Source organism: Dreissena polymorpha, chromosome 14, assembly GCF_020536995.1.
Source record: "Dreissena polymorpha isolate Duluth1 chromosome 14, UMN_Dpol_1.0, whole genome shotgun sequence".
Classification (NCBI taxonomy): Eukaryota; Metazoa; Mollusca; class Bivalvia; order Myida; family Dreissenidae; genus Dreissena; species Dreissena polymorpha.
Window position 1 is genome coordinate 11813108 of NC_068368.1, and position 116083 is coordinate 11929190.

At 35.6% G+C, this 116083-nt stretch overlaps 3 protein-coding genes across 4 annotated transcripts; all 3 read right to left on the reverse strand.

Moving 5' to 3' along the window:
* Window positions 1-2794: 2794 nt before the first annotated feature.
* LOC127857520 (uncharacterized) lies at window positions 2795-9955 on the reverse strand. The gene is made up of 3 exons (XM_052393921.1): window positions 9392-9955; window positions 6313-7352; window positions 2795-6094 (listed from the first exon to the last, which is right to left on the reverse strand). Exons 1-3 carry the CDS (start codon window positions 9721-9723, stop codon window positions 5727-5729), a joined length of 1740 nt encoding a protein of 579 aa, XP_052249881.1. The 5' UTR covers window positions 9724-9955; the 3' UTR covers window positions 2795-5726.
* LOC127857519 (nucleolar protein 14-like) lies at window positions 2795-109506 on the reverse strand. 2 transcript variants are annotated; one of them, XR_008038398.1, is made up of 21 exons: window positions 109411-109506; window positions 106100-106293; window positions 103407-103541; window positions 102892-103036; window positions 100535-100653; window positions 98575-98676; window positions 95518-95604; window positions 95030-95098; window positions 92023-92111; window positions 91324-91700; window positions 90749-90907; window positions 86313-86443; window positions 85216-85440; window positions 81929-82093; window positions 81397-81487; window positions 79571-79646; window positions 73990-74070; window positions 71615-71759; window positions 70477-70598; window positions 67674-68741; window positions 2795-5888 (listed from the first exon to the last, which is right to left on the reverse strand). XR_008038398.1 is itself a non-coding variant. In XM_052393920.1 (20 exons), the coding sequence occupies exons 2-20, from the start codon at window positions 106280-106282 to the stop codon at window positions 68468-68470; spliced, it is 2775 nt and encodes a 924-aa protein (XP_052249880.1). In that variant the 5' UTR covers window positions 106283-106293; window positions 109411-109506; the 3' UTR covers window positions 65675-68467. The 2 variants fall into 2 exon arrangements, 1 of the variants encoding a protein (XP_052249880.1); XM_052393920.1 differs by lacking the exon at window positions 2795-5888 and having other exon boundaries at window positions 65675-68741.
* LOC127857521 (cysteine sulfinic acid decarboxylase-like) lies at window positions 24677-52250 on the reverse strand. Its single transcript, XM_052393922.1, has 16 exons — window positions 52212-52250; window positions 50439-50585; window positions 43568-43701; window positions 42969-43062; window positions 42257-42347; window positions 41436-41542; window positions 40127-40242; window positions 39720-39854; window positions 38966-39082; window positions 38198-38262; window positions 37710-37788; window positions 33476-33557; window positions 32333-32450; window positions 32033-32087; window positions 25670-25759; window positions 24677-25287 (listed from the first exon to the last, which is right to left on the reverse strand). The coding sequence occupies exons 2-16, from the start codon at window positions 50479-50481 to the stop codon at window positions 25108-25110; spliced, it is 1506 nt and encodes a 501-aa protein (XP_052249882.1). The 5' UTR covers window positions 50482-50585; window positions 52212-52250; the 3' UTR covers window positions 24677-25107.
* Window positions 109507-116083: the final 6577 nt, after the last annotated feature.

The window sequence follows — 116083 nt, forward strand, 5'->3', positions numbered from 1 at the left end:
TCAATGCTCAGAAAGTACTCACGTCATTTTAGTTTAAGCGAAGTTGCTAAAGCGAAACTCGCACAGATCATAATGTGTGTTGCATTCATTCACCGCAGGAACATGCAGGTGACCAACTTTGCAAAACGGTCAACGCAAAAATTGCTTATTTGTATAATTTGTATTTTACTCATAAAAAGGTGCTGACCTGCTCACGATACAACATTTTAGACCATACGCTCGGTCCGCCGGTAATATGATTGAGAGTTTTGAGATAACGTTACGTAGTCACGGTAAAATGAGACGCGTTATGGGAAAACTGGGCTTAATGCATGTACATAAGTTTAAGTGACGTCCCAGATTAGCCTGGTCAGGGACAACACTTACCGCCTAAACTGCATTAAAAGCTAGACTAGAATTCCTGAAAACGAACATTCCATAAAAGCAGAAAGTGTGGTCTCTGAATATACTGTGCGGACTGCACAGGCGTATATAGGACGTCACTTATCGCACATGCTTTAAGCCCAGTTTTCCGAGAAGTCGGATCAAATGCCAGCCGTTGCCGACTATATTAAGTGTATGGACCCTGCTTTTGCTGAAATGACTCCGGTTTGCGGTGGGGAACGTAAAAAGCATTAAAATGCAATACTATTAACAATTGCTATCATTTGATTTTCCAGCTTTTATAACATGTTATAGCGAATAAACAACAAACCCATGTTTAAACATACGCAATGCGAATTATGAGCAAAACGTAATTTATTATCCGTAGTCAATTAAAATACATTAAATATACTTTCAATATTATCAGATTAGATAAAGATTAATACGTGTGATTGTGAACTTGTATTTTCTTATGACGTGATTTCAAGATAATCAAACGCATACATATCAAGTAGATACATATTCGCTAACCCGTTACGATAACGAAGACGTAACGCTTGACTACGTCACTGACGTTAGCGGTGAAAAGTAAGACTACACGTCAGTTTATAGTCCCATTATACAAGTTGACATGCGATCCACATAATATTACGGTTTAAAATTGACAATTCCCGACATAATATTTTTATTTCTGGGTAGGATTTTTGTAACGAATTGATTTCTGTGTGACCGTTTTATGTCCACGATCTGTATTTATTATCTAATCTGCTCTCCCAACCACTCGTGTTTGTATTTCAAAGTTTATGAGCTCCTTCCGCGCCTGAGGCTGCATAATGTGAAGTAAGCTCTGGCACTCCAACCTACTTAACTAACCAGACTCACGATTTTTTTTTTAGATAAGTTGATCATTTAACGTTGTTTCCTTTAAAAAAATAATTTTATAATTTAACGATGTTTCCTTTTTTTCAACATATTTTATTTCAAGATTGCAGACAAGAGTACACATACAATATTAATTATAACAACGAAAATTAAGTCGAATTTTGAATTATAGATTTATTTTCTGGCTGTTGATTTGTTATTATCAATTTTGGTGTGGTATTGTGATGTGGGGGGGGGGGGAGTTGGAAACTCGACCTGTCCGGTATGGTGACCATCAACCAAACTCACATGCTTCCGGTAATGAGGATTTCACCTGGGTCGCATAGGTGAGCAGCGCTAACCGGAAAACCTGCTTCCCCAATCATCTATCACTTTCAATGAAGTGACGTTTATTTTGACAAAATATCCGAAGATGGAGGTTTCCCGGCCCGGTCACACAACGTGGGTTGGGTTTGTTTGTGAATTGTTTCTTATGTCTGTTTTCGCCCCTCAGATTCAAGTAGGGCTGTTGTCAGCAACTTGCATAAGAAAGAACGGTTAAAGCAGCTAACATAGGCAGTGAGAGCATGCAAAGATGTTTATTTATAGATCTTTGGGGTATGCTAACTGAACTACCGATGAATATTGTTGAAAATCCAAAATAAGTATTGAAAGTTAAAATTTTTGATTAAAAACAAGCACATAGTACGTTTTACATATTCTGATGACACATGTGACGTCATTTTGCGATAAGATTACCATAAATTGCATACAGCATTGTTATTACACTCAATTATGATATCGCGGTTTAGTGGAGTCATGCTTACAGTTTTGTGATAATTGTAGCGTAAACGATACATAAAGAAATTTCAATCATCACGCAAACCCTAACCTGCATGATTATCACAAAGACACGTGAGAAGTTTGCTTTGTATATATGTAGTATTTACATTTAATTTTGCACGCAAACCTAAATAAATGTTGACTTATATACGTACAAAAGTGGGATAGTCCTGCCAAAAAGCTGCTTACACATTTGTATAGGTCTTAAAGGGACCTTTTCACAGATTTTGGCATGTTTTAAAGTTTGTCTTTTAAAGCCTTAAATTGATAAGTAAACATTGGAACTTAATAGCACCAGTTAACAATTAAAAGCTGTATTTATGAAACACAGTGCCCCTACTGCGCTGCTTTGAAGCCATATGTTTGGCCTTGAATGACGACCTTGGCCTTTCATCACTCAAAATGTGCAGCTCCATGAGGAACCCATGCATGCCAAATATCAAGTTGTTATCATCAGTATTGCAAAAGTAATGACCAAGGTTAAAGTTTTGGGACAGCCACACACATACAATGACAGACAGAGACATACAATGACAGACAGACAGACAGACAGACAGACAGACAGGCGAAAAACAATATACACCCGGTCATTCGATCCGGGGGCATAAACACAAGACTTTAATTAAAGAAATACTAAAAGTAATCCTCAATTGGACTCGAGCCACTGACCCTTGGAATAAAAGTCTAACTCTTAATCAACTCGGCCTTCAGTGCTCATGACAGAGGGTTGATTGATTGATTTATTTATTTCAATATATGATGTCAGAATACATGGCAATTCAAGTATAACACACACATGTACTTAAGTAAGAAAGAAACATGCATGACTTAAGCAAATACATAAGTGGAGCCATGACAACCATCATTATATATCAAGGAATGACACAAACAAGCGTTTGAAAAACAATCATTTCCATTGTGGTCCTTGATATATAGTGTTGTGTGACATAGGAAGACATAATTAGATAGAAATATATATATAACAGATTTGAGCATCTTCATCAAGTCACATAGGGTGATGTATTTTATACTTAATACAAGCAATTCTCGTCATGACACTAAATATAATAATACCAGAACTCTCCAATTTTTTCTGTCGTTTCGCGTTTGTAAGCTTGATAATTTTGAGGTGTTTAAATCGTCAAAAGATGCATATAATGGATATTTTAGAGCATGGCAAATGTTCGATATTACTGTTTCCTCGCAGATATCAGAACAACAACAACCATTTGCAAATCTTTTTTTTTCAATTTTGTCATTAAACCAAAACATGAAAAGGTCCCTTAATTAAAACCATGAATACATATGTAACGTGTTATGTCAATATCTGTAGTAAATCTAGAGATATGTTGCATGTTTACCTTAACCAAATTTCTAAACATGGCCATTATTCGGCTTCATTGCAGGTTGGAGTTATAGAAACTTGATCAGTTACCTCGCTCAATGACCCCGAACACATGTTTAAGGTTTTTTTTAATTGAAAACCTTGAGTTGGAACAGTGATAGGGTGATGTTTCACGTTTACCTTTATCAGAGCATTACTTGGATGCCGAGGCCGACATTTTGGGCGAGGAACATAGCTAAGACTTTTCGGGAAATAGTCTAGCTAAATGAATCTTGCAAGAGTTCTATACATATTTTTGTAATCAATTAATTTGAAAGTTTAATTGGTTAGGTTAAGAACGAAAACAGTGAACATATGGTACTAAAATAATAATAATCATCATGAAAGATAGTAACTACACAGCATCACACAATACTAGTTACAACTATAATAGTAGCTCTAATCATATGTACAAAAAGCAACATTATGTTGCTTTAAAAAGTTGCACTTTTGCCAAAATTGTAAGTTCAACTGTAACATGCCATGGCAGCCATATTTTTTTTAAAGGTACATTTTAAAAGATTTTGTGAGATATTGAAGTTTGTAAATACTTTATATTGATAAATGTAAACATTGAATTTAAAAAGCTCCAGTAAAAAAAAACAAGAATACAATTAAAGAAAGAAGAAAGTAACCCTCAACTGGGCTCGAACCACTGGACCCTGGATTAAAAGCCTAACGATTAGACCACTCGTCCATCCTTGCTCATACAATGAGTGATGCATGTTATACTTAATATAAGCAATCCTCGTAGTCTCACAAAATATAACGACAACAACAGAACTCTCAGTCTCCGAATGACTGGTTGTAGCGATTTATTGAATTCCGATTTGCAGTTTTCAATTATGTATTACAAACACACATTTCAATATATGTTTCGGATGTGTTTATGTTATTTATATTATCGTAAAACAACATGTCTTTATAGATTCCCAAACATTGTGAGAGTCTAGCTTAAAGGGGCCGTTTCACGTTTTGTTAAATTGACAAAATTAAAAAAAGTTGTTTCAGATTCGCAAATGTTCGTTTTATTTATGAAATTTGTGAGGAAATAGTAATACTGAACATTTGCCGTGCTCTAAAATATCCATTATATGCATCTTTTGACGATTTGAAAACCTGAAAATTATAAAGCGTTGGTTGCAACGCAAAACGACTGAATAATTTGGAAAGTTCTGTTGTTGCCGTTATATATTGGGAAACTACGAGGATTGCTTTTATAAGTAAAAAATACTTCCGCTAATAGCATGAGCACGGATGGTCGTGTGGTCTAAGCTTGAGACTTTTTACTCCAGGACTCCAGGGGTCAGTGGTTCGAGCCCAGTTGAGGGTTACTTTTGTTTCCTTTTTTTAAATTGCATTCTTGTTTTTTACTTGCGATTTTAGGTCCTCTGTTTAAATGTAACAATATAAAGCATTTAATGACAAGCTTCAATAAATGCCAAAATCTGTAAAAAGGCCCCTTTAAACCGGTTACCGGTAGTAGCGTCACAAACATTACGTCACAAGAGATACATCATAATTTGCGTTATCATCTGAATGAAAATAAGAGTAAAGACAGCTTGTTCTGTAAACAAGTTAAACAAAACACGATTATATGTTATATCTACAATAACGTACAGCAGAGCTGGGCCCGATGTCTTTTATCGGCCCTAGACCCAAAAAAGCGTTCGGGCCGTTAAATAGACAGCGGGCCGATTATAGACGCCTTGCCCAGCTCTACAGTCAGTTAGTGTCTTAATAAGAGTAAAGACAGCTTGTTATGTAAACAAGTTGAACAAAACACGATTATATGTTATATCTACAATAACGTACAGCAGAGCCTGGGCCCGTTGTCTTTTATCGGCCCTAGACCTAAAAAAGCGTTCGGGCCATTAAATGGACAGCGGGCCGATTATAGACGCCTTGCAAAGCTCTGCGGATTCAGTTAGTGTCTTAATAAGAGTATAAACAGCTTGTTATGTAAACAAGTTGAACAAAACACGATTATATGTTTTATCTACAATAACGTACAGCAGAGCTGGGCCCGATGTCTTTTATCGGCACTAGACCTAAAAAAGCGTTCAGGCCGTTAAATGGACAGCGTGCCGATTATAGACGCCTTGCAAAGCTCTGCGGAGTCAGTAAGTATCTTAATAAGAGTAAAGACAGCTTGTTATGTAAACAAGTTGAACAAAACACGATTATATGTTATATCTACAATAACGTACAGCCGTTAAATGGACAGCGGGCCGATTATAGACGCCTTGCCCAGCTCTACAGAGTCAGTTAGTCTCTACATATTGAATTGGAGTTCCATAACAAGAATGCTGTTGTCATGCTCTCGTCCAACAATGAGTTGGTCCATTTTTGAGTTGCAGCAGACAGACATTAGGTTATTTATTTCATCACTTTGTGAAACCAGAGTTGCCAGCTTCCCTTTTCCCTCACGATCCACCTGTATGACAGCAGAGGAAGAGCCAAAATAGGAGATGCATCCCCAAACAAGCAGGTGCCCTGCAGGTGTAACATAAATTCCCTGTACACATTGTAGCTCTGGGTCAATGAAGGTAGATATCAGCGTGCCATCCATGGCCAGTGTGAGCAGAGCATTGGTGATGACGTAAATCCTGTCCCCAGCAGGACTGATTGCAAACTTTACCACTAATAATACACAATTGATCAGATAAGGGTTACCGGTAATGAGATTAAATACATTAGCATTTTTGTTCATTATGAAAAATTGAAACATAATGTCGAAATGTCGAATTGGCTCATAAGTGTTTTAAATACATTTAGATATTCATTTACCTTTAAATATCGGTACATACGCGCATGTTCACTACATTTTATAATACAATATGTAATTATAATACATGTACCTGTATTGCCAAATCCTGTATCCTCATACAACTTTTTTACAAGTGTCCCAGCCAGAGTGTAATGGTACAGGGCAGAGCCAGAGGTGACGTACAACGCTCCATGGTGGTGGGCAATTCCGCTAGGAATATTAGCATCATGTTTAAGCTGAAACCTCCTCCCATTTATCAGCTGGCCATTTAACACAGAGATGAACTGTACTAGACTTACATTATTGCCAACAGACTCAGTACTGACAGCAGTCACAGCCACCTCGCTGGTTGTAATCAGGCAAATGTCGCGTACATAGCCAGGAATATCACAGTGGCTGACTACACTGTACTGCTGGTCTAACAGCTTAACTTTTTTATTATCTTCATCAACAAGAATGACATGGCCACTAGGCAGGCTACAAATGCCTCTGATTAAGCAATAATCACGTCTGTCGCCCGATATTTCCACGTTATACTTCGCATTCTTCTTCACTGTCATTACCTGGTTTGGTTTCATAACTACAATCTTCCCGAGAGCTGATGTTTCAGACAAGTACTGCTCAATGTCAATGTTTGCCAGAAATATCATTGAACTATGAACCTTTACTGAGTTCTCCATCAGATATGTCTCAGCCTCTTGTATTTTATCCCGACATTTTATGCTTGCTATGAACTTAATTTCTTTCTTGCTCTTTTTACCCTCTCTCCCCCTTTTACCTCTTCTTTTACCCCGTACAGCTTCACCAAGTAGTTGCAATTCATTTTTCAGTCTACTGCAGTTGTCAACATCTTTCTTGAGAGAGGTTTGCAATGTGGTCCTAATTTCCCCCAGTGTTTTCAATGTTGTTTTTTCTATCTTATCCAAATAAGCATTTAATCTGTCACGCATGTCTCGGATTTCTTGCAGTTTTTCACTATACGATTCCTCCACGAACTGAATGCTGGACTCTTGTGTACTTTTAAACATATTAAGTTCATCAATAATAGTTTGAGGATCGATTGACAACTGTTGCATATCCACCGACTTCTTATTGACTGACTCAGAAATTAAAGCCACATTGGTGCACTGACTGAAAAAGCAACAGGGACCATTATAAACACATGAACCATTTTGAGACAAACAATATCCTGTCTGAAAAAGCAACACGGACCATTATAAACACATGAACCATTCTGACAACTACAATATCAAAGTTTCATGAAGAGTGAACTATAAATGTAACTTTTAGAGTGCTAACAAGGTTAAACTATAGCCATATAAGAATAAATTCCCCAACACCTGGCGGTCATGTTTTTCAACAGACCGGAACTATTTTCCAACTGATCCAAGATATCATTAGAAGACATGTTCTAACCAAGTGTTATGAAGATTGGTCAATACATGTGACCTCTAGGAAGTTAACAAGGTTTTACTAAAGCTATATAATGAAAAATGCCCCGCCCCCTGGCGGCCATGTTTTTTTAACCAACCATAACAATTTTCCAACTCGTCCAAGATATCATTAGGACAAATCTTCTGACCAAGTTTCATTAAGATCAGACAATAAATGTGGCCCCTTGAGAGTTAACAAGGTTTTACTATAGCTATATATAGCCATATAAGGAAAAATGCCCCTCCCCATATCGGCCATGTTTTTAAAGCAACCGGAACCATTTTCGAACTTGTTCAAGATATCATTAGAACGAAGTTTCATGAAGATTTGACAATATATGTGACTTTAAGAGTGTTAACAAGTTTTTACCATAGCCATATAAGGAAAAATGCCACGCCTCCTGGCGGCAATGTTTTTATACCAACCAAAACCATTTTCGAAAACTTCCAAGATATTATCGGGGCACATCTTCTGACCAAGTTTCATGAAGATTGGACAATACATGTGGCCTCTGGTGCTAACAAGTTTTTACTATAGCCATGAATATAGCCATATAAGGAAAAATGCCCCACCCCCTGCTGGCCATGTTTTTCAAAAGACCAGAAACATATTCGATATTATACAAGATGTCATTGGGCAGTATGTTCTGACCAAGTTTCATGAAGATAGGACTATACATTTGGCCTATAGGGTGTAAACAAAGTTTTACTATAGACATTCCAGGAAAAATACCCCGCCCAATGGCGGCCATGTTTTTCAACCAACCGGAACCGTATTGAAACTCCTCCAAGATATCACTTGGACGAATCTTCTGACCAAGTTTCATGATAATCGGACAATAAATGTGTTTTCTAGACAGTTAACAAGGTTTTACTATAGCCATATAAGTGTACATGTGTATAGCCATATAAGGAAACATGCCCCGCCCCTGGTGGCCATTTGTTTCAACCAACTGGAACCATTTTCGAACTCGTCCAAGATATCATTGGAACAAATCTTCTGACCAAGCTTCATGATGATCGGACAATAAATGTGGCCTCTAGAAAATTAACAAGGTTTTAATATACCCATATGAGGAAAAATGCCCCGCCCCCTGGCGGCCATGTGTTTAAACCAACCGGAATCATTTTCAAACTAGTCCAAGAAATCATTGCGACAAATCTTCGGACCAAGTTTCATGAAGATCGGACAATAAATGTGGCCTCTAGAGTTTAAAAATGTTTTACGATAGCCATATATAGCCATATTAGGAAAAATGCCTCGCCCCCAGGCGGCCATGTTTTTCAAGAAACCGTGGCCATATTTGAACTCGTCCAAGATATCATTTAGACAAATATTTTAACCAAATTTCATGAAGATCTGCCAATAAATGTGGCCTCTGGAGTTTTAACGACGTACAAAAGCTCGCCATGAGCAAATTGTGATCAGGTGAGCTAAAAAGGATTTGACAATAATTGCAATATATGCAGTAGTCCAATACCAGTGAAAAGCCTATTAATACAATTTTGGGTATTACACACAATGCATTTACTATTTTTCAATTAAAACGTTTAGAAATTATTTCGCCAAATAATTACAGTACTACCATCAACTATTTAACGTTTGAATGTTAAATACATCTTTAGCGAGTAGCTGTAGAATGATAAAAATAATTAATTGATGCATGTTAAAGCAGTTCTGTGACTTTTAATGACCTCAATAACGTTTAATCGATTTCATGATTGCGTGTCACCTACCTGTGATTAAGCTGAACGCAAGCAGAGCAGCACAGCTTTCTGTGGTCCTGGCAAAACATGTTCAGTTTCTGGTCATTGTGGACATCACATTTCCAAAGCAATTCCTCCATTTTGTTTGCGAAAGGCCATTTTCTTGTTTTTTCCTTTCCATATTTAGAATGGTTTGCATATAATTGATCATGTTGAAAAATGCAGCTTTCGCAGAAGAACTCCATACATGTTCCACAAAAGTAATCAGCACTTTGTTTAAAATGTCTACTTTCGCAAGCGCAGCAAACACAGTCATTCACTAAATCTGAATCTTGGTGAACAGAATCAGCAAAAGTTGCCATTTTCAATAGTTATTGCAAACAATCATCTGATTACAAAACCTGTATTCTTGCTATTATTTTGACAACTTTTATGAATAAAACGATTGTCTTGACCCCATTATGTGTAGCTTGAATTGTATGAACCAATTAACGAAACCTAAACTTCTTAATGCTTATAAAATACTGTTTGTATCCACTACCTACACAATCTAAATTCACAATCAAGTACAAAGTCGATATTGAAGTTACAAAAACCTCTTGTATACAATTGTTTATCATTTTGCTCATACAGAGATAAACCATTTTCTGAAAATAGGATGAAACTGTATGCATGTATTCAACAAACAAGCATGCTTGCGTCATTGTCTGATATACAATTACGTATTCGTCCATGCTAATAACTGTTGTCAATTGTTGTTTATTAACTGTTTTCTTCAGAACTGCATTGGAAATATTTTAAACATTGTGTTTATAACCCTTAAATATATTTAACCAAATATAAATTTACGAAATCCTGAGTAAACCTGTCTAAACTAAGGAAGTCAAATCACACCCACGAGTTAAATGTACGGAATCCTGTTAAGTTTAAAGCCGTCTGCTCACATGTAATATTCTTATCAGGATTTTCAACTTTGTTTTTAACTCGGTTAAAAATACACCCATCTTAACTGAAGTTATAGAGCAGAAACTCCCATAAAATTTAAGGTTATAGGGACCCATTACATCACTGGCCGGCCCCAAAGTAATACCTACCTAGATCATCTTGTAAGCTACATACATATACAATATCACGACAATATCCCAATCGTAACTAAAGGTATCCTGATAATTGTTTAAACCTATTATAGCATCAAAAACGTTGACCTAACTGACCCCAAATGCTACCCCATGCAAGGTCTTCATGTAAGTTTGTAAGTTAAAGTTGTTGTAGCAAACTTTTACCTGAGTAAAATAAGGAGCACAATTCTGCTAATATGCAGGTAAGAGTTATGGGCCTTCGTCGGTGGTCTCGCAGGATTCTCCCGGTGGCACTTGGGAAGTTTAAAATATATCTATATCTATAGTAGTTACAGAGATAAATCACTAACAAAGCTTTAATCTTGCACTAAATACTTACATACAAAATGAGCATAATGTGATTAAAGGCTGATCACAGTCATAAGTTTCGATCAGTGAATGTTTATAAAGACCCTGAACACATATACAACGTTTTATCTTCATATCTGAAGTAGTCGTTCAAACTCCTTAACCTATACCTTTAATATTCGAATCCCAACTAAAATATTATCAAATCAATGGACATATATTCCAATAGTTAATAAACATACTTATTACTGACCATCATAACTTCCCGTCAAAGGACAGCCCACTCAACTATTTCATGCTGCCTTAGTAGTAAACTTCTGTTGTATTCCATTTACACTGAGACCCCAGGGCGTTTTTGGCTTACTTAATGACCTTTATGGCTTCATTTTTTTAATCAAAAAAGGCTTTCTCTCACAAATCCAGTCCCCAAATTCCACTTGCTGGTCTGATGTCAGATGCTTTGAAAAAGAGGTTATCATAGCAGAAATGAAATCACTATTTGAATTTTTGTTATAATCAAAGATCTATAAATACACAGAGATCTGTCCAAATATAGTGTATTCATAGATTTTTGTTTCTTGATAGATCTGTATTACAATCATTTAATTGAATTGTTCTTGTTCATGATTTTCTATTCTATTATTTACTACTAATAAACCATTATTTTTTCATATGTATTGGAATACGAGTTTTTCTTAACGTGTAAAGTATATTCTTGCAAAAATCCAGGTTTATCAAAAAGTGTCATCCCTGAATAGCCTCTGCGAACTTCACAATCTTATCTGGGGCGATGTTTCACATAACGTGTTTCTTTTCATCCTTTTGTAAAACATATAGGTCAATGGCCAAGTTGGTATTGCAGTCATAAACCATAAGCACAATTTCACATTTAGCTGCTTGTTTACGTATATTCTCTTAGCCCATCTGAATTTGTTTTCATAATGGCCCTTTTTATAATTTTACTTTCAGCTGCCAGTTTCAATCCGTTCCTTCAGCCCTAACTTCTTTCGTTTGTAATCGCCCTCCTGTTTTGCAAGTCCCCCCATAATCTCACGCACTTTACGCTTCCGCTCTTCGCCCATTGAAAAGCTGTTCGCGTGATTTCTCGTGAGCCAAGAATTTTGTGTCCTTTTTCAGCTCCCTGATTGTCCCTCGCATTTCGTTCTTATGTCTGTTCATTCACTTATGTTTATCGTTGAAGTCTTTCGTCCCACGCATCCACTTCTTGCGGCCATCAAACCTTAAGCTTTATGGAAAACAATGGATAAATATTTAATATTTTTGATTAAATATGCTTATTGCAAAATGACTTAAAATCGTCCGTATGAAATTTCGTGTTTAAAAAATTGTGGACAGGTAAATTGTGGGATTTCTGATTTTGAAACAAGAGATGTGTTTGTCAGAAACTCAACAGAAACACAATGCCCCCTACTGCGCCGCTTTGAAGCCATATATTTGACCTTTGACCTTGAAGGATGACCTTGACCTTTCCCCACTCAAAATGTGCAGCTCCATGAGATACACATGCCTGCCAAATATCAAGTTGCTATTTTCAATATTGCAAAAGTTATGACCAAGGTTAAAGTTTTGGGACAGAAAGACAGACTCATACAATGACAGACAGACAAAAAACAATATACCCCCGATCATTCAATCCGGAGGCATAAAATGAAATAAAAAATTTCGTCGTTCATCTTCCGATGTGTTTGTGTCAAATTAGTGGACTGGAATGAAACTCACACAACATCTGTCATCTAGGTAGACTCACATAAAGCAAATAAGCTATATATATATATATATATATATATATATATATATATATATATATATATATATATATATATATATATATATATATATATATATATATATATGGACAACTTCATAATTTTACCATGATCCATATTTGAACTTGACCTAGATATCATTTAGACACAACTTCTGACCTGATTTGGTGAAGATTTGATAGAATGGTTGGACGAGCAAGACCTTTTACTGCTCAATGACGGTTCTCCAACCAGATTTAACCCCACTGGTTTAAACTCTCACATTGACCTTACTGCTGTTAATGCCAGGATAGCCAGTGCGTCTGCATGGGCAACCGTTAATGATATAATGTTACCCTGCTCAACTATATTGCACAGGGAACTGACGCCCAATGCTCAGGGGAGCAAAACAAATTACTTGAACAAGCTAACTGGGCTCAGTTTGGGGACCTCTGTTCAGATCTTTCCCTTGCAGATGTTCACTCTCAGGACTTAAATCAGTTTTGTAACATTTTAACTAGTAAGATACTGTCCATAGCGGAATGTAGCATACCGGTCTCCTCCGGCAAGGTTAAGGCCAGAAATAGGGTCCCGTGGAGGTCAAATTCGAATATGGGTCATGCCGTGTCAAAAACTAGGTCACGGGGTCACTTAGTGAATTGCAATGATATAGCATGGTGTCCGCTCTCTCATTGAAGTACCCGGCATGGACCATATTCGAACTTGACCTAGATATTGTCTAGATACAACTTCTGACCAAGTTTGGTGAAGATCGGATGAAAACTTCTTCAATTAGAGAGCGGACATCATGCTAAATCCTTGACCCGTGACCTAGTTTTTGGCCCAGCATGACCCATATTCGAATTTGACCTAGATATTGTCTAGATAAAACTTCTGAACAAGTTCGGTGAAGATCGGATGAAAACTATTTCAATTAGAGAGCGGACACTGCTGTGGACGCCGCCGCACGCCGCCGCACGCCGCCCGCCAAGGGTGAAACTATAATACGTCCCGTTTTCAAAGGGCGTATACAAATGTTCTAAGTACAAGGCCCATAGCTTCGGAAAAATCAATGGACAAAAACGAAACTCGCACTTAATATGTAATTCATGTAGGTAGACTCATAAATAAATAATCAGCTTAATATCTCAAAAAAATACCATAAACAAAAGCTGTCTTCATCGGAAGACATATTTCCCCGAAAAACGCTTTTTCGAAACCTAAACGCAGATTTCGAAACCTAAACGCGGACCCTGAGTAAATATGGCTGATTATGTAACTTGACGTAGATCTTATTGGCTAACACATTTTCATGAAGTTTGGTGACGATCCGATGACAATTACTTGAGTAATTGAGCGGAAACGCAATCAATTTTTTGATGACTCAAAGGCCGTAACACAGAAGTGCCTGGGTAAAGTTGGCTGATTATCGAACATAACCTAGATTTAATTGCCTTACACATGTTTATGAAGTTTGGTGAAGATCCGATGACAATTGCTTGAGTTATTGAGCGGAACAAGAAAAAACTCATTTTTTTTGATGATTCAAGGGCCTTAACCCAGGAGCGTCTTGGTCAATTTGACTGATTATCGAACGTGACGTAGATCTTATGATCTTAAACATTTTCATGAAGTGTGGCGAAGATCCTATGAAATTTGCTCGAGTTATTGAGCGGAAACGAGAAAAAACGCAATTTTTCGATGATTCAAAGGCCGTAACTCTAAAGGGTCCGGGTCAATTTGGCTTATTATCGAACTTGACCTAATTGTTATTGCCATTCACATTTTCATGAAGTATTGTGAAGATACAATGACAATTGCTGGAGTAATTGAGCGGAAACGAGATAAAAAAAATAATTTTACGATGATTCAAGGGCCGTAACTCAGGAGTGTCTGGGTCAATTTGACCGATTATCCAACTTGACCTAGATGTTATTGCCCTACTCATGTTCATGAAGTGTGGCGAAGATCCTATGACATTTGCTCGAGTTATTGAGCGGAAACGAGAAAAAACAATTTCAATATGATTCAAGGGTCGTAACAGAGGAGAGTCTGGGTCAATTTGGCAGATTATTGCACTTGACCTAGATGTTATTGCCTTACACATTTTCATGAAGTTTGGTGATGATCTGATGATAATTGCTCGACTTATTGAGCGGAAACTAATCCAGACGGACGGACATACGGTCATTGCGATTTTAATATTCCCCCCAGAACCGCTGGTTCGGGGGCATAAAACCCCTCTGGGAAACGGAAGGCAGAAAGGACAGACGGGCAGATAGTCCAACTGCTAAATGCCACCCTACCACAGTCATAACAAATAGATTTGTACTAAAAGTATATCTTAACTTTAACGCATCTGCACCACTATTCGGGCAAACTTGGCAGTTATTCCAAAGGTTTGCAATTGTTTGTCTCTATTGTCCCAAAATTAAAAATTTGTAATGAGAAATTCTTCTGGAAAATGTCAATTTAAAGCAGTACTCATAAATTCTTGATTTTTTGTCAAAATCAAGTATCATTTTTGGCTTCTTTTTTAAAGCTACACTCAATTTAAGTACTGTTGAAGTATAACTTCATTTTCAAGAACATTTTAAGACGAGTTCAAACCCTGTCCTACTAAAAAAAAGCCTGCATTGCCCAGAGGAAGCTATTTAAAGTATGCTCGCTAAGGACCCTACTTCGAAAACGGTCATGGCAATATTTTAGTTATTCTTGTATGATTTTTGTAACTTTTTGAAATGTTCTATTATATTATATAACTAGAATTATAATAAGTATAATTACACATATGGGTTTGTAAGGAATAACATTTTATAACATTTTTTTTAAACAAGAAAACCTATAGACAAGTTCATTTATTCACTAATTGACTTCAAATTAATACTGCTACTTTATGACAACACGGTCAATCTCGACCATCCATGTCCACATTACCCACACCGGAGCCCCGCCCACATAGGTCACACCCATCCAAAATTGCCTTTTACTATAACATCTATGCGGCGTGGGGATACTCGTCGGCATCAGCCGCGCCATTTCTAGTTATAAACTATTACAGTAGAATCTTTCAAAGATAGAACCATGTATGTTCATATTTAAAAAAACTTGATGACAGTTGTTGACAAGTGTGATAAAAAAATGTTTAGCCAGCAATTATTCTTCCATGGCAAAGTTCGATTGGTTACCTTTGAATAATAAGGTAAAACTGAATAGAGATATTGGATATAAATAAACATATGATTGAATATTAAACTAGATATCCTAAGAATGAATGTTCTGACCAAGTTTCATGATGAGTGAACTATAAATGTAATTTTCAGAGTGCTAACAAGGTTTACTATAGCAATTTAGGGTAAAGTCCTAACCAATTCCAGCTATAGACCGCACGTTGACTCATTTAAAAACCGCTCTAACACGTTTGCTGAATTTTCAGATGAGATGTTATTTTTGTGATCTAGAATGTGATCTACACGTTGAAATTGTGCCATGTTTAAGAAAAAAATAAGTTTTGAAGTATTTTGGGGTTTAACTAAAAATGTCTTTTTTTTCCAATTTGTAAGAAGATTTAAAACTTCCGCAATTGGAGACATAAACAGACAAGACTGTAAGAGAACAACTCTGAATTGTCTTCTTCTCTCAGGTGGGTTACACTGCCTACCGCTTGATTTTAGCCCGCATATATACACGCGTACCTGGACAATGTTATTTTTTGGCTGTGAAAGTGAATGAAGCCAAACATATTGTTTAATTGCATAAGCCAGGCGTTTACCAGCAGCTGATAGTTGTGTGACGAAAGGCTTTGGGGTCGAGTTAGATGCTTTACGTTTCTTCACTATTACATTATAATAACCTCCCTTAGTTATACATTTGCCAAGTAAAAAATTCTAAATGTGACCTGTAATTCACAAAAGTAAGTTAATTGTCTCGGAAGAAATTATTTATGAGGCATTGATAAACATTTAATTTTTTAGGAATTAGTCTAGTGAAATCCTGAATATAAATTCGGTATGTTGCTGTGGCAGTGAAGGTGGAAATCATGATTGGTAATCCATGTAGAGTAGGAGGGCATTCGGTAAATTTTTACATTTGGAACAGGGAATTCAGGAACATCAGTAGTTTCCGAGTCGAGCCTTTCCGTTGGCTAGGTGGCGCCCGGTTCGCCTGTATTTGAAGGCTAGCAGTTTCGTGAAAGTGGTCACTTCTCACGCGGCTGCAAGCGAGACAACATCTAAAGATTAGGTACGGTACTCTTAAGGACAGTACTCTAAATTAATTACGTAATTACTTCAAACGGTGCTGCCCCGGCTGCAGAGTTATTGTTGTAAGTTTAGAGGTTCTTCAGAGGGTTGGAGTCAACGAAAGTCGTACTAAGTGGCGGACGCTTCACCTAGGGTCTTTGGGTGACAAAGAGCTAGCGGTGCATTGAACTGTGCAAATATTGAATGAAGAAGCTTCCCAGAAGACAAAAATCCCCTCTTTTGTCGCATTTTATATATTCGTGGCCACTCGATTACTTTCTAGTTTTCTAATCAAAAGGCAGGCAGCCTGATGAATGTTTTTTATTATATTGTATTTAATGCGTAATTGGCCTTCGGAGGGCTTCGGAAGGCACATCTTCGGAAGGCACGTCCTATTTGTTAGGTCTCAAGAAATCGACCTTGCGTTACGATTGCATTCTGTCATTGAACGTGAAAACAAACAACATGCTACCGGTAGTCAGGAACTGTAATCGAACACTCATTAGCAATATGCAAGAGATTGCCGGAATGGGCAACTTAGTTAATTGCTTTGTTGATGATGTAAAATAAACATGAATTACCAATATCGGTTACGACCAATCTTATGAACAACTTGACATTCACAAGGTATCTCATAATTGATTAAACAAGATAGTGAAAGCCAAAATACCCATTCTGAGTGTTTGTGTTCTTTATTAACATAACAGTTATTGAATGATCATAATATTATCGTAGAGTAAATTTTAACTTGGGATGCTTTGTGAATACAGCATAGGAGTCATGCAGTGCAGCTAAAAGATATACATGTACATTATAATTTGGAAGCAATACAAGTTGCACTGAAAAAGAACATGCTGGGGTCTGGTAAAATTATATTAGGTACAAATATGGCGCTAGCGTAGTAGATATGATGTCAGCAATCAGCATAGCGCTCACGAAGCCTCTGGTTCGATCCCAATACGAGAGTCTTTCTAAATGAATGGTTCTTCTCAGGAAACGGACTCGAGTGTTTCAATAAGCGCAATGCATTTTGATTAAATCAAGCTTAAATAAAAAGGCTTAAACTTGTAACAACACATTAACTATTTGTTCAATTTTTAGACAATAAAGATTATACAGCATTTGTATTATTAAAAACAGGTTAAAATAGCACACATTGAAAAAGTGACATGCATATTACAATCTTGGCGAGAAACATAGTAACCTTCGCCGAATACGCAGACTGAATTGTTTATCAAATTTCCTACTCTAGGAACACACCTTGTTTTAACACTCTTACATTTTACCATGTTCTGCATCTAGACAAAGCAGTACATTTTCAGTGTTTTGTATTCACAGTCTCCAATTCAATCTTAATCACAGTGCTGGCAACTTCATTGATATTAATATTGCAGTCAAACTGGACCAACAAGCAACCCAGCATATAAGCTACTTACACACAACAAAATACAGACACATGACACCACCATAAAAGGTTTGAATTGTTTTAGATATTAATTTAATTGAATTAAGTGTACAATACCGTGTTAACATTGCATTTAAGATACCCACACACAAAATTGTAGCGCATAATGTCTGTAAAAATCAAGTTAAGAAGCCCAAAACAGAGTTTCTATCTTATATAACAGTGACCTTGATCCAACTGGTCACACATACAAACGCAAGCTAGGTATGCATGTTAGCTAAAACCATACAAAACAATACCTTCATAAAAGTTATTTGAGCCGATACAGTTTATCTATTTATAGAAATATTTACTATGATCTTGACCCAATTGGACCAAACTAGAACTCCAAGCTAGGAAATCGATTTGTCCCAAACCTTGACTTGACTGGCTCCAACTGCAAGCTAGGTCTGCATATAGGCTACCTACACACGCATTCTTCGTACAATACCTCGAGCAGGTTACCTTGACCTTTACCCAAAACGCCCCAAATACACTCCAAAGCAAGGTATCTGTGCAGCTTGCATTATTCAAAGTTTCATCAAGTCTGTTCACTGGAAACTTAACATATTGGCCGGACACTGCCTGCTTGACGCCCAACTTCATGCCCATCCACCCAACATGCCACAGTCTAATACTAGTAACTAGTATTTTGATCTTCGTTAAATCCTGGTTAAATACATATTATTTGAAAATAAATGTTTAATAGCTATTAACTTAAACAATTAACATTATGTTAAACTTTAACGCTAGGTTTCTTCCTGTCTGCAGTATAAAATGCTCTTGCTTATGGTTTCATTCAAATACTAATCAAATATAACGTTTGCAAGATTGCATGCATAAATATTGGATTGGAGAAACTATTGGCGTTTCAGATCAAAGATTGTGTGGCCACCTGTTCCTACAGTGATCCGGTCAATATATTTGTTGTAACAGATAGAAAGTGTTTGGTCATCATCTTTTTGTGAAAGCAGCGTTGCCAGCTTCTTTTTGCCTTCCCGATTAACCTGTATCACATTTTTGGAGGTACAGACTAGCACCTGTCCTGCAGGTGTAACATGAACACCCCGTGGATATTTGAGTTCAGGGTAGTTGAAGGTGGATATAAGGGTGCCATCTATAGCCAATGTGAGGAGCTTGTGCTGGCCTCTGTTGGTGACATAAATCCTGTCCCCTGCAGGACTCACTGCACACGTAAACACTGCACATGAATTGATTAGCTTCAAGGATATACAGAGTTCACACAGCATAGATTTTGTGTTGGAAATCATATTGAAGGAAAACAATTCTGACTAGCAACTGTCTTTTTTTGTTAGCTGGTGAATGTATAGTGGTTTGTATTTATGAAAGGAGTCTCAACATTATCAGAATCTAACGTTCACTTTCTACAAGGCGTTATACACTCTTAACTTGCCATTTTGACGAGTAAAACAGAGATATCATGTCACATTTATAAAGAACCAATACATGTAAAATTATTTCCTATAATTACACCGAATTTGCTAAAAACACACCATACTAACCTTTGTCATGGTGGTCAAAGAAACAGTCTTGAATCAGCTTCGTACACTGTGACAAACACTTCACATGTAAGCGCAAAGTCGGTATATTTCAATGTTGCCATATCTCTGAAGCAATAAAACAAACGACCATTTAAAATATCTAACAACACCCCAAATCATCGCAATTATCACCATTACATGGCACTTTGCGACTGGCACTATGATAGAGTGGAAAGGCCTGTAATGATTCTATGTTTTAAGCAATCAGTTGTTTACTTAACTACACTGCAGATCCATGGATCATGATCGCGATATACATGTAGCTTGCGATGTACATGTATAGCACATCATGTGTTTAATATAATTTATTGTCCCCTACCGGTGAACCATTGTAGGGTCCCATATAAGAAATAAACATGTTTACACTCATTTTCGGGTCTCATATAAGTAATATTGTGGGGTCCCATATAACTTGTAAGAAATACTGTTGGGTCCCATATAAGTAATATTGTGGGGTCCAGTATATAGTGTTTAATCTAGAAGGGCAGAGGGGCATGGCTCATGACTTTAAAAAAAAAGCATTTCGCACGGCGATTCTCTTACAACGGGCACATTGGGTGTTTTCAACTTGTTGAAACTTTCAATCACAGCTTAAAACTTGGATTTATACATTTTAAATGTTATTTTCGTGAAAAATTCACGCGAACTGTATACTTAAAATACACAGCTATTGTGTTGACATGTGCATTCATTATTATATTTTTTTGGAAAACATTCAAATCGAATGCAAAACACGAAAATGTAACTGATCATGGCAGCTCTAAACTGAAATTAAACTTTCCAGATGTTTATGACTAGCGGGCATCAGATTTGCGCAATGACGTCACATTCACATTGAACGTTCTCGTCTTTTTCGAATGAAAATGTTAAATGAACCAGGGAGTGTTTGTTTACGTTCCTGAATGAAATAAATAACACGTGTTTCGTAATGCCTTTAATTAATGCCGCTTTTTAACTATAAATGTTGTCTGTATTCATTAATTAATGAAACATTGAACAAAGAAAGTTTCTAACAGCCTGAAATATCCGCGTGTTCCACGTGACAATGAGAGTCAAACGCACGGCGGTACATGTATATGCAGGTTTGCCACTCATGGACCAGGTTGTCATTAAATAACAAAATAAATGCTATACCTGTTAATAAAGGTTCTTTAAAATCGGCGAGGATTTGACTTGTAATAGACACTGTCACAGTATTCAAAACTCGGCTAATCTCTAAGTAATAACAATCTTTACCGTTACGGCCCTTGTGTCTTACGAATATTCTGATATTAACAAAAGATTTCGGATCATTTTAGTTTGAATAACAATACGTAACGTCGTTGTTTAGGTAATTTTTGTTTGTACCTCATGTAAGTGAGCGAAAACAAACACAGTCATACGCGAGGACTGAATAACAACTATTGCTGGTTTATTTCAGATAAATAGTCTGCGCCAGAAGTTTGGGTCGTCGTTGTTTGTCATTTAGAAACCTGACTATCATTAATTCGTCGACACAAAACCCACGCCGTTTTCTTAAGAACAAACTCTTTTTTCTTATTGGCTTCCATTGAAAATGCCGCTTAGACAATCAAAATGACGTATGCATCACAAAAATGCCTGGCGGAGTTTAAATGTCGTATTTGGAGCTTATACCAACTTGCGCAATTAACTGCTACGGGATGATTATTGATTTTTTTCAGCACTTTTTTGGTAATAGGCCCTCTTCTAATGCGTCATACGCAGATCATTCATTAATATGCGCTTCTTGGGGACACCGAGATAACACGCGCTTGCAAAAGCAGATAAGATTTGATACATATGGATCTAGATGAAAGGGCACGTGGCGCTAACTGGCTTTGAAAGGGGCAGTGTGGCGCTCCGAAAAAAAGGGGCATGGCGGGGCGACACGCTGATTAGGCCTGGATAAAACACTACGTATAAGGTATATTGTCAGGTCCCATATATGAAGTATTATGAGAAATACTAGTGGGTCCCGTATAGACCAGTTGAATGTTATTTTTTACATACTGACGGGAGGGTTTTTTATCCGGGAGGGGTTTTGTCCGGCATTCGGGGAAACAAGAGCACCTTATAGCGGGTGCCACCGCTCGGCTGCGGGTGCAGTTTTGAACACATAAAAGCTTGTCAGAAGAATGTGTTTAGAGGTCACGGTGACCTTGACCATTGACCTAGTGACCCAAAAATGGGTGTGGCGTGTAGAACTCATCAAGGTGCAGCTACATATGAAGTTTCAGAATGCCGGACAAAACCCCTCCCGGATAAAAACCCTCCCGTCAGTTTTATAGGGGCCGGACGAAAACCCTCCCATGAATAAACGGGGACGGACAAAAACCCTTCAATGAAAAAAACGGGGGAGGACAAAAACCCTCCCATGAAAAAAACGGGACCGGACAAAAACCCTCCCGTGAAATCTGAGCCACGAATTCAACTATCAACGATTATTTATGAATTTTTAATCCGAAATCGGTCATTTTCGAATGTCATTTCCGACATTTGTATTTTGTAGTCGGTTATCCGAGATATTTATTTTTTGTCATAGTGACTTCACTTCAGTAGGTAACATTACACTATATATTGACTCATTAAAATATTTCCGATTTGAAATGTTGTCATTTTACACCCATTTGACGTCAATTATATATGTTTGAACTTAGATTTGTATTATTACTAAGTATGATAAGGACTACGATATTCATTATTACTTAGTATGAATAACAAGTAGGGTGTTTATGTAAAATATATAAAAAAAAACAAATGTAACTGCTTCACACATTGTTGCATTAATTAATCCGCAAAATTGACTCAAAATAGCAAACTGTGAATCTGCAACTACTTTTAGTTTTTTAAGTAGTTTAATCACAGAATCCATTAAAAGCAATTAAACGCCGACAAATGTATTTGCTTCAAACAATGTTGCATTCATTAATCCGAAAAAAAAAATCACTCAATGCTGACAACATTTGTTCAAAATATCATACTGTGAATCTGCAACATATAAAAAGCAATTTGTTTGTGTTAAGGCACACAAGTGTCTACAGTGTTGGGTTTTGTTTATCAATTGATTATGCTTATTTGCCAATGTATGTGACATTATACTGTCTAGACTTCATAATACTTGTTATAAAACGAAATAAAGAATGTCTTGGAAAGCCAGTGTCCGCCTCTGTTATTTTTGCGATGATAACTAAAAAAGAAACACGACTTTGATGTTCTTAATGCATTGCCGGCGCACAATTTGATATTTTATATAAACACCCTACTTGTTATTCTTACTAAGGTATAATGAATATCGAAGTCTTTATAATACTAAGTAATAATACAAATCTTAGTTCAAACATATATAATTGACGTCAAATGGGTGTAAAATAACAACATTTCAATTCGGAAATATTTTAATTAGTCAATATATAGTGTAATGTTACCTACTGAAGTGAAGTCACTATGACAAAAAATAAATATCTCGGATAACCGACAACAAAATAACAATGTCGGAAATGACATTCGGAAATGACCGATTTCGGATTAAAAATTCATAAATAATCGTTGATAGTTGAATTCGTGGCTCAGATTTCACGAGAGGGTTTTTGTCCAGTCCCGTTTTTTTCATGGGAGGGTTTTTGTCCTCCCCCGTTTTTTTTCATGGAAGGGTTTTTGTCCGTCCCCGTTTATTCATGGGAGTGTTTTCGTCCGGCCCCTATAAAACTGACGGGAGGGTTTTTATCCGGAAGGGGTTTTGTCCGGCATTCTGTAAACAAAGATGTAAACCTACGCGAAGATAACGCGACGAAACGCGCTCTTGACGGGGCATGTTTTTGTCCGTATGATGCCTGTGAAGAATATTTAAGTCCGCTCCGCAATGTTTGTGTATAGCGTGTAAGTGATGACATGTGAGCAAGTGATTTCACGTGATTATTCTTGTTTGTTTTTAGCTTAGATATACATATTCCTTATCATTAAACAGTTAAGATCAGGGAATGACTCCATACAAGTGTTCGTTTGACTGTAGTACAGCGTTGTCGAAGCATCTACCATTCATCCAATCGCACATTCTCGGCCCTTTCCGTCAAACATCGGATAAGTACCTCGAAGGAGATAGTATGAATACACATTTCGGAAGCGGTATTGCGGTCTACCTACGCGGGCCTACGCGAATCAAAATTACATAGTAAAAACAAACATGGCCCGTTTTGCGAGTTGTTTACATTTTGCAAAGATGAAAATGGGGATTTTCTATGCTCTGAAGCCAGAGCAAGTTCAAACTCTACAGGAATTATGGACGCCGTCATTGTTATTGTTTTTGTTGTTGTAACATTCTTAGAATGGTATCACGTGGGCGGACTACTTTCAACCCGTATTTCTCCCGAGTCCGATTATGATAATCTGCGAGGGGTACCGAATGCCATTCATCGTGAAACCAAGGAAGTGACGTCATTCTCTATGCTTCGGTTAGCAATGATACTGAACGGATGACGTCTCTTCCCGTATACTGCGAACCTGTGATAATTTAGTGTGATAAACACTACAGCCGTGACTATTATTGATATCGTTGCTTTATTTGTATGTATGATAAATGTGTCCATGCTAATTCTGTGTCGTTGTATGATATAAAATGAGTTGGAAATATACACAAAAAGCGATTATCAATTCTTTATTTGGAACTTGTCAATCTGACACTTAATGGCCAGTCCTTGTGGCTGAATAAAATAGATTTCCTCAGTATCAACTAGCATGATTATTAAGGAACGAAGTAATACGATTTTGCTACAATATAATACCACAGTTTTGCTACACATACCGGATTTTTGCTATATTGTTAAGCATTGATACGCCATTCCTAATATTAAATATGAAAAGAAAAAACAAACAATCACAGATCCTAAAAACTACACTTTATAATAAACAAGTTTACATATATCAGTTCGTTACCTTCATAATGCACAAACAACTTCTAATAAACAAAAGTGCATGTCCTGTTTACTATAGTATAGTTCCAAAATATCAACACGGATCTTTGTGCAATGATGATAGTACCATAATGATGAATTTATAAGTATTAGTATTACAGTATTAGTTTCCGTGCTGGAATCGAGTTACATATATAAAAGAAAATGCCACTTTATAATTATATCGTGTCATGAAACTCGGTCACAACGTACACAAACTAAACCTATGAAAACTATAGAAGACACTTTAAGCATGCTATTTACGCGGATAGAGTGCATACGTATCAGAGTAATATCGGCAAGCTTTACAAGCAAGAATCACTTTGAAACGACTATTCTGATGCGCTTTACATAAAAGCTTCAGAGATCTTTTCCAAGCCGTTCGATTTCAGAGACAACAAAGTCCATGTCCGTCCGGTCGCTCTTTGCATTAGCCAGAATAATACGGAAGAAGTTGACGTGCCCTTTGCATGTCAGTGGTGTGTAACCCATCATCATGCTTCCCTCGCGCACCATGCGTTCCTTAATTGCGGGGCCGACCTGCGAATCACGAGTATAAATGCAAAAGATGTTTAAATATAAAAATAAAAACAAAAATAATAGGGTACCATCATGTTTAAATGATCCCCACTGAAAAAATACCCAGCTAGAAAATACAAAGGTTATGAAAGGCAATTAATTGCATTGTGTTCCGTCGAATATAATGATCGAATTCAACTGAGTCTGTTTTTGCTATTGTGGATTGGATTGTAATCTGTTCGGGATATATTTTCGTACATACAATAGTGCCATGGAAATCATACGTTCTTACGTCAACAGTCGAACTATACTAGTTATTCATTAACGTTGTTTAGTTAAACGTTTACACGAGTATTCAACATAGTATTAGAGCGCCCAGACGGGGCGCGGAAGTGTGGTTCACCTTGGATATTTTCTGCCACCAATCCGGGGTTTCCTCTTGGCCTCGCAAGGACTCCGGTATGTACCAGAAACAGACATTAGCACACTCGAACTGAAATAGACGTCATATAGATATTTTAAAAAGAGTGAATTAAAAAAGTGTTTTTCGCTGTGTTCATGTTTTCTAATTTAATACTGTTAATGGTTTGAAGCGTCCACGATGCCGAGTTCAAATCTCTGTATTGACATTCGTTTTCAATTGTTTTTTTTTTGTACGGTGTCAATATTACACGTAATCTCACAAAATAAACAAATATATATATACAATAAAATGATGTGGTTGATTACCTATTTAGTACAAAACATATGTGCTTATTATTAAAATAAAAATTGAACCTAACAAGATATGCTTGTAATCTGATTCTAGATGCCCAAGCAATATACTATAAGGAGCATGACATTAATATACATTACCAAAAAATACCAAGAAATTACCAAAACTTTCTTTCGTCATCAAAATATGTAGAGTTGTTCATGGTTCTAAATAGCTAAAGATTTATTTCAGACACATTACATTATACACTCCATAAATTAGTCATTTGTTATAGTTGCTTATTTGCAATAAATGATTTTAATGATTTCACATGAATTTAAGTAAGGATTAAATAGAGGATATTTGTTGGATGCGGTGGATTATCGATTTTAATTCACGAGTGATCATAGAAAATAATATTTTCACGAGTGGCGCAGCCACGAGTGAATATATACATTTTCTATGATCACGAGTGAATTTAAATCGATATTCCACCGAATCCAACTTATTGTCTTTTTATTATATGTTTTTTTTACAATTTATATACATTGTAAAAGAGTTTAACTTAAGAATTTCGCTGGGATAATGACGTCATTTCGTCCAAAAAATGACGTCATTTCACAGTAAACAGTGAAAATTATCGATAATTTTCACTGATAATTTTCATTGTTTGAAACAGTGAAATTATCAGTTTTAATTCACTGATATTTCTCTATAAACCACCGGAAAGCATAAAATAAATACTTATGTATTTTATTCATATGTTATAACTAGTTGCTATAACTAGTCAATACACAAGTAAATTAGTGTCAGTGTACTGGAATATGTGTTCTCATACTGCGTATCAATTAGTGTCAGTGTAGTGGAATATGTGTTCTCATACTGTGTATCAATTAGTGTCAGTGTAGTGGAACATGTGTTCTCATACTGTGTATCAATTAGTGTCAGTGTAGTGGAATATGTGTTCTCATACTGTGTATCAATTAGTGTCAGTGTACTGGAATATGTGTTCTCATACTGTGTATCAATTAGTGTCAGTGTACTGGAATATGTGTTCTCATACTGTGTATCAATTAGTGTCAGTGTACTGGAATATGTGTTCTCATACTGTGTATCAATAAGTGTCAGTGTAGTGGAATATGTGTTCTCATACTGTGTATCAATTAGTGTCAGTGTACTGGAATATGTGTTCTCATACTGTGTATCAATTAGTGTCAGTGTACTGGAATATGTGTTCTCATACTGTGTATCAATTAGTGTCAGTGTACTGGAATATGTGTTCTCATACTGTGTATCAATTAGTGTCAGTGTACTGGAATGTGTGTTCTCATACTGTGTATCAATTAGTGTCAGTGTACTGGAATGTGTGTTCTCATACTGTGTATCAATTAGTGTCAGTGTACTGGAATGTGTGTTCTCATACTGTGTATCAATTAGTGTCAGTGTACTGGAATGTGTGTTCTCATACTGTGTATCAATTAGTGTCAGTGTACTGGAATGTGTGTTCTCATACTGTGTATCAATTAGTGTCAGTGTACTGGAATGTGTGTTCTCATACTGTGTATCAATTAGTGTCAGTGTACTGGAATGTGTGTTCTCATACTGTGTATCAATTAGTGTCAGTGTACTGGAATGTGTGTTCTCATACTGTGTATCAATTAGTGTCAGTGTACTGGAATATGTGTTCTCATACTGTGTATCAATTAGTGTCAGTGTACTGGAATGTGTGTTCTCATACTGTGTATCAATTAGTGTCAGTGTATTGGAATATGTGTTCTCATACTGTGTATCAATTAGTGTCAGTGTACTGGAATGTGTGTTCTCATACTGTGTATCAATTAGTGTCAGTGTACTGGAATGTGTGTTCTCATACTGTGTATCAATTAGTGTCAGTGTACTGGAATATGTGTTCTCATACTGTGTATCAATTAGTGTCAGTGTAGTGGAATATGTGTTCTCATACTGTGTATCAATTAGTGTCAGTGTAGTGGAATGTGTGTTCTCATACTGTGTATCAATTAGTGTCAGTGTAGTGGAATATGTGTTCTCATACTGTGTATCAATTAGTGTCAGTGTAGTGGAATATGTGTTCTCATACTGTGTATCAATTAGTGTCAGTGTAGTGGAATATGTGTTCTCATACTGTGTATCAATTAGTGTCAGTGTAGTGGAATGTGTGTTCTCATACTGTGTATCAATTAGTGTCAGTGTACTGGAATGTGTGTTCTCATACTGTGTATCAATTAGTGTCAGTGTACTGGAATGTGTGTTCTCATACTGTGTATCAATTAGTGTCAGTGTACTGGAATGTGTGTTCTCATACTGTGTATCAATTAGTGTCAGTGTAGTGGAATATGTGTTCTCATACTGTGTATCAATTAGTGTCATTGTACTGGAATGTGTGTTCTCATACTGTGTATCAATTAGTGTCAGTGTACTGGAATGTGTGTTCTCATACTGTGTATCAATTAGTGTCAGTGTACTGGAATATGTGTTCTCATACTGTGTATCAATTAGTGTCAGTGTAGTGGAATATGTGTTCTCATACTGTGTATCAATTAGTGTCAGTGTAGTGGAATATGTGTTCTCATACTGTGTATCAATTAGTGTCAGTGTAGTGGAATGTGTGTTCTCATACTGTGTATCAATTAGTGTCAGTGTACTGGAATATGTGTTCTCATACTGTGTATCAATTAGTGTCAGTGTACTGGAATATGTGTTCTCATACTGTGTATCAATTAGTGTCAGTGTACTGGAATATGTGTTCTCATACTGTGTATCAATTAGTGTCAGTGTACTGGAATATGTGTTCTCATACTGTGTATCAATTAGTGTCTGTGTACTGGAATATGTGTTCTCATACTGTGTATCAATTAGTGTCAGTGTACTGGAATATGTGTTCTCATACTGTGTATCAATTAGTGTCAGTGTACTGGAATGTGTGTTCTCATACTGTGTATCAATTAGTGTCAGTGTACTGGAATATGTGTTCTCATACTGTGTATCACGTACATACGCTACTTCATTGGAAAAAACTCACCGGGAACAGATATTACCAACTATGATAAATCACTACAATGTAAAATTGACGAGGAGCTCGATCCATCCTGCTATATATGTACATATATATATATATATATATATATATATATATATATATATATATATATATATATATATATATATATATATATCAGTGTCCGACAAATCCATTGCCCGGAGCCCGGGGGCTACCGAAATTTTTCATCGGGCTACTGAAATTTTCAAACTGACGCCCGCCGGGCTACTATAAATCTATAAGAGCGGTAGCCCGGTTTATTGACAGACAAGCGTAGAATAAACACGCTGACCATGTGTTTGTAGACTGTGTATTGCTTATAATCCGATAACAAATTGCAATCAATTATGTAATCAGTCACCGATCACTTGCGGTAATGTCTTAAACAGTAACAGTGTATTTTAATCATCCAATCAGAATCAACATTTGTCGTCTGCTAATAATATAATGAGAGCCGGTTGGATAGTTGGCGCACAGTAGCGGATCCGTGGTCTAGTGGTAACACACTGGCTTCACAATCCAGAGATCGCTGGTTCGATCCCCCGCTGCACCTAACCTTCTAACTCGTCTTTCGCATGAGACGTTAAACCGAGGTGCAGTGTACTAGGTGCTATACACCGGGCACTAAAAGACCCAGGGTCACCTCTGGAACGGGGTGTCTCCTGTATCATGCACTATCCCCCGTAACCAACTAACACGTCTTTCTGGGGGCGATGGCCATATGGGAGACAATCCCGGTGCACTCGATAAAAAATAATGAAAAAAAAAAAAGTTGGCGCACATGATGCAACATCATTTCGCAGTTTGGAATTCTTTGTTAACCGCAACAATGAGTAATAACAACGTTTTTGATGTCGTTAAATATCCAAGGACGCCGAACATTAAATAAATCAAAACAGTAGCGGATTCTTCAAAACGGTAACGAAACCGAAAATGAATATTAATAAAAAAAGATGTGAACGCGGTTAACACCTGCTAATTAAATTAGTTTGCATTGTCAATTAATAATTGGATTAATCGACTGTTAATCAATAATCCCATATATGCCCGATTTATATTTCTAAAACCAAACTATGGGTGGGTAATATAGACGATAAGAGTCATAAACACAAACGTTTGAAATTTTCTAAAGTGTCAAATGAATTTCGGCATATGGTTCTATTTAAAGATATGATGAAATAAGCTCCCAATCGGGACCCTTGTATTGCAACATGCGTAAATCACCTGCCACGGTTTGCACGCGTTGTGTACAGCTATTTTAGGTTACAAAATTCTACATTTAAAAAATGAATTCTTTTGTCCAGATAAAAAGCGCGCGAAAATTGGCGTGGGTGTATTTATTTGTAAATAAAAATTTCGTAGCGGGTACAACATTGAGATAATTTAATTTCCATTAAAAGCTTCGTTGTGAAATTTAACTAAAGTACCGGGGTATCTCGCGAATAATTTTGCATTGACATTTCCTCTTAATAAAATATAATGTAAACACGCTGTATCGTTACCGTTACGCTGTATCAGTTCCTTCATTATTGAAACAATTATTGTATTGTATACTGACTGCACACAAGTGTCGTAACATACGGATGCAATACATAAATTCGGACAGTACTTAAAGTCGGACACGAGTAAATAAATGATTTAATACTCTTTATTTCTTGAAACTCGGTATTTGTTGTTAAAAAGGGCAATTGCATTGATTAACACCACACAAGTCAATCGTATTGATCATGATATCTAAACGCTTTATTTACGTTTACGGCTTAACGTGCTGTCCGAATTTAAGTACACATACATGCGCACATACATGTTATATCTACATGTAGTATATAATTTTCTTTGGTACATTTACATTTACGTACACGGTGCCTGTACTGTAACATTAATTTACGATATTGACTGTGTACATCAGACTACTTGCTTTTTTATGTATATGTATGTATACATATTATGTATATGTAAATGAAGAAATAAAATAAAGATAAAAACCTGCCTCTTATCATTTTGTAGGAATTTTTTTTTATGGGCTACCAAATATTTTTATTGGTAGCCCAGTGGGCTACCTGAAAAATAAGAAATTTGTCGGACACTGTGTATATATATATATATATATATATATATATATATATATATATATATATATATATATATATAAATTTTTAGTTATATTTATGCAGTCAGCTCCTATTCATTGTATATGCTTTAACGACAATTATAAATGATTAAAACATTATTTTTTTAATATACAATGTATAATATAAAACGAACCCATTACAAATAATACAAATATAGCATAAAATATCAGTACTGAATACGTAAAATACGTGTATTTCGTAACGATTAATTGATTGATCAGTCACTTATGTCACTGATTAATCAACGAATGTTTTAAGGGCTGATTTCAACGATGCAATATATAACACGCACCGGAAGAACGTCAGAGTCAACGACCATAAGAGTCGTGTTCTGAGAAAACTGGGCATAATGCATGTGCGTAAAGTGTCGTCCCAGATTAGCATGTGCAGTCTGCACAGGCTAATCAGGGACGACACTTTCCGCTTTTATGACATTTTTCGTTTACATGAAGTCTCTTATTAGCAAAAATCCAATTAGGGCGGAAAGTGTCGTCCCTGATTAGCCTGTGCGGACTGCACAGGCTAAAAAGGGACGACACTTTAAGCACAAGTATTTTGCCCAGCTTTCTCAGAACGCGACTCAGATTAACTTCTTAGTAGTAATTTCTCAAATAACTTTATCGTCCAAATCTTCATTGAAATAATGGTGAGATGAATAAGATAAATTAAGAAACATAAACTACACAAGAGTTGTAGACATACCTAACATTACGTTGCATCTTTTGTATGTACTTCATGTTAATCTTTGGTTGATGTTATATTACTGAAACAGTATCTAAACTAAAGGATAACGATATATACTTTGTGAATACAGCTAAATGAACGCACGTGCGACAAGGCTCTGAGTTTTCGCGAGCGCTAATTAAGTGTTAAGGAACTCACTTCTGGAATAACCAGGCGGAACCCGTCTGTCTGTTTCATCTTCTCGGCTAGATACCTGCGAACACAGAGTAGTGCGAGTATGATAAGAAGTAGCTGACATGCATCCTGAAATCGAAAATAACGAAAAACACATTGTGTTGTAGATATTAAGGGACATGATGACTCTGGTTTGAAACCAAAGCTGCAAAAAGGCAGCCTTGTAAAAAATCAATAATCAATGCAACAAATAGAAAGTACAAACCCCTCCCACCTCCCACCACCACCACCACCAACAACACTTACACCACCAGTGCTACTTACTGCGCGTTCTGAAAGCAGTTGTCCACCACGGCTGCCATGCCGGCGTCACCGACTGCTTTCCATAGCAACCATAGCTTGAGCGAGTCCACCTTCCGTCCGCACTGGACCGTTTTGTCTCCTGGCGGCACCGGCAACGAGTCATAAAGATAAATATACCGGAATTCTTATCTTGATCCTTAGTTACCATACGGGAAATTCTCCTTCTTGGTTTGGAACTCCGGTTCTACTCCCCCTACCCACATCATCGGATCACACAATGCGCTTAAATACACGTAAGTATATTGACACTGAAGTGACCATTAATGATGTGATTAACATGTATGTGTGTGATTGTATTAAAATCGGTGAAAATTCCTACTTATCAAAGATTGTTCATTAACTTCATATTTATCTTAATATGTATATTAATATGTATTACAAATGTATTATATGTGCTTCTTGTGAAAATTTTTAGAACCTAGCATATCGTGACAAAATAACCGATACCATTATATATGCCTATGGCGAATGTATTGAACAGTCTAACCGCAATAATATTAAAGGGGCCTTTTCACGTTGGGGTAAATTGACAAAATTAAAAAAAATTGTTTCAGATTCGCAAATTTTCGTTGTAGTTATGATATTTGTGAGGAAACAGTGTTACTGAACATTTACCATGCTATAAAATAGCCATTATATGCATCATTTGACGATTTAAAAACCCGAAATTTATAAAGCGTTGAAACTCGAAACGAATTAATAATTTGGAGAGTTCTGTTGTTGTCGTTATATTTTGTGAAACTACGCGGATTGGTTATATGAAGTATAAAATACACCTGTCATTGTATCCGGAAGGATTGCAGATTGGTTTCAGTGGGAGACTTTTTACGCCAGGACACCAGGGGTGAGTGGTTCGAGCCCTGCTGAGGGTTACCTTATTTTGTCTTTTTTAAATTCTATACTTGATTTTTTAATGGAGCTTTTTATATACAATGTTAACATTTATCAATATAAAGCATTTAATGACAAACTTCAAAACAATCTGTGAAAAGGCCCCTTTAAATCCCAATGTTATTTGACATAAGTGACACCTAAGATTGTTTTTATCGTTTTCAGTCAGTAGAAATTCTACATTTAACTCTTAACTTGAAAAAAAAAACTTACCGATATCGTAAGATGTGTCGTAACATTTATCGGGTTGAAACAAGTACTCCGCTTTAAATTGATTGCATTCCTCCATCAGACCCTGTTGACGAGAAACATAATTTATTATTTAGAACACCCTTTTGAAATTAAAAGCGCCTTAAGCCGATATCTAGTTAATTATAGTGCAACACCAAACGTTTTGTTTTAATTTGAGATCGTAAGCGGTTTATTCAACAGTTTCAACATTTGAAACCCAACTGTAGTAGATTACTTGGGGATAGAAAAATAAACATTCTAATAAAACAAGAGGGCCAAGATGGCCCTTGTTCGCTCACCTGAGAGGAGTCGGTTCATTCAATCTTTACCAAACGTCAAACTTGACCTATATATTGTCAAGACAAACATCCTGGTCAAGTTTCATCATTATTGAAAAAAAAACTCTGGCATATGGAGTGTTTTTGTTTTTGTAAGATTTGACCTTGTGACCTATACTTTGAGTTGACCCCCTCCCCTTACCAAGCATCAAACTTTGCTTACAAAAATAAATATTATGACCAAGATTCATAAAATCTGAAACAAAATTGTGACCTCTAGAGTGTTTACAAGGATTTTGTATAATATAATGAACATTTGGACAATCAAAGGGCAATAATTATGGCATTAATTATGTGATATATATAAAACCAATCTTTGTACCAAGCTTCATGATGATTGGGCAAAAAATGTGATTTCTAGAGTGTTCACAAGCTTTTTTTTTACTATATAAATATAAGAAAACTGCACCCCCCCCCCCCCGGCAGCCATGTTATTCAACTGACCGGAACCATTTTCGAATTCAACTCTCATATAAAGGAAACAAATGTTCTGACCAAATTTCATGAAAATTGGGCCAAAAATGTGACTTCTAGAGTGTGCACATGTTTTCCCAATATATATATAGAGAAAAATGCCCCGCCCACTGGAGAAAAATGCCCCGCCCACTGGCGGCCATGTTTTTTCTACGATCTGGACCATTTTCGAACTCGTCCGTGATATCAATAAAACCAATGTTTTGACCAACTTTTATGATGATTGGGCAAAAATTGTGAATTCTAGAGTGTTTACAAGGTTTCTCTATAGCCAAATAAGGAAAACTGCCCCCCCCTCCGGCAGTCATGTTTTTTTAACTGACCGGAACCATTTTCGAACTCAACTCTCATATCAAGGAAACAAATGTTCTGACCAAATTTCATGAAAATTGGGCAAAAAATGTGACTTCTAGAGTGTTCACATGTTTTCACTATATACATATAGAGAAAAATGCCCCGCCCACTGGCGGCCATGTTTTTCCACCGATCTGGACCATTTTCGAACTCGTCCGAGATATCAATAAAACCAATGTTTTTGGCAAACGTTCATGATGATTGGGCAAAAAAAGTGACTTCTAGAGTGTTTACAAGGTTTCTCTATAGCCAAATAAGGAAAACTGCCCTCCCCCCCCCCCCCGGCAGCCATGTTATTCAACGGACCGGAACCATTTTCGAACTCAACTCTTATATCAAAGAAACAAATGTTCTGACCAAATTTCATGGAAATTGGGCCAAAAATGTGACTTCTAGAGTGTTCACATGTTTTCACTAAAAACATATAGAAAAAAATGCCCCGCCCACTGGCGGCCATGTTTTTCACCGATCTGGACCATTTTCGAACTCGTCCGAGATATCAATAAAACAAATGTTTTGACCAATTTTCATAATGATTGGGCAAAAATTCTGACTTCTAGAGTGTTTACAAGGTTTCTCTATAGCCAAATAAGGAAAACTGCCCCCCCCCGGCAGCCATGTTATTCAACTGACCGGAACCATTTTCAAACTCAACTCTCATATCAAGGAAACAAATGTTCTGACCAAATTTCATGAAAATTGGGCCAAAAATGTGACTTCTAGAGTGTTCACATGTTTTCACTATATACATATTGAGAAAAATGCCCCGCCCACTGGAGAAAAATGCCCCGCCCACTGGCGGCCATGTTTTTTCTACGATCTGGACCATTTTCGAACTCGTCCGTGATATCAATAAAACCAATGTTTTGACCAACTTTTATGATGATTGGGCAAAAATTGTGAATTCTAGAGTGTTTACAAGGTTTCTCTATAGCCAAATAAGGAAAACTGCCCCCCCCCCCCTCCGGCAGTCATGTTTTTTTAACTGACCGGAACCATTTTCGAACTCAACTCTCATATCAAGGAAACAAATGTTCTGACCAAATTTCATGAAAATTGGGCAAAAAATGTGACTTCTAGAGTGTTCACATGTTTTCACTATATACATATAGAGAAAAATGCCCCGCCCACTGGCGGCCATGTTTTTCCACCGATCTGGACCATTTTCGAACTCGTCCGAGATATCAATAAAACCAATGTTTTTGGCAAACGTTCATGATGATTGGGCAAAAAAAGTGACTTCTAGAGTGTTTACAAGGTTTCTCTATAGCCAAATAAGGAAAACTGCCCTCCCCCCCCCCGGCAGCCATGTTATTCAACGGACCGGAACCATTTTCGAACTCAACTCTTATATCAAAGAAACAAATGTTCTGACCAAATTTCATGGAAATTGGGCCAAAAATGTGACTTCTAGAGTGTTCACATGTTTTCACTAAAAACATATAGAAAAAAATGCCCCGCCCACTGGCGGCCATGTTTTTCACCGATCTGGACCATTTTCGAACTCGTCCGAGATATCAATAAAACAAATGTTTTGACCAATTTTCATAATGATTGGGCAAAAATTCTGACTTCTAGAGTGTTTACAAGGTTTCTCTATAGCCAAATAAGGAAAACTGCCCCCCCCCCCCCCGGCAGCCATGTTATTCAACTGACCGGAACCATTTTCAAACTCAACTCTCATATCAAGGAAACAAATGTTCTGACCAAATTTCATGAAAATTGGGCCAAAAATGTGACTTCTAGAGTGTTCACATGTTTTCACTATATACATATTGAGAAAAATGCCCCGCCCACTGGCGGCCATGTTTTTCCACCGATCTGGACCATTTTCGAACTCGTCCGAGATATCAATAAAACAAATATTTTGACCAACTTTCATGATGATTGGGCAAAAATTGTGACTTCTAGAGTGTTTACAAGGTTTCTCTATAGCCAAACCAGGAAAACTGCCCCCCCTGGCAGCCATGTTATTCAACTGACCGGAACCATTTTTAAACTCAACTCTCATATCAAGGAAACAAATGTTCTGACCAAATTTCATGAAAATTGGGCCAGAAATGTGACTTATAGAGTGTTCACATGTTTTCACTATATGCATATAGAGAAAAATGCCCCGCCCACTGGCGGCCATGTTTTTTCACCGATCTGGACCATTTTCGAACTCGTCCGAGATATCAATAAAACCAATGTTTTAACCAACTTTCACGATGATTGGGCAAAAATTGTGACTTCTAAAGTGTTTACAAGGTTTCTCTATAGCCAAATAAGGAAAACTGCCCCCCCCCCCGGCAGCCATGTTATTTAACTGACCGGAACCATTTTCGAACTCAACTTTCAGATCAAAGAAACAAATGTTCTGACCAAATTTCATGAAAATTGGGCCAAAAATGTGACTTCTAGAGTGTGCACATGTTTTCCCAATATATATAGAGAGAAAAATGCCCCGCCCACTGAAGAAAAATGCCCCGCCCACTGGCGGCCATGTTTTTCCACCGATCTGGACCATTTTCGAACTCGTCCGTGATATAAAAAAAACCAATGTTTTGACCAACTTTCATGATGATTGGGCAAAAATTGTGACTTCTATAGTGTTTACAAGGTTTCTCTATAGCCAAATAAGGAAAACTGCCCCGCCCACTGGCGGCCATGTTTTTCAACGGACCAGAACCACTTTTCCACTCGACCACCATATCATTAAGGCAAACATTTTGACAAAGTTACATGAAGATTGGGCATGAAATTTGACTTCTACAGTGTTTACAAGGTTTTTCTTTTTTTTGACCTAGTGACCTAGTTTTTGACCCGGCACAACCAAGTTTCGAACTCGGCCGAGATTTTATTGGAGCAAAGCTTTTGACCAAGTTTCATGAAGATTCGACATGAAATGTGGCCTCTAGAGTGTTTACGAGCAAATGTTTACAGACGGACGGACGGACGGACGGACAGACGGACATACGACGGACAAAGACCGGTCAGAAAAGCTCCCCTGAGCAATCAGGTGAGCTAAAAATGTGAATTGAATATCGAAAATTGCACGGTTACGTTACTTTTTCGTTCACAAGAAAGGCAGAACTCTGTATGGGCGCTCCTGACATCTTGTGAAAATTCCAGGCGAGTGAATGCGTCCTGCAACATAAAATGAGTCTCGCTCATGGAAAACGAGGCTTATTGCATGTACATTAAGTTTCTACCCAGATTCAGGCGTTAAGTCCGCATGGGCTAATAAGGGACGACACATTGCGCTTTTATTTTCGTTTAAAGGGAGTTTATTTTAAAAAAAATCCAGTACAAGCGGAAAGTTTTTGTTCCTGATAAGCCTGTGCGGACTGTGCGAATATGCGCGATTGTGTTTCAAGGAGATGATGATAAGGACGAGGATTATAAACTTTGTTGTTCGTAGCGCTTGGTATTTAAATTGTTAATTAAAAAAATACGCGTTTTTCCATTAACAACTAAGAGAGCCCGTCAGCAGGTAAAGACAACGGATTGGCGGTCATTATTTGCAATACAGTTATGTGCTTAAGAAGAATACGACCTGTGAACGGCCGCCATGAGATGTCTGTGTTTGTCCGACAGAAGGGCGCCACCTCCCCAGCACGCCTGCACGGCCACCGGAAACACGAGTTAACCAAAGTTAGAGTACATGCAGTGGAGCATAAAACTAATTATAGAAATTATTTACAAATTCAATTGTGATTGGCAAATATAGTAGCGCGTACAGAGTAACAGAAGACTTTAACTGTCTGTATATACAGTGGATGAATTCACTAGAATAAGATGAACTGGTCACACGGAATTTAGGCGGACGCACGGGAAAAAGATGCTTTGATGTATGAAACATAGCACAACACTGACGTTCATGAGACAACTTTGATAAAACATACCCACTCCTATCTACAACACTTTACTTTTTGTAACAGGTTGACAATGTTTGGAATGTCATTTATTTTGATCTCAGCATTTATGTGTATATAACATATATATTGTTAAAATATTTCAACAATCACAATTCACCTATACAGGTTTTTCTCATATATTAAATAAAGGCATCGATATGAGCCTCGCACTGGGAGAACGGGAATGCGAGTGTTGTCCAAGACTACATAGGGGACGACACTTTTCGTTTCAATGGTATTTTTCATTTCAAGGAGGAAGTCTCTTCTTAGCGAAAAACAGTTAAAACGGATCGTGTCGTCCATGATAAGCCTGTGCGGTCTTAACAGGCCTATCTGGGACTATATGCACACGCATAAAGCCCCTTTTCAAAGAGCTTGGCTCATTTACAATCATATAGACGCCGTACATCGCAATGCAGCCAGACGCCGTATCTGTCGCACACGTCAGCCAGCGCCTCTAGCAGGTCGTAGGCTCCCAGCACCGTGGTACCCGCAGTCGCCATCACCATGGCTGGTAGGTGACCCTGGCAATGTAAACAGAAGATATATACCTCGATGTGGAAAAATGTGGCTAAATGCTTGAGCGTAGAGTGTTGTCCTGTATTAGCTAGTGCAGACAATACTTTCCGCTTTTATTAATTTAAAGAAAGTCTCTTCTTACCCAAAATCTAGTTTATATGGAAAGTGGCGCCCCTGATAAGCCTGTGCGGATTATTTTGAACTGCTTTGAAACCATCATCATCATCAGCAGCAGCAGTAGCATAACACACAAGTTCCATAATAAACATTTGTATCAGTATATATGTCTCCGCCTCATTATTCTAATTTTCAGCATAATCTTTATAATCATAAATAGTTTTCATATTGTATATATTCAAATACTGCAGGTATTTTGCTCTAATGGCAGGTGATATAATGGGATTGTTTTAAAGTGGTGCACGGCCTACTATTTCAATTGAATCCTATCGCTCGCATAGTCGTATTAAGTTTATCATGTAAAAAGTCCATGTCCTGAAATCCATGATGTGAAACACAAAGTAACCCAGTAATCAAACGTCATCATCCCTATCATCAATATTTTCATTATTGTCTCAATTCTCTACATTAGTGTTAGTAAGATCAGCCTATACTCATCTGAATCTTTCGTGTGAATAATTATACCATCTTTAAATCCTCTTGGATTCTCGCCTCAAGCACTTCCGGTTTCATTTTCCCGAGCTCGTCAGTAGCTACCCTGACAACGCTGTCCAAGCCCATACCGAGAAACATGGCTCCCTTCACCAGCGAGTAATGGGCCTGAATGGAAATATAGACTTGTAAATACTTTTTGAAATATTTTTTGCAGTGTGAAATGAAGCAATTTTTGAATTCCATTGACTGCTGAGTATATTATTGTACATTTAATAACTACTCACGTACAATTTTAAGTTCATCGAAATAGCATGACATGAATTTATATGTAGTAAAAAAGCCATTATTATGGTATAATAAGAAAATTAATATTGTAAAATAAGAAAATTAATATGGTATAATAAGAAAAAATTAATATGGTATAATAAGGTCATTGCCTCATCAGAAGTATAAAATCTCATCTTCTTCATGCCGTACATTCCCGCAGTCTTCACTTCCGGTGCCACCTTGTAGCGCGCCAAGTGCATCGCCATAATGTTGGAGAAGGAGCCACCTAAAGGACAAAATGGAGACAGGCTGTGTCATCAAAAATCCAAATATTCCCGTCGCAGCTGATTTGTAAAAATACAACGGGACACAAACGTTAGCTCTGTATGTGACAAATGCCCTCACGAAATATTTCGTTTTAAACGTAAATGTTATTATATTGTTTTCTGCAAATTGTTACATTGTTTTTTATCAGTAATTGAAGATTGAAATTCGACTATTATCTCTTAATTCGGAAGGCAGTATGACAGCATAATTACAGTCTAGAAATACCAAAAAGGTTTAATAACGGGTTAAATACTGCAATTCGTCTCAATGTCCATTATCCTTAAGTAATGTTAATTGGTCTTCTACAAATGCTCACGGTTATGCTTTATAGACATTGAATAAAGGTCATTACTCAACAATTTTAAAGAAAAAATGATGTTGCACCTCATCGCATTGTTCTTACATCTATATATTTTAATTTAAATCTACTTGATATATATGGGGCGATGCTCCGCAAAAGTTTCATGGCGGAAAGGCTCATTAAAAATGACGAATAAATAGGCGGTCGCTCTGATAATTTTATTCCCGTGTGAGGCAAAGCTATGATTCATTTATTCGGACCAATGGGAGTAAAACCCATTTGTTCTTTTTTAATGAAAACTCAGGGTTACGAGCTTTGTTTTTTTATTCTTCAAATCTTTAGGGAAAAGCCATTTTTATAAACTAGAGTTGCATTGGGTATTTAATGTTCATTACAATTTATATGATAATACAAATTTTATTTGAAATTCTTGTTGCTGATTGAAAGTAAAAGTTTACAGTTTTTAATTAAAAACTGATCCTAAATGTAAAACTAGCAAAGGTTTTCAAACCTCCATAATGGTTTTGCTGAACCATTAAGTAGAAGGTGACCTCAAAAACATGACTGCGTCCATAACCAATATACTTGTACACAACACATTCAGCCTTGTTCTAGGAAAAGTGACTTAATGCATTCGCGCACAGTATTGTTCCAGAATACCGTGTGCAGCCCGTACAGGATGAGGGACGAAACATGTCGCGTTAATGGATTATTTTGCTTAAATGAAGTATCGTTTAGACATATTTTAAGTTTTAGCGGAAAGTGTCGCCCCTGATTAGCCTGTGCGTACATGCAATAGGATCAGTTTTCCCAGAACGAGGCGTCATTATTTCGCTCCTAAGTTCGTATACCAGGACAGAATACCCCGTCCCCATTCTCATAGCCAAGTATCCCGCATATCTTCTGCAGCAGGGACAGCTCCATAATGACGAAGACAGGCGATGCCTCGAACGTGTGGCTGGAATAGTACACTCTTTCATTCACATGTTTATACTATAGTTCAGTTTTTGAAATATTGACAATCACCACGTTCGGACATTTGGATGTATTCCCATCTTGAGTTCACATATAGTGTTGTATAAAATGCCGCCGTTATGTTGTTTATCGTGATTTCTTTTCTTAAATATATTTTTTAGGGTGTTTTTATTTATTTTTTCGTCGTTTTTATAAGTAATGTACAAGTATATTGATAATCATTGGATTTAAAGAAAACTAGCGTAATGGAAAAACAGAAAAAAACATCTCATCTTAACGGCAATCAGAGGAGATCAAGAACGCTCGCTTTTCTAGTGTCTAATAACACTCACTGTGTCTAATAACCCTCAACGTGTTTAACAACCCTCACCGTGTTGACTTCTTCAGACAGAACTAGCCAAGTACTTTATCTCCATGTAACATAGGTTTTTGGTGTTTTTTATTATGACTATAACGAGAAACTGTAGAAAGTCATCATATGTAATTAGAAACGACTTTGTTTATAGACACTACGCATTTATTCAAATGCAAACACGTTATTGAAAAGACAGCTCAAATGCACATTACACAACCGAATGTGAATCGATCGATATTTTGTTTTATAATATTATCATTCTAATTGATAAGGTGGTTATTTTCAAAATAAAATCATATATGTAAATATCCCCATAATATATCTGAAGTCCTAGGCTCTTACATGTTTGTATTGAGTGAGTCTGCGAGCCACGATCCGGCCAGGCCGTACGCGTTCAGACCACTGTACAGTTGGTTGAAAAACCGCGGGTGGCCTGTTACGTCGATATAGCGACGAAATAAATAGAAAATACGTTACATATAATATGGTTATTGCAAAATATCCAATTGGTGGAAATGATTTTATGTCATTATCGCAAACTCATAATTCAGTAATGTTGAGTGTGTTTTCTCGTACTTTTGGGGATGTACTTTTATAATTTTATGTACTTGAAGGACAGTGAAATCGGACCTGTTCATTTCGATTGCACTGAGAACGTTTGATTTGATTTTCAGTATACAAATGAAGCGTACACGTAGTCTTCAATGACATATGTCAATGCTGAATAACGCTAAAACAAAACGTTCAAGTCTCCTCATTTCGTCTTCATGGACCATACACTTAGACTTAAATGACAAAACATTTGAACTCTAAGAGTCATATCGATTAAGGATTCGCTTAAACCTAATGAAGATACACGTATTTTTTATTATTAATAATACATGGACGTTAACTATTTATTTAACACGATAGGTTTGAGCGAAAAGAACGGTGCTTTTAAACCTTTAATCTAATGGGTTTATCTAAACGTTGAGTTGAATCGTGTAACACAATATTAAAATCCTTCGTGACAATATGCATAAACGATGACATAATCCTCAAACATTAATATTACCCGTTTTTGCGGAATACTCAATGACGTTCTTGCAGGCTTCGACAAGTGTGTCATGTTCAGCACCATCCGGCGATATTGTAAGATCTAATAGTTCCTGACAAAATAAGAACACATGAATGCCATAAATAAGGTCAGAATTATGTAATTATTGCTAAATTTGTAAAACCATACGCATACCACTATGTTTTAACCTCATCCATGTGACATTCTTACGATATATGTTCACAAAATATGTTAACTTCGTGTTTATTTAGATTAACTGGTCTTTAAAATGATGTGTGTTTAGTGTGTACTTCAACTCATACTGTTATTTTGTATATGCATGTTTACGAAGATGAGCTTCACATGCTTAAGTAAAAAATGAACTATTATGTTCGGTTCTGTTCTTAACAATAATTGCTTACACAGTAGACATTTCCACCATCAGGAATAACCGGTATTCGGCCTCGTTAAATATCTTAGTGAAGATATATATTTTAATGTCAGTAACATTACATGTACACACGAATGTCAGACAGATGACTTTCGTACACAAAAAAATCATCTGTCTGACTTTCGTGTATACATTAAAAGATCATAAAGCTGCAGATATCGTTTACCTGGAGTTCCACCGGATCCCGGAAGTTGACCACCTTGTTTTCCCTGCTAGTGCTTCTCACCAAAACATCGTCAACTATCAACTTATGAACGTTGTCCAGGAATTGACGTACATCCGGGCTTTCAAAGTCAATGCCTATGAAAAAAGACACTTTAAGGCAGGAGCTTGCCTTTTAAGGAAAGATTCGTGTATAGTTCCTATACGTGTATCGATAAAACCCATCAAGAGGAAGTAGATGTAACGCTTAATATACGCGAAGAAGGACTTTGTCTACACATGTGTCACTAAATACTAATGCAAATTATGAGCGGGTGTGCCTCTGAAGAAAAAAAATGAATTCTTATACCGGAGTTAATGTAAATAGTATCCATCTACATGTAATTATAATGATTTTAAAAATTGCATGGTCAATTTGATATTGTACATATTAATTTATTGTCATTATAGTAAATACATACATTATTGACATGACTACTTAGTGTGAGGAAGCCATATCCTTTGAATGTTTATCCCAGTTTTTTTTAAATACCTATTATGTATAATTGTAAGTTTTGCCTGGCTTATTAAGTACATTATTATATCGCCTTGTTGGCATACGGTGAACTCCTTATGTATGTAGAATTAAACGTGAATTAAATGTTTTATAAATCTCTTTTAGTAGTTAAAAAAACACCGGCACACTGTATGCATTGCTTATTTTCATATTGAATTCTGATGCGAAAACCGATGTGAATTATCAAATAAAATCCGTCGTTTCAACTGCATTAACAAATCAAAACTTAGCTTCATGCACATGAAGACAAATGAAAAAAAGAGGTTTTAAAACTGGCATCGTATATAACTCTAAAATTCTTATTTACAAATGATATATTATATTGACCATTGACTTTTATCGTTTATATTTTTATTTGCAGCACCGTATCCTTACAGCAAAGTTGAATACAAGTTAAATTCCTTTTTATGCGAGAGTTGATATTATTTTTAAGCAGTGTTTATATTAAACAGTGTGCTCGGACAATCATTTTAAAGGGATCTTTTCACGTTTCGGTAAATTGACAAAATTGAAAAAAGTTGTTTTAGATTCGCAAATTTTCGTTTTAGTTATGATATTTGTGAGTTAACAGTAATACTGAACATTTACCATTGTCTAATATAGCCATTATATGCATCTTTTGACGATTTAAAAACCTAAAAATTATAAAGCGTTGCAACGCGAAACGATTGAATAATTTGGAGAGTTCTGTTGTTTTCGTTTAATTTTGTGAAACTACGAAGATTGCTTATATAGAGTATAAAATACGTTACTCATTCATACTTGGCAAGATGGCCGAGCGGTCTAATTTGTTTTTACTCCAGGACCCTGGGGGACACTGGTTCGAGCCCTGCTGCGGTCTACTTTTTCCCCTTTTTTATTTTTATTCTTGATTTTTACTGGAGCTTTTTAGATCCAATATTTATATTTATCAATATAAAGCATTTAATGACAAACTTCAAAGCATGCCAAAATCTGTGAAAAGGTCCCTTTAAACCAAAGTCACGAGGCTTAATAACCCCAATAGAGTGATGAATCAGTCTTGCTGCATCTTGGAATGAATGTGTATCTTGTCTTTATGTAAGCCATGTTCAAATCTTGGTCGAGTACTGTCTTAAACTTAGATGAGTGCGTAAGTGCTCTTGTTTCTTAAATTTGACCTTGTGACCTAGTTTTTTACCCAACGTGACCCAGTTTTAAATTCGCAATAATATCTCTCGCACAAAGGTTCTGACCAAGTTTCATGACGATTTGGCCATATATGACATTTAGAATATTCACAAGCGTTTTCTTCATTTTGACATAGCGGCCTAGTATTTGACCTAACGATACCAAGTGTTGAACTCAGCCCAGAAATTATAGGGACATCCTTTTTTTATTCAAACAAATACCTCGTTTTCACCCCATGTGATGACGTTACAAATTGATTTGGCAATTGTTTTGATCAAATTTCATATAGATAATACAATAGACATGTCCACCAGAGTGTTTACACCAGTGCCCCAGATAAGCTGCGTATCTGCGTCTTTTACCCTAATAAATTGTTTAAAAAAGCAAAGAAATACAATATCATGCGTGTTAAATGGGATGCGTGCAATACAATGGCTTCGATCGAAAATGCTTTTCTCATCTTCGGTATTTTCTCTTTTGAAGTATTATCGTAACGAGGCAATGCTTTCATTCAGCAAGCACCTGGATGTTGGAGCAAGAAACAGTCAAAGTAAATAAAACGCTCTGCGGACTAGATTTCATAGTAAAATAAAGAGTCTGACCAAATAATTTACGACGACATACATGCGTTTTCAATCTGACTTAATCCGTCGTTTTATAACTCAGTTCACCCTATTTCAAGAATGAAATCACCCTATTTTTCAAAATAAAAGGGTGAAAACCCTATTTCCCAAATAATTATCTGGGCCACTGTTACACGCGTCTTTTATATACTAGTTTAAGACCGCACATGTAACTGAACATCAAGCTTCGGCAATAAATGTGATATATAGAGTATTCACAAGCTATTTCTTGAATTTGATCTTTCGTCCTTGATTTTTTTTAAACCATGTGACCCAGTTTTGAACTCAGCTGACGTTGGGAAAGATTGTTTTCGTCCAAGCTTAATTTAAGATATAACAATATGAATTGTTTATACGTGCAAGTGCTAATACACATGATGTTAATGTTATTTTTAAAATTAATTTAAAATGGAAATAAGTGAAATCAATGCAAGTATGTTTACAAGTGTTAACATGTCTATATTTGTTTCGTTACTTTTTAGTTTGTCATTAATTTCTATTAAATTATCATTTGAATTACCTTGTAATTACCTCGTAACCGTATATAGCGATTACACTTGAAGGACGGTCAAGTGTTAAGTCACATACAATCAATAAGCCATTAGCGATTCATGGCAGGGGTGTCAGTTAGACTCATAAGTCTATTAATGTCAAGCCCATTGGTGGCATATTTTCAGGACTTTTTAAAGTGTATAATTATTATCACATGGCCATTTAAAAGCCATTAATCAATTGAAGTAGTAAAACTGTACGAAAAAATGCAAGAGTTGCTGGTGGAGCGTTATTAAAGTATGTTTCTTTAGGGGATTGAGGAAAAAAACACCATTATGATTGGTAATGGGTCCGATATTCGGGCCTGCAAGACGTGGTTAAAGCTCTGAGAATAATTGTTAATTCTTATGAAGAATGGAAAATGTCTATGAAGCATTGGTGAATGTCTGCGTATAATGCTCAATGCGTGTGGCCAATATCTATGAAAATTTGTCAATGTGTATTAAACATTTTTAAAGTCTACGAAAAATGCTAAATGTCTATAAAGAATGGTCAATGTCTACGACAAATGAGATATGTCTATTTAAAAGATCAATATGGCTTCCCATCTCCGAAATCATGTCGGTGTCTTTACTGAAATAGTAATTAAATATGAAGACAAGTTAAAGATCAATGGAAACAGGTTAATATGGTTCGCAAGCTGTCTGTCCGATAAGCGCATTCGTTGTTACACATTTGTCTCATCTTGGCGACCCGGGTTTAATCCCCAACCCCAAAACAAAGGGCCACATCAAATATAAATTTGAAAATCGTTCAAGTAACAACTAACTAGCTGGAAATTGCAGCTATATTCATAATACGTCCCAACTCTGATGAGTCTATTAAGTAAATTAGGTATGTTGCTGGATCACAATCCGGGTCCACGCAAAATGCAGCCCCAGTCGCGGAAGGACCGCATAAACTACGATACAATACGCAAACGGTTCGCCAACATCGCACCCAGTGGTATGGAACGCCCAAACTGCCTTTTGTTGAACAAGACTGATATGTTAAGTTGACATTCTGTTGGGTTAAGTTTACATTATGTTGGATTCATTTGACATAATGCTGGGTTAAGGCGACATTATGTTTGGTGAAGTTGGCATTATGTCGGGTTAAGTTGGCATTATGTTGAATTCATTTGACATTATGCTGGGTTAAGGCGACATTATGTTTGGTTAAGTTGGCATTATGTTGGGTTCATTTGACTTTATGCTGGGTTAAGGCGACAATATGTTTGGTTAAGTTGGCATTATGTTGGGTTAAGTTGGCATTATGTTGGATTCATTTGACATTATGCTGGGTTAAGGCGACATTATGCTGGGTTAAGTTGACATTCTGTTGGGTTAAGTTGGCATTATGTTGGATTCATTTGACATTATGCTGGGTAAAGGCGACATTATGTTTGGTTAAGTTGGCATTATGTTGGGTTCATTTGATATTATGTTAGGTTAAGTTGACATTATGATGGGTTAAGTTGGCATTATATTCGATTAAGTTGGCATTATGTTCGTTTAAGTTGACATTATGTTGGGTTCAGTTGCTATTATGTTAGGTTCAGTGTCCATTATGTTGGATAAAGTTAACATCGTGTTCGGTTAAGTTGCCATCATGTTTGGTCGTCATTACGTTATGTTCGGTTCATTCGGATCTCCTCGGTACAGTAGTCTTAAAATGGCGGATCGACTCACACGTGCGCTAATAGAGATAGGGCTGTCTGATCTAATTGCAAATTTCTGCAATGAAAAAAATGACGACGAAACGGTATCAAAACTAAAGGCCCAGTCTCACTTTGATGCCGGTGGAGCCCCGGTGCGCAATCCGGGCTCTACCGGGATGAACCGGGGCTCTACCGGGATGAACCGGGGCTCCACTGGGAACGACCTGGATGGACCGGGTCTCCACCGGGAAAGTATTCAAATGTTTAATACCTCCGGGATGAACCAGGAATCACCGGGAAGGACCGGCAACAACCGGCGCGGCACCGGCAACAACCGGGACGGCACCGGGAACAACCGGGACGGCACCGTAGCTCCACCAGGGGTTAAAACAGACCCCAACAGAGCTACGGCAACGCACCGGTTATCGCCGGTGTTGCCCCGGTGGAGCCCCGGTGAATGCCGGCAGAGTCCCAGTATAGCTACGGTACATCAGTAAACCGGCGCTTTGCCGGGACACCACCGACAATCATCGGGGCTCCGCCAGGGCATTACCGGCGACGACCGGGTCAAAATCGGGGCGTTGTCGTAGCTCTGCCGGGGTCTCTATAGCACCGGTGAATGCCGGTGGAGTTACGGAATACCGGGGCTCTGCCGGGACGCTGTCGGCTTTCACCGGCGCTCCACTTGGGCATTACCGGCGACAACCGGGGCTCTGCCGGGGTTTCACCGGGATATACCGTAGCTTGTCCGGGGTTGACCGGAACTCTTCCGGGTTGTTGACCGGCTTCAACAAGGGCGGCACCGGGAAATACTGTGACCGCGTTAAAAAATTTCTACGAATTATCCCGGTTCTCGCCGGTCGTGAGCAAACCGGGATGGACCGGGGCTCTACCGGCTACGTGAAAAAATCCGAATGAACCGGACATAACGTTATGACAACCGAATATGATGTCAACTGAACCGAACATAATGTAAACTTAACCAAAACATAATGTAAACTAAACCTTACATAATGTCAATTGAACCCAACATAATGCGAACTTAACCGAACATAATGCGAACTTAACCGAACATAATGTCATCTTAACCGAACATAATGCCAACTCAACCAAACATAATGCCAACTCAACCAAACATAATGCCAACATAACGAACATAATGTCATCTTAAGTAACCCAACATAATACCAACTTAACCCAACATAGTCACTTTAACCCAACATAATGCTAACTTAACTCAACATAATGCCAATTTAACCGAACATAATGCGACTTAACCCAGCATGATGCCAACTTAACCAAACATAATGCCAACTCAACCCAACATAATACCAACATAACCGAACATAATGTCACCTTAACCCAACATAATGCGAACTTAACCCAACATAATGTCAACTTAACCCAACATAATGCGAACTTAACCCAACATAATATCAACTTAACAACAACAGACAGTTTTGGCGTTCCATACACTGGGATCTTACTGTTTAGTCATTTTATGACTTGGTTTATAATTGTACCGTTGTACTTAGCCCATGGTTGGAGGTCGGATGTTATTAGTTAAGTATTAAACTATTATCCTCTCGAATAATTCTGTTTAGCAAGACCCTTACCCCAACTTTTACTGTAGATCTAAATCTATTTATGTATCCGTCATACCACACTGTCAATATTTGAATCAAAGTGTTTTTCTATCTTTTCATTTTGGCTGTACTCTTGTAATTAATTTCCCAACAGCAACAATGAAGAATACTGCACATTGGGGTTATCACGGAGAAAAAACCCATAGGCGGAAAGTTGTTGAGATATGGAGGATTTCACATCGAACTGCCCACTACGTTTAAAGTGAAGGAACTGTTTACCGTTAAGTGTACGTTGTCAATCTGTGTACGTTGTATGCCATTGGTTTAATAGTGTTAAGTTTATATTTAAGCTTTCTTTCGTGAATAACTGTTCATGAAATGATCATGTGAACATGCAGTTTAATAACTTAATGCAACAAATCAAACGAAAACTGTAATTATAAACACTTGTAAGAGGTCGATATCTACATTCATAATATAATTTTGAATACATTACGTGCCTGATACCACGCAGAGGCTACATGAACAAAGTAAACATGAACAAAGTAAAACGTGTGCTAATAACACAAATATCGATTAAACTTGTAATAAATCAATATGCATTTCAAACAAAATTAATCTATATTTCATCTGATATTAGGAAAACAGAACCAAACTATATCTGTTAAGCTAGTCTGCGTTCTATTTTATGACCTCTCTACTTATAAATAGACGCCAGAAACAGCGACCTTGATTAAAATATAAAACGATACACACATAAAAATACATACCTTTAAACGTCACTTTTCTATCGGTCCCGTCTCCGGTGGACATGCTCCGTTTATGGAATTTAGCGAAGCTTCCGTATAAAGTCTTAACTATATGAAGCTAGTTGCAATAATCCAACTCCCAGCTATACCTGTCAAAAGTGCGCGATATACTTTACCACTCAGGATTTGGAGATGTATGGTTATTCCCTGAATCTATAAATATCGACAAATTCATCCCTTTATTAAAAATAAGATTGCGAGATCAGTATGTAGCTGAATGGAGGACTAACATTGATTCTTCGACGTCGTTAAATATGTATAAAGAATTAAAACCTACATTCTTAAGTTCGCCGTATTTAGATATAATTGAAAATAAAAAAAACATAGAAGGATTATTGCCAAAATGCGTCTCTCATCCCATAACTTGTTAATTGAAACAGGCAGACATCATAATATTGACAGGAACGAAAGAATATGCCCCATGTGTAAATGTAACGATATCGAAGATGAGTACCATTTCATACTAATATGTCCGCAATACCTAGAAGAAAGAGTCAAATATATTCCAAAATTCTATTACAAGCGACCTAGTATGTTCAAATTTATGAAACTCCTAAATAGTAGTAAGAAAACGACACTTCGAAAATTAGCCATCTATTGTATAACATGTTAAAAAAAAGAGATAACAATTTGTTTATTATCACGTTATATGTTAAGAAGAACTATAACTTATACTAACAATTGAGTGTACTATGCTTGCTACATGTTGTTTGTTAACCATGGATGTATCACATGTATTGATACCTATAATATGTATTCCATGTCACATTATAACTTGTAATTTAGAACACTCTCACTCTCCAGTGATAAGTGATTTATTAATTGATGTATGTAATTTGAACATTGAAATTATTTATATTCAGCACACATGTCTGTAAATTTAACATGCATTTGTATATGACGATAAGCTTGTTATGCTTAAGTCAAAATAAATATTCTGTTCTGTTCTGATCTGTTATTGAATGTACACCTGTTTGTTCAATAATAAGAGTAGTGGAACCTACAATCGACGATAAGCAACAGTTTGCGAGGTAGGTTTTTATTGTTATTTCAATTTGTTATATTAAAATTGATATCAATTTGCACTTGCTTTAAATTTAAATTTGGAATTATGGGGAAACTCGTACCATGGAGACTTCGTACAACTTTTGAATATATTAACGTTCACTTAGTCATTTTTGGTAGCAATTTGTTGTTGAAATTATCCTTGAAAACACATGTAATTACGTGAAAAATAAATATGTACACACTAACACCGTGATTTCGAACACCGATAATTCGAATTCACCGTTAATTGAAAAAGAAATAAAATTCAAAATTGTATCTTAACTTCAATTATTAATTTTATTAAATTCTAAAATTGAAATATATAATTATGTTAAATGTAGTTTATAAAAAGTGTTTGTTCGTAATGACATGATTAAAATATTGATCTTGTAGGTTAATTTCAAATTTAGTTATGAATTGAATCAGACATAAAATACATTATTAAATAAATTCGGTTTCATATATGTGTATGTTCAAGATGACGCATATCTCTTTTTTTTCTTGGTGTTATTCATGCGGTACATGTATGTCTTGTCATTTTTTCTCTGTTTTTTTTTAAAAGAACAATTGGTCATTCTGATATTTTTTTACTTCCAGGACAACTGGGAAGACACCCGAACAGATCCGGATTCAAGACAAAAAAGAACAACAATTCGATGATATATATTTGTACAAATTACATCCATGCAATAAACTTGTGTAGAATAAAGATTTGTTGGCTTTAAACCTCAATATAAGATATAGGTTCGTTTTAGGTTAAATGATAACGTTATTCCGCAACGTTTCGGGAACGTTAAGCGAACCATACATTTAATAATTACATTGCACAGTGGTTCAATTTTGATTGCAAAGTGGTTGAATTTTCGTTGCAAAGTGGTTGTATAATGGTTGGATTTGGGTTGAAAAATGGTTGAATTTTGGTTGTAACATGACGTTGAATCAACGTCATAAAATGACGTATAAAAATACTTTCATTTACAACCAAATTCAACGGTCATTCAAAGTCATGGTACAACGTCTTTTCAACGTCCATTCAACGTCATATGTTTGCTGGACCAAGTTTAAAATCATTTAAAGTCATAAATAAAGCCGTTATTATTTTATTATTGAAATGCAACAAGCATTGGTTGAAAAAATAGGTAAGCGTTGCTGTACCTACGTTTTATATGAGTTTTTCTTTTATTTCGCTTAAAATCAACCATTAAACACGTTAATTAATGCTCGCTTGGTCATTGTCGACTCGGGTACTACTTAAATGTACACTGGATAGTCTTAAGTATACTTAAATGTACCACGGCTACGGAAAATATACCCGGCCAATTAGACTGTACCTATGTTTTATTCCCGCCCAAAAATCCGATGTCGTAAAACGCGCTACGGAATAGGGAACAAAATTCTCTTTGAACAAAACCTGTCTCAACATGCTTTTTTGAGTTGGAGTTTCGATAATATAAAAGTCATTTAACAGAATATTGACATAAATATGAACATTTTATTTATTTATTTATTTATTTGAGAAAAAAGCCGACAACGACCATTTTAGCGTAAGAATTACCGGGTACGTTTCAGTAAATTTTCCGTACCCGGGGTACATTTAAGTATACTTAAGAGTACCCAGGGAGCATTTAAGTAGTACCCGAGCCGACAGTGACCAATCGAGCTTAATTAATAGAACTCCGAGTTCACAAATGCCATTTACTTCTCTAAATGTTCAGAAAGTACTCACGTCATTTTAGTTTAAGCGAAGTTGCTAAAGCGAAACCCGCACAGATCATAATGTGTGTTGCACTCACCACAGGAACATTCAGGTGACCAACTTTTCAGTACGGCCAACGCAAAAATTGCTTACTTGCATCATTTGTATTTCACTCATACAAAACGTGTTACTCTGCTCGCGACAAAACAGTTTAGACCATGCGCTTGGTCTGCCGGTAATATGATTGATAGGTTGGAGATAACGTTACGCAGTCACGATGAAATGAGACGCGGTCTGGGAAAACTGGGCTTAATGCATGTGCATAAGTGACGTCCAAGGTTAGGCTGGTCAGGGACAACACTTACCGCCTAAACTGCATTTTAAGCTAGAAGAGAATTTATGAAAAAGAACATTCCATAAAAGCGGAAAGTGTCGTCTCTGAATATCCTGTGCGGATTGCAAAGGCGTATATAGGACGTCACTTATCGCACATGCGTTAAGCCCAGTTTTAAATATATGGACGCTGCTGCTGCTTTTGTTGGAGTGTCTCCGGTTTGTTGTGGGAACGAAAACAACATTAACATCAAAAACACTAATTTCAGTATTAAAGATATTTTTTTTTAATTTTATTTTTTACAATGATAATATTTAAACGTCAATGACATCGCTTTAAGATGATTTTACTGAGTTGTATTAATAGTGCTGAGGTCTTTTAACTGTGTTTAATGTTAGTTTTATATTATAATTTTATTAAACGAAGGTTTAATCATGGTTATGCGTCACACATACTGTAAAACAAGTATTATAAACCTTTCCCCCATAAGAAGCAAAGTCAAAATAGCTTTTGTAACTCGCAGTCTGTTCAGGTTTTTATGCTGTTTGCTGCTCATCAGTATCTACGGGTTGGAAATGAAGTCTTTAAAATTTGAATCAAGAAAGAAAGGTCTTTGATAAAATTTAACTTTATAAGGGACTACAAACACGTCAACATGTATCTAAGTGATAAAGGGATGATTACTCGTGTTACATTATTTTTCGTTGATTTTGTGGGTGACCGATCCCCGAACGTAACACAAACACAGCTGAAAATGGCCGATGGAAATTCCTCATTTTTTCCCACAATTTGACGGCGATATTTAATTATTAGAAATGTTAATAATAACCAAATAAAACATTATATAAAAGTACAAGCATTTTTTCAGGAAAATTAGGATGTAGCTGTTTATCTTGTATACAGAATAATATGAACAATTGCTGTCATTTGATTTTCCAGCTTTTTATAACATGGTATAGCAAATAAACTACAAACCCATGTTTAAACATACGCAATGCGAAGTATGAGCAAACGTTATTTATTATCCGTAGTCAATTAAAATACATTAAATATAAGTTCAATATTATCAGATTAGATAAAGATCAACACGTGTGATTATGAATTTGTGTTTTCTTATTAAGTGTTTTCAAGATAATCAAACGCATACATATCAAGTAGATACATATTCGCTAATCCGTTACGATAACGAAGACGTAACGCTTGACTACGTCACAGACGTTAGCGGTGAAAAGTAAGACTACACGTCAGTTTATAGTCCCATTATACAAGTTGACATGCAATCCACATAATATTACGGTTTAAAATTGACAATTCCCGACATAATATTTTTTATTTCTGGGTAGGATTTTTGTAACGAATTGATTTCTGTGTGACCGTTTTATGACCACGATCTGTATTTATTATCTAATGTGCTCTCCCAACCATTCGTGTTTGTATTTCAAAGTTTATGAGCTCCTTCCGCGCCTGAGGCTGCATAATGTTTCGACCTGAAGTGTGCTCTGGCACTCCTACCTACTTAACTAACCAGACTAAAAAAACAAGTTTACCATTTTACGTTGTTTCCTTTAAAAAATAAGTTTATCATTTAATGATGTTTCCCTTTTTTCAACATATTTTATTTCAAGATTGCAGAGAAGTATTACACATACAATATTGATTATAACACAGAAAATTTAGTCGAATTTTGAATTATAATGTCTTGCTCTTAAGTTGTTACTCTTGCTCTTGCCGTCAACTTGCATAAGAAAGCACTGTTAAAGCAGCTAACAGTGGAAGTGAGAGCATGTAAAGATGTGTTGTTTTTTTATAGATCTTTGGAGTATGCTAACTCACCACTATGATATGGTTTAACTTCTGTGGAATTTTGTATAAAATACAAAAAGTATTGACAGTTACAATTTTAAATTAAGAACAAGTGCATTACATGTTAAACATATTCTGATGACATATGTGACGTCATTTTACGATAAAATTTAAATTAATTGCGTAAAACTATGTTATTACAATCAATTATGATTTCGCGGTTTATAGAGGAGTCATTCTAACAGTTTTGTGATAAATGTAGCGTAAACGATACATTAAGGAATTTCAACCACAGGTGGTTAGCGTGTGGCTATGATATTTATTAGTGAAAACATCATTTTGAATGATAAATAATCATGTTACAAAGAAAAATTAACTTTTCTGAAAAAAAATGTTTCACTGTCAAATATATATATACAGAGACGTAGACTGGAAAGTCGCCCAATTTATATAATAAAGCGTGCCGAGTTCTCACCCGTTACGGGATTTCGCGAGACTTGAATACAAATATAGACGACGCCATTTTGTTTGCGAAGCGGGTAAAAGCTACAAACGATTGTAGGACATAAGCCCCCCAGGACAAACCCCCCCCCCAATGAAAAAATGAACATTTTGACAATTGCCCCCCAGTAGTAATAACAGGTAGGATATAAGCCCCCCAGTTCTTATTTTGCATCTGGATATTTGCCCCCCAGTGCTTATTTTAGGAGTGGACATTTGCCCCCCAGTGCTAATATCATATGTTGTTTCCATTAGACTAGTATATCTCTGTATTTGGATTCAGTATTATTTCATATCTCATAAATATATAATCATAGAAACTTGGATCATTATAATTCGAAATAAAAAAGGTCCAGAAACTCACTTTAATTGCCTAATCTTAGGTAAAATAAACATCTTAAAGAATTTGAATTGTTTTTTAATTAATCAATCAAAAGGATTATCAGCTTGTTGAAGGTGTTACATGTGGCTTTGATCATATACTTGTTAATGAAAATTAAATGCTTCTGTATTTAATCAATCAAAAGGAATAAAAGGTGGTGATAATTGGACATGATTATCTGCTCAATCGAGTAATGTCGTTTAAAATAAGGCACTGGGGGGCAAATGTCCACTTCTAAAATAAGCACTGGGGGGCAAATGTCCAGATGCAAAATAAGCACTGGGGGGGCTTATATCCTACCTGTCATTTCTTCTGGGGGGCAATTGTCCAAATGTTCATTTTTTCATGGGGGGGGGGGTTTGTCCTGGGGGGCTTATGTCTGGATCCCGCTACAAACTAAACAGCGAATTTAGAGCGAGTTCTTTGTTGACATTGACTGAATATGTTATTTTTAAATTGCTGGATAATGTTTTCACCAGACCAGTTCAGTAAACAAGAGACATCATTGGAGGTTACGGTAAGAATCGTTACAAATATTACTGCATTTTTACGCTATTCTCGGTAAACACACGTTTTGGCTTTTGCTCCAATTGCAGTAAACTTGTGACACATTTAACTAAGAAAATATCACCTGGATATTATTAAATTTGATTTTTGTATTAAAGTACTGATTCGGTTTAATGAATTCACACCTTTTTTATAGTGATATTGTTGGATAATAAAATTACACCAGATTTTATTTACCCCATTTTTCCGATGCATTTGATGTTCTATTTAAACTCCTCATAGTTTTAACGACTAAAACTTCAAATATAAACTACGGATCACATCATATATGGTTTCATTTTAAAGTGCTGATTGGATTTTATGTCTGCCCATATTTTCAGCGTGATATTCCATTAAATAATGAAGTTGTGCAAGTTTTAATTTTACCCTATTTTTCACATACTTGCTTTCAGCCATTTTGGTTTTCCATAAAAAACATGCATATTTCCAGTGACCAAAGCTAAAAAAGGGTGCATTGAATCATATAATAACTTATATTTTTTTAAAGTGCTAATTGTAATTTATTAAGTCACATATTTTCATTGTGATATGCCTTTGAATAAGAAATTGACACCAAATTTAATTTTCCCCATTTTGTCGGTGCATGCTATAAGCCAAAAATTGTTTTTATCCAAACTCTTCATAGTTTTAACGACTAAAACTGACAACATGTTCTATGGATCATATCATCAATCGTATCATTTTAAAGTGCAAACTGAGTTTTAGGGCTGCCCTTATTTTCATTTTAATATTCCTTTCAATAATGAAATTATCCAAGTTTTAATTTGTCCTGTTTTTCAGGTATGTGCATTCAGTCGTTTAGATTTTCCGCAAAAACCTTGCATATTTTGCGTGACCAAAGCTAAAAAAGGGTGCATTGCATCATATCATTACTTATATATTTTTAAAGTGCTAATTGTAATTTATTAAGTCACATATTTTCATTGTGATATGCCTTTAAATAAGAAATTGACACCAAATTAAATTTTCCCTCTTTTGTCGGTGCATGCTATAAGCCAAAAATTGTTTAAATCAAAACTCTTTATAGTTTTAACGACTTAAACTGACAACGTGTTCTATGGATCATATCATCAATGGTATCATTTTAAAGTGCAGATTGAGTTTTAAGGCTGCCCTTATTTTCATTCTGATATTCCTTTCAATAATGAAATTATCCAAGTTTTAATTTGTCCTGTTTTTCAGGTATATGCATTCAGTCGTTTTGCTTTTCCGCAAAAACCTTGCATATTTTGCGTGACCAAAGCTATAAAAGGGCGCATTGCATCATATCATTACTTATATTTTTTTTAAAGTGCTAATAGTAATTTATTAAGTCACATATTTTCAGTGGTATATGCCTTTGAATAAGAAATTGACATCAAATTAAATTTTCCCCATTTTGTCGGTGCATGCTATAAGCCAAAAATTGTTTTAATCCAAACTCTTGATAGTTTTAACGTCTAAAACTGACAACATGTTCTATGGATCATATCATCAATGTTATCATTTTAAAGTGCAAACTGAGTTTTAAGGCTGCCCTTATTTTCATTTTGATATTCCTTTTAATAATGAAATTATCCAAGTTTTAATTTGTCCTGTTTTTCAGGTATTTGCATTCAGTCATTTTGATTTTCCGCAAAAACCTTGCATATTTTGAGTGACCAAAGCTAAAAAAAGGGTCCATTGCAATATATCACAACTTATATTTTTAAAGAGTGCTAATTGTATATTATATAGTCCCACATTTTCAGTGTCATATTCTTTTGCATAAGAAAATTACAACATATTTTATTTACCCCACTTTGCAGGTGACTTCTTTAAGCCAAAAAATGTTTCAATGCAAACATTTCATAGTTGCAGCGACTATAACGTCAAATATAAACTATGGATCGCATCAAATATGGTATCATTTTTTTGGCATGCCAATTGAGTTTTATTTCTGCCCAAATTTTCATTTTGACATTCCTTTAAATAATGAAAATCTGCAAGTGGTAATTTATCCTGTTTTTCAGATATTTGCATACAGCCGTTTCGATTTTCCGCAAAAAAACTTTATATTTTGAGTGACCAAAGATAAAAAGGGGTGCATTGCTTCATATAATAACTGATATTTTTCAACAGTGCTAATTGAACTTCATCAGTTTCATAGTGATATTTCTTTGCTTAAGAAAGTTACACCATATTTTATATACCCCAGTTTGCAGGTGAATGTTTTAATCCATAAAAAGTTTCCATTCAACTCCTTCATAGTTGTAATCACTAAAACTTAAAACACATACTATGGCTTGTAACATGAACTTAATTATTTTACAGTGCAGATTTAGTTTTATGGCTGCCCATATTTTCATTGTGATATTCCTTTTTAATAATGGAATTGTGCAATTTTTAATTGACCCAGTTTTTCAGACATTTTCATTCAGCCTTTTTGATTTTCTGCAACAAAGCTTAAAGACTGTGTTAGAATTGCTTTTTATTTTAAAATAATTATATCCCAATATGATTGAAATTATACAAAAATGAATAAAAAATAAATTTGTTACAAAGAAATGGACTCATGCTGGCAATTCGAGGAGAAAGATTATGGGAAAATTTTGTTTTCGAGCATTCTGATGACAGTTGACAGTATTGAATAGAATTAAAGCTCAATTTCAACCTGTGGATGTTAATTTACAATAAAGAAATTTAATTATAATATGAATATGGTTAAATGCCTCATTATTATTGATTTCAAAAACAATAAAACTTAGCATATCTCTGTAATTAAATTATCTTGATTAAATTTAAGTGCACACAGTTAGGGATTCCTTTATTCCTTTCTTAGCTTTCCCAAATATCCATAAAAACCTTCCAAGGCAGATGTCAAATTGACCCTAGTTACTTATGTTATCTAATATTCCATACAGAACTGCCAATTCAGTCATCTAGTTTATGGCTATATGGGTGAAATATGCATTATCAGTAGACAGATATCAAATTTATTATGGCAGAGACAGTATGGTGCCAGATATGGTTACATCATGTTCTATGGATCATATCATTAGCCCTCCCAAATTTAATCAACTTTTTATAATAATCATGTATAATTAGACATCATACTCATTCGCAATATTACTTTGTGTAAATTCGTATAAATAATAGTTTGTTTATTTTGTGTAGTGCAAACCGTTGATGAATGTGCTTAATTAAAAATTGCTTCTGTTTTATAAGTTGAGGAAGGTTTAAATTAATTAATCATTTAATATATGATTTAATTTATAAATTTAGTCGTGTAGTTATTAATATAAGAATTTAATATTAATCCTAATGGTTTTTGTTGATCAATTTATAATATAGTAAAGTAATTTAATAAGGTAGGTTAGCTCATGTAATATTTAATACCACACAATACCAGGTAATAAGACAAAATTTTGACTTATTACCAGGTATCGTATGGTGTAAATGGTTGATTGGTTGTTTATTGTCATTCTGTGTTCATTTGCTGAAATATGACAATGAATGTATTCATGAATTCACCAGGAAACATTATAATATGCATGTTTATATGCCTTCTTTATAAATTGTATGAGGCATTTACATTTTTCATCTAAATTTAGAATAGCATATAATAAATATCATTTGATTTGGTGCTCATCTGCCATGCTCATTGGTATTTCAGTTTGGCCAGGCCCAGGAGGGAGCGACTGAGTGATGGGGTGCAAAAGCGATCTCAACATTTACTTGATGAATCATCCCGAACAGCACTTGTCGATCATCTCCTGCTCAATGAGGATGAATCAATAACTGAGAACTGAGGATGATATTTCTCTCAACATCGCATTGTATGAAGACAAAGCAACTAAGTGTGGTTTGCCATCGTCAACAACCGAACCAGGCTAAGCTGCCGTTGGAGTCTGCCAAGTTGAGATCACTGTATCTATCAGGGTTGAGTGTTACATACTTAAGGAAGTGATCCAAAGCCATATATTGTCCATATGCACGCAAGAGACCTGGAAATGCTCTGTTTACATTCAGATCAAAGCAATGGCAAAACATATTAAGTATGAAATTATGTGTAAATGAAGCAGGACACACTATTGTGTATGTATGTTCATTGTTAGGAAGTTGCTCAGGACCATTTTTGTGGGAACACATTTCTAGTGATTATCTTTTTGCCAATTAGCTCACCTAAGCACAGTGTGCCATTAGTGAGCTTTTGTGATCACCTTTTGTCTGTCATGCGCAGTGTGTTGTGGGGCGTCAACATTTGCCTTGTTAACACTTTAGAGGCCACATAAATTGTCCAATCTTCATGAAATTTGGTCAGAACATTTGTCCCAATGATATCTTGGACAAGTTAAAAATGGTTCTGGTTTATGGTCCGTCATCATGAAACTTTGTCAGAAGATGTGTCCCTATGATATCTTGGTTCAAAAATGGTTCTGGTTGGTTGAAAAACATTGGCACCAGGGGGTGGGGCATTTTTCCTTATATGTCTATATATAGCTATAAAAAAAAACTTTTTAACACTCAAGAGGCCACATTTATTTTCCGGTCTTCATGAAACTTGGTCAAACAATGTGTCTCAATGATTTCTCGGACAAGTTCGAAAATGGTTCCGGTTGTTTTAAAAACATGGCCAGGGGGCGAGGCATTTTTCCTTATATGGCTATGGTAAAAACATGTCAACACTCTAAGTCACATTTATAGTCCAATCGCCATGATGAAACATTATTATGTGACTATGGTTTTTCTTCAGCAATATTAATATCCTGCCTCAAACGATAATGGCTCTTATGCATAAGCTTACATGTTTGTTGCCTGCATAACTGCAGAATATTAGCTGTTTTCTTCCAATATGTTATTTGTTATATCAACAACTTGCTTAATATGTGTTATGTTTGATAAATTGCTTAATTTTTGTTATGCAAGGTGTATTGATATTTGTTCATGAAATATGAAGTTTTGTTGAAATATTAAACTGTAAAAACTATGCTCATGCATTATTTTATTGCACCGACTAAAATTGTTACTACAGAGGTTTATGAAGAGACTTTATCGCATAAATGGTTGCATAAGCTCCTCTGTAGAAGCCGGGACACATGCCTTTTACTTAATCATAATGTACATAAGAGGACATACTTTTCAAGTTTAGATGATGCTTTTTTTTACAACATACGGAAACGTTCTTTTCATTAACGTTGCATTCTGGGCACTCATACACAACTGACTGAGTAAAGTCCTGAACAAAATAACTATCATAATATTCATCATAATCGGTATACCTAGAAGTAAATCCAGATTTAAATCCTCGTCATCCCATGAAACAATATCCGTTTCAGACATTGTGAAAAGACACAGAAAAGAAACTTCATAACTGGATCGATATGCTTAATTACGGAGAATGGCACAGTATACGGGTCTGAAGATTTCTATACATGTACTCTAGGTGGTAATGTTATAATTGGTAAAATCGTGCATTGAATTTAGCGGTCATTAAAGAGAACAATGAACACAAACAGTCGATTAGAGCAGACCAAGAATAAATTCTCTCCATAAGAAGACGAATTTGTTCAGAGCTTTATTCAAATTATACAACACGTAAATGGCAGTCGGATTTATCAAAATTAAACACTGCAATTAAAATGAAAAACAAAAATCTAATTTAAACAACCAATTATAAGTTGTTTGTCGTAAGATTATAATCGCTTCTTTATTTGAATTTATCGTATTTCAAAGGCCATCATTAAATACCGGTTATCATGGTGTGTGTTTTTGACGATGCTGGAACAGCAGCGTCCAAGGTTTGATAACCACTAAAAACATTCTTCACAATGGCGCCCTATGTAAAAGACCGAGCCAGTCCGATTGAGATAACTCGATTTTTCAGTTACTTCCCTTGGCATTCGCCACTGCGTAGAAAATTGCTCGTTGATTTTCATTGATAACATTCTCCTAGCAGAGTTGTCGTTCGTGTTGATAAAGGTAAATATTAATAGAACAGCATATCCTGGGGAAACAGATTCAATAAGTGTATCAGAACGTTAATTTCAAATTAGTAATTTTACATCCATTTTATTTTTATGGACCAATGAAACAACTATATATTTTCTCTATTTTGTTTGATATTTGTTCTCGATTTAGTAAATAAATAGCGAATAAAAACATGTAAAATTAACTTTTTACGTGATCACAAAACTAATCATGCGAATGATTTCGAACCTGCAAATTGTAAACGCTGCACTGCTATGATATATATAGATAAAACAACATTTCTTCGCGTAATTGTCTGTCCCGCTAGCGCAGTGGTAAGGACGTTCGCTTTTTCACCTTTACGACACCGGTTCGATTCCCGCTCCCGGCGCAATGTTAAATTTTGTATGTTTTGTGGTCACCATTCCTGACAGTTGTTTATTTCCGGAAATCTCATCCCCCCCCCGCAGCAATTGACCATATAAAAAATTAAAAAGTATTTCAGTACAAAACAAATAGCTGGAAATTGCAGCTATCATTCAAAATTCGTCCCAACTGTCGTCAATCTAATCTTATTAGGTAGGAGTGCTGGACACACTCCGGGTCCCAACAATATGCAGCCTCAGCGCGGAGGTAACTTATTACCTTGGAAAAACACAAATACACACACTGGATGCAGCCTAGGCGCGTATAGACTCAAACAAGGCAACAAACTCAAGTGCGGGCACAATCATTTAAAATTTACATATTGAATACGATATTCTAACAGAAATCACACAACCACCTAAGTGAACATACCATGTTTGATATTTCGTTCGATTGTTAGATTTCAGCATATACATGTATAATGTCATTTCGCTATTAGTTAAATTATCCATATGTTCGTGGGCGAACTCGGATAGTCACATGGTCCGGCTATGTGCTCATACCTACTTTCGAGAATCATCATGAATGTATTGCCATACTTAATGAACAAGAATGTGACCCGCCTCCCAGTTTCGCTCAATGGGTCAAGTTACCCACGGGTACTACTTCCCCGTACCCCTAAACTTTTTTTCGTACCAAAAATGTTTCGTACGCAATTTTTTTTCGTACCAAATATTTTTTCGTACCCAAAATTTTCGAACCCAAATTTTTATCGTACCCAAATGTTCGTATCAACATACACAATTGTGGTGATATAGATAAACTTAAATTGATGTTTTATATCCATCCTCTTCAAAAGCATCGTCACACCTGTACTGCCAGTACTTTGATTTCAAACTGGAGGCGAATAAAATCGCTAAATACAACAATGCGGCATGTGATTTATTTTAATTGACACATTACAATTGTGTGATAGTACCGCATACATTCTCATATTAATAATACATAACAGTTTATTTGTTTCAAATCGCAAAAAAACTGAAACGCGAAAGCGTGTATCAGAAATGTTGTTAAGCGTGTTAACTTCCGTGGCAACCGACAAACAGTTGAGCGCTTATCTCGCCGAAACCCGCGACGGGCGAGAGTTTACCGATATTTGGCGACCTGCTAATCTCTGTTATCTACGTCTCTGTATATATATATATTAGACAGTGAAACATTTTTTTTTCAGAAAAGTTAATTTTTCGTTATAACATGATTATTTATCATTCAAAATGATGTTTTCACTAATAAATATCATAGCCACACGCTAACCACCTGTGGTTGAAATACCTTAATGTATCGTTTACGCTACATTTATCACAAAACTGTTAGCATGACTCCTCTATAAATCAACGTCTCTGATATATATAACAAGGTATGCAAAAAAAATCACCCGTAAACGGGGTGCATCGCTTTGAACAGCCATATCTTCATCAATTGTGCAGCGATTTTCACGATCTTGGTCTTATTCAACGCAGAAATGAATTGCCTTTCTGGAAATGTATATGTCTTGCAATATTTAGTACAAATGCTGGGTCAACTTTTAAGAAATAACACGATACACAACTCGCATGACCCAGTTGACACTGATTTTCGGGCGATTTTGAGTTGCACACCTTGTTATATATATATTTGATAAACTTGTTGTTTTTTTTCCAAAAAGGTTATTGTTTCGTTATAATATGATTATTTATCATTCAAAGTGATTTTTTCACTAATTAATATCATAGCCACACTCTAACCACCTGTGATTTCAACGGGTGATTTCAACAGCACGCAAACCTTAACCTGCATGATTATAACAAAGACACGTGAGAAGTTTGCTTTGTATATCTGTTGTATTTACATTTAATTTTGCAATTTTGCACAATTTGACTTTTATACGTACAAAAGTGGGATAGTCCTGCCAAAAAGCTGCTTAACAATTTTTGTATAGGTCTTAAAGGGACCTTTTCACCGATTTTGGCAGGTTTTGATGTATGTCATTTAAAGCTTTAAATTGATAAATGCAAACATTGGAACTTAATAGCTCCAGTTAACAATTAAGAGCTGTGTTTGTGAAACACAGTGCCCCTACTGCGCCGCTTTGAAGCCGTATATTTTACCTTTGACCTTGAATGATGACCTTGACCTTTCACCACTCAAAATGTGCAGCTCCATGAGATACCCATGCATGCCAAATATCAATTTGCTATCATCAATATTGCAAAAGTAATGACCCTGGTTAAAGTTTTGGGACAGACACACACATACAATGACAGACAGAGACATACAATGGCAGACAGACAGACAGACAGACAGACAGACAGACAGACAGACAGACAGACAGACAGACAGACAGACAGACAGACAGACAGACAGGCTAAAAACAATATACTCCCGGTCTTTCTATCCGGGGGCATAAAAACAAGACTTTAATTTAAGAAATACTAAAAGTTATCCTCAATTGGACTCGAGCCACTAACCCTTGGAATAAAAGTCTAACAATTAATTTAACAATTCGGCCTTCAGTGCTCATGACAGAGGGTTGATTGATTGATTGATTGATTTATTTCAATATATGATGTAAGAATACATGGCAATTCAAGTATAACACACACATATGTACTTAAGTAAGAAAGAAACATGCATGACTTAAGCGAATACATAAGTGAAGCCATTACAACCATCATTAAATATTAGGGATGACATTAAAAAACGTTTGAATCACTTGTTTCAATTGTGGTCCTTGAGATATAGTGTTGTGTGACATAGGAAGACATAATCAGATAGATATATATATATATAACAAATTTGAGCATCTTCATCAAGGCCGACATTTTTGGCGAGGAACATAGCTAAGATTTTACAGGACATAGTCTAGCTAAATGAATCTTGCAAGAGTTTTATACATATATTTGTAATCAATTAATTTAAAAGTTTAATTGGTTAGGTTTAGAACGAAAACAGTGCACATATGGCACTAAAATAATAATCATCATCATGAAAGATATCAACTACACAACATCACATAATACTAGTTACAACTATAATAGTAGCTCTAATCATATGTACAAAAAGCAACATCATGTTGCTTTAAAAAGTTGCACTTTTGCAAAAATTGTAAGTTCAACTGTAACATGCCATGGCAGCCATATTTTTTAAAAGTACATTTTAACAGATTTTGAGAGATATTGAAGTTTGTCATTTAATACTTTATATTGATAAATGTAAACATTGGATTTAAAAAGCTCCAGTAAAAAAAAACAAGAATACAATTAAAGAAAGAAGAATGTAACCCTCAACTGGGCTCGAACCACTGGACCCTGGATTAAAAGCCTAACGATTAGACCACTCGTCCATCCTTGCTCATACAATGAGTGATGTATGTTATACTTAATATAAGCAATCCTCGTAGTCTCACAAAATATAACGACAACAACAGAACTCTCAGTCTCCGAATGACTGGTTGGAGCGATTTATTAAATTCCAATTTGTAGTTTTCAATTATGTATGACAAACACACATTTCAACATATGCTTCGGATGTGTTTATGTTATTTATATTATCGTAAAACAACATGTCTTTATAGATTCCCAAACATTGTGAGTGTCTAGCTTAAAGGGGCCGTTTCACGTTTTGGTAAATTGACAAAATAAGTTGTTTCAGATTCGCAAATGTTTGTTTGATTTATGATATTTGTGAGGAAATAGTAATACTGAACATTTGCCGTGCTCTAAAATATCCATTATAATTATGCATCTTTTGACGATTTGAAAACCTGAAAATTATAAAGCGTTGCAACGCAAAACGATTGAATAATTTGGAAAATTATGTTGTTGCCGTTATATATTGGGAAACTCAAGGATTGCTTTTATAAGTAAAAAATACATCCGCTTATAGCATGAGCACGGATGGTCGTGTGGTCTAAGCGGGAGACTTTTTACTCCAGGACTCCAGGGGTCAGTGGTTCGAGCCTAGTTGAGGGTTATTTTTGTTTCCTTTTTTAAATTGTGTTTTTTTACTGGCGATTTTAGGTCCACTGTTTTAATGTAACAATATAAAGCATTTAATGACAAGCTTCAATAAATGCCAAAATCTGTGAAAAGGCCCCTTTAAACCGGTTACAGGTATTAGCGTCACAAACATTACGTCACAAGAGATACATCATAATTTGCGTTATTATCTGAATGAAAATAAAAGTAAATACAGCTTGTTATGTAAACAAGTTGAACAAAACACGATTATATGTTATATCTACAATAACGTACAGCAGAGCTGGGCCCGATGTCTTTTATCGGCCCTAGACCTAAAAAAGCGTTGGGCCGTTAAATGGACAGCGGGCTGATTATAGACGCCTTGCCTAGCTCTACAGAGTCAGTTAGTGTCTACAAATTGAATTGGAGTTCCATAACAAGAATGCTGTTGTCATGCTCTCGTCCAATAATGAGTTGGTTCAAATATTGAGTTGCAGCAGACAGACATTAAGTTACCTAGTCCATCACTTTGTGAAACCAGAGTTGCCAGCTTCTCTTTTCCCTCACCATCCACCTGTATGACACTCAGAAGCAAAGTGAAAATGGCTATGAAGTATGTGCAAACAGCCTAAAAACAATCAGCCTACAATTAACTCACAGTCTGTTCTGGTTTTATGCTGTTTGCTTCTCATCAGTATCTAAGGGTTGGAATAATGCCCTTAAAACATTTATCTAGTATCTAAGGGACTACAAAAACATAAATATGTGTATCTAAGTAGTAAAGGGTTAATTAACTGAACACCTTTAGAAGTAAAAGACAATTGTTAATTTTCACTGAAAACCCTTCATAATACAGAGATATAGACATGTTGCACTCAATCTGTCACTGGAGCATTATGCTGACTATGACACAAATATGAGAAATGTTAAGCACACACCAGTTGATTATCACTGAGTTTTTATCTAGATAATATTAACGTATAATTTTTTTATTAAAAGTACGCCCAAGTAGGTATTCCAGTCACATACATCACCCTAAAAACCCTGTGTGACAACACTTTCAGCCTTTTCAATTTATTTTGTTTCAAGGAAGTATATTCTTAGCAAAAATCCAGGTTGGGCAAAAAGTGTCATCCCTGAATAGCCTGTGCGGACTTCACAAGTTTATCTGGGGCAATGTTTCACATAACGTGTTTCATTTCATCCTTTTGAAAAACATATAGGTCAATGGCCAAGTTGGTATTTCGGTCATAAACCCTAAAACAATTTCACTTTCAGCTGCTAGTTTCCGTACATTCTCTAAGCCCAACTGAATTTGTTTTAATAATTGCCCTTTCGCAGTGTCTCTCAGTCTCAACAATTTTACTTTCAGCTGCCAGTGTCTGTTCGTTCCTTCAGCCCCAACTTCATTCGTTTGTAATCGCCCTCCTGTTTAGCAAGTCCTCCCATAATTTCCCGCACTTTACGCTTCCGCTCTTCATCCTTGGTGAGCTGTTCGCGCAATTTCTCGCGAGCCAAGAATTTTGTGTCTTTTTTCAGCTCTCTCATTGCCCCTCGCATTTCCTTTTTGTGCCGGTTCATCAACTTCTGTTTCTCATTGAAGTCTTTTGTCCCACGCATTCCCTTCTTACGGCCATCAAACCTTCAAGAAAACAATGAGAAAAGTTATATTACATGATTATTGCAAAATGACTTATAATTGTTTGTATGAAATTTCATGTTGTTTTTTAAAGATTTTTTTGTGGACATGCAAATTCGGGAATTTCTGATGTGTAAAAGAAATGACAATTTTCGTTGGTAATTTTCCGATGTGTTTGTGTTAAATTTGTGGATCCGTCTACCCATGAAATCAACAAAAATTGATGTCCTGTGAATACTTATGATTTTACAGTATACAATTCAAAGATTTGCTATATACAGTTCCAAACACTGACCATACTCAAGGCGTACATCAAAATTTAAGTATTTTTAAAAGCAAGATTTAAGATTTTCAAGGCGATAATCTGCAAAAGTGTTGATCAAAGTGTTTGAATTTGTGATGCTCACTTTATATTTATATTGTTAAAATACTAAGTCAACTGTTTCAACATGTTTTATTGGCAGTAATAAATGTAAATGCCAACAAACCTTTCTTTATTTACTTAAACCTGTTATCATAAATCTTAAATCCACCCAAAAATACTGAACATGCAAATTTATTGTGCAACTTTAACAAGAACACCGCCTTGCGGGTGCAGACCGCTCATCTCTTTTCTTTTTAAAGGTGAAGGGACAAAGGAGGGAGGGGTGGAGTGAAGAGGGGTGTACAGTGTGGGGGTGTGGACATTTATAACATTATCTTCCAAAAATGCGGAAAAAAATTCTTGGGTGCGACGGTTGGACGGTATTTCAAACATAAAATAATAAAAATAAATATTTGTGTTTTTTAACCATTTAAAAAAAATAATTAAGGGGGGGGGGGATTCGGGGGGGGGGGGGGGGGGCACGGGGGATGGTTTGGGTGGAGTCTTTTGTGGTATGTCAGGTAAGAATAGTTTTGTCAAAGTATCAATCAAATCTAATCATAAATAAAGAAGTTATGCCAATTTTAGCAAAATTTGATTATTTGACCTTGAGAGTCAAGGTCATTCAAAGGTCAAGGTAAAATTCAACATGCCAGGTACAATTACCTCATGATAGCATAAAAGTATTTGAAGTTTGAAAGCAATAGCCTTGATACTTTAGAAGTAAAGTGGATAGAAACACAAAATGTAACCATATATTCAAAGTTACTTAGTCAAAAAAGGGCCATAATTCCATAAAAATGACAACCAGAGTTATGCAACTTGTCCTTTTACTGTACCCTTATGATAGTTTGCGAGTGTTCCAAGTATGAAAGCAATATCTATGATACTTTAGGGGTAAAGTGGACCAAAACACAAAGCTTAACCAAATTTTCAATTTTCTAAGTATAAAGGGCCCATAATTCCGTCTAAATGCCAGTCAGAGTTACATCACTGTGCCTGCACAGTCCCCTTATGATAGTTAGTAAGTGTTGCAAGTATGAAAGCAATAGCTTTGATACTTAAGGAATAAAATGGACCTAAACACAAAACTTAACCAAAATTTTCAATTTTCTAAGTATAAAAAGGGCAAATAATTCTGTCAAAATGCACGCCAGAGTTATCTAACTTTTCCTGCCCAGTCCCCTCATGATAGTAAGTAAGTGTACCAAGTGTGAATGCAATAGCATTGATACTTTCTGAGAAAAGTGGACCTAAACGCAAAACTTAACTGGACGCCGACGCCAACGCCGACGCCAAGGTGATGACAATAGCTCATAAATTAAAAAAAAAAATAGATGAGCTAAAAAATATTTATAAGCATAGTTCCCTTACTTTTCCTCCACTTTGGGCTCAAACATTTTCAGTGGCTTTGGTTTCTTCTTCTGCATGGCAAGGGGTTTCAAAGGCTTGCTGGAAAACTTCTCGCATTCCTCTTTACATGCCTGAATCTTCTCCTGTAATGAAAGCCAGAAAATAATCTTCAATTTGAGCCTCTCTCTAGAAACACTGGGAATAAGAGCATGTGAGTTAAATGTCGTCTCAGATTAGCCAGTGCAATCCACATAGAAATATATATCTAGAATCATAAAACACAATTATGTTAAAACAAGACTATTGCCAAGCAATACAGTCCCCTACCTGCTCCACCATTGTCAGAAATTCCACCATTGTCAGAATTATTTATTTAATTTTTTTATTTGTTGCCATAGCAGAATTTTTGACGTAGGAACAAAATGAAATGACGTGCATAATGTTTATATTGCCATATATCAATTTTTCAAGTTTCATGAAAAAATATTAAGAACTTTTAAAGTTATCGCAGGATCCAGAAAACCACCATTTTCAGCAGTATGTCTAGTCTATTTGTTGCCTTAGCAGCCAGAATTTTTGACGTAGGAACAAAATGAAATGTCATGCATAATGTCCATATTGCTATCTATCCATGTTTCAAGTTTCATGAAAATATATTAAGAACTTTACTAAGAAAGTTATCGCAGGATCCAGAAAACCACCATTTTCAGCAGTATTTCTAGTCTATTTGTTATCACAAGATCAAGAAAAGTGTGACTGACTGACAGACTGACAGACAGACAGACAGACAGACAGAGCATAAACCAAAAGTCCCCTCCGGTTAAACTGGTAGGGGACAAAAAGCTCCAGGAACAATTAAAAATATATTCCCATTGATTTATGTCCCAATTGAAAGCACTGCAGAGACATCAGCATCAAAGATACATTTTGCTATTTGTTGTTATGAGCACCAAATATATTTCAATTCCTATGAATTTCTAATTGGTCCTGAATAGCCTATTTTATATGTAGTCAATGTGGACAATTATACGCAAAATTACGATTGGATAACATATTTTCTATTTTTAAGACTTTTTTACCCAAGGATTTCTCAAATTAATATTTTTTTATCAAAGGAGTATTTACGCCTTTAAGCAAGTCATCTTTAACTCTGAACAACCTTCAATGATTCTGGATAGTTCTGGCACGGTAGGTGTTTCAACATCGTCAGAATTGGCGCGAAAACCTCCCTGAATGCCGCCAGGTCTTTGTACAGCGCCATAAACTCTGTTATCAAGCCAATTGTCATGTGGACTGCATTCACTCTGAAAATGGTAAAGGGGCATGATTACCTAGCGTTTGGTAACAACTGTGACCAGAGTGCATAAGAATCATCTAATTGTTAGACTTAAGAATAAAGAGCAGGCTTACACTCAGTAAAAATACCTAAGAATTTGCATACAGGACATAAATGTTGCTTTTATCAATAAAATATTATTCTTAACACATAATTATAAAATCGTAAATGTTAACTGCCAGTGGACACTTGACTTTGAAGTCTTTTAAGTAAATTACAGCGCTAAGAATATTCTTAATGAAATAAACTTGAGTCAAAGAATCTGTAAGTGAATAGGGTATGCACACACCAATTATTCAGATTTGTTCAAGGGCAAATAATCAAGGACATGTTGAGCACAATGGTTGAACCAGTCATGCATATCTACCTCTTATCTTCTGGTTGAAATCAGAGTTAAAATAGTATCAATTGGAATTCATAGAAGAAGTTTGAACCATTTGCTCATAATATGTTTTGCCAACAAATAGATCAAAACGACCGACATTAGACTCCAAAATACCCACTGTCACAGTTTTATAATAGTTGTATTAAAAAAAGGAAACCATCTAGACCTTAATTTGTTACTTTGCAATCTCCTACTGTTTCTATCTATAGATGAACCTTAATGGTATTTTTTTATAATCATAAGTAAAGGTCTTTTCCAATCAGGGCATAATTGGTACAATAAACATCTCATTGAAATCTGCAGTCAAATTAACCATAAGCAAACTATTCAGGTCAAAATTATTATATCAGATTTGTATAACAACCATATAAATAAGTGTCAATTAAAACAATATTAACCTGCTTCAATATGCTTTTCCAACTATGATGTGAACTAAAACTCTGCAAGTTGGATAAGTAACCTGACAATGGCGAACATGAGAAATTATGTTGCAAGTAGAAGTACTTAATCCAGACTAACAGTTTTATGCTGCCTTTTAGAGATCAGTAGCCAATTGTATAAATCTGGATAACTCTTATCCAGCGGATAACTTTTGGTTATCTTATCATAAAATTGAAGATAACCAAAAGTCATCCTCTGGATAAGAGTTATCCAGATTTATACAATTGGCCGCTGGTGAACTATTCAAAAACATGTCAATGTGGCAAATTGAATTGATTAAAACCAAACATGTTACCCAAATATAAGAATGAATATTTACAGGGCAATAACTCTCAAACTAAGAGAAGTGATTCTTGCTTGCAGATGGTTTAAAGGTTTGTAAAATGTATGCCCTCTACCAGCAAGACTTTTTGAGAAACACAGGTCACAAGTATAAAACAGTATTTCATTTTATTTTTAAAGTGGTTATAACTCAGATTTTGTCCAAACATCAAAACCAAAAAATAGAGGTGGGCAAGGTTCAAATGTTGTTTAATGTGTTCTGAAAGTTTTAGACATAGTTTTCTAGCCTTGTGTGAAACCTGTTTATAAAAAAGTTTTTTGTTTATTAAAAAAAGCGCAATGGATCAGGTTATATTGAAAAAGACCTAATAAGAACAAGAGCTGTGTTTGTGAAACACAATGCCCCCTACTGGGCAACTATTTTAGAAACAAGGTTATATTTTGAATGTAAAGGTCACAATGACCTTGACCTTTGACCTAGTGACATCAAACCATGTTTGATTGTAGATCTCAATGAGATGCATGCACATTTGAAGTTGGAAGAACATAGACCCAAGAGTTTTCATTTTATATGAAACAGGTTGAAGTTTTGGGACAGACAGACACACACATACAATGACAGTTTGGCCCAAAACAATATACCCCCGATCATTCGATCTGAGGGCATAAAAAGATCCACAACAAAGAGAAGATGAAAACACATTTTTTTGCGTATAAATTATTATTTGAAAAACGTTAAACAAAGGGCAGTAATTCAGCCAAAAATGGTCACAGCTAAAACTCCTTCCTTGAAGATCCTCAAGAAATTAAAGTCATTCATCTGTGAAAGTTTAAGTAAGATCTTTTCAGTAAGAGAAGATGAAAACACTAGCTAGATATGACTACATATTGTTTAGTAAAAAAAAAAGGCAAAGGACCATAATAATGCCTTAGATTGTCACAACCTAAATTCCCGTCTCTAGGGTATCTATACATTACATTCAGAGCATTAAACTTTGAAAATCTGAGCGAGATCCATACACTGGTAATAATAATTAAAAACAAATGCTTTGCAACATAATAATGTCTCTTTGGGGCCATACCAACATACCTAAACTCGTCATTATCATACAGGTCTGCATCAACAACTGGTGGTAGATACTTAGACAAGGACCATTTGGAGAAACTTTCGCTGAAAGCAAAACAATAAGATCTATTTTTCAAGTTATTAACAGTTTTAAGTACATTGCCAAAATAAGATTATAAATTACATAATTCCACAATACTCTTTAGAATTTAGTTCAGGTATTGGGCCTACTAATTTTAATAAATGCCAATTCAAAACTTTGTAATAAAGTCTATTATAACATGACCTTAGCTCAAGGAGTGAAATAACGTAAGCCCAATTTTGTTTATTACACGGGTGTTATAACACTAGTTATATAACTGTGAAATGACATCATTTTTTTTACAAAATGATGTCAAGCGAATTTCTTCAGTTTAACTCTTTTACAATGTGGAAAAAAGGTGAAAAGAGCATAAAATAAAAAGAAAATTTGTTTGTCATATAAAGAAATTTTTTTATAAATAGAATCTTAGATTCATGGTCATTTGGATTGAATTTATTAAACTCGTCATCTAAACAAAGATGAAAACCCGACAAGCCTTGTTTTTTTCTTTATTTAGATGACTTGTTTAATAAATTCAATACAAAACGACCACTCATGCAAGATCCTATATATACATGTATTAATTTATCTGTCTCCTCTCATCATCAGCTAATAATCAATATCATGAACTAACACTGCCACAGATAAATAATTGAGACATCCAAGATAAGCCTGTGCAGTCCACAAAGGCTAATCAGGGACAATACGTTCCACCTTAACTGGATTTTAGTCAATAAAAGTCTCTCTTTAAACCAACAATTCAATAAAGGTGGAAAGTGTTGTCCAAGATAAGATTGTGCAGACTGCACAGGCTAATCTGGGATAACACTTTACGCACATGCATTAACCTTTTTTTTCCCATAAGAAGCAAAGTGAAAATGGCTTTTACAACCAGCATAAAACCAGAACAGTCTGTGAGTAACTCACAGTCTGTTCAGGTTTTATGACATTCGCTGCTCATCAATAACTTAAGGTTGAACATGGAGCCTTTAAAACTTGAATTTAGTAAGAAAGGTATTAAATGAAATTTAACTTTCTATAGGACTACAAATGTGTCAAAATACGTATCTAAGTGGTAAAGGGTTAAATCCCCTTTTCCCAGAGCACCACTCAATAATTATGTCCTAAATGTGACAGTAGTGAAAGTGGAAGTAACTCACAAATGTGTGGATTTTAGAACATCATCAAATATTTGAAGATACAATTTAATCCTTGAGAAATATAGAAGTAGTTGATCAAATATTCTATTGTATAATTCATAATTGTTTAACCATAATTTTTGTTGAAATCATTGGTTGCCTTGGAGTAATCTTATACACAGTGTTGTTCTGTAACATGGTTTTAATGTGAATGTTATCTTATATAGCAGTGTTGTTCTGAAACATTGTTTTAATGTGAATGTTATCTTATATAGCAGTGTTGTTCTGAAACATGGTTTTAATGTGAATGTTATCTTATATAGCAGTGTTGTTCTGAAACATGGATTTAATGTGAATGTTATCTTATATAGCAGTATCGTTCTGAAACATGGTTTTAATGTGAATGTTATCTTATATAGCAGTGTTGTTCTGAAACATGGTTTTAATGTGAATGTTATCTTATATAGCAGTGTTGTTCTGTAACATGGTTTTAATGTGAATGTTATCTTATATAGCAGTGTCGTTCTGAAACATGATTTCAATGTGAATGTTATCTGATATAGCATTGTCGTTCTGAAACATGGTTTTAATGTGAATGTTATCTTATATAGCAGTGTTGTTCTGAAACATGGTTTTAATGTGAATGTTATCTTATATAGCAGTGTCGTTCTGAAACATGGTTTTAATGTGAATGTTATCTTATACACAGTGTCGTTCTGAAACAAGGTTTTAATGTGAATGTTATCTTATATAGCAGTGTCATTCTGAAACATGGTTTTTATGTGAATGTTATCTTATACACAATGTCGTTCTGAAACATGGTTTTAATGTGCATGTTATCATATATAGCTGTGTTGTTCTGAAACATGGTTTTCATGTGAATATTATCTTATATAGCAGCGTTATTCTGAAACATGGTTTTTATGTGAATGTTATCTTATCTAGCAGTGTTGTTCTGAAACATGGTTTTCATGTGAATGTTATCTTATTTAGCAGTGTCGTTCTAAAACATGGTTTTAATGTGAATGTTATCTTATATAGCAGTGTTGTTCTGAAACATGGTTTTAATGTGAATGTTTTCTTATACACAGTGTCGTTCTAAAACATGGTTTTAATGTGACTGTTATCATATACACAGTGTCGTTCTGAAACATGGTTTTAATGTGAATGTTATCTTATACACAGTGTTGTTCTGAAACATGGTTTTAATGCGAATGTTATCTTATACACAGTGTCGTTCTGAAACAAGGTTTTAATGTTAATGTTATCTTATACACAGTGTCGTTCTGAAACATGGTTTTAATGTGAATTTTATCTTATACACAGTGTCGTTCTGAAACATGGTTTTAATGTGAATGTTATTTTATACACAGTGTCGTTCTGAAACATGGTTTTAATGTGAATGTTATCTTATACACAGTGTTGTTCTGAAACATGGTTTTAATGTGAATGTTATCTTATATAGCAGTGTTGTTCTGAAACATGGTGTCTTATATAGCAGTGTCGTTCTGAAACATGGTTTTAATGTGAATGCTATCTTATACACAGTGTTGTTCTGAAACATGGTTTTAAAGTGAATGTTATCTTATACACAGTGTCTTTCTGAAACATGGTTTTAATGTGAATGTTATCTTATACACAGTGTTGTTCTGAAACATGGTTTTAATGTGAATGCTTTCTTATAAAGCAGTGTTGTTCTGAAACATGGTTTTAATGTGAATGTTATCTTATATAGCAGTGTTGTTCTGAAACATGGTTTTAATGTGAATGTTATCTTATATAGCAGTGTTGTTGTGAAACATGGTTTTAATGTGAATGTTATCTTATATAGCAGTGTCGTTCTGAAACATGGTTTTAATGTGAATGTTATCTTATAAACAGTGTTGTTCTGAAACATGGTTTTAATGTGAATGTTATCTTATACACAGTGTTGTTCTGAAACATGGTTTTAATGTTAATGTTATCTTATACACAGTGTTATTCTAAAACATGGTTTTAATGTGAATGTTATCTTAAACACAGTGTCTTCTGAAACATGGTTTTAATGTGAATGTTATCTTATACACAGTGTTGTTCTGAAACATGGTTTTAATGTGAATGTTATCTTATATAGCAGTGTTGTTTTGAAACATGGTTTAAATGTGAATGTTATCTTTTACACAGTGTTGTTGTGAAACATGGTTTTAATGTGAATGTTATCTTATATAGCAGTGTTGTTCTGAAACATGGTTTTAATGTGAATGTTATCTTATACAAAGTGTCGTTCTGAAACATGGTTTTAATGTGAATGTTATCTGATACACAGTGTCGTTCTGAAACATGGTTTTACTGTGAATGTTATCTTATACACAGTGTCGTTCTGAAACATGGTTGTAATGTGAATGTTATCTTATATAGCAGTGTTGTTCTGAAACATAGTTTTAATGTGAATGTTATCTTATATAGCAGTGTTGTTCTGAAACATGGTTTTAATGTGAATGATCTTATATAGCAGTGTTGTTCTGAAACATGGTTTTAATGTGAATGTTATCTTATATAGCAGTGTCGTTCTGAAACATGGTTTTAATGTGAATGTTATTTTATACACAGTGTCGTTCTGAAACATGGTTTTAATGTGAATGTTATCTTATACACAGTGTTGTTCAGAAACATGGTTTTAAAGTGAATGTTATCTTATATAGCAGTGTCGTTCTGAAACATGGTTTTAATGTGAATGTTATCTTATATAGCAGTGTTGTTTTGAAACATAATTTTAATGTGAATGTTATCTTATATAGCAGTGTCGTTTTGAAACATGGTTTTAATGTGAATGTTATCTTATATAGCAGTATTTTTCTGAAACATGGTTTTAATGTGAATGTTATCTTATATAGCAGTGTCGTTCTGAAACATGGTTTTAATGTTAATGTTATCTTATACACAGTGTCGTTCTGAAACATGGTTTAATGTGAATGTTATCTTATATAGCAGTGTCATTCTGAAACATGGTTTTAATGTGAATGTTATCTTATATAGCAGTGTCGTTCTGAAACATGTTTTTAATGTAAATGTTATCTTATACACAGTGTCGTTCTGAAACATGGTTTAATGTGAATGTTATCTTATACACAGTGTTGTTCTAAAACATAATTTTAATGTGAATGTTATCTTATACACAGTGTTGTTCTGAAACATGGTTTTAATGTGAATGTTATATTATATAGCAGTGTTGTTCTGAAACATGGTTTTAATGTGAATGTTATCTTATACACAGTGTCGTTCTGAAACATTGTTTTAATGTGAATGTTATCTTATATAGCAGTGTCGTTCTGAAACATGGTTTTTATGTGAATGTTATCTTATACACAGTGTTGTTCTGAAACATGGTTTTAATGTGAATGTTATCTTTTACACAGTGTTGTTCTGAAATATGGTTTTAATTTGAATGTTATCTTATATAGCAGTGTCGTTCTGAAACATGGTTTTAATGTGAATGTTATCTTATACACAGTGTTGTTCTGAAACATGGTTTTAATGTGAATGTTATCTTATATAGCAGTGTCGTTCTGAAACATGGTTTTAATGTGAATGTTATCTTATACACAGTGTCGTTCTGAAACATGGTTTTAATGTGAATGTTATCTTATACACAGTGTCGTTCTGAAAAATTGTTTTAATGTGAATGTTATCTTATATAGCAGTGTCGTTCTGAAACATGGTTTTAATGTGAATGTTATCTTATATAGCAATGTCGTTTTGAAACATGGTTTTAATGTGAATGTTATATTATACACAGTTTTGTTCTGAAACATGGTTTTAATGTGAATGTTATCTTATATAGCAGTGTCGTTCTGAAACAAGGTTTTAATGTGAATGTTATCTTATATAGCAGTATCGTTCTGAAACATGGTTTTAATGTGAATGTTATCTTATACACAGTGTTGTTCTGAAACATGGTTTTAATGTGAATGTTATCTTATATAGCAGTGTTGTTCTGAAACATGGTTTTAATGTGAATGTTATCTTATACAGTGTTGTTCTGAAACATGGTTTTAATGTGAATGTTATCTTATATAGCAGTGTCATTCTGAAACATGGTTTTAATGTGAATGTTATCTTATATAGCAGTGTCGTTCTGAAACATGGTTTTAATGTGAATGTAATCTTATATAGCAGTGTTGTTCTGAAACATGGTTTTAATGTGAATGTTATCTTATATAGCAGTGTCGTTCTGAAACATGGTTTTAATGTGAATGTTATCTAATATAGCAGTGTCGTTCTGAAACATGGTTTTAATGTGAATGCTACCTTATACACCCCTCTAAAACTGTGTTTTGTGAGAGAGTAATCTAAAAGACGGCTCCTTTCCACTTTGCCAATTACACAGTATGTTATACACTGGTACCTCTTTACCCTGCCAGAAACACAGAGCAGATTGATAGTGTCCCCCACAGGTTTGAATGGTGGCATCACCTCAGCAACTGTGAAAAGAGAAATACACAACATGGGTTATTAATAGTTGAGTAAACAAGAGCTGTGTTTGTGAAACACAACGCCCCCTACCGCGCTTTGAAGCCGCACAGCAGCTATTTTAGAAACAAGGTTATATTTTGAATGTAAAGGTCACAATGACCTTGACCTTTGACCTAGTAACCTCAAACCATGTTTGATTGTAGATCTCAATGAGATGCATGCACATGTGAAGTTAAAAGAACATAGACCCAAGAGTTTTCATTTTATGAGCAAGGTTAAAGTTTTGGGACAGACACACACATACAATAACAGACAGACAGGCCAAAAACAATATACCCCTGATCATTGGGGGCATAAAAAAGTATGAATATTCATATTTAAGTTATTCTGTATCAATGTATTATGTGTTAGCAAGTGGTTTCCTTTTTGACAACTGTTTTTAAAATAAAGGCCGTTCCCATAAAACAATATAATATTGCACAAAAATGCAAATTTGGTTTTTAATATATGCTATTTTAACTTGAAATGAAAATAATGCAATTGGGGTAATTTATGGTAGTTTGTTATCAAACTCACAGTAAGCTACCCTGCGTCTCTCTATCTTAACATACACGTGATAATGGTTTCCTCGCAGTTGCAGGAGTGATTTTGCACAAAGTTGTAGATTGAAACCAATGAACCATTTCAATAAAACATTTCAGTTGCAAAGCATATTGCAAAATGTAATTGAATTCAGAATCAATCATTTTAATTTACTTTGATTGTTTTATGCATAGAACTTTTTGGAAAATCTTCCACAATAATCACCGTTAGTTAAAACCTATTTATTTAAGCCTGATTGCATAGAAAGCCTAAGGCTTTTTTGAAACGCTCTCCAGTCTGTTTCCTGGGCCTAGAACCAGTATGTGGTGTCTATGGGGGAGATCTAAAGAATGCTCCCACAGTTGGGATCGAACCCATGATCTCCTGATTGCTAGGCATGGTTGACACAATTGATTTCAATATCTGATAGAATTACCATGCGCAGTCGCTGATAAGGACCTTGATTTTAAGGGGTGGGATTTAAAAACCACCTCGGGGACGGAAAATGCCCTATCCCCCTTACAGGGTTAAATTATTCTATTCTATTTTATAAAAAGATCCAGTATAACTACATGTATTGGTAAAATACGTTTGATGTTAACCCTTTCAGTGCGGGAACCGAATTTTAAAGGCCTTTGCAAACAGTTTGGATCCAGATGAGACGCCAAAGAACATGGCGTCTCATCTGGATCCAAACTGTTTGCTATTCTGATAGTATTCTTTGAAAAAAAATGAAGAAAATGCTTATTGTACAAATTCAGCAGATGACATTTTAGCAGACGACAAATTTCCCAGCATGCAAAGGGTTAAAAGAGAAGAAATCAGCTGAAAAGAGGAGAAATCACAGCCCTGATTTTAATCGTGACACAAAGAATGACAGAAGAAACCTAGCATGCCAAAACATCTAAAAGTGGCGTCACTAAATAAGAGTTGTCAGCATATAACAATTGCTACTACATTGTCGAAACACATTCAGCATAGGGCTTCAAATTTATAAGCTAACAACACAATTTGCAATTAACACTGCACTCCAACCATAGATGAAACGCCATCTAATTATCTATAAACAAGTTTTTATTGTCTAAATTAGTCTTTTTGAGCAACTTTTATACACTGTACTCCAAAAATTCCATGGATAAAATATAATCTTTGAAAATGTATAAGTGAAAACCTTACGTTTATTTTTCTCTTTCTCTGATGCAAGGAACAGCAGTCCATGCAGGAAGTTGATTGCCTCGGGAATGTAGCGCTTAGACAAGGAGACATACTGGAAGCAAAAATATTTGGTGGTTTGAAACCTACACAGTGTGTGAACACTTTGAACACTTCACACATTTATTTTTCATTTAAGAGTGATCCTAATTAACACCCTGCCCAACATATTTAAACCCTGCTCTTGAAACCTTGGATTAATGCTTGTGCGCAAAGTGTGGATTCGGATTAGTTTTAATGATGAGATTATTCCTTAAGCTGGACTTAATGCATGTGCGTCAAGTGTCCTTCCTGATTAGCCTGTGCAGTCCCCGTAGGATAATCAGGGACAAAACTTTCCGCTGATATCATCTGTCTATTTAAAAGAAGCCTCTTCTTTGTGAAAATCAAATTAAGCTGGAGAGTGTCGTCCTGATTAGCCTGTGTTTATCTGGAACGCACATGTATTAATTTGTGTTTTCCGAAAGCGAGACTAAAATATAAAGGTCACTGATACCTCTAGACACAGTGTACAAAGCAGCAAACCAGCGACCACATCTCTGTGATGATTGACGGGGCTCTGTGACAGAATCTGACACATGAACACCATTGCCGGCGTCGTGACCTCATGGCGGAAGTCAGACGTCGGGAACAAGATAGCCACTAGCTTGAACAACATCAGCTGAAAAAACAATTGGTTCATACAACATAAGAATTTGAACCCTTAAAACTGTGTAGACTCTTAATAATAATAATGATAATAATCATAAATTAGTTGCCATTATAAACTTGTTATAAGGTTCGTTCATTATTGGTATTATGATCAGATGCGTTACCTCATAAGTCATAACCAACTTACAACAAGAAACTGTTGCATATCTCTTGAATGTTTAATTTTTCAGTTTCAAATGGTCTATACAAGTATTATATATGTATTATATATGTATAAGACACAAATACTGGTAATGCATAGCAACAAGATGACAACAAGAAACCGTCGGAGACGGGTGATGCTCCCCAAAGTTTTTTTTTGTCACAATATTGCACTATATATTCAGATAAAAGGAAACGTCTTGAAGGCACAGTAGTTGCGGGGACACGAATTTGTTTATAGAAAATTTCAAAGGGAAATAACTCTGTGAATCATCATCCGACCAGAACCCGCTGATAATATGCACATCTCCTCTTGGTAGTGAAGCTTCCCATAAAGTTTCATTGAATTCCATTAGTTGCTGAGAAACAGCCCGGACAAGAATTGCACTATATGTACAGTTAATGAAAAATTTCAAAAATTTCAAAGGGCCATAACTTTGTATAAAAATCATCCGACCAGAACCCGCTGATAATATGCACATCTCCTCTTGGTAGTGAAGCTTTCCATAAAGTTTCATTGAATTCCAGTCATTAGTTGCTGAGAAGAAGCCCAGACAAAAATTGTGCACGGACGGGCACACGGACGGACAGACGAAGCGACGACTATATGCTCCCCCCAAAATAAATTTTGGGGGAGCATAAAAAGGCCATGCGATGCTCACCTAAGTCCCCCAAAAACTTTACTGTTATGATCTGATTTTTATGAAAGATTGGTAGTAGTGAGGGTTTATTACTGATACCCACATATGTAACGTGGCCGGACCAAGGATCGAAACTGTGATTATTGGGCTTGATTCCCAGTGCTTCACCAACTTAGCAAGATTCAGGAAGATTGGCCATATTAGTAGCCTCAAGTCAAGAATGTTTACTATTTTGATGACCAACGTACCTCGGTACACAAAATATTATCAGAAAAGCATTATATGATGTGCTGAAACATTTATTTTTTATATTCGTATTATAATACTTACATATAATAATGATATATATTGTAGATAAAATACAAATATGTACGCAGATATACTTTTATATGGTATAATCTGGTGCGAACAATTAAGAAATGAAAATTTAAATATAATCTTCTTAATCTTAAGGATTATAAATATTCAATCTAGACACGCACCTGACCAAGTCTCATGAAGATGGGAAATAAACGTAGCCTCTAGAGTGTTAACAATGATTTACTATAGCAATATATAGCCATATAAGAAAAAATTCCTCGTCACCTGGTGGTCATGTTTTTAAACCAACCAGAACCATTTTAAAACTCGTCCAAGATATCATCGGGACAAATCTTCTCACCAAGTTTCATAAGAATCTTACAATTAATGCTGCCGCTAGAGTTTCAACAAGCTTTTACTATAGCAATATATAACCATATAAGGAAAAATGCACCGCCCCCTAGTGGCCAATTTTTTTCCACCAACCGGAACCATTTTCAAACATGTCCAATATTTCATTGAGACAAGTTTTCTGACCAAGTTTCATAAAGATTAGACAATAAATGTGGCCTCTAGAGTGTTAAAAAGCTTTTACTAAAGCCATATAAGGAAATCTGCCCGCCCTTGGTGGCCAAATTTATCAACCAACCGGAACCATTTTCAAACTCATCCAAGATATCATTGGGGCAAATCTTTTGACCAAGTTTCATGAAGATTTGACTAAAAATGTGGCCTATAGAGTGTTAACAAGGAAAATGTTGATACCGCAGGATGCACAACAAAACCACGGACAAAAGGCGATCACAAATGCTCACTATGAGCACATTGTGCGTAGGTGAGCTAAACAAGAGCTGTCAGAGGACAGCGCGCTCGACTATTCGAGTGCTTGACAGTATAACGTAAGCCATCATGGTGAAATTGTTCATATTCAATAATTTATTAGATGATCTTTCAAAAATAAAAAAATGACAAAATGTGGGGGGTGGTTATTTATAAGATGATGTTTTTTTTTTAAATTTTTTTTTTTTGGGGGGGGGGGGGGGGTAGGGGGTTGGGCGGGTGAAAGGCGGGTATAATGTGGGGTGTGGCAATTTATTAGATGATGTTTAAAAAAAAAATTGGGGGGGGGGAGGTTGGGGGGGAAGAGATTCTGTGTAGGGGCGTGGGGTATTGTTTGGGTGGAATCCATTGTGGTATTCAGGTAAGTGTTGTTTTGTCAAAGTAATAATAAAATGTGATCATAAATAAAGAAGTTATGGCAATTTAAGCAAAATTTTCAATTATCTAAATGTAAAAGGGGCCATAATTATGTCAAAATGCTTGCTACAGTGGTCTGCTTTTGTTTATTGGTTGGGGTCATGTTGGTCAACAAGTATGCAACATATAAAAGCAATATGTCAAAGGTTATAGGAAATATTTGGGGTAGTACGCAAACTTTAACATAGATTTATCAATAATATGCATATTCTAAGTATAAAAGGGGCAATAATTGTGACAAAATGCGTGATATAGTTGTCTGCTCTTGTTTATAGGTTGGGGTGATGTTGGTAAACAAGTATGCAAAATATGAAAGCAATATGTCAAGGGACAATGAAAATAAATGGGGTAGTACGAAAACTTAAACATTTGCACGCTAACAGAACGGAAACTCCGACGCTGGGGTGAGTAGGATAGCTCCACTATATATATTTCATATATATTAGTCGAGCTAAAAAGTGACTTCTAGAGAGCTCAAAAGCTTTTACTTTAAGTTGACCAAATGACTTTGTTTTTGACCCCACCATTCAAACATCGAGTTCAATATTTAGCCAAAGCTTTATGAAGAGCGGTCATCTGAGGTCTCAAGCAACATCTTGTTTTTGACAAAGAGACTTTAAGTTTATGATGCATTCACATGTTTTTCCACTATTAACATCTAAAGTTTTTTGGAAAAATAACAGTTTACCCGGCACTACTATAGACAACCAATCCATTTCTAGCCACTACATACCGTATCTAGACTAGGATATAGTCCACGACCAGCTTTACGTTGACAAATCTGTGCAAACTCCTCTTGTCTGTCCGTCAGATTGTCTGCACACACCCGTGCGGTGTTCTCGGGCGACATCTGGGTCAGCACGTACATGTGCGGCAGCAGACGGGAGGCAAACTCAAGCTGTGGAGGGTCCTGCACACACAGGTCGCAGTAAAACTGGACCAGTAGCCCGAGAAGTGTCTACAAAAAAGAGAGGTAAATTTCTCACCTTAGTAATTACTGTATGTTATATTTCATGGTCAGTAAATTATTTGAGAAAATAGAGGAATATTAAAGGTAAATTCTTGCCGTATTAATTACTGAATGTAATGTTTAATGGTCCAATAAGAATTTGAGAAAGTCGAGGCATATTTAAGTTTTAGTAGGAACAAAACGCGATGTTCAGTAGTCCGAAATTGTTCTTAAAATGGAGAAAAAGTCCGAAAAGTGTCATTATATAGAGAGAAATATTCTTGAATTAGCAAGTACAGAATAGAATGTTCAGTAGCCTGAGAAGTGTTTGGAAATACAAAAAAATAATTAAGGATTAGTAAGTACTGAATGGAATTTTCAGTAATATTTTAAGTGTCTGGAAATAGACAGTACAGAATTGAATGTTAAGTAGTCTGAGAAATGTCTGAAAATAAAGAGAAATATTCTTGGCTTAGCAAGTATAGAATGGAATGTTCAGTATTCAAAGAGAGATCTCGAAATAAATTGGTCATAAGAAAAACTTGCCATCAATACATATTAATAAAGCCTTATTTTATAGACTGTTCATACACTGAAAAAGTGTAGGAAACAATAATTATTATATCCATTAACCCTTTACCACTTAGATACATTTTTTGACGCATTTGTTGTCCCTTACAAAGTTACATTTAATTGAAGTCCTTTCTTACTAGATTCAAGTTTTAAAGGCTTCATTTTCAAGCCTTAGATACTGATGAGCAGCAAACAGCATAAAACCTGAACAGACTGCGAGTGACTCGCAGGCTGTTCTGGTTTTATGCTGGTTGCAAATGCCATTTTCAATTTGTTTCTGAGTGAGAAAGAGATTAAGAAATCATCACCTCCAGTTTCTGTTTGTTCCCCTCCTGCAGACTGGGATGATGACACTTGCGTATTCGCTCTATCACAGTCAGCTGGTCCTCCATGGAACAGCCTTCCAACATCTCCAACAGTGCATCATAACCATTGGGGGCTGACAAAGAAAATTGAGCTTTAATAAAGAACCAGTTTTTTCTCACACTTTGTGGATAGGGCGATTAGACTTTTTTTCAGTGTGGGAGTCAGTACTTTTGGATTTTTTGGTAAGCATTTAAATGAAACAATTTATTTTAGCTCGATTGCGTCAAACGCCAAAGGTTTATTGAAACATCCTGTTTGCTGGTAAGAACCAATACTTCATGTCTATGGGGGAATTCTTAAGATCACTCCCACAGTGGTAATGGAAAATGTGTCCCAGTTGCTAGGCAAACAACATATCCATTACACCAAGGTGACCACAATTTGGTAAACAATTGCATATCATGTGAATAAACTAAAATGAGGATAGATCAGTTTGGGGTTTAAAAAAAAATCGTTCAAAATTGAAATAGAGTGTGCGACAATTGGAGTGTGCAACAATTGAAGTGTGCAACAATGAAGTGTGCAACAAATGGAGTGTGCAACAATTGGAATGTGTGACAATTGGAGTGTGCAACAATTGGAGTGTGCAACAATTGGAGTGTACAACAATGAAGTGTGCAACAATTGGAGTGTGCGACAATTGGAGTGTGCAACAATTGGAGTGTGCAACAAATGGAGTGTGCGACAATTGGAGAGTGCAACAATTTGAGTGTACAACCATTGAGTACCGGTATGTAACAATGGGAGCGTACAACCATGGAGTGTGCAACAATTGGAGTGTGCAACCACAGAGTGTGCAACAATTGGTGCAACCACAGAGTGGGCAACAATTTTGAGTGTGCAACATTAGAGTGTAAAACAATGGAGTGTGCAACAATTGGAGTGTGAAACCATGGAGTGTGCAACAATTGGAGTTTGCAACCATGGAGTGTGCAACAATTGGAGTGTGCAACAATTGGAGTGTAAAACCATGGAGTGTGCAACAATTGGAGTGTAAAAATATGGAGTGTGCAAAAATTGAAGTGTAAAACCATGGAGAGTCACCGTGAGGGTGCAACACAGAGTTTTTTTGTTGTTCAAATTTGGGTCCGGTAGGGAGACCCATTCCCAATGTAAACAAGAGATATGTTTGTCAGAAACACAATGCCCCATACTGCGCTGCTTTGAAGCCATATATTTGACCTTGAAGGATAACCTTGACCTTTCACCACTCAAATTGTGCAGCTCCATGAGATGCACATTCATGCCAAATATCAAGTTAAGTTATGACCAGGGTTAAAGTTTAGTGACAGACACACAAAATGACAGACAGACTGACCAAAAACTAGAGCTTTGTCACAGACGTGACTTATACCCCCACGTGCAGCATTGACACAAACTATTTTGCATGCAGTCTTCACAAAACAAGAGAATCAAACTTTTGGCGATTTTTAAGAATTATAATGCCATTATCATTTATGGCCATTTCGACCTTTGAACTCTTGAATTCTTTCGCATGACATGCCGTCCAAATTTATGGCCATATTTTTACTTTTGAACACCAAGTGTGACCTAGACCTTGGAGTTATCGACATTATTCTTTCGCATTACACATCGTCCAATGATTGTGAACAAATGTACCAGGTATTTTTAAAATCTCTCAATAAATGACATAGTTATGGCCCGGACAAGATCATTTATGGCAATTTTTTTACCTTTGAACTCACAGTGTGACCTTGATGTTGCAGATATCGACATAATTCTTTTGCGCAACACAACGTCCAATAATGGTGAACAAATGTGCCCAATGATTTTGAAATCTCACAATGAACAACATAGTTATGGCCCGGACAAGCTCATTTATGGCCATATTGACCTTTGAACTCAAAGTGTGACCTTGACCGTGGAGTAATTGACGTAATTCTTACGCGCGACACACCGTCCAATGATGGTGAACAAATGTGCCAAATGATTTTAAAATCTCACAATGAACAACATAGTTATTGCCCAGGCAAGCTCATTTATGGCCATTTTTAATCTTTAAACTCAAAGTGTGACCTTGACCTTCGAGATATCGACGTAATTCTTTTGCGTGACACACCGTCCTATGATGGTGAACAAATTTGCCAAATGATTTTAAAATCTCACTATAAATGATAAAGTTATGGCCCGGACAAGCATTTGACCCTTGAACTCCAAGTGTGACCTTGACCTTGGAGATATCGACGTACTTTTTTCACGCGACACACCGTCCCATGATGGTGAACAAATGTACCAAGTTATTTTTAAATCTAACGATAAATGACATAGTTATGGTCCAGACAAACTTTCGGTTTAAATCACACTAAGTGACCCCATGACCTAGTTTTTGACCCGGCATGACCCATATTCAAACTTGACCTATACATCATCAAGATACAACTTGTGACCAAGTTTGGTGAAGATCGGATGAAATTTCGGGACAGACCGACCGACAAAGTGACTCCTATATAGCCCCCATTACCAATGGTAATGGGGGTATAACAATATGCACCCGATCATTCGATCCGGGGGCATAAAAAGTATATATTTTTTCCCAAATGGGACCTAAAAATTTCCCAAATTGAAGGTTCCTCCCAAAAAATATATTCTTTTTAAAACTCTTAGCATGTCATTCATCACCAAATCCACCTCTGTAAGTTAAACCTTATAAATATTATATTAAAATCACTTTTATTATAAAGTTTTTGAAAGCATCTAACCAACAACATTAATTTCCCAATATTAGTCAAAACAACATGATGTTTCCCAATCCAAAGGGACCCGGCCCCATCAGATCCTAAAAAAAGTGGCAAAAAACACTGCAACAATGGATTGTACAACAGTTGGAGCACAAAACCATGCATGGAGTGTGTAACAATTGGATTTTGCAACAATGGAGTGTAAAACCATGGAGTGTGCAACAATTGGAATGTCCAACAATGGAGTGTAAAACCATGGAGTGTGCAACAATTGGATTGAGCAACCATGGCCTACATGTCTTGTTTAACCTGCGAGACCTTATAAGTGAAATGGAATCTAAAACATCTCAAGTACATAAGTAGAAAAAGTGTAAAATAAGACAAAGATGTCCACACATTCTACTTCCATACAAAAACCAAGCACATTTGTTTGCAAAAATGGACTAAAAATTATCACGTGTGCAAGTTAACACCCTGGTATATATGTCTGTAAAGATTCAGCCCTCTAGCAGCAATACATTTCTCAGTAACACGTGACAGAAAAAAATATATACTTTTTTGCTAAAGAAGAGCCACAACTCCCATTGTGTAGAAAACATCTGAACCAAAATATGTAGGTGCGCATATTCAAATGCTGGTTAATATGAGCCGCGTTCTGAGAAAACAGGACATAATGCATGGGCGTAAAGTGTCATCCCAGATAAGCCTGTGCAGTCTACACAAGCTAATCAGGGACGACACTTTCCGACTAAACTTGATTTTCGGCAAGGAGGGACTTCCTTGAAACTAAAAATACCATAAAAGCGGAAAGTGTCGTCCCTGATTAGCCTGTGCGGACTGCACAGGCTAATCTGGGACGACACAACGCAAATGCATTAAACCCAGTTTTCTCAGAACGCGACTCATATGTTGCAGCACTTTCAGCCCTCTATCAGCAACACCTTTTTTTGAGTCATGCTCAACACAAGTTATAACAAGAGATGTGTTTGTCAGAAACACAATGAATCCTATTGCGCCGCTTTGAAATAAAATTTCAATATATCATTTGGCAGGTTTAGAAATTATCTCCCTTTTAAAGCTTATAACTTCCCTGGCTTGGATTGTATTTTATTACTTTTGACCTTGAAGGATGACCATGACCACTCAAAATGTGCAGCTTCATGAGATACACATGCATGCCAGATATCAAGTTGCTATCTTCAATATTGCAAAAGTTATCGCAAAACTTTAACCATGGTTAAAGTTTTGGGACAGAATGACAGACAGGCCAAAAACAATATGCCCCCGATCATTTGATCCGGGGGCATAAAAAAGGATTTTTGTGAAAACAAAGGGTACATAACTGCAGCTATGTAAAAATATCTGAACCAAATTATGTGCAAATTTATATACTGGTTCATTTGTTTGTAAAGTTAAAGCTGTTTAGTAGCAAAACTTCTTAAATGAATCAAAAGATAAGTGAAATATGTTGATTTTTATATCAAATATAGAGGTTTGCAAGTCACATGCTGCCTCATATAATTGCAAATTTTCATCCTTTTATTATCTATACTTATTGAGTTACACTTGACACAAAATACTTGGACTGACAGAGGGACAACAGCGACTATATCTGCCCCCTACCCTTATGCAAAGGGACAACAAAACTAAACCAAAACCAGTGTAAACAGTTTAGCTACCTTTAAATGTATAGGGCAATTCTCTTTTTGCTTCTTCTATCATTTTAGCAGATCTGAATGTCACTTTTTTCTTTGACTTCTCACTCTTAGTATCGTGTATTTCCGCCCCTGGGTCTTTTTCCTCATCTGACAACACGTCTGAGTAGTGGTCACTTTCGACTGCAGAAAAATGAAGAATATCTTTAGCCGAGTTAGATAAAACAAAAGAGGATGGCAAAAGATCTTATGATGATCTTTAAAAAGTATAAGGTTTTATTATGGTAAATTGATTCAATAATTCAGCAGTATAAATCAAATTAAAAATAAATGATCTTAACAATAGCTTTATGTGTCACTTATTTAGAGGTGACATTCATCATTTTGTCTCAATTAAATCTCAAACACACTAATTACAAATTAGTTTAATTTATACTTCACTGTTTTTCAAATATCACATGGCTCTCAGTAATTAAATTATCACTATGATAATGGCTTATATGTCAAACCACTTTATTTCATAAATAAATAACTATCCCCATAAACTTCACAAAAATATTCAGATACATGTACATGTTATAAAAGGAACTAGAGTTTACCTGACTCTTCACCATCACCATCAGTATTTTCATCCTCATTCTCTTCTTCCTCCTCCTCATCATCATAATCTTCATCAACATCATCGTCATCATCAGTAACAACTTTTGTTTTCTTTGCCATTTTCCTCCCATCATTCTTTTCCTCTTTTTTAAATCTTTTTAAATTTATATCATCAATGTTATCTTTCTCCTCTTCTTCCTCTTCCTCCTCATCATCATTATCATCGTCTTCTTCATGATCTTCTTCTTCCTCATCCTCCTCATCATCTTCATCACTCTCAGCTGATTGTTTATCTTTCTTCTGGGGTATTTCCTGTAGCAGTTTTCCATCTTTGTAACTAATGTAATCAAAATCCAGCTTCGGTTCCAGTAAAAATCTGAAAGTAAAGAGCAAGTTGATAATGAGAAAATGGCAATTGATCAAAAGATTGTGCAATAGATTAATAATGGCCGATTTGAAGTCTGATTTGCAAATTTTCTTTATTTGAAAACTAGTGTTCCTCCATTTTGGCATAAAAATATTGGTTACATGTCATACATTATATCATGAGCCGTTGACTCACTCAGTCATGCAAGTAAATAAAATAAATTTATTTTTCCTTAAATCCAACTCCATAACTCCCAATCGGTGGTGTGACTTTCAGACAAAAAATGTAAAAATAAAGACTTCTAAGTTCTAATACTGAGTAACCATTTTACCCATCGTCAAGGTCATCTGCTGACCGGTGTCCAGCTTGGCGGGACACGGGCCCCTCTGTCAGACCCTTCATCCGGCGAACCCGGTCTGCCTGCAATGTCAACAAGTATTATATGAACCTTATTCAAGAAAAATGGGCTTAATACATGTGCCTCAAGAGTAATCCCATATAAGCCTATGCAGACTGCAGGGGCTAATTAGGGACAATACTTTCCACTTGTAAGGCATTTTTTGTTAAAAGGAAACGTTGTTTCTTCTAAACAAAAATCCAGTTTAGGTGGAAAGTGTTGTTATTTTGCTCATTCTTACCTCTAATTGTTCTTATTCTTACCTCTAACTTTGCTTATTCTAACCTCTAATTGTTCTTATTCTTACCTTTAATTGTTCTTATTCTTACCTCTAACTTGCTTATTCTTACCTCTAATTGTTTTTATTCTTATCTCTAACTTTGCTTATTCTTTCCTCTAATTGTTCTTATTCTTACTTCTAATTGTTCTTATTCTAACCTCTAATTGTTCTTATTCTTACCTCTAACTTGCTTATTCTTACTTCTAATTGTTCTTATTCTTACCTCTAACTTTGCTTATTCTTACCTCTAACTTTGCTTATTCTTACTTCTAATTGTTCTTATTCTTACCTCTAACTTTGCTTATTCTTACCTCTAACTTTGCTTATTCTTACCTCTAACTTTGCTTATTCTTACTTCTAATTGTTCTTATTCTTACCTTTAACTTTGCTTATTCTTACCTATAACTTTGCTTATTCTTACCTCTAAAAGTTCTTATTTTAACCTAATTTGGCTTACTCTTAGCTCTAACATTACTTATTCTTACCTCTAACTTTACTTATTCTAACCTCTAACTTTGCTCATTCTAACCTCTAATATTGCTTATTCTTACCTCTAAATTTGCTTATTCTTACCTTTAACTTTGTTTATTCTTACCTCTAATTGTTCTTATTCTTACCTCTTACTTTGCTTATTCTTTCCTCTTAATTTGCGTATTCCTTCCTGTAATAGTTTTTATTCTAACCTATAATTTGGCTTAATCTTAGCTCTAATTTTACTTACAATTTGGCTTAATCTTAACTCTAATTTTACTTACCGTATTTTACCATGTATAGCGCGCTCCCATGTATAACGTGCATGCGATTTTTAAAAGCCAAAATGGAGAAAAAAAATATTTTAAGACCAAAAACCAGAAAAATGGGCCGAAAATGGCCGCCATTCCTATATTGCGCAATCATTTAATCTAAGTTTTTCAGGCGCTTAATTTTTTTTTAAGTAGGAAGCGTTTATACGATCAGGAGCATGGGTTGCATAGCACTATATTTTCGACAATTTTTAAGATTATTCTCTCGAGAACACCCTATATGTCCTTATTGCTGCGCACTGCGCGTGTTTTTTCAAGACCCCTGCGCGTTAAATTCGACCACTATTACCTATTCCTCACATTTGAGCAGTGTAACATTTTCATTTTCTGTTGCTCACAACATCGTATGACATAGTCTTCTGCAGACCTGCAACAACGCAATGTCCAATTTTACGCAAATCGTCCGTGGATCCCATTTTATTTTTCATCGACTTAAAATATTTCACCATTAAATCCAGTTTAACCCGGCATTTCGCGTCTTCACTGCGTCTAGTTGATTAGTATTTATAGTGAGACAAACAATACACCCGAACGCTCAATTCCATACAGTTGGCGTTATCGGCGTTATCAGCGTAAAGCCATTAGACAAATATCATTTGTTTGTCTCTATTGAAAGAAAATAAAACGAGTCTATATCTCTATTGTTGGTTTGTAACCTACGTAGTATACTCGCAATGTAGCATATTAATGCAGAGATCAGAAAATCATTGATAAATGTATTTGTCGTTTCAATGCTTAGGGCCGAGTAATTTCGGCAAATCAGAGCTCAACTTACGTAAAACGCTTGCCCAATTAACTGTTAAACTCCACCTCCCTTCTCTGCAAAAGTTTTGAAGGCGGAGCTTTGCACGTGCTATTATTTAATTGGACGATTGCCATTGAGGAACAAACACACGATTGGTTTGGCATGTTGATTGCTAGACAAAGGAAGCCAATTTTGTCGGCGAGAAACTTGTCGCTTTATTGCTTCAGACAGGAAGCGGCTTTCCTTTGATGACTTCAAACTGTCTATTCACATAGAGTGCAAATTTTCGGAATTTCTAACATTAAACTTTGGATTAAATTATCAAAATAAAGCAAAAGCGAAGTTGAGAAATATGATTGAAATAATTAGCGTCAGGTCAAATAAGACGTTTTGCGTTGTAAATCAACGAGTTTTCATGACAACAAAAACTTAAACAAACAATAACGCGACGACGTGGGGATTGATATTCCTCGATTTTTTTAATGAAGAAGTGTGAAAACACCAACAAAGACATTTTTTTTATCTTTTAATTTTTGTCAAAACTGTTACTACCCCGTTCATTCCTACCATTTACCGCTATTTGTTGATTCGACAACGGCCCCTTCAGTCTATAACATTATAGGATGTAGTTTTCTGCAAGAAAAAAGGGGCCGCAATTGTGAAGATTTACGATTACGATATGGATTTTGTGCAATTTAGCAACCAGGAAAGCGTTGTGTCAATGTATTACGCGCACTGAATTTTTATTTTGAAATTTGAAGGTAAAAAAACTGCGCGCTATGCATGGTAAAATACGATTCTAACCCCTAACTTTGCTTATTCTTAGCTCTTAATTTGCTTATTCTAACCTCTAATTGTTTTTATTCTAACCTCTAATATGGCTTACTCTTAGCTCTAACTTTACTTACTCTTAGCTCTAACATTACATATTCTTACCTCTATCTTTGCTTATTCTTACCTCTAACTTTGCTCATTCTTACCTCTAGCTTTGCTTATTCTTACCTCTAAGTTTTGCTTATTCTTATCTCTCACTTTGTTTATTCTTACCTCTAACTTTTCTAATTCTTAGCTCTGACATTAGTTATTCTTACCTCTAGCTTTGCTTATTCTTACCTCAAGCTTCTCCAGTCTTTCCATCTCAATTCTGGCAATCTCTTCTTCTGTCTTCAAACGTTCTGAGGGCTAGTGAATGTAAACTTTGTTTGTTAGTTTTAATTGTTATCATCACTTTTATGTATCAGATCCATATACATATATACATTGATACATACAGAAATTTTAGAAAATGTTACTTCAAGTATAGACTGATATGATAGCCAGTCAAGGAACATTCTCAAGATCTTCCCTAAGAAATCAAATTGCATTTCCCAGGAAACAGTCTCGAAAGCATACATATAATTCCAAGGCTCTTGATTGAATAAATAAAATAAGTTAAAGCTAATAATTCAGAATTATTTTCTTTTATTACATCTATCCCCTTACAATTTCTTTATTATCATAAGTTATGCAGCAGACTGAAGTGTCTTCGATAAAACAAATTCAATAGTTAAACACTCAACTCCTCAAGGTAAAACAAAATGTACATCCAAACAATCTTGTACCTTTCCTTTCATTTCAAACTGCAGGGAACGGACCGCCATGTCATAATCATCAGCCCCTGTAGCTGTAACATTCTCCTCGGGTTGCTTCTGAAAAGTCCGCACAGGCTAATCAGGGACAACACTTTCCAACTAAATTGGATTTTTTCTAAGAAGACATTTTATTTAAACGAAAAATGTCTAAAGCGGAAAGTGTTGTCCCTGATTAGCCTGTGCAAACTGCACAGACTAATCTGGGACGACACTTTACACACATGCATTGTATGCCCTGTTTTCTCAGAACACGACTCGTATGTTTTAGGTACTGTAAAAGTATTGTTATTCGTACAATATTAATTTTCATTCAATTTGTAGCCTGAGTAAACTTCAAATTAAACACAAACACATTTGAAAATGACCCAGGCTTATTCCTCTTATTTTTAAATGAGAAATCCATGAATTAACAATCCACCAAAAATTGCAATTTGAAAAACAACAACGGAAAAGTGAATGCAAATGATTTTGCAAAACATATTTTTAATAAATTAGCAAGCATGGTGATATATACTGTTGATATGGTAGCTTTTACAATGAAAACAATATAAATCATATAATTGAAAGTATAATTTTAATATGTTTCAGGCATTTTAAATGTTTCACAGGGCATGCATATTCAAAAATATTTAGTTAAAAAACAAACACAAAAACCTACCTAATCTACACGTATGCTGTAATTTTATGATGAAATTATAATACATAAATCACTTGTTTTAAAAGCAGTCTAAATAAATAAATAAATTTGATTTTTCTTAAAAGATACACAAACTTATTTCATAAGTCAACAAGAGATGTATTTGTCAAAAACACAATGCCCCCTTCGGCACGGCTTTGAAGCCATATATTTGACCTTTGACCTTGAAGGATGACCTTGACCTTTCATCACTCAAAATGTGCAGCCCCATGAGATAAACATGTATGCCAAATATCACGTTGCTATCTTCAATATTGCAAAAGTTATGACCCATGTTAAATTTTTCAGACGGACAGACAGACTGACTGACGGACGGACAGACAGACTGACGGACAGTTCAAAAACTATATGCCACCCTTCCGGGGCATAAAAATTAAAATTCATGTGACAACACAAGATATCAAGGATTGAGATAATCTGACACGCATTTGATAATTAATAAATAACTTATCTTCACTTAATAATTTAATAGCACTTTGGATAAACAACAACGGCGTAATTTTACAGACAGTTTTTGACAATGCTGCGAAGCAGCTTGTCTAAGTTATCATACCATGAAAAAATTCTTCACAATGGCGACCTATGTAAAATGCCGAGCCAGTCCGATTGAGATAGCTTGATTTTTCTAATCGGCATACCTCGCTGATTATCATTTATAAAGGTATAGGAAGCTCAGCTATAAATAGGACAGCATATTCTGGGAAAAAGATTTAATAATAGTTTGAAAATGTTAATTTTAAATCAGTTATATTCAATCCATTATATGTTTATAGATCAATTAAACATCTATGCATTTTCTGTACTGTATTTGACATTTGTCGTGATTCAGTAAATAAATTGCGAATTAAAACATGTATAATTAACTTTCAACGCGATCATGAGTGTAAAGAAAACGAATTATTTCGAACCTGCCATTTGTAATCGTTGTAGCGACTATGATATATAAACAGCATAATAGCCGTTTGACATCAGTGAAACTCGCTCTTATGTGTGCTTTCTCATTTTGCATATTTAATAAACTTTTCAAACAGAAATTACAGAGCCACATCAGTGCACATACTATGTTTGATAATTCATTTTTTTGTTGGATATTGTTTGCTGTTTTAAACACAGTCATATTAGGTCATATCGCGGAGATTTAGTTAACCTTATCATGTGTTCATGGGCGAACTCATGTATTCAAGTGCTCTTACGACTATGTGCTCATACCTGCTTTTGGGAATCATCATGAAATTATTGCCATACTTAACGAACAAACATGCCTAAGCTTATTGATTAGAGAAAAAAAAAATAATCAAAAGAGAAAAATTATATATTCATGCACACGGGGCGGGGCATGTGAAATCACATTCGTACACATAGCATCATTAACTTAGGAAAGGAAACAACGAAATATATAGTTTGGTATGATATACATGTGAAATTAAAGAGCATGTCAAGTTTTGAATTTATATGCTGAAACGTTATGTTATAACCCACAAACGTTTTGCTGTAACAGAACGTTTTTTTTTAAGATAAGTGGTACAGAAAATACACGTCAAATATCTTTATAAAGATATTTCTTGTTATATTTGATTGAGAATGTAACCCGCCGCACAGTTTCGCTGAATGGATCAAGTTCCCCACTGGTACTACTACCCCGTACCCCCATTTTTTTTCTGTACCCTACATTTTTCGTACCCAATTTTTTTTCGTACCCAAATTTTTGCTCGTACCCAAATTTTTGTTCGTACCCATTTTTTTTCGTACCCAATTTTTTTTCGTAACCAAATCTTTTTTGGTACCCAATTTTTTTGGACATAATTTTTGTACCCAAAATTTTCGTACCCATTTATTTCCTACCCAAAATTTTCGTACCCACATGCACAATTGTGGTGATGTAGATAAACTTAAATAGATTCTTTTATATCAATCCTCTTCAAAAGCATCGTCACACCAGTACTGTCAGTACTTTGATTTAACTAATGAAACCAGAAAACTAATATTCAATATTTAAAATGAAAACACAAGATGATATAACCAGTAATTTTAACACAACACATGCCACAGCAGATTTCTATACACTGGCATATGAATCAAGTTTCAGTCTGTTTCAATTTAATTTGTGTTGAATAAAGAAAATAAATCGCTGTAACAGATTATCCAATCAGAATATAGTGTTCAAATTAGGACGAAAACAAGTTGTAATTATAGCATAATAAACACACATTTTAATGTAAATAGCTTAAGCTTACCGTAATGTTCTTAAGAAATCACTAGAATTGTGGGACCTTCTAAATTATAATATTTTTTCCCAGTCAGTTTGTCATTCTATAATTGCAAATGTTTACCTTCAGTCTGGCTGTTCTCATAAGATTATGCAACGAGCGCCATTGTTCATCAAGTTCTACAGTCATCTGTACAGTCTTCTCTTTTTCCATCTGTCGTTCAAACTGAAATTTAATAAACAATTAAGATACAGACAAATACTGTCAAATCATTGTTATTTGTGGGACTTAAAGTTTTGTTGATTTGTTGGTTGACAAATCCAGAAATTAAACACAAACACATTGAGCGACACATATTCCTTTTTTTTCTCCAAAATAAGAAATCCACCGATTTACGCGTCCAAGAAAAGATCGTTTTATACATTACAAAATGTCATGCATATGAATATGTATGATTTTAAAGTAGTTAATAGCAAAAAGTTCAATCAAAGCTAAAATTGTGTTGTCCACCAAACAAAATTTGATAAAAACCTAATAACGTCAATTTGATAATTGTTTATTTTTCTGCTTACAAAGAATAAAACTATAATTGTGAAACTACTGAATACACAATACAAACCAAACGATTTTATGCACAGCATAGTCAAGCGTCTTTCTAATTTCCATTGGAAAAATATCTTTTAAACCATGTCAGAATAAAATATAATTTCCGCTAAACACTTAACATCTTTATAATTAATTCTATAGCATATGAACTCCAAATAATTGTTTATTTTTGTAATTATTAATAATAAATAAAGAATTATTTCAGACACTTCAGGGACCGAAAATTAGCTCGCATACTCGTAAAATGCGAGCAAGGTTTATGGATAGCGAGTTTAAAAAATATAAAGCTTGCAATTTTCTGCGAGTAGAAATTTCTAATTTTTCAAACCTGATTTGCCATAAATCCTTTAAGTATTGAGAGATAATTACTTTCTATAATCACGACTCCAATTTTAAAGATCAAAATCTTGCTTAAATTAAACGATTTAAGTGTTAAAGAATTGCATAAACACATTCAGTCGCCATTGTTGTTGTTGTAAGATACAAGGGAATCTACTCTGGTACGAGCTATGGTTCGCTATGCGTCTAATAAGCGTCTCGGTGATCGCGACTTTTAAAAAATCTTTCTGTCTGCACGATCAAAAACGTTCATCAATCATGGACAAATTTCTGAAGAGGTCGGCATCCGAGGCGCTGAGATAGCGAAGAAACTTTAAGCTCCAGAAACTAAGGAGAAAGCCAGCAGCTCTCAAAACAATTTAAACAAGGGACAAAATTGTCACAAAACCAGGTTTTCATTGTGAAAAAAAAATCTGATAAAGGGAGAAAACTCAAACTGAACTTTTGAAATGAACAAACAAAATTAACCCCCTTTGTAAGTTTTTTTTTTTTTATATCTATTTTTAGTCGTGGCGACCTTGACATTGGAGATATTGACGTGATTCTTTCGTGCGACACACCGTCCCATGATGGTGAACAAATGTGCCAAATGATTTTAAAATCTCACAATGAATGACATAGTTATGGCCAGGACAAGCTCTTTTATGGCCATTTTTGACCTTTGAACTCAAAGTGTGACCTTGGAGATATCGACGTAATTATTTCGCGCGACACACCGTCCAATGATGGTGAACAAATGTGCCAAATGATTTTAAAATCTGACAATGAACGACATAGTTATGGCCCGGACAAGCTTGTTCCGCCCGCCAGCCAGCCCGCCAGCCCGCATTCGCCAATCTAATAACCAGTTTTTTCCTTCGGAAAACCTGGTTAAAAATGGATGACTGTATTTAACATTAATATAGATTATGTTGTTGATAGGGACAAGGTAGTCATATCTGTTTTGTTCCAATGATTATGCTTTTTAAAGTAGCCAACAAATAATGCACAATTATAAGCAATATGGTGCAACAAATGTATTGTATTGTTTTAAATAAAAAATATATAAAATCCCAAATTGCGAGTAAGTTTTTCATTTTGCAAGTGAAACAAAAATGCAAGTGCTGTAATAGGTTAAATTCGGTCCTTGCACTTATACCTTCTTTTTCTTTGATTCTGAAATCATCTCTTCCATTCTTTCTTTCCAAGATTTCTTCTCTTCCTCGGGATCTCTCTTCTTCATAAACCCACCGAAATGCTGCTCAGCAACAATCTTAGCTGTAAGTTGATAAACATGCTCAGCAACAATCTTAGCTGTAAGTTGATAAACATGCTCAGCAACAATCTTAGCTGTAAGTTGATAAACAGAGGATTTTTTGGTCAAATTTGACTCAAAAATAAGGCCCCATTCCTGATCTCAGCAAGTAGATATCTTCTCCCAAATGACTGCCTATAATTCCCAATCGGAGGTTTACACAAAAAAATTTTATTTAAAAAAAAATCTAATAAATTTCAACATTTAGTTCATGTCCATAGGCAGCTGTTGAACCCAAGTACTGTTAAATATATTATTGAACACAATTTGATTCTCAATGTTTAAGTATTTGGTACCAAAAAAAACACAATCCAACACCCATTTCCAAATTTTTGTCAAAACTAGAGCTTTGTCACAGACGTGACGTATACCCCACATGCTGCACTGACACAGACTATTTTGCATGCTGTCTTCAAAAAACAAGAGAAGCTAATTTATGGCGATTTTTAAGAATTATTATGCCATTATCATTTATGGCCATTTTGACCTTCAAACTCTTGAATTCTTTTGCATGACACGCCATCCAATGACTGTGAACAAAATAAATGTACAGAGTAATTTTAAAATCTCACAATGAATGACATAGTTATGACCAGGACAAGAATTGTTATGGCCATTTTTGACCTTTGAACTCAAAGAGTGACCTTGACCTTGGAGATATCGACAAAATTCTTTCGTGTGACACACCATCCAATGATGGTGAACGAATGATTTTAAAATCTCACAATGAACGACATAGTTATGGCCCGGACAAGCTCATTTATGGCCATTTTTGACCTTTGAACTCAGTGTGACCTTGACCTTAGAGATATTGACGTAATTCTGTCGCGTGACACACCATCCAATTATGGTGAACAAATGTGCCAAATGATTTAAAAATCTAACAATGAATGATATAGTTATGGCCCGGACAAGCTCATTTATGGCCCTTTTTGACCTTTGAACTCAAGTGTGACCTTTACCTCGGAGATATTGATGTAATTCTTTCGCGCGTCACACGGTCCAATGATGGTGAACAAATGGTCCAAATGATTTTAAAATATCACAATGAACAACATAGTTATTGCCCGGACAAGCTCATGTATGGCCGTCTTTGACCTTTGAACTCAAAGTGTGACCTTGACCTTGGAGATATCAACGTAATTCTTTCGCACGACACACCGTCAAATGATGGTGAACAAATGTGCCAAACGACAAAGTAATGGTTCGGACAAGCATTTTACCTTTAAACTCAAAGCGTGACCTTGACCTTTGAGATATTGACGTACTTCTTTCACGCGACACACCGTCCCATGATGGTGAACAAATGTACCATGTCATTTTAAAATCTAACGATAAATGACATAGTTATGGTCAGGACAAATGTTCTGTTTAAAACGCACTAAGTGACCCCGTGACCTAGTTTTTGACACGGCATGACCCGTATTAAAACTTGACCTAGACATCATCTAGATACATCTTCTGACCAAGTTTGGTGAAGATCGGATTAAATTTTTGGGACAGACAGACCAACAGACAGACAGACCGACAAAGTGACTCCTATATAGCCCCCATTACCAGTAATGGGGGTATAACAATAACAATCTTCGCTGTGTCTTGATAATGTACTGTAGATAAATTTATTAATGTTGGCATTATTATTACTGATAATAATGTTTAAATAAAGGGACCACCATTGGACTTTTATTATTACTGAAAATAATGTTTGAGTTCCTGCAAACAGTCCATAGCTATCTCACAATGAATTTGTATTTGGCAATCAGCAATTCTCACTACCCTGCCACTAAAATATCAATGGAAAATTGTTTGTAACAATCTTTGCCTAACAAGATGAAATGTGTCAATTAGTGTCAGTCATAAGATGAAATGTGTCAATTAGTGTCAGTCACAAGATGAAATGTGTCAATTAGTGTCAGTCACAAGATGAAATGTGTCAATTAGTGTCAGTCACAAGATGAAATGTGTCAATTTGTGTCAGAAATGTGTAAATTAGTGTCAGTCAGCACAGGCTAATCTGTGGCGACACTTTCCACTTGAATTGAACTTTTCCTTAACTGGAAGTCTCTTGTAAACAAAAATTCAATTCAGATGGAAAGTGTCGTAACTTATTAGCCTGTGTGGACTGCACATACTAATCTGGGACAACACTTTACTCACATGCATTATGCCTCGTTTTCCCAGAGCTTGGCTCACATTCTCACCTGCAGCACGTTTTTCTTCATCATCTTCTTCCTCTGCATCGCTTATCACCGGCTCGTCAAACTTCTCAATGTCTGCCAGCGATTGGCCGTAGTGGGTTAGCTCCTCCTCGTCATTTAGATTGAACTTGCTCTTCGTTGTTGTACGCTGAAATATTACAACACTCATGCATAAGTTGTTGATATACGCTGAAATGTTATAACACATATGTATATGTTGTTGGTAATTAAATGATTAAACTTGTTTAATGTCTGCCTGCAAATGGCCGTAGCGAATTTGTTCCATCACATCATTTAGATTGAAAAATTTCTTCATATACCTCTGATGAAATGTTTACAACACAGCTGAATGTTTATGAATGAATCAAACCCACACATGTAGTCATATACCATTAATCACTGAATAAATTAAACACATAATGTATAATGACTGATAGCAAAAATCCTAGATACATAGTTTGCAATCACTTAATAGGGTCAACATACTTAAACTTGTTGAGAATCTTGCTAATACTTACAGAGCGTTCCAGAGCAAATCTTTTCATCATTTTGTCTTCCAGCGTCAGAGAGGCATCGTGCTCACCAAAACGTTTGTCCACAAACTTGTTGGACTTAAACTGGTGTTCATATTCCTTCAGAAGAGTCATCTTACGCTGCAAGCAAACAATATGAGCTGCATTCTGGGAACACTGTACTTAATGCATGTCAGAGAGTTAAGTTTACTTAATGCATGTCAGAGAGTTAAGTGTACTTAATGCATGTCAGAGAGTTAAGTGTACTTAATGCATGTCAGAGAGTTAAGTGTACTCAATGCATGTCAGAGAGTTAAGTGTACTTAATGCATGTCAGAGAGTTAAGTGTACTTAATGCATGTCAGAGAGTTAAGTGTACTTAATGCATGTCAGAGAGTTAAGTGTACTCAATGCATGTCAGAGAGTTAAGTGTACTTAATGCATGTCAGAGAGTTAAGTGTCAGGCCAGAGAAGCCTGTACTTAATGCATGTCAGAGAGTTAAGTGTACTTAATGCATGTCAGAGAGTTAAGTGTCAGGCCAGAGAAGCCTGTACTTAATGCATGTCAGAGAGTTAAGTGTACTTAATGCATGTCAGAGAGTTAAGTGTACTTAATGCATGTCAGAGAGTTAAGTGTACTTAATGCATGTCAGAGAGTTAAGTGTCAGGCCAGAGAAGCCTGTACTTAATGCATGTCAGAGAGTTAAGTGTACTTAATGCATGTCAGAGAGTTAAGTGTACTTAATGCATGTCAGAGAGTTAAGTGTCAGGCCAGATAACTGTACTTAATGCATGTCAGAGAGTTAAGTGTCAGGCCAGATAACTGTACTTAATGCATGTCAGAGAGTTAAGTGTCAGGCCAGATAACTGTACTTAATGCATGTCAGAGAGTTAAGTGTACTTAATGCATGTCAGAGAGTTAAGTGTCAGGCCAGATAACTGTACTTAATGCATGTCAGAGAGTTAAGTGTCAGGCCAGATAACTGTACTTAATGCATGTCAGAGAGTTAAGTGTCAGGCCAGATAACTGTACTTAATGCATGTCAGAGAGTTAAGTGAAAACTGTACTTAATGCATGTCAGAGAGTCTGTGAAAACTGTACTTAATGCATGTCAGAGAGTCTGGGAAAACTGTACTTAATGCATGTCAGAGAGTCTGGGAAAACTGTACTTAATGCATGTCAGAGAGTCTGGGAAAACTGTACTTAATGCATGTCAGAGAGTTAAGTGTCAGGCCAGATAACTGTACTTAATGCATGTCAGAGAGTTAAGTGTACTTAATGCATGTCAGAGAGTTAAGTGTCAGGCCAGATAACTGTACTTAATGCATGTCAGAGAGTTAAGTGTCAGGCCAGATAACTGTACTTAATGCATGTCAGAGAGTTAAGTGTCAGGCCAGATAACTGTACTTAATGCATGTCAGAGAGTTAAGTGAAAACTGTACTTAATGCATGTCAGAGAGTCTGGGAAAACTGTACTTAATGCATGTCAGAGAGTCTGGGAAAACTGTACTTAATGCATGTCAGAGAGTCTGGGAAAACTGTACTTAATGCATGTCAGAGAGTCTGGGAAAACTGTACTTAATGCATGTCAGAGAGTCTGGGAAAACTGTACTAAAAGCATGTCAGAGAAACTGGGAAAACTGTACTTAATGCACGTCAGAAAGTCTGGGAAAACTGTACTTAATGCATGTCAGAGAGTCTGGGAAAACTGTACTTAATGCATGTCAGAGAGTCTGGGAAAACTGTACTTAATGCATGTCAGAGAGTCTGGGAAAACTGTACTTAATGCATGTCAGAGAGTCTGGGAAAACTGTACTTAATGCATGACAGAGAGTATGGGAAAACTGTACTCAATGCATGTCAGAGTCTGGGAAAACTGTACTTAATGCATGTCAGAGAGTTAAGTGTCAGGCCAGATAAGCCTGTGCTGATGACAATTTCTGCCTTATCTGGATTTTTTGCCTACAATAGGCTTCCTTAAACAAAATATATTGTACAAGCGGAAAGTGTTGTCCCTGATTAGCCTGTGCAGACTGCACAGGCTAATGTGCAACAACACTTTATGCACATTCATCAAGCCCACTTTTCTCAGAACAAAGCTCAAATATCAGTCATAAATTTTGAACTCAATGTTTTGCGTTCCATCACGGAAATACAGAAAATAGCAAATTTCCATTCCTATTGGTTAAAACATATAAGTCATGATGCAGATGGTCCAAACATCAGTTGAGTCTTTGTTATAAGAAGTGGTGGCTATCTTTAATTACAATACTTATTTCTTATATAACTTCACACTCATGTAGTGTTCATATGTCTTTAATCTTTGTCCAATTATATTATAAGAAACCTACCATACCACTTTATTTTAACCAGATCTATTATTTTCTCCAGCAATTGTTAAAGTACTATATTATATTCATCATCTCATCTTCGCCTGTGGTCCCAGTATATTATATTAGTATAGGATTATTATATTAGCCTTATACGTATATTTGATTTCCATCCACATATGTTTTTTTTCTTTTGTGACTTTTGACACAAAGTCTGAGTCTAAAATAAGCAGGGGTCATGCCACAGTTTACAGCAAACAATATAACAGAGCAAACATGAATACTTACGTTACATTTTATTACATAACACAGATTTTTGGTAAAACATACATCAGTAAAGCTGCCTTTTCTATAAATCCCACACATACCCGTTTGTTTGCTTTAGACCTGGACACTCCTGGCATGCCGCGTTCAAACTTGCCAGCTTTCCTCCCGAGGACGTCATGCTTCTTTCGGTTGACCTTCACCTCAAATGGATTGGTCTTCTTCACGAGGTGCTTCCTTTTCTGCCGGACCTGATCAGCCACTGGCTTAAGCTTCTTCTTGCCCATTCCTAAAACTTCTGCAATTCATAGTAAATCACTCAGTGAAATAAGCAGTTTGGCAAAGCAAGTCCAAATTCTTTTTATTCATTGGCCCTGTTCAAGTAAAATGGGGTTTAATGCATGGCATGATGTTTGTCTTCCCTGATTAGCCAGTACAGTTTCAGGGACAACACTTCCTGCCTTTATGGATTTTTTTAAGCCAAAATCCAGAAATCCTGTGTGGTCTGCTTATCTGGTACAACACTAAAGGCGCATGCATTAAATCCTGTTTATGTACATTCCTGGATTAAATAATCTTCGTTAAATCGCACAACATTGTATCGGATTATTTCTTACAATTTGAACCAGCAATTGTTAAAATATTGCAAGATATGTACATACTCATTATCCATTTAATAACACCAGGGTTCTGTTATCTTATATAACAGACTCCGATATTGGGCGTCTTCCCCCACCAAACTAGGCTGTTTTTTCCTCTTTCTGGACCAAAAAATTCCCCCAGCCGAAGCTTTTTCCTCTCCGTAAAACAGTTCATAACAATTGAATTTTACAACAGAACAAATTCGCTTGAAATTGTACTAAACACCGTTTGGTACCCGTCCAATTATGGTTCCCATCCCGTACATGCCGTACTTTACCGTATACATCTTACGACATTTATTACCTCCCTTGGCTGATTTACGATAACTGTCAACTCGCTTTACTTTACCTGTCACCAAAATGTTGCACAATTGAAAAAGTTACCACAAAAAAACAACAGAAAAGAGTGAATAACTCTCTTAAAACATCTTTCTTTACAAAACCTATGTGTAGTGACTAGGTCGTAAGTCCACTGCAGCAGTCAGTACCTGTTGTACAGTCTTAAACCTTCATGGCCAGTCCCTGACAAGATGATCTCAGTCTGTCATAGCTGGCCGCAGTCAGTCCCTGTCAAGAAGATCTCAGTCTGTCACAGTCAGCCATAGTCAGTCCCTGTCAAGAAGATTTCAGTCTGTCACAGCCGGCCACAGCCAGTCCCTGTCAAGATGATCTCAGACTGTCACAGTCAGTCCCTGTCAAGATGATCGACTGTGATCATCTTGACAGGGACTGACTGTGACAGTCTGAGATCATCTTGTCACAGTCAGTCCCTGTCAAGATGTTCTCAGTCTGTCACAGTCAGCCATAGTCAGTCCCTGTCAAGAAGATTTCAGTCTGTCACAGCCAGCCACAGCCAGTCCCTGTCAAGATGATCTCAGTCTGTCACAGTCAGTCCCTGTCAAGATGATCACAGTCTGTCACAGTCAGTCTCTGTCAAGAAGTTCTCAGTCTGTCACAGTCAGCCATAGTCAGTCCCTGTCAACATGATCTCAGTCTGTCAAAATCAGCCATAGTCAGTCCCTGTCAAGAAGATCTCAGTCTGTCACAGTCAGCCATAGTCAATCCCATTTATTAAGATGATCTATGAAGAAAATACATGTAACACTCTTTTTTTTCTTTTTAACCCATTTAGCAGTAAAAATAAGACTCTTAACATATTCCCCCATTAAGGAAAAAATGCGCACAATTTTTCCCCCAAAGTTGAAAATCGCATGTAAAATTTCACCCACATAAGGGCTAAAGGCCCCATCCCCCACAACTCCAAAAAACCCTTAAAGACCAAGTTCATGGAAATTGCTGCACAACTGGTGAAGTAATGGCTGTTCAAATCAATGCACTCTATTGTCGGGTAATTTTGAGTTGAATACCTTGTCATATATATATATATATAAACTTATGTGATAGTGAATATTTTTTTTAGAGAAGTTGATTTTTTTGTTATAATTTGATTATTTGTCATTAAAAATTATGTATTTATTAAACAACATCCCAGCCAAAGACAAGCTAACCACTAGTTCTGGCTACCATAACTTTAAATGTCGCTTTTTATGATTTTTGACAGGCGCAATTTTATAGTTATGGACCAACCCCATAAGGAAAGTCAACCAGAAATTCCCGAAAAGTTGACAGTTAACAAAGACCGGTCCAAAACAGCTTTTAAATGCAGTTATTGGCCCAAATCAACCACTTGATCGGAAAGATTGACATTTTTCACATTTAACTGATATATTCTTTCACAAAATACTATCTTAAACATTTAAAATTTATCTATTCTGCTCTTACATATCGAGAAAAACAGTGATGTGACAGACTTTCTTGAAATGCGAATCTCCCGAGATTTCACGGTCATATGACGTTATTTCTATTTTAAGTATTATACCATGTGCTCAAGTGTTTTCAAATTCAGAATGACATTTCCCAGTATTTTAGATTATTCTGGCTTGTTTTGTAAACAAATTGTAAATGTAAATACAAACTCAAGGTAAATATTATTTAAAACTACCTGATTCACACTGAAATCAGTCTTATAATCCACCAGACATAAGTTGTTAATCACAAATAATAGATTTCAGAAAACGAAAGTAATGTTTACAATTTCAGCAAAAAATGTCAAGGTCGATCCGAAAGTATCCAAATGAAAACTCGTCACGTGACAAAGCGACAATGGAGTCACAATTGTGAATTTCAGACTGATGAGTTATTTTCATCTATTGTAAGAAGCATTTTTAACATTTGAACCCTAAAATATTCCCCGATGCAGTAATTTATATTCATTCACCAATATATGTAGAAATGTATCCAAGAAAATGAGCTTTCTTTGATTTATAGCGTGACATAAATATGTTACGACTCTGGTTGACTTTCAATACAGGGTTGGCTTCAGCGTACAGGTATGTCAATACTATATAAACTGTACACTGAAGTTTCTTTAGCTAGCTAACCACCTGTGTTTAAGGACATTCACAAATACAGGAAATTAAAAACTGCTTGGTATTTTTATACATCTTCCAGCATAAAAGCACCGAGTGCTACAGATTGAGTAGCTAAAAGACCGTTGATCATACTGTTGAATATAAGCCAAACTTGGTTACTTTAACAAATCATTCAGAGAACGTCTCACATACTATCCGGATATGTTGTCCGAAATTTAAGTGTACAACAGTAAACACACGATATAACTTATCATGCTCCATATATAAACATATTTATTGCAAAAATGATAACCATGTTAAACATCAAATACATATGTCAATACATAATTAACGTGGAACAACCTTTTAAAACAAAAATAGTATTAATCACGATTAACGAAACATGTGTTGCGTCTGTATCGTTCAGGGATTTTTCGATCACGAGGCGCTTGTCACGGATAAGGTTACATCCCAGTAAGATTCGCAGCGACCAATAGACGAGTTAACGCGTGACGTCACACGCACCTGCAAAGTTTAGACTCCGCCCACTGGTTGGCAAAAAGAGGTGGAATTCTTATAAGCGCATATAGAGAAGGTTGACATTATCATCGTTTTTATTGATACTCATGAACTGTATCAAATATAATTTTACTATTTATGTCTGAACAAAACATAAGCATGCGTGGAAATTCATTTTTGGAACGATTATATTGTTGTTATTATTTGTGTTTACTAAAAACGAGCTATGGAGTGGAACGTACACTATCTACGAGCTCGTTATGTGGTTACCACAAAAATCTCTACTAAACGCATCTTCACGTCCATTTTAGATACAAAATTTCAAAAATGGAAATTCTTTTAGAATAAATTAAATTTAATGAAAAAACACAAATAAGGATGAAAACAAACATCAAATAGATCGCTTTTTGTGCGCAACATATAGTAACTGATTTTAATCTTAATATATCTGTACAGACTTACCTTGTTACACAACAAATAAATTAATAAATCTCATTGTTTTATTTAATTGTGCACACCAATTTTGACACTATTATCTCGTTATGATCGGAGACTGCCCAGACAATTACACAGAAAACATGCCGGTGTCATAAACATAGTGACCAATACTTTAATTGGGTCCCTGCATAGACCACATGTGGCAGACTTTATGATACCTCCATGCCATCTCTTGGCATATTCAGCAGTCATATTGAGCAAGCCAAATATTAAAGCCAAAATACGTAACATTTGCTTTAATAAATAATTTAACATATTAAAAAAAGAAGATATTTGTCTGAAACGGATTAACAAGAACATGCGTATTTATATGTAAGCCAGTTTAATCATAATAATACAGTGCTTTATAACTTTAAATTTAAAATATTGTTCAATATTACTGCTACACAATTGATGTATTTACCGCGGGTACCGGCAAATGTAAACTCGTCAATTTAGTGTAAAGATTGTACGTTCTTGCATTGCACGTAACACCATCATGAAACCAAGCAATCACAATGGATAAACAATATTTGTGTAAAATAAATTAAATTAATATATATATTTATCATAAAATGCTAGATTGTTAAATGTATCACTCCTTATTACTTGTTAAGAGATTTCAATATACATGCAAAGACAGTTCAATTTGCACAAGATGCAGGTTTTATTTTCATTTGTATATTAAAATTTATTAATATTGTAATTCAATGGAAACGAAACGAAAATTCATTCTATGGAAAAGAAAATTACCACAACATTTAACGATTGTAATGTATTCCGTTTTTAATGGCTTTGTTTTATAATTATTAAATGCGCCTCTTATAATACACTTTCGATCGCTGATGAGCAATAACAATATCCACACCGTTTATAGTTATAATCAAATTAATATATGTTTTATAAGTTTTTAAATATCATTTTTTAAAGTCTTGCTATAAAAAAGAATACGGCTAGTTTATTGTTTTGCTGTGTGGTATTGTCAGTATATAGTCTTCCGACCACGTTTACTCTGATGCTAATAACTAATTTGTATTTTTATAAAGAGGAAATTATACATATGATGATACATTTATTTATTGGTACTAAATATGATATATTTGCACTATTGTATAAGAGTTGTAATGTTTATTTCGGATTTTTTATCGTTTAATTGACTAAACAAAAGCCCTTTATACATGTTTTACGTTACTGTAACCAGTGTTTTTGCCAACCAGTCAGTGCGCATGCGCGAAAAATCCCGAATGTAAACAATAACAATTAACTCGTCTATATCCTAAAGCTGAGTTTTAACGTATCAAATTCCATCATTTTTTTTAAGTATACACTTGACTACAATTATGTTTGCCACAAAGGTAATTTTTGTCATAGGTTAATCTTATTTTGTACAACATAATTGAAATTTGCATTTGGTGGCTGGCAGCTCATCTGTTCTAATCAAAACCCGAACATCGCGGTTTCAATTGTTGGTCTTACTAGATAAACTAGTCCCCATTTTTGCCGTACCTCTACGGAATACCGTTATGGCAATTGTGGTCAAGAGGGCGAGAATGCGAGAACGCGATAGTACGATGGCGACAATGTGGCAATACGATGACGACAGTGCGATAATACGATGGCAACAATGCGATAGTACGATGGCGAGAATGCGAGAACGCGATAGTACGATGTCGACTTACCGGTACTTGTCAGTTCAGGTACTTCTGAAAAGTACAACGAGTAATCTTGAGTATACTAATATGTAGGAAAAATACGCTAAAAGGCACCCGACCATACTCCCGGGAACTTTTTAGGATACTTAAGAGTACTCGTGGTACTTTTAAGTAGTACTCGAGGCAACAATCACCAACACGAGCGTTCCTTTCCGGTATTAGTATATCAGCTTGCTCAGGATTAGTATACGTAGGTTATCTGATCGCCGTGATACGAAAACTCAAATGATGCAAACACAATTGGTCTGCAGAGTTTACTATATTTCGGTTAAAATATGGAAGAGATATATAAACGTATATTATGCTAACAACATTTTCTATATATATAGAACATCATTAATTATGTAAAGAAAGAGTCGAATTCATTCACCTAGTGAATAAAAACGTTTGTCCTGTTACACGTTAGCTTAATTAGTAACTCCATCTCCAATCGAATCTCCTAAGTATTGGCAAAAGAATAAGTGCTGTCACATTTATAAAAGTATGAAGTGTAACAACCCGTTGTGCAATAAAATCATCACTCTTGCATCAATTAATTCAAATGGATTGGAAGACTTAAAAGGGGGTTTCAAGAGTTTTATTTAAACACAATTGTTTTAGAAAATAGACAAAACTGTGAGTTTAGACTTAAAATTAAAATGCATGGAAGGTGGTGAATTTCGAGATTTAATACAATGAAACAACACAGAATGTGTATCGAAAGTGATTTCAAAAATTTAGTACTAAAGTTACGATAACGCAAAAAATGCAATACTTTATGGAAAAACGTGTTGAAATGTCTTATTGCAATGTGAACTTTGTGTATGCTAGAATAATCTGTCATAAGTGTGTCGAGGGCAGCAATATTGATAATAAATGGTTAAAAATTACTGTTACACCGTTCAAAAAACGCAACAGTCGATATTATTACAGCGTTATTTGAACAGCACAAATATCATGCGTCGCCGCGACTGTCGCGCAAAATATCGAGTATCGCTTCATGTGTCTAGTGTCGCGGTCTGAAATTAGACGATATTTTTGGCGACAGTTGCGGCGACTGTAGTACAGGTCAATTTGTTATCTCCCTTTTCATATAACATACATTTACTTCTTTGTGTGAATTTCGTCCTCTCGCCAGTGTTCGTTCACCGATGAAAGCTCTTGCAATTGTGGTCATGTCCAATCGTTATTTAGAATTGAACCGATGCAAGATTTTCATTGGTCATTCAAACGTACATGTTGATTTCATTATGAAACTACTGACCACGCTTGCATTTGCCAAGACCGTCTAGTGGACTCAAGTCCATAGTCGTTGTTTATTCCAACCGGGTGAGTTAAACAGTTTTCATTTAACGAAAATGGTGTATTATTGCATTATGAAATGTGTGTGAATTAGTTTAATTAATGCGAAGTTCATTTAATTCATATTTCGTAGTATCGTTTGTTTTGTTCTGTTTGTAAAATATTGTCATTGTTTTGTGTACCGGTAGGTCTTTTCCGTCATGGCTATATTGGTCAGCGTCAATAAATACAATTAAACCTCCACGGCTTTGATTGAATGATGTGCTCCCGAATCTCCACACCCACTACACGACGCACGATATATTTAACACGATATATCGCCTGTTGGGCTAACTAAACAAGGGCGATATATCGTTTAAAATATATCGTGCGTCGCCGCGACTGCCGCGCAAAATATCGTGCGTCGCCGCGACTGTCGCGAAAAATATCGTGCGTCGCCGCGACTGTCGCAAAACATATCGTGTATCGCTTCATGTGTCTAGTGTCACCCTTGATGAAAGAAGTATGTAGTCCTCCACCGCCTGTATACAGTTTAGTATATACTATACACACGTATTGTCTTTTTTACAGTCTCTGAGCTTCTGCTGTTGTGTTCAAGTTTTTGATGTAGTCAAATAGAGCAAATCCGTCCTTTTTCGACACCCGTTTAATTCCGAAACCTTTGATCTGTTTACCGATATCAATCAAATTGTCGGGGACTTTAAAGATACTAACCTTCAGATTGCGTAGATGAAAAAATCAAAGTAAATTTCAAATTATTCCGACTGTTTTGTTTTGATCGTTAAGAAGACATCAACATTTTGTTAAGGGCAAATTTTTTGTCACTGAATTGCACTGAAATAATAAGAATTTCACATTTTTATCGAAAAAAAGTTTAACCCCGTTTGTCACAAGTTTAACATTGTCTTTATAATTACAAAAAATGCCGCTTCTCGAGTATATGGTTATATAGCCGTGATAATTAAGGCGTCTTGACTTTTGCTCAAACATCATTTGACCCGAGGGTTCCGGGTTCGAATCCGAGCATGATAGTATATTAAGCAATGCCAAGTAAATCAAGAGTTACCTCCCTTGCGGAAGCTTATGAATATTCTTTAATGGCGAAACTCTTTTACAGTGACACAGTTCATTTAACTTTAAAATGATATCAAGTACTAAAATAGAAAGAAGAAATAAAAAATAACAGGTTACTGTCCCATCGTTTTGTAATATATCAGGCGAGGCTTAGAATAATATAACGGCGAGGCTTGCCGAGCCGTTATTTTATTCGTGCCGAGCCTGATACACTGAGGGACTTTAAAAAGGCTCCATGTTATAAAAACATTTTTTCACGATTAAAAAATAAGTTAGATTTTTTAAATTATAAGCTATATGTTATTTACAAGTAAATGTATTTATTATCGTTGTGTGAATGAATAAACTGGTTATACAGGTTTTTGAAGGTGATATATGTCCAATGGTGCGGAAATCAAGATTTCCTCGTGTACAGATTTGTAAGTTTAGTCATTCGACAGGCAAGCAAGGTAGAGCGAAGACTTGATTTAAATCGTTTTATTTATTTTCTCAACCACATTTAATTGTGAAATTTGATTTATTTTTGTGTCGTATTGGCGTTGGTAATTTATTAATATGGACAGTCAGGATGAGAGGAGAGATCGCTTTGCCGGCGGGGACAGGGCTGGCACAGTAAATGGAAACACGTAGCGTCCACGTGGTAGCGGTCAAGAAGGTAGGCCCTCGGGGATAGAGGAGAATTGTTTGACGTGTTTGGTTTACATATAATACGCACATTGTGAAGAAAAGTATCATTTCTCACGTTTTTTTTTTTGTAAAATGTAGTTTAAAGAGACATGTCCTTTTTTTTCGGAAAATCATTGGTGCCAATCCTGATATAATTGACTGTATTGTCGGCGCTTACGCATTACCATTCTTATAACTACCTGAAAAATGTGTATCTGGAAATAACCAATCAGCTTTAAAGCAGATAAATTAGCAGATATTAACGAGTCGGTGCAGGGTATGTAAAATAATGGCTGTATTGAAGAATTAAAAGACATCCCTCATGTTGTTAGTCAATCAAGTGTAGCCGTGAATGAAGCCGGAAGCTGGATTTGTGATCAATGAGGACAAGTCAATATAAGTACCAGTTCAGTGGCTAGAATGGGTAGGATTAATCTGGGATAGCCAAATGTTTTCTTTTGAAATTTCCGATAGAAGAATAACTGATTTTAAAAATACTCTTTTAAAGGTATTTTCTTCCATGCCAATGGTTTCGGCAAGGGATTTAGCTAGATGTACGGGGAAAATTGTTTCAATGATGCCTGTTATTGGTAGTCTGGCTAGGTAAAGACTAGATATCTTTATTCTTAAATCGTTTCTAGACCGTCAATGCATAGAGTTATAGCCCTTGAACCAGATAGCTTATTTATTTCCGATATTAGATTTTGGTTAGGTCGCATAGATGGCATACAATCAAGGCATTTTAGTAAAACTACATGTGTCGAAGTTTTAAAAGTTTACAGTGATGCAAGTGGGTTTGCCGGTGGGGCTTACATTGTTGATATGTCAGGTTTTATTTTTCACGATATATGGTCAAATGACGATTGCAATACAAGTTCTACTTATAGAATAATTAATGGAGTAGTTCTAGTTTTACGTGCATATGGGAATTGTTAAAGGGTGGGCGGGCTGTTAAGAGGTTTTCTGACTCTGAATCACGTGTAAAGTTGGTAAAGGTAGGAAGTTCTAAAATTGAGTACCATGATCTAGCACTAAGCATTTTAGTATGTGTTTGAAGATGAATATAGGACTAGAAATACAATGGGTTCCAAGAGAATTGAACTCCATTGCCAGTATAAGTAAAATGAGCAATACGGATGAATGGTAAATCTCACGAGATTTCTTTGAGTATTTAAATGGTAGCTCGGGTCCGATTTTGATTGATCGCTTGGCTACTTTTAAAAATGGAAATACTTAAAGATATAATTCAAAATTCTTTGATTTTGAAACAGAAGCAGATGCTTTACACAGTTTTGGGGTGCCGATTT

Excerpts from the sequence above, each read along its gene's own strand:
- LOC127857520 (XM_052393921.1), bottom strand. The coding sequence starts at position 9,723 with ATGGCAACTTTTGCTGATTCTGTTCACCAAGATTCAGATTTAGTGAAT. Across the intron at positions 7,353-9,391 it reads TGCGTTCAGCTTAATCACAG|TCAGTGCACCAATGTGGCTT; the intron begins GTAGGTGACACG and ends TTGCTTTTTCAG. Across the intron at positions 6,095-6,312 it reads TACAGGATTTGGCAATACAG|TGGTAAAGTTTGCAATCAGT; the intron begins GTACATGTATTA and ends GTGTATTATTAG.
- LOC127857521 (XM_052393922.1), bottom strand. The coding sequence starts at position 50,481 with ATGTCCACCGGAGACGGGACCGATAGAAAAGTGACGTTTAAAG. Across the intron at positions 42,348-42,968 it reads TGAGTATTCCGCAAAAACGG|GCCACCCGCGGTTTTTCAAC; the intron begins GTAATATTAATG and ends TCGACGTAACAG. Across the intron at positions 25,288-25,669 it reads GGTGGCAGAAAATATCCAAG|GTCGGCCCCGCAATTAAGGA; the intron begins GTGAACCACACT and ends CGTGATTCGCAG.
- LOC127857519 (XM_052393920.1), bottom strand. The coding sequence starts at position 106,282 with ATGGGCAAGAAGAAGCTTAAGCCAGTGGCTGATCAGGTCCGGCAGAAA. Across the intron at positions 100,654-102,891 it reads TGAAGAAAAACGTGCTGCAG|CTAAGATTGTTGCTGAGCAG; the intron begins GTGAGAATGTGA and ends ATCAACTTACAG. Across the intron at positions 86,444-90,748 it reads ATTGCCCTATACATTTAAAG|CCCCCAATGGTTATGATGCA; the intron begins GTAGCTAAACTG and ends TTTCTTTGTCAG.